The sequence below is a fragment of the Glycine soja genome, chromosome 2 (assembly GCF_004193775.1).
Source record: "Glycine soja cultivar W05 chromosome 2, ASM419377v2, whole genome shotgun sequence".
Taxonomy (NCBI): Eukaryota; Viridiplantae; Streptophyta; class Magnoliopsida; order Fabales; family Fabaceae; genus Glycine; species Glycine soja.
Genome location: NC_041003.1, coordinates 42,503,551 through 42,647,729, shown reverse-complemented (window position 1 = coordinate 42,647,729; position 144,179 = coordinate 42,503,551). Strand labels below are relative to the sequence as shown.

Here is a 144,179-nt window from a genome sequence, read left to right as displayed (position 1 = left end):
TGAGGCTTATTAAGTGTATATAAGTGGGGACAACCCTTGCCTTAGTTATAAATCAATTTTGTTGAATTGAGTCAGATTCATAACTTACTTTCTAAGAGCATTGTCTTCAAAAAAAGGAATAAGATAAATTTGTTCTCTATTCAATGACTAGAGTTTCCCCACACTTGTGCACATTAAACCATGTAATAAGTAAAAAATTTTATAATAAAATTAAATAAGAGCAAAAAGCCTTCATTTTACTCAAAATAAGTATCTAACTCATTATGGATCATTCATATAAATCAAAAGTTAAAATTACAAATAATCATTATTATAATTAAAATAATAAAATACTAATTTATATAATCAATATTATTTTATACTAGTATTTTAGCATGTGTAATGTACTAGATAAGTATTTCTTTTATATACATAAAATTTTCTTTTAAAAATATTGAAATTAAATTTAGAAAAAAAAAGGATAGATTAAAAGAAATAGGAGATTAACAAAAATATATAAAAATGGTCTTGTAGAAGAAAAACTCTTAAAATACTGTTGTTGAATCATTTTTAAATGTTCTTGTTGAAGAATAATCGTGAAAACACTCTCATTCAAAGTTATTCTAATTATTAAATAATAAAAACTCTACACTAATTAGCTACATCCTGCCAAACACTATAACAAATGGCGAAAATTTTGTAAATTAACTATCCGGACAAGAACTGATCTATCATTCAACCATTTAACTACATGCGAACTAGTTCCTCTTTCATCGTTGTTTGATTTGTATAATGTAACTACAATATTTTTAACCCTTAGAAAAGAAGGATTTTAGCGTTGTTAGCCAAAAATATTATAGCTCAATGTACGAAATATACATGTACACGCTGTGAACTTTGTCGTTACACAGACCCACTGGTCTCAAGTAGCCGCACATAGAAATTCAAAACCTTCCCATAAATACGCTTTGGTTTGTTTATTTGTTTGTTTGTTTTCCATTTTTTATTACGTTACTAAGATTAAATTATCACATCCTCTGTATGACTGGATCTAGCAAGTAGTAATGGGGCTGCTCTATAAGCGTAAATTGGATTAACGATTTAACGATTTTGTTGCTCGTTGTACCCAACTATGATAATTTTATTTTGTAAAAAGGATTAGAACTTTGAATTGCATTTGAGTTGCTTGATTTAAATTAAAGGAGTTCACGTTTCATTTCATGTGGTTAAAAATTAATGATCAACATGTAGCAAAACAAATCAAATTACAAATTAAAGGCAATCAAAGAACCTGAAGTGACCACGAGGACTACAGGGCAAAAATATTTATGTGGCTGGAAAAGAATAGGTTAAGGTGGTTGGAGAAAACCGCGGCAGTTTCCTCGTAGCACCCCGACATAAAAAATGGTATTATCAAAAGCAGTTTTGGCTTCCCTCATTGATTCATGATTTTTTTTTATTCATTCATAAAAAAAAAAATGATTCATGAATATAATACCAGCTTTACAGCCCACAATATATTTTTTTGTAGCTCTAGCCTCAACCAAAACCACTGATCTTTCTCCATCTGCCACTCTTGTCTGCTAGCACTTTATTTGTTAGTTAGCAATCATAAATAGCGGTTTCATTCCAAGTCATAAGTCATTCGCAAAATTTTTATTTCAGTTTTTAGATACTACTAGATTTTCTTTATGCTAATTACTACTAACATTTCAAAAAATAAAAAAAATCTTCTTCTTTATACGTTATTTTATAATTCTGAGATATAATATTAATTATTATTTTTCAAGTACAACATTATCTTACCATAGTTTTTAATTATCTTTCACATTTATCACAAAAATCATATAATAAATTATTAAAAGTTTAGAGTTAAAAAAAACCAACATGAACTCCTCTTCGACATGTCTTTATGTATTTATAATCTCACATGTTTATTTTAACACAGTGGCAATAATTATAATTATTAAGTGAAACAGCATAATTAAAACGCATATTACTTTTTTTAATGTAAGATATTGTTAATTTATATTTTTAATTTGCATGTTATTACCTTAAATGATACTAACAAATATATAATAAATACATTTAAAAAATAATTTTATAATAATATAAAATTTAAAAATTTAACATCCTAACATGACATGGGTTATTATACTAATTACCTTAAATGATACTAAAAAAGAATAGTGAGAATTTACCTTCTTTTTTCAACATTAAATTTGTTTAAGGATATTGAGTAGAATATATATATATATATATATATATATATATATATATATATATATATAATATGAGATTTTCTCTTAAAATATTGATTAAGAAATGGTCAACAAATTCTATTAAATATTTTAATTAATTAAAAAAGTAATATTAAATCATTTTTATACTTTTAATTTGCTAAATATTTTTCATTATATATATATATCATTCAGTACTCTTTTTATATATGTATAACAAATTAACAATAATTACCTAACAAATTATTATATATACTCCATCTTAAGCTACAACAGGCACTGTGAAGTAATGGTATATAATATTTTACCTTCATTCATTTTTCATATATTATACAATTAGGGGAGAAATAAGAAGAAAATGGAAAATTATGATATAAAATGAGTAATGTGATGAAAAAAATTATAAGAAAATAAATATTATAAACATATATTACAAAAATAAAATAATTCTTAATTATAGATTTGGCTGATTGCTTATGCCTAGATATATGTGTGTATAAAATGATTGCGAGTAGTTCTTATTTAATGACATGTGAGGTAACTATATATATGTGTGTGTGAAATAATGCTAATGGGGGAAACCAGAAAAGGTGAATGCAAATGCATTAGGTGGAGTTTTGTTGGTTGATCAATGATCACGAGTCATTTCCTGCCCAAGAAAACGAGGAAGGAGCAGCAACCCCACAATGCCACCACATATTTTCACTCTTGCATCGTCAGAAAGTCGTGGTAGTGACCTTATATATTGCTCACTTAACTTCTCTTTTCCTTTATTTTCTATCAATGTCATATGATATATGTCATTTGTTGAATAAACTAACAAAGTAACAATTAGTAAGAACTTGTTGATGATTTCAATTATAAATAGAGTTACCGTTAGAGACTAACGATTATAGATTATTTATGGGTTTTGTTTTAATTACAGTCACAACTTGATCACACTTTTCCATATAAAAATCAGACTTTCCAATGCACTATAGATCTTAAAACAAAAATATTTTGCTTTTGGCTAACTGTTTTGGAAAAAAAAAAACAAGCATTGTTGCTTTTGGTATAGTGATTAGTGTCTCGTTAGAAAAACTATATTAGAATCAAGATATATAGGGTTTGATTCCCCAAAAAACCATAATTTTTTAACTTAATTAGATATAAGTGCTTAATGCCACACATTTTGCATGTATTGTGAGTAATAATAATAATAATATGATGAAAGTGACAAGAATAATCATTTAATCCCTTGCAACTGCTTCACAAGTCACCAGAATAATTAGCTACTTACCACTTCTAAAACTACAGGCAATCACTCTGAAACTAAAAACAAAAGAATTGTACGTTATAATATTTTTTTTTTAAATGTAGGTTTTTATTTTCTTGGGTTGAGTCATCGTTTTCGCACTTCCATATGCTCCCACAAAGCCAAGTTACGCAAACAAACATTATATGCCCATATAATTATGTGGCTTGACCGAAGCATTGTTGATTTGGCAAAAGAACAAAATAAAATAAAGAGAACTTAGCGTTTGTTTCTGAAGGTTATTATCAGTGACTTTGTGACATATGCTTAGGATTTGTGTCGACATGTTTGTATTAGGTTTTTGTCGTTTTGATCATTGGAGAGTTTGCAGATATAAGAAGTTGTGTCCTAGTTTAAGAATCAACGTCAGTGGCAGCAGACTAATGTTGACAGAAGCATTGAATCATGCCGGTTTATTGTTTTTCACTCTAATAAACAACGAATTTACAATTCAAGTGGCCAACAATGTAGAGTTTTAATTAATATAATTGATCATGAGTTTGGAAAGCAGAAAAATATAATGCGGTTAAGTTTTTATAATCCAACTTGTTATGAGTCTGTATTATATATATATATATATATATATATATATAAATCCAACTTTAATATGTATTTAATTTTTCTTTAAAAAAATTTACATATAGAGAGAGAAAAAAAAGGAGGAATCAAGTTAACTATTCGAACTTCGATAATTCCTTATATTAGTGAAGTAATTCGTACCTTACAGGCTGTTAAAGTTTATAATTTAAAATTTCTTGTATCATTATAATTTTTTATGCATTTTTTAATGTCAATTAATTATACAAACATATTTATTGATAGATATCATTATTTATGAAAATAAAAATAAAAAAATTTATGGATATTAATATATTTAAATAATTTTCTATTCATATCTCATATTATTTTAATTTATAAATCTGTATTTTAAAAACTATTAACATTATGAATATATTCTCATTTGAATATAACTTTGACTTCGATATATATTAGAGACATTAATATTTAAAAATATATTTTAAATTAAATAAAATGATTCTTAATTAGTGTTTCTTTAAAAATGATATCATATTTCTTAATTTCAATTCCCAGTTGGAATATTTTTCTATGACAATGAATATTTCTTCCATTATTTTTTGTCTTATATTAAAATTATTTATTTATATTAAATGACACTAATACTTTATTTAAATGAAATATGTAGTAGACCATGGTCTTGACTTTGATTTGTGGAACATTTTGAAGCAATCATTCAAATGTTTATTTTACCGTATCGAGTATAAAACACTATTTGTATTACTCTTGATCTTAATAACATTTTGTCAGGAAGTTTTTTTTTTTTTTTTTTTTGCCTACATATCATGTATTTATTTATAATTGCACATAGGATTCAATTGTTTTTTATTTTTAAGAAGTAAGTTTTGCAGTTTTAATTATTAGATATTGATGTTAATTTTTCAGTTAAATTTTTTTATTCTGATAAAAGACATTTATTTTCATTATTTCTTGGCCCATATCAAAAGTATTCCATTACCTTAAATTGCACTAATATTTAGTTTTGAAAAAAACATTAATTTGTATTTATTTTCTTCTTTTGAGTAATTTATATTTTTTGAAAAAAAGAATCATCTTATATATTAGACAATTACATACATTCAATTCCAATATTTAATACTCCCAATTTATAGTTCATTAGCTAAGTTTTTTCTTGACATATTCTATTTTACATTTTAGTTAACTAGACAACAAGTTCCCATATATTGTTCCTAATTTTAGTTGTTAATTTATTAATTATACAAGGTTTTTGTCACTTTAATTGTCTGTAAATGGTGGCATTAATTTTTTTCCCCCATTTTTTCAACCATGATACTATTTTAAATTTTTCATGATATATATATAATACCATTTAATTTTAATGATAATATATTTCCAATTTCTTATAATCATTATATCAAAATCTTAATGTTTTAGAGGAAGAAAATGAATATGGTAATGAAACATATATATTGATCCATAATTGAAAATATTTTTTAAAATAAATTATAAATTAATCTAAATTGTAATTTTATTCTCCTTATAATTCATGATTTTGGTAATCTTTTTTCACGATTTTGGTTCCTGTATTTTGGAACATTCATAATTTTTATCCAACCCTTAATTTTTCATATATTTTCTTTCTTTTATTTTAGTTTATTAATTAAACAATAAATCTAACATATTTATTTAAAATATTATAAAAATAATTTAATTAATTAAAATATAAAAAATGTATGTAAAATTGAAAATTGAATTGAAATTACATGTTTTTTAAACTAGAGAGATCAAAATTACAGGAAAAATTAGAGGACCAAATTTGTAAATTATAGGTGAACTAAAATTGAAATTTATCTATAAATTATTATTATCTATATTGTTATTATATATTATATTATTTTACTTTATTTGATTAATTGCACTATTAATTACAATTTAATGGAATTTTTACTTATGATTCATTTTTTTTATTTTATAACTAATTACTTCTAATAAACAAAATAGTTTGAATTTAAATTTTTTAAATGAATCAAATTCATTTTCATCATAAATTTGAATTAATTGAGTTCAAAATTATGAGTATAGATCGACTGCGATTTAACATGGTTAATATCATGTAAAAATGTTAATGTTTTTTATACCAAAAATTATTCTTTTGTTTACACTTTGAAGAAAAGTAAAATATATCATAATAGTGATAATACGCTACCAATATTTAATTTATATGTTCAAATGAATTATTTTAATTTCATGTAATTCTTTTCCCTTATATAAGTTAAAATTAAATTAAATTGATTTAATTAATAAAATTGGAATTTAATTAATTTAAACCAAAATATTATTCATTGCATAATAAATAGAGAGATAGAGAAATAAGATATTCGTAAAAGGTGTATCCAATCCTTATAATCTTATGTCATGGTATTTCCCTAATTTTGTATAAATTATTTTATTCTCTTCCCACCATCAACTAAAAAGTGTTGGAAAGGTGCCTTATTTGTGGACCCTTTAGGACGTATTAGTTGTGATCTCTTTGGTGTTACCGGAATTGAAAACTCAATGGTGATTAGTTTTACATTAATTAGAGATATGATTAAATTAAATATTATATAAGTGAAGAATAATTAATATATATATATATATATATATATATATATATATATATTTTGATTTTGTAGGATTGATTAGTTATCCATAACTAACTTACTAAGATGTTATTAAAGTTTATCATAATAATATATTAATAGATCTATTATTTCATATGCTGTCAGGTCGTTATCACATATGTCTAATCCTACAAATATTATACTCATTATATCAAAATAGATCGGTGTGAGGGTGTGTGTGTTAGAGATCACACATCAACTCTGTGATTTTTTTTGCTCAGCAAATAAATCAATTAATGATATAACCAAAATAGATGTTTGAAATGTTTAGTCCTCAACGTAAGAAGTATGTTAAAGATCTTATATTAACTATGACCTGATCAAAATATAATATATAAATGAAATACAAATCTCACATTACAAATTGATTTTGTTGAATTAAATTACCTCCATATTAATCCACCATTCTAAAAAAACGAAGCATAACCCAAAAAAACCTCCATAAAACGACCTGTCCACTAACCTCAGATTACATCTATCAACATACACTTCAAGTACTGTTAATGAAAATAAAAAGTTACTATTACTTCTGTGCATTCACTTTCCAATAATTCCCACCCATAATACGTGTATACTTAAATAACTAAAGATGTAATATGTAATGTATTAGTGAATGATACAAATAAACTTTTGTTAAATCAATTTGCTTATATAAGGAGACCGAATCTTTATTTCAAACGTGCATATTTCGTGATAACTTGGTAAACCCACCCACTTGTGTATATCTTGCCTCTATGTTGGAACTTGAAAATTCTGTGTTCTAATTGATGGACGAGGAATAGTTTTGAAATTGTTTACTACCTAATGGTATTAATATTTATATACCATATCTGCGGAACATTATTTAGTTCAGAAAGCACATCACCTCTCCCACATTATATAAGTAACGGAGAACACTTTGTTATGGACCAAAACTAATTGGCGTAGTGGTCCATCGATCCTTCAAGAATATAATTAGGGAAAAAACAAATAGGATTTGCAAGTGGTTAATCTGTTATCTCATATTCCCATGAAGACCGATGATATGTGGTCTTCTCCATAAGATCAATGACAACTTCAATTCTACCTAATAGTCATCAAATTAAAATTTTCCATAAACGCGTGCATGTGTATGTGAGTTGTGTGTGATCTTCTCACGGGTTCAGCTCCATGCATATTTAACGGCTGTGTAGGTTGTTCACACTACTGTGTTATCTGACTTTTGTCTTTTATGAGTAGAACCAATTGAAAATTTTAAATACACTACCTGTTTGGTTTTGTGTTATAAAAGACTAGATTTTTTTTTATTCTATTGATAAATGTAAGCTTTACTAATTAGTACAGGAAATTGAACCTATAACTTTTTTTTCCTTAACCTTTTAATTTATCTTATGTTTCGGTTTTGAAATGCTAGTTGAAACTAGTTGCTCGTTACTTGAAATAAAAGGAAGTAACTTTTGCGATTTACTAGAGTTTTGACAAAAAAAAATGTATGTAAACTTAGGTAAAATACACAATAATTATCAGAGACGTAAACAAAGTCAATTTGAAGTTAGTCTTTACTCATGAAAAAAAAAAAGAATTGCTCAAATTTAACTCATTATTAATGATAAAGACCCACTTCATATAAGTAATTTTAGATTTGTTTTTTTAATTAAAATTAAAGTTTTATTTCTGTAATCAACGTAATAGCAGTTTATATTAAAGGTTAATATAAATTATCGAGATAAAACATTGATTCTGATAAAATAAAATAAAACACCAAAAAACATTTGAGAAATTGTACGTAAGTTTTATCCTTTATTTAAAACAGTTTGTTTTGTTAAAAAAATCTTGTGTTGATTTTATTTAGCTCATTTATTACATAATTATTTTTGTTTTTATGTAAAAATTTCTTTGTTTATCTTTTTAACTTTTATTACTAGTTTATTATTTAAAAAGCGTTTGATAAGTTGGACATGAGTTATTTAAGAATAACTGAACTCATTTACATGGTACTACATGTAACTAGTTATTAATTTAATACACACACATACAAATTGATTGATATATACATGGAGAAATGCCTTCTATACTTAATAATTCTACATATTTTTATAAAGAAAATGATGTCGTTAAATGCTGATGTTAACGAAAAAAAGTAAAAAATATTTAAAAATTTATATTTTTGTTATAATAAATACATTCTCTACATAAAATTTATATACATATATTTGTTTCTTTAACATTAGTCTTAAAAGTTGATATTGACAATATATAGAATATATTAAATAAAATAAATAAATACTTTTAATATTCAAATAAATAAAAACTATTTTTTCATTTAATAATAAAGAGATCATAAAAAGGTTAAATCTTTTTTTAGACCTTTAAATTTGGATTTTTTTACTTTGGTCTCTTAATTTAAATGTTGTTCTTCTTAGTGTCCCTCAAGTTCACTATGAGAAAATAAAAATGATATTCTTGTAAATTTTAAAGACTAAAAACTTATTTAATTCTTTTAAAATTATATTACTAAATAGAATTTATTGCAGCATCAACAACGAGATTTTTCATTTAAGCTTCGTTTAATATTCTCTCCGTTCATTTTTATCTATTTTTAAGGTTATTGCCTAGAAACACCAATAAATATAATAAATTATATTGATTTTAACAAAATAATTGTAAAGTTTCTTATTTTTACCTCTTTCTCTTTCCACTCCAAAATAAGTATGCATGAATAAATTATTTTAAGATTATGCGATAAGTGAAAGTATAATTAATCAAATAATAATTAATGTGATCTTAATCTTTGCAAGTAACACATAAATAAGAATAAAAATTCTAAAAAATCCGATGATTAAAAGTAACAGAAATAGTACTAATATTTGCTCATTAATTAAGGGAATATTGCAAACTTTACGCGCAAACCTTTTTTTGGATAATGTTTCAAAAATAATTTGGATAAACATATTTCACATTTAAGGAATAAATTAATTAATAAATCTATTAGCTTCCCACTTAAATTGGGCTATACCTAACGATTCATTTTGTCGTTTTCGATGAAAGAAACGGATCTTCTTTTGAGCTAGCATTGATCACTACATCTTCAAGTCAAATTTGCATGGGGTACTTGGGGAAAAACAAATTGAGAAAAATCGATCAAGATTAGGGAGAATTAAGGATCCAGTGCTTTTTTTATGAATACAATGTTAGGATTTTATAATAATTTATGCATCATATTTAATTAACTAAATTCAATTTTCTTAACAAGTATCCAATGCTCTAAATAGGTAAATAGAAAGACGTTAATTATTAATCATTTTTTCTTTTGCAAACTAAATTTAATTTGTGGCAGTAAATTATATTTTTTTCACCATAAACTATATATAACTTCGTTGATTAATAACTTCCTTGATATTAACAAAATTGATAATTAATAAAATATAATATCATTATAAGATAATTTAGAATTATTCTCTATTCAGAAAAAAAAAGAATTATTCTCTAATATGTTGTAGAACTATCAATTTGGGTCAATATAACCCTAATTTTCTAGTCTAATCCAATCTTCTAGCTATAGGTTAAAGGCCAAATGGGTTAACTCGTGAATCTACAGTTTTTTTCTTAACAACATAAAGATATATAAATTTTAGGTAAAATAATTACTTTCCTAACATTTCAATGGCCAATAACATTGTCATACTTTGTGCTCTCAAAAACTTTGGCATACTTTAAAATTTTAAATTAACATGTTAAATATCATTATTTAATATAGGTAATACATTCACATATCACAACTTGGTGAAGTCTAACACAAGAAATAATAAGTTCATCATATAATAAAGGCTGTATGGGAAGGGTACCCCTTGTACCCTATTTCCTCTTACATAATAAAGTTTTTCTTGTTTGTTGATAAAAAAAATCATCATAATAAAAGAAAAAAATTTAGAAAGCTTATTATTATAAAAATAACATAACAGTTCGCCACAATAAAAAATAGGATTCCATAAAAAAAAATACACACTGTCACGTATTAACAAAGGTTCCAAAACATAAAACATGAAATTTATCATCTTAATTCAGCATTCTGATTCTTCTTCCACATCTCGCTTCTTCTTTCACATCCGACCGTTATCATTAATTAATTTTGGTTACCCTTTTATCTGCATCATCAATTATCCTAAAATATACAATTAACCATAATAATGATATATACAAGTAGTAATTAAAACAAATGTTGTACAACTCAAAAAAAAAATCTTACCATTTAGTAAAATTCCAAGGAACCAATTGTGAGTACAAATAAGAGCTTGCAATTTTTTTAAAAGTATAAAACTTCTAAAATTACTCTAAATACAACTTCTAATGCTAAAAGCGGACTCGGGTGTCATTATGGTGATTGAAATAATGAATACATCACTTGTTATTTTTCCTAGATCACCAAATAATAGGGTTTATGACTTTTGAATATCACCGGTAGCTAAATAAATGAGAAATTGATAATAAAAAAAAAAGAAGCTTAAGCAGTACTCATTAATTAAAATTAAAAGAAATACAAACCAAACAAGAAAAAGTATGTGTCACAATATATGTAATTTTTTATTCTTTAAAATTCAACACAGCAAGTTAGCCCAACCCGTACTTAGGCCGCGTGTGGCTAATAAAATTTCAAACTATGAAAAATTAGATTAAAATATTCCATGCCTAAATTTATAATCTAATTTATATTTGACATTTGACTAATTACCAATTCATGTTTATATTTAACTTATTTTAATTTACGTATTTCTATCAATTTTTAATATAAGTAAAAAAACACCAATTTATGCTGATTAAAAAACTTAATTAACATGATTTAATTTTATTAATCTCATGGATAAAATAAGCTAAAAAAAAGTGTTCAATGAAAACACAATTATAATTAAATAAAATATATTTTGAGAATAATTTTATTAAATACTGTGAAATTAATTAAAATTTACTTACATTTTAGATTAACATATATGATTTTTTTTACTTAATTAAAAGAAATTTGCTTCAACCATGTTCCAGCGTGATTTTTAGTTTGTTTTGGAGGGTTTTCCCCCCTTTCATTAGAAAAAAGAAGGTATAAAAATAAATTTAACATGATTAAAAAAAGACAAGTTTGCTATGCTGATTAAAAACTTAATTAACATGATTTAATTTTATATTAATCTCATGTATAAAAATAAACTAAAAAAAGGGGGTCAATGGAAATATGATTATAATTAAATAAAAGTTATTTTAAGAATAATTTTATTAAATATTGTGAAATTAATTAAAATTTACTTATTTTTTAGATATATATATATATATATATATGATTTTTTTACTTAATTAAAAGAAATTTGCTTCAACCGTGTTTTAGCGTGGTTTTTAGCTTATTTTGGGTTTTTTTTCCTTTCATTAAAAAAAAGAAGGTATAAAAGAAAGAAAAAAAGAAAATTATGTTCTCACAGAGTGTACACTATTTTATATATAATAAATTTATTAATTTTTAAAATAATTTTATATCATCAGTGCGGATAAACATTAAACTTTAAAAGAAATGTAACAATTATTTGATTGGCTTTTCAAAGTATCCACTTCAAATTAAGAGGAAATGAATATTATTTTTTAAAAATAAATTGCTGCAAATAGAAATATAGAATTTAGTTCAGGACTGGCAGATTTGTGGGGGACAAAGAAATGTACAATATTTGTTGATAAAGGGAATTGCATCTGCATACGCAAACCTTTCGGAAAAAACATGTTCCTCCTTAAGGAAAAATAAGCAAACAAATAAATAAATCTATAAGCTTCCCACTTAAATTTGGCTATACCCAATGATTCATTTTGTCGTTTTCGATACTAGGAAAGCATCTTCGTTAGAACTAGCCTTGATCAAACTGATATCTTCAAGTCAAATTTTCGTGGTGGCACTTGAGAAAAATAAAGTAAGAAAAATCAATCAAGATTATGGACAATATTAAGGGTCCAATTCTCTAGGTAAGTAAATAGAAACATGTTACTAATTATTTAATCATTTTCTTCTTTCGCGGACCAAATTTGTGGCAGTAAACTAAATACCTTCGCTGTAGGGAAGCTCCACTAGCTAGTTCTTTTTCTCAAGTTATATATAGTTTTGAATTTTGAGGATTAGGGCAGAAGATCATTTGTTTGAATTAACCACAACAATTGTTAACTTAGTATTGGTGAGGCTATTATCATATTACGTTTAAGAAATTCAACAATCTAATTCATTGACCAAAAAAAACATAATTCAGTGATGGAAAGCAATTCTTTTTTATGATCTCAGTGATGGAAACCATAATTTCAATAAAAGATACATAAGGTATCAGGTTTGCTAGTTGGCAACTGATTTTGTTAATTAGGGGGGAAAAAGGAACCACTTCCAAACTAGCACTAAAGACAAATCATATATAGCTGAAATAAACTAGCAAAACAAATCTTCAGAATCTACTTATAAACCATTATATGCTACTTCTTCCTTTTATTTTGTTCTTGTTGAAGAGAGATTGTTAAATTATTTTGGATACTGTTTATGGAAAACGAAGGTTATGATGCACTATCTCTTAAGGCAATGATCAGTAAGACTTTTTCTTTCCTTTCCCGATGAAGCAAGAATCAGTGTAAAAGATTTTCTTAGACGTAATTCGTTTTTTAATTAATTGCTAATTGGTAACCGTGTTAAGAATGATTAGTAGTACGGATATGTATTTTATAAATTTAAATTTATGTTGTCACACGGGAAATTATGGAAGCCCAATATGATCATGCTAGCTGTTATTGAAAAGTTGTTATAATCTCCACTTAATCAATTATTAATCGTATATATATATATATATAGCTAGTCCTCCAAGATTAAAGGAAGAAATGGATTAACTACATAATTAAGCTAGTCTTTATTTAGTATGACAGGTTTTACTGTATTTATTACTGTCTCCAAATATAACTGTTTAACTTGGTTAGGATTTCGAATTGAGTTGGATTGAGAAAAGATTGGGTAAAAGTTATTAAAAAATATGGATTTTAAGATTCAAAAATGATTTCTCGATTAATAATTTAATAAGAACAGATAACAGGAAGCACGTTCAAAAACACTTTAGGATGTAGTAATAAGAAATTGGCTTTGGAGAGAGGCTTTACTCATATCCTCATTGAAGCAGTGAATCGAAGTTGGTGTCTCAGAATTGCGACTCGAATCAGTTAGCCCTTGCTTTGGTCCAGGACATGAAAAAGATGATGCAACTTCATGCGGTTGCAAGATCAAGAGTATTCCCATAGTTTTAAACTCTGTAGCTGATTGTTTAGCCAAGAGGGCTTTTGACTCTGTTCAGCAAGATTTAGTTTTGGTAGATCTGTTTGTTGAAATTTATTAAAAATGATCAAAATTAATAGGTTGTATATTATATTTAATGACTCCCTTTTTTAATATTGTAGTTTTCAATAAATTTTAAGTAATTATAAAGAATATGTTTGAATTGAATGTGCTTATAGCATTTCTCTTAATGTTACCAACTGTGATGCTGCAAGCATCATGCTTGGGGTGTAGTTTTTTTTTCCCCTTCTGTTGTGCTTGGGCTTTAACCTCTTTTTGTGTAAAAAAAAAGTTGGATTAAAAATTTAATGAGGGAAACTATTTGAAACATAGTAAGAAAGTAAAGAAAAAATGTAATTTAAATTAATTTTTCATTAGTAAGAATTAAAGACAAACACCAAAGAATTTATAATAATTAATGTATTGTCTTAACTGAACTAAATCCTCTTAATATTTAAATTTACTTTACTAGCATAAATTTTTATGGTTTTCTGGATTATACCTTTAATTATTTGGAACTATAATTAAAATAAAATATCATATACTGGCAAACAGATTGAACTTTTGGTTTCAAAGGGGCATTCCTTATGCTCTCTTCATTTCATATTAATAATTAATAATATTTGGCTTATAAAAAAATAATTAAAATAGAATATAAATTATGTAAACTGGAAAATAGAGTTTATTTTCAATTCTAAAATTAGGGTGGGTTACGTATTAAAGATCTAAACAATTTCAATGTGTTGCACTGCTAGGTAAATGAAAATGGAAGATTCAAACAAATGGAGATTCTTTTGATGTAAAATTCTAGAGTCAAAATATAGAGAAGGAAGGCGTTTGGGGGATGAAAAACAATACACAAGTTCCTTTGGAGGTGTTGAGGAGGGACTGAGTGAGGACTATATATTGGGCAAAAAAGAGTGGTTTAAGGGTATAATTAGATATGTGATTAAGGTTATGGGATAACCCTTACTTGTGTGATGAAATATTGAAGAATAAGTTCTTTTTTTTTATAGGAAATGAAGAATAAATTCTGGTCATTTCAATATCATCCTAAAAATGGAGAAGGTACGTAGCTGAATCTCTATTTAGTATTAATTTTGAGTTACACTTTCACAGGAACGAGATAGCTGAAAATGGACGTTGGACTCATCAGGCTCTTATACGGTTAAATCAGCTTATCAAATGTTGTAGATAGGGTAAGAATGTAAGATCAGTGTCATAATCAAGTGTTCAGCTAGCTTTGGACTTTCCAAATCCCCTTAATTAACAATTACTATAGCACTCGTTGTACTTCACATGAGGGAATTTTGCTTACAAGAAAAAATGTAAAAAAAAAAAAATCATCTCAATTCTAAATTGTTGTGCCGAGATCTTAATTATGTTCGAAAATAGTGTGTGACAAGTGACAACATCACAACGCCCAAGTTATGAAAATGGAAAACATATTACATATTTATCCCAACTCCACAATCTGGAAACGAAAATACAATATTAGAAAATGCATACACTTCTACAAAAGTCCATTTCTGAATATTTTGTTGAGGAAATAATATATACCTTCAATTTGAGAAATTGATTTCTGACCAAGTATCATAAAACTTACTTGTGAAGAATTATGTTTCCATTACACACTATTACCACTACAACCATAAAGCTTAAAACAAGCTTTACCTAGATAACCCTACTGCTTTTTACCTTTTTTTCTTATGACTCTCCTTTTTTTTTTAACAAAATTACTCTCCTTTTTCGATTACATCATTTTATTGCATTTTTTATTTTTTCTCTATTTTTTTCCTTCTCTTTCTTTAATCATAACTCATAATTATAACCAGTATCTTTATTCGTTCTAAGGGCATTCTTTAAAAATCTTAAAGTAAATTTTTTTATTAAAAAATAAAAAATTATACTATTCATAATTTTTTTTACATTTTCTTATAAATATATTAAATATTATTTTTTTAAATTCATTAATCAATGTCTTAAAAGCCCTCCTCGTCAAGATTCTAATAAGAATACTCGTCACATGCATAATTTAGAACACTAATAGTTGCATTCAATGTAGGATATAAGCAACCAGCAGCTATTAATGTTTGGTTCGTTCCATGCAAAGCAACCGGAGTGATATTAGTATTTTGAATGCAAAGCAACCTGATTTTCATCATGTTGCGGACCTCATCAAGTTCCCATCGTGGCAGTGGGAAAGAGCAAAGTTGGCGGCTAACTTAACCCTCTTTTTATGATTGGTCTGTGCAAACATTAATATGCTTAAATGCACTATCTTAGGAGTTGTTTGCACCAGCTTTTTTGTAATGGGTCGTTGGCCATGTTAGGACCTGTTGGAGAATCATTGGGGTTAGATTTTGTATGCATTTATGGCATTGGCCCTAATGGGTTGTGATGGGGTGGGGTGCTTGCTGCTGTCGGGGTGTTATTTAATTTTGACAGCACTATCTTGTATTTGTTTCAGGCTTTCAGCTGTTCACTCGGGGTATAAATTATACCTTACTCGGATTAATATATTTCCTATATTGGCTGATAAAAAAAAATGTTTGATTCCACGTAAACAGACATGTACGCACTACGCAGGTCCACGTAGAAGCAAAAGAAGCAAAAATGTGTAGCTTCTGCATCTTGTATTCCTGTTCAGTTCTGTACTCATTTTTAAAAATTATTCATATTTCATAGGAATTGAACTCAGACACAAGATAATTTACAACAACTTTCATACCCCCATACACTTAGTAACATGTATCCACTCGGTATATATATGTCAAAGAAGGAGAAAGAAAAATTAAAAATGAAATGAAACGGAGGCTAATTTATTGACCACATAAAGAGCTAGAAGTCTAGAACAGATTTAATAGAAACCTTTTTTTTATGCAAGATTTAGTAGAACCTTAATCATCATGAAACGGTACGACTAAACAAATGGTCTTAAATTAATTTAATTTTATAAGAATAAGACATTTTAAAATTAAAATAAAATAAACTAATTCAAGTGAAGTCAGTATCTATGGAAGCAAAAAGGTAGCTAATGGCTGTCATGATAAAAAAACACACACACACACACACACACACACACACACACATATATATATATATATATATATATATATATATATATATATATATATATATATATATATATATATATATATATTCCAAAAAACTGACACTGTTCGATCAAATATAATTATAAGATGTTACGTACAGTTAAGCTTATCTACATACTTCACCCGAATATATCACCATTTATCAACGTATTATTATAAAATAGACTCAATAAATAATACTGGTTTTTTTTACAGCATAAATAATACAGATGTTAAAATTATAAGATTATAAAGTGACGACATATTCATGAAAAAATAAACAAAAAATTAAAATTAAAATGTAATACTTAAGATCTCTATTCCCCTAAACATATATAGAAGAAAGTATTCATGTGCTTAGTAAAAATTTTGTCAAAATAAGATATATCTCACTGATTCAAATAAAAAAGTGAAAAATATAATGAAAGTAATAAGGGGAGGGGGGAATATAGGCAATAATGTATTGTTAATAAACAAAAAAACACAAAATCTTCATATAAAACCTGACCATATCAACATAATTTTTTTGGATAATCTCTACACTTACAGGATAATCTCTACACTTACAGAAAAATTCAAGGCATTAAAAGCAAAGACAACATAACATAATGGAAAAATAACAAGACAAATATAAGGCAAATCAAGAAAAAAAATTATCAGCAAAGTAAACAAATACTAAAATCAAGGGTTAACATAAATGTTTAAAGGGGGAGGGAGAAGTGGAGGAGGATTGGAAGAGGTACCGGATTCAAATAAGGTTGGGTTGATGGTTGAAGTGAGAAGGGGGAGAGGGAGGAAGAGATCCTGGGTTCGAATCTTTTTCACTAACAAAAACTAACAAATTAATAATTAATATTTACTGATAAAAAATAAATGTTTAAAGCAACATGCCAAAACCATTTATGCATTAAGGACTCATTTCGTGGTTAGAATAGGATAGGATAGAATATAAGAACATGATAAAAAGATGAACATCATAGATTAAGAGTAGAATAAGTTTTAATCTTATCAAATGTTTAGTGCACACCATAGTACATGATATATAATGTTAGGTGGTAATGATTTTTGTGATGACAATCATGGTGACAATGATAATGACTGGATGGTAACAACCAGATAGTGGTGATAAAGATAATGGAGGTGACCAATAACAATGCAATGGTGGGAGTGGTGTGACAATAATGACGATGACGATGGTGGAGTAGTAACATTAGTGGTGATGATATGGTGGTGGTTACTACAATAAAAATGACAATGATAATGATTGTGATAACAATGCAACGATAAAGATAATGTCAATGGTGACAATAATATTAATAATGATAGTGATAACAATTACAATAACAATAGTGACAATAGAGTGAGAGGAGAAAAGGAAAAAAAAGAGACTATTCAATACATTAATTTTTTCTAGCTAACGGGCCAAACTATCCTTTAAGATAAGAAATTCTTCACTGCACCAACAAGACATGATGGGCAATAGGATAAGCAAATTATATCCTACACCAATCAATTGATTACAGGGTGATAAGATACCAATCAGTTGTGCTATCATATCCTAGCCACCAAATAGGCTCTAAGTGCATAAACCAATCCTTGTTGATGGCTATATGAATTGAAAGAGTTGCTCATAGACATAATTTTCAATAAAAGCCGTAGACTTCAAAATCTAAATTATGTTTCTGAAAAGGCATTATAGTCCTTATATTAAAGTACTAATTAAAAAACCATTTCATGTAGTTTATTTTAAGTCGATATCAACGCATATCAAGCATAGTTGATAGTCTTGACTTTCTCAACAAAATGTTGTTTGTTTGTCATTTTTTAAAATTGGTGGTGCCTGTTGGCTGTTGAGAAAAATGAGATGAAAAGTTTAACTTGCTTTCAGATCAACTAGTTCATATCATATATTATCCAATAATCAATAACTATATAAAAATTATCCAATCCTCATCGTGTGATCAAAATTAAATATGATTCTCATTATACAAGAAATAAATGAGACTCAATTTTTTTTAATTTCCAATAAATTTCACTTGATAAAAGAAAATGCGTTAAAAAAACTGTATTAGGAAATGTGTTACCACTCTTATTGTGCAAGCTGCTCAATAACAAACTTCAACGCTTCTTCTAAATAGATTATCGAATGCTTACCTATACTAAGCTACTAATCTAGTTATGTATCGATGCACGGTGTACTTGGTGCAACAAATGACTCGTCTGACATCACAAAATGGGAAAATAGATATTCAAAGATAAAAATGCAATTAATAAAGAAACATTTCCTTCAATATTGATGAATTTCCTTAATCCTAAGTATGTATAAAGTTACGAGAGATGTTGTTATAACTTGGACTTTGAGGACCAAGGGCCTCCGTAGCAAAGAGAAGAAAGAAAGGAGAGAAGAAGGAAATCGTGTTTTTTTGCTTATTATTTCATGTATGATTATTTACAAGCTTTTATACTTCCTGCAGTTGAGATCTAACGGAATTAGCTAACTACAATCACATTCTAACTGAATCTAGAATATTCCAGATCCTCTAACAGAAGTGGTTATTTGCTCCCTACTTCCATGCATGAATCTTCCTACTTCACACGCCTCACACGTAGTCCTCCATGTATGTTGGAGCCTTCGTTTTCTTTTTGGGCCTCTCTTCACGCTGCTGTTCTTTTACTTCCTGCAACCCCTCTCCCCTATTCCTAATACTCCCCTCCCCTTCAAACAACACCTTGTCCTCAAGGTGGTGCAAGGTTTTAAAGCTGGACCATTCTTCCAACGAAGCTTGCTCGAGTGGCAGGTCTTTCCATTGGACTAAGACCATGCGTTTAGGTCCCATTTTCGAAGGAATCAGTTTGGACACGACGATGGCTAACAGAGTGACGACTGGTTCATTATCCATAGCTACCGGAGGAAGATCAGCAGAATCATGTGGTGGGTTCGTAGCCACGTAGGGCTTGAGGAGCAATATATGAAAGACATTGTGGATGTGCGATTGAATTGGTAGTTGCAACTGGTAAGCTACCTTGCCCATTCGTGCCGTGATTCGAAAAGGCCCATAATACCTCTTGGTGAGCTTAGAGTAAGTGGTGTCTACGACTGAAGTCTGGCGTCGAGGTCGCAACTTCACTAAGACCCAATCTCCGATTTCGAATTCCAGCTCCCGACGATGTTTATCGGCCACTTCCTTCATGCGCGTTTGAGCTTTAGTTAGTTTCCGACGAAGCAACGCAAACACTGCTTCTCTCTGACTGAGCATATCGTCAACCGCGTCAACCTTGGCGGTCCCTGTGACATAGTGAGGGAAATTAGGAGGCTTTCTATCGAAGGTTACTTCAAACGGTGTGACGCCGGTAGCTGAGTGGCAGGACGTATTATAGGACCATTCGGCCCACAGCAAATAACGACCCCACAAGGAGGGTTTCTGATGAACAAATGCTCTCAGGTATTGTTCGATGATGCGGTTTGCGACCTCGGTTTATCCATCTGATTGTGGGTGATATGCCGAACTGAGACGAAGCTTTGTCCCACTGAGAGAGAAGAGTTCCCTCCAGAAGTTACTCACGAATAAGGGATCACGATCCGATACAATGCTTTGCGGCATCCCATGCAAACGCCCTACTATATCCATGAACAAGCTGGTCACGGTCCCTGCATTGTGATGAGTGGGTAACATACCCAGGCGCAACCCCTTCGAAAACCTATCGACGACGACGAAGATACAAGTATTGCCCTTGTAAGCGGGTAATCCCACAATAAAGTCCATGGATAAATCTTCCCATGGTTGTACCGGTATCGGAAGAGGACTCAACAGCCCAGCTGGCTTTCTATTATCATATTTGGTACATTGGCACGTTAAGCAACCTGCTATGAAGGCACGGGTATCAGCTCTAATGGAGTCCCACGTAAAGTTTTCTTGTAAGCGATGAAGCGTTTTCTGAATTCCCATGTGACCACCTGTAGGTGATTGGTGGAATTCTTCAAGTAACAATTTAGTGAAGGAGGAATTCGAGGGAATCCAAATACGGCCTTTGTGTAAGATCAGATCAGCAGTTAACGTATACTCTGGGTATGCTTCAGGTTCTCCTTGAATCTTATGATATAACACTATAAAAGCTGGGTGAGATGCCATCTCCTTGCGCAGGCCCTCGAGGAAATCAAATTGAGGCATCGAGATTAAGAAGAGTGATGCAGGTGAGTCTTCGTGGATTCTGGACAAAGCATCTGCCACTACGTTGGCTCGTCCTGCTCGATATTGAATCGTGAAGTCGTAACCTAACAACCATGCTAGGTAACGGTGTTGCTCCGGTGTCTGGACTGTTTGGTCCATGAGTTCCCTCAGGCTCCGATGATCGGTTACGATGATGAACTTGTGACCTAACAGGTACTGCCTCCACTTCTTGACGGCCGCAGTTATGGCGATGAGCTCACGGACATACGTTGACGCGTTCATCAATTTCAGACAGAATTGCTTACTGAAGAAGGAGATGGGATGGCCTTCTTGAGTAAGCACTGCTCCCATACCTGACCCCAACGCGTCGGTCTCGACAATAAATGGGACTTTAAAGTTGGGTAATGCCAAAATGGGAGCTGCCATGATCGCCTCCTTAAGCTTCTGAAATGCTTCATTGGTTGCTGTTGACCACTGGAACTGCGCGTGGCACAGTAGCTTAGTAAGTGGTGCTGCAAGAGTTGAGTACCCCTTTATAAATCGTCTATAGAATCCGGCGAGACCCAAGAACCCTCGCAGTGCTCTTGGTGATCGCGACGTTGGCCATCCATGAATGGTCTGGATCTTCTCCGGCACTGGTCAAACTCCATCACCAGCTACCACATGACCCAGATACTCTAATTTTCCCTAAGGAAACATGCATTTGGAGAGTCTTAGTGAAAACTGACCTGTCACTAGAATCTGAAAGGCGTTCTCTAAGTGAAAGAGATGATTTGTGATAGTTTTGCTATAGATCAATATATCATTGAAAAAAACGATGATATACTTTCGCAGACATGGCCGGAAAAGTTGATTCATTGTGGATTGGAAAGAAGAAGGCGCATTACAAAGACCAAAGGGCATTACTCGAAACTCGTAATTCCCTTGATGTGTTCGAAATGTTGTTTTGCTAATATCAGCCTCACGCATCAGGATTTGATGATATCCTTGCATCAAATCAAGCTTCGAGAACCACCGCGCTCCTCCGAGTTCGTCCAACAGCTCGTCCACCATGGGAATTGGAAAACGATCCCTTACTGTAACCGCGTTAAGGGCTCTATAATCTACACAAAAAGCGCCACCCTCCATCCTTTTTCTTTACCAGTAGCACTGGTGATGAAAAGGGACTTGAGCTTGGTTGAATGAACCCTTTTTCAAGCATGGCGTTTACCTGATCCTCTATTTCTTATTTCTGAAAATAGGGGTATCTGTAGGGTTTAACATTCACGGGAGCTGTGTTTGGGAGTAAGGTTATGGAGTGATCCGTGGATCGTGATGGTGGTAGGGTTGCTGGAGGTTGGAATAATGAAGAATACTTGGTGAGCAAGGATGCAATTTCCGGGAGCATATGTGTCGTAGGTTGAGGTGGAGTGTGATTCTCCAGACGAATGTGGAAGAACAAGCTTGTTGGGTTCGTATGAAGTAAACGACGAAGCTGCGAAGGTGTTACCTGTTCAAGGTCCCTCTCGCGATCTCCTTTTAGTTCGATGAGCTTGCCTCCCGTGATGAACTTCATGTTTAATGAAGTGTAGTCAGTGAGTACTGGGCCTAATGTCTTCAACCATTGTACTCCCAATACCACATCAGCACCACACAACGACATTACCACAGCGTAAATGAGTGTCGCTGGATCTGCACCGTGACATTACCACAGCGTTGTTGGCATCTAATTTCGTCACCGTTACCCACCGTGACTCGTAGTAGGACTATGTCTTGCGTGGGGAGCTTTAAAGCTGTGACCACACGATGATGGAGCAAATTGTGTGTACTTCCTCCATCGATTAAGATGCTAACATGGAGATCATTAATAGTGTCTTTCATGCGTAGAGTCTCGGGGGCTGAGTGTCCTGACAGGGCATGTAAGCTCAGTTGCGCCGGAGGTGATTCTGAGAATAACTCTGGTGGTTCCGGAGGCAACTCCGGGTTACTCCCTGCGTCAGGTACAGGTTCGTCGTCATCTGCTATCAATAGAAATAAGGATGAGGAACATTTGTGACCATGCGAAAATTTCTCATCGCAGTGGAAGCATAATCCCTTCTCGCGACGTCGTGCCAGCTCCTCCGGCGAGAGACGCTTGAACGGAATAGAAGGACTTAACGTTTTCTGTGGTACAGGCAATAATGACGGTGTGGAAGTGCTTGACGGCGATCGTGATGCTACCGTAGATGCTGGGAAACGCTGTGTTGATGATCTACGCGCGTCTAACAGTTTTTCTTCTTGTAGTCTTGCGTACGCTACTGCTTGAACCAAGGATATTGGTTGCAGAACCTGCACCTCGCAGCGGATGGTCAGCGTTAATCCCGAAACAAAGCAGCTTAAAACAAACTGAGCTAGTATTCCAACCATGCGGTTTGCTAATGACTCGAATTCCGTCAAATAAGCATTCACCGATGACCGCTGCTGCAATTTGCATAGTAATCCCGTAGGATCCTCGTAAGTTGACGAAGCAAATCGAGTGTGTAACGCGTGTAAAAATGCTGACCACGATGATAACTGAGCGTTGCGGTGCATCCATTGGAACCACGCCAACGCAGGCCCTTCCATATAGAACGATGCAATCGTCAACCTCTCATGATCTGGCGTGTTGTGATACTCAAAAAACTGGGTTATTTTGAAGGTCCAACTCGTAGGATCTGAGCCAACGAACCTCGGAACATCAAGCTTCAGACGATGTGTGGAACCAATCGTCGTTGGTGTTTGTCCTGCCGAAGAAGACGGTGGCGTCTGCGGTGGTTGTTGATTTGCTTCGAGTTGTGTCATCCTTTGCAGGAGATCATCTATCTTCGTGTTCATTACTAGCTGAGATGCTGATAGCTTTGCAATGGCGTCTTCCAATCGGTCTGCGGAAACCCTAGAGCATGTTGCTTCCGCCATTGATGCTCAATGAAAGCACCAATGTTATAACTTGGACTTCGAGGACCAAGGGCCTCTGTAGCAGAGAGAAGAAAGAAAGGAGAGAAGAAGGAAATTGTGTTTTTTTTGCTTATTATTTCATGTATGATTATTTACAAGCTTTTATACTTCCTGCAGTTGAGATCTAACGGAATTAGCTAACTACAATCACATTCTAACTGAATCTAGAATATTCCAGATCCTCTAACATAAGTGGTTATTTGCTCCCTACTTCCATGCATGAATCTTCCTGCTTCTCACGCCTCACACGTAGTCCTCCATGTACGTTGGAGCCTTCGTTTTCCTTTTGGGCCTCTCTTCACGCTGCTGTTCTTTTACTTCCTGCAACCCCTCTCCCCTATTCGTAACAGATGCACCATAGTGTTTCCTACCTAAGCCATGCCTTTCAACCATGGACAATGGACAGAACCAGCGTGTTATATACTTCATCATATTTTAAGGATGGAAACATACAATAGAAAGTAATTTGATTTTAAGGAAATTTAATTATGGATGGAAAAATACAATAGAAAATTAATTTGAATTGTTCTTGCAAAATTAGAACAAAAAGTAACAACGTAATTCAAATTTCAAAGAAACTAATTAAATAGAATTAAAATTGGAACCTTGCGATGCCTTCAAATTATGAATACAAGTTGAAGTGAGGCATGAGGCAAGTGAAGCCGCTAGAGTCACGCAGAAAAGATGGCTTTGTTGAGGCGTGTAGAGTGGTGTCTGTCGACAGAGAAAGAAGAAGAAGGGAATTTTCACCAGAGAAGGTGTTGTGTTGAAGCCAATAGACAATTAGACAGAGAAAAGGTGGAAGATCGTAGGTAGGATAAAGGTGTGGCAAATGGCAATGTCCTAAAAGTCTAAAACCATTTGAGTTGCCCACACCCTTTCTTTATTTAAAAATAAGAAAAACCTTATTCCCAAATCCGAATACAATTTTTTTGTAACATTTTTTAATAATAAAGTGATAAAAAATCAAAATATGAAATAAAATAAATGTTACGATATGATGTTCACAAAAAAAAAATATGATAAGAAAAAAGTAAGAAAAATTTATAAAAGGTGGGATTAAAATAATATTGTTTGTTTAAAAATTATATACATTGATCCATCCTCTCATTATGTGATTATTAGTATTATTATAATAATTATTGTTGTTGTGATTTAAAAATTTGTTCTTATAATCCTTTACTCGGCCAACTATTTTAAAAGAGATAGATAAAAAAAATACATGAAATAAAATAATATGATGAAAAGAAATAAATAAACAAACTTAAAACATATAAATAATGTAATTCATTATTATTTTCTATAAAAAAAATCTCAATTAACCAAGTAAATAATCAATGATAAAGTGAGACGTGTGCAAAGGAAGGACAAACATCCAACCCTTGACTAGCTTTTCCAAAGTATGCATGTATTTACAAGTGTTAATTTTGAATATGTGCAACATTATTATTTTATTTTGTATGTATATGCAACTATCCTAAATTAAATTGAACATATTATACAAAGAATGCGATATAAACACATTAATATTGCTACCAATTTACTGCATTACCTTTCTAATTTTTACTGCACCTCAAACACTAAACAGTAAACACACAAATACACAATGACACAAAATAGCTTTCAATAAAAGATGCTAAAGATATTCGGGGAATCACAGACCTAACGCTGCCACGTCGGTTTCCTATTGTTCCAAATGATGTTAACTGTCAACAAGTACCAACCGTTTCCATGTGAACTCAGCACGAATCAAAACTTTCTAAATTCCAATTTTGTCCCCACCAAACCAAATCTTACGCTTCCTCTGCTCTTTTCGCTTCTCTACTTCTCCTTCCACTTTCTCCCTCTCTTCCTCGCAATTGATTCTTCTTCTGGTTCTGGTATGTCAAATGCCAACGGCGTCGTTTTCAATCGTTTTGCATGCCTATCAGTATCACTCGTTTGGATTCGTTTTCTAATTTCTATTGATTCGGTCCAACTTTGTTTCTCACTCGCACCAGAATTTTTGTGCTAGTTGTTTTAGGTATTGTTCCTCCGTTAATGCACGTCAAATCAAATTGCTTTTTTATGATGTTATGATATGATGCATCTAGAATAATTATATTACCAAACCGATTTATTCGGATTCCTAATTCCAATATTCTAGTCTATCCGTTCCGATTTCAGAGATTCACAGCGTTCCTTTGCGCTTTTACACGCACGGAGCAGAATCGCCTTTTAAGTTTATCCGTTTATTCCTTGAGTTTGCAGATTTTCTTCAAAATCCACCTCGTTAATTTAATTTAATTTTTTTATCTTATCCTTTTTTATTGCAAAGAACTCTACCGGAGGCACTACTGAAAAGTGTAAATCGCATGGTTTTATGATTTAAATTATCATCAAAAGGACATTAGAATAAATTCTTAAAAGGATCTCTGATAATATCCACGAGAATTTCATTTTTAATGCAGTTTAATAGCTGAATGTGGTATGCATAGCCGACTTCTTTTGTTCTTATTCTCTTACTTATAGACATGTGTCGGCACCTAACAGCTTAAATTTTTCTAAATAATTGTTTGGTGAGATGGTTTTCAATTTGAACTTTCTTGCTTCCATTCTTTTATATTTTTTTTTAAAAGCAAAAGGTTAACTTTCAACATATATGGCCATTGTCCACGCCTTTTTGAGTCCAAAAAGCCACCTGAGTTTACACTGTAGAGATGTAATATAAAACCATACTTTTTTTCTTGAACAAGTAAAGAACTTGTGCTTTTAAGTTCTAAGGTCCTTCCCCCCTGTATACTATTGTGTTTGCTTGCAACTTTTGGGTATATAGTTTTGCAAGTTTCAACTGTTAGCTCTTCCTAGCTTTTGCTACAAACGCTGATTGACCACTTTTCTATGCTTGATTTGTGTGATTGTTTTGTCTATTTAGCTTGTCTATTATTAAATAACACAAGGGTGTGTAGTTTTTCGCTTTTTCATAAATCAAGTTTAGTGAAACCTTCATTGATAACACATTCTTGTTGGCTTTATCTTTTTATGTGTCTGCAGGTATGGATGCTGCTGCAAGTCAAAGTCTCTATCCATTGCACCGTTGCAAAACTGTTCACCTGGTTTGTGGCAATTTTATCCTTGAAGCATATTTGTGTTCATCTCTATGTTTTAAAAATCAAACTAGTGAAGGCACTGGTTTATGGTTTACTCATCTACTCAAGGGCTGATAACATCAATTCATACATATATACTTTTAAATAAATAAATAAAATTAAAAAAAGGGGTTCAAATTAATTTTTTGTCATCAATTTTTAACTGGGTCTTCACTGAATTTTCACTCCTTCAAGGGCTGATAACATCAATTCATACATATATACTTTTAAATAAATAAATAAATAAAATTAAAACAAAGGGGTTCAAATTAATTTTTTGTCATCAGTTTTTAACTGGGTCTTCACTGAATTTTCACTCCTCATTCTAAGTTATTTGAATCCCTGACCTACTCAATTCACAGATTTTCTAGTCAAACCAACTGACCCATTCCAGTTTTTTAATGCTTACTTTTCCTTATCATACATACATACTTGTGTGATTTTTCAAAAAGATTAGGAAGTGCATGGAAATCAGTTGAGACGGACTAAATCTCATAAACTTGGTATTTCAGTTCTACATTGTACAGAAATTCATAGCTTATGTGTTGTGCATGTTGTATTCTGATTCTTGAGATCATTCATTATCTGCATTACTTTTTATAGCATTAATGTCTTGTACAAATTTGTATGCAGGTTAGGCATGCGCAAGGAGTTCATAATGTAGCAGGAGAGAAAAACCATGATGCATACAATTCTTATGAGTTTTTTGATGCACACCTAACCTCTCTCGGCTGGGAACAGGTAATTGCTAGTCAGATTTACCTGAATGCCATGTATTTCTGGATGGATTTTATGTTACGTGAAATTACTCCTCAAAGTGATCACAATTATCATGATAAATATTTCAAATTTCAGACTTTCTGTAGAGATTGGTATAGGTATTCTGCCCTGGTATTCAATAATTTGATTTCTCATCAAAGAAATCAATGAGTCAATAACAATCTTGTAGCATAGATCTATCTCTACCTAGTTGGCTAGTTCTTTCCTTGATCAATTTTTCTGTGCTTTAAATGTCATGTTGGAATGCTTGTGTTTTGTTGCTCTGTGACAGGTTAATAATCTGCGAAAGCACGTGAAGGCAAGTGGACTTTCCAAAAATATTGAACTTGTTGTCATTTCCCCCTTATTAAGGTATAATTTCATTGTTATTTGGAATTTTGCCAAGACATGTATCAGAATCAAGTCTCACTTTGAGTCAATTTCTTTTACTGACTTATTAAAAATGTATATCTGAGCAAGTTTGCAATGCATAACGAGCCATACCTGACAATGATATTTATTGGTAATGCAAGTGCAAAGAATGTGTTATGTATTATTCTCACTAGTACACACATTTATGAAATGGCTGAAAAGTCCTTCACAAAGATGGGACCAGATAGGGCGGCATCTGATCACTGTGGATAAAACACCAGAAATTGGCTAGAATGACTGAACATTAGGATGTTTGTAAAAACTTAAATGTCTTATTGATTGTTCATGGATGAACTGATTGTTATGATTTCTCCTGCAACATCTTTTATGACCCTTGACTTGAAACCTATAGAACACAAATATTCGGACAATTGGGGAAACTATCTGAAATTAGTTTTTGAATTTCAACATTTTGTGTCTGCTGGTCTATTGATGCATGTATTTATTTCTCTACTCTTGTTATTGGAATGTCTTTCAAGTACTATAGTTTAAATCACAAACACACTATGGCTTTTAGGAAGTGGTTTCTAAAATATTCTTTTAAATTTTGAAAAAGGAAGAAAAGTTGGAAATAATATCAACCATATATTTTTATGTTTAATGTGTGGATTATTAAGTATTGATAATGAGATAGAATCTGACCTTTTAGTTGGTGATAGGAATTATTTGAACTTGATCTTATGAATTATGATATTGATGGTATGTGTGAAGAAATCATTTTTAAATGTCTTTCATTTAGTGAGAAAATAAGAATCCATATGTCTTTTGAAGCTATCGATCATTGAAATTGATAATTATTACATCACAGGACCATGCAAACAGCAGTTGGAGTCTTTGGTGGTGAAGCATACACTGATGGGATTGGTGAGCCACCTCTGATGACGGAAAATGTCGGACACAGTGATCATCCTGCAGTTTCTAGTATGAACTGCCCTCCATTCATAGCTGTGGAGCTTTGCCGAGAGCAAATAGTACGTAATTTTGTAATGATGATGACAAATGCCACATGATAAGTATTGTCTTGTTTTGGAGTTTAGATGATTGAATCAACTAAATTTACATCAATCATTCCCTTGGTTTCTTAAATTCTCCTGGTTCCTAAAATTGTCAAGATGGCACAGCATCTGCATTTTGGAAATATACAGATAAACTACCTATGTTACAATATGGCTTCTAGACCATTGACCCTGTCATCTTGAGCTTTAACACTGCTCAAGTAAACTGATAAAAATCATGTCTGCCAGTCTCATCTTTTGTGCATTTACTGTCTGTGACCTTGACTGAATTAATTTAAAATCATTATATCAGCTTTCTGAGGTTTAGAATGGCTATAAGATCATACTTGCCAGTTCAAAGTCTAAACGCCGCACAGTATTGTTCATTCTTATGTAACTTCTGATTATTATATCTTTAACTGGGTTTCCTGAATCTTTTTAAACTGTCCAAAGTTGGTTGGTGCATTGGAGTATGCGGTGGGTATGGCTTCTTTGAATTATTTTATAATTTGCAGTTTGCAATGCAGAAACTTTTTCAATATCCCTTTCTCTTCACTAAACAATTATTGGAGGCTACTTGTTTCTGTATGTATGTATGTGGCCAATGGACTTGTAGCTAGTAACAAGATTAAACACAGATGAGGAGGAAAAAAACTTTGAAATACCTCCCTCCTATAGTTTTAAATTTCATTAGCTATAAAAATCAATATGTTTTAAATAATGCTTTGTTTTTGTAATGCAGGGAGTTCATCCTTGTGATAAGAGAAGAACCATTAGCGAGTACCGGAATATGTTTCCAGCAATTGATTTTTCACTTGTAAGTGAGTGATCTTTTTATTGTAATCTCATAATGGTCTAGCCACTACTACAATAAAGTTTATTCTGTTGCACTGGTTGCCAGAAGATAATCAGAATTTGGTTGAATGAGATTCATGCTTACTATAAAATCTGTTTTAGATTGAAAGTGACGAGGACATTTTATGGGAATCTGATGTCAGAGAGAAGACAGATGAAGTTTCTGCTAGGGGCCTGAAGTTTTTGGAATGGTGAGTGTGATTAAATAATATTATCTATGTTTCTTGCCAATGACTATGCATATTTAACAGGAAAAATAATCATGTTGAACAAAAAAGTAGGCATAGCCAAAAAGGCATGAGCATACTGAAAACTAAGCTTCATATTTACATAATTGAAGTTCAAAAAGAATAAGAAAAAAACTTTAATGGATTGAATCACTTCAAGTTTTTGTGCATATTTTTGCCGGTGTTTTTGCATTGCATTTGAAGCACTGATTTCCAGTTTCTGTGGCTTTAGATTCTAAAGAATGTTGGAAGGTGTGAATTTGACAATAATGCCACAATACACTTTTTAGATGATTCTTAAATTCTTCAGCTTGAATATGTTCTAGACAATTCCTTGCAAGTGTTATCTAGTGGCAGAATGGCTACAGCCAAAGATCTGACATCTTTTCCCCAAATATTGTTGTTGGTCTAGGTTGTGGACACGTGAAGAGAAGGAGATAGCAGTTGTTACCCACAGCAGTTTTCTGTTTAATACGCTCCGTGCTTTTGGAAATGATTGCCACCCAGATATAAAGAGTGAAATATGCACACAGTAAGTCTTTCTCCTGAAAGATTGCCCTGTCTAATTGATGAACAGCATACTCTGGCTTTTATATATGCTTGAAATAATAAATAATAAGATTCTTAGTATTTATATTTGAACTTAACCAGCCTCAAAAGCTGCTTTTTGTAAATGTCTCCGGAACACTAAGGATCAATCTCAATCCTTCAAGAAAAGGTAGGAAATAAAAAAAAAAAAAAAAAAGAACCTGCATGACTTCATCTTATGTTCTTTTACAATAATTCAAATAAAGTACTCATATACCTGGTAACTTCTGATATCTTAACAGATCTTCATTTGTATCCTTTTCTTCTACATTTATTATTAGCTTAAATATATTTTTTGTCTCTATAATTTAATATTTTTTTTTCATTTTCATCCATGTAAATTATTTTTTTGGTTTAATCTTTGTAAAATGTGTTTATTTTATTTTTCGTTCTTAAAAGTGTTTTAAACAGTATTTTGAACAGAAAAAAAAGTGTTTTGAACCGTAAAAAAAATGTTATATAAAACACTTTAAGGACCAAAAACAAAAAGACTAAAATGAAAAATAAAATTTTAAAAGGATGAAAGTGAAAAAAACACTGAATTGCAAAGACCAAAAATATATTTAAACCTTTATTATTTAACTGGAATTTTCTAACTTCATCGCGAAGTTAATTGACAATTAACTTTACCCTTACAGAATATTATTTTGTTGCCTAGAAAAAATGGAAACAAATCGAAAGACTTTGGATGTTCAGGAAAAACTCTTATATGTAATAATAATATGGTGTAAATGTGTTAACTATAAACTAATTGTTGTCTTACTCTTTCATAAGACTAATTGACAAAATTTTGTTCTACAGCTTTGCTAATTGTGAGCTGCGTTCAATCGTCATCATTGATAGAGGGTGAGCATTTTGCACTTTCAGAACACAACTTATATTCAATGTTATGCAGAAAATTCATTTGAGCTTTATTATATCTGCAGTATGATTGGATCAAGTGAATCAACTACCAACTATCCTGGCAAGATTCCTCGTGGCCCCGATGTTCCCAGTGAAGCTGCTGACTAAAACCATTCAGGGATTATCCTTACCAAATAATAGCTCCTCTTCGTGATCATTGGTCGTATATTGGAATTTTCATTGGTATAATAGGGTTATTTCTTAATTGCATTTACAGGCAAGTGTTCAATATTTTGTTTTACCCGAACAAACTAATCCGTAGGAGCAGTTTCAAAATTCCTTTTTAGTGGCTTAAAGTAGATTGGTAACATATGTAGGTGCCAATTTTTAAGATGATAAAAAGGATGTCAACAATGATTATACCAAGTTTAGCTACTTCCACATTCATGTATGAACAATTGACACTGTCTTTCCATTTTATCCAAGTATATTATAAGCATGTACTTCCTATGTTTGCCAGAGTAATGGTAGAGTGAATTAAATCAAATTGATCCTGTCTAGGAGCTGTGATGAGAATGAACAGAATAAGAGTTCAATATCACTTTCATCTTCTCCACGTATCTTTATTTATTGATGCAGGTATCCTATGTGACCTTATTGAATTATTTACTTATCTAGTTTACCTCCCATTCCTTTATTTATTTTGCTGATGGGGACTACTGCACCAAGAACCAATTTGAGACCTCATCCTTTTTTAAATTTATGGTTATGACAGTTTTAAAATTTGAATCAGATTAGACTGACTAGCTGTTTGGGGGACTAATCAGGTTATTAATTTAGACGATTTAAACCATTTTGTAGATTTTTTGGTTTATTTTATAAGTTTAATGTTTTTAAAGGTTACTTTTTAGAACAAAAGTTTTTGGATTTGTAAATACTGTTTTGCATCGTCATATACTCTTTATGACAAAGTTGTCTTGTTCCAACGAACACCCTTTGTTTTGTTGCTGTTGTGCCTATAATGTTTTTGTTTTGAAAAGGATTTGTGAATAGATTTTCTTTATTCAATTCTTTATTCTCCATAAATCAACATAAGATTTTTTAAACATGTTTGGTTTTCACTCATATACTTTCTAGAAAATTTCTTAACAGGTTATCCATTTTATAACTACTCCAAATTAAGCATATTTAATTGTGGAGTTCTTAACTAATAGGCTATAAAAAAATATATGCATTTTATTAATATAAGTAGTACCAATTACTTTTCTTCAAGTAAATTATCACTAAATTTTTATCTCATGCTTTATTTTACAGTTTTACTATTAGAAGAAATTTGTATCTCATCAACTTGAATTTTTATTTAAAAGAAGTAATGATTTTGTTGTTGAGTGCTTATTTCCAATAATAAAGTGTTCTTTGAAATATCTGAGATTTGAAAAATATGTAGCGTAAAAGCTACAAAAATTTCTTTAAAGCAAATTCTTTTATAGCATATCCAACTCCTTGCCGGCATAGGAACATGTTTTTTTTTTTAGGAAAGGCAAAGGAACATGTTATTTTCGTAAATTCTCAATAATTGTATATTTAAGTTAAGAAGTTTCACAAATTATTATATAATTTTTATTAGGTTTAAATATATTTTTCATCTCTATAATTTAGTCTTTTTTTTCATTTTCGTCCTTGCAAAAAAAAAACATTTTGATTCTTGTAAGGTGCGTTTGTTTTATTTTTTTTTTCTTTAAAGCATTTTAGATAACGTTTTTTCCATGGTTTATAGTATTTTCTTACTGTTTAAACCATTTTAGTGTTTTAAGAATAAAAATTAAAACAAACACAATTTATAATGACTAAAATGAAAAAAAAAATAGAATAGTTATAATTTTAAAACTTGAAATATTTAAGTTAGACAGATTCTTCGAGATATTCATTATGAAAAATTGAAAACACAAATAACCCAATCTAATTCTATTCCATATCATAAATGTCATTAAAAGACAGAATGCCAATGGTTCTATCTTGAACTTTGTGATTTAGAGTTGTATTAGCGATGTGTGGCATGGAAGCATCTGAAGTGGCTGAGAGTTGTTAGTTTTAGTTATCTTCAGAGAATATCCATTGAAAGACTTTAGTTATGGGAGCCTCCATGCCTTTTTATTACGTGGGAGTCTCTGGTGGAGAACAACTATGGTGTGTATGAAAAATGTAAACCACAAAGGCTCACGTATTATGCATTTTCCTATGGAAGGCGACAATATGAATTCCATGGAATCAAATTACACCTAACTTCGGATGGAATTTAATAATTTACTGTTAAAAAAGTTACATGAATCTCATTTAATAATTTTATTTTGGCAAAAATATGTTTTTAGTCCCTACAAAATTGGTAATGTTTATTTTTCATCCCTATAAAATATTTTATCTGTTTTTTATTCTTGTAAAACCAAAATATGTGATCTTTTGGCCCGAAGTTAGGTATGGTAAAAATCGATCCTACGTGTTGTCAGACTATCTCGCTAAAGAATAGACACATGTATTTTGTTTCCCACATCATTATTGTCTTTTTTTCGTGTACACTAAAAACCTTGGCATTTGGTTACCCACGATGCTTCTTCTTTTTGCCATGGAAAGATCTGGAAGCTATGAAGGTCGTGATAGAGCAAGTGATGGAAGGTGGTAGACATTGTCATTTGTAGTAGGTGTTAAAAAGTGCTTCTATGAATGTTGAACATAGAAGGTGATGAAAATGAGGCTCGTTTTTTATTTTTCACCGAGGTGTACTTCCACCTCTGCCCCAACAATGAGCAACCAACCACCCAGTTGCTCACTAAGAATTAAATTCTTAGTGTCTTTGCTTTCATTTTGGTAGCCTTTCTTAAATGCCCCATTACCTTTACACATTTAACCTTTTGATGCAATACAAGGCACATTTCAAAGGAGTGAACAAAAAATAAAGCATCAGCATTTGTAGCAATTAGAGGAGACTGAAAGGAAGAATAACAAACTGCAAAAGAAACTTTCTATACATGTTGATTGATGTTTTGGTCATGGGTTGCTCAAAGTTATTGGCCATGGTTCTAATTTTTCTTTTGAAGTGCCAATGTTAAGTGTTAATGGGTTGGTGTAAGGGGGTTAATGTCACTGTGTTGCTGGCGCAAACGATATTAGTGTTGCTTTTGTCATAAAGTTAGGAATGTTAGTTGCTTTTGTGATGATGTTAGTGTATAAATGTAATGTGTTTGTAACAAACAAATCATGTTAGTGTTTCAATTTAATGTAATCTCGTAAACAATTTCAATTTAATGTTTCAATTCAAATTTCATTCTCATATTGAAATTTAGCAATTTGAACATTAAAAAACAAATGATTTTTCCCATTAAAGTAATGAAACAATTGGTTAAATTAGTTGCACTTGCAAGTTTCAGAAGTTGTTGTAAATAAATTAAAAGTTCCCTACCTACTTGAGTATGAGAAAGTAAGTTGGAGAAAATTAATAGCATTTATCCATGTATTCATTTATATTCAACAAAATTAGTTGGACAAAGTAATTTGCTATATTAAATCATTGCAAACAAACTTTAACATTGATAATAATCCCATTACATAATATAATATGCAATTTTCTAGTCAAAAAGCAAAATATAATAGTGTTTTGATTTTGGGTATCCATCAAAAGACTACACATAAGATTCCAATACTATATTTAACCCAAAAAAAGACCCCAGTGAATACAACCAAATGCAGCACTAACATAAGATTCCCTTTATACATTCCCAAAAAAAAACTTGTGTAGAATTGCCCACATATCAATCAACCAATTTGATTGTCATTCATATGAGATGAGGCAGTAACAGAACCACCAACTCTCTCCATATTTCCACCTTTTTTCTTCTCTTCAATAACCTGCACAAACATGGAAGTAAGCATAAGTTACCAAATTATTTCAGATTTGTCATGCAATTCATAAAACAACTTTTTTATCACCCAACATCATATTTGTTAGTAATTTCCCAAGACTTAATTTCTTACAAAAGCTAGGATCACAAGTACCATTAAAGATATGCCTTTTTCATTGTTGTTTTTTTGTCATGAGTAGCAGATTTTCAAATTTCCTTTGCCTGTTTCAAGTAAACCAATTTATAATGTTAAAACTAGTTCAAACCAATTTCTAGAAGCACCAAATATATAAACCAATTAATGACTGATTTTGAAATACCTTGTTTGATGGTTGATTTTGTTTTCCTTCAATAGCTGGCTTTGATTTCGCAGGCTGAGTAGCTGCCCTTGGCATTGTCTGGCTTTGATGCTTTGTAGACTTACTCCCAACTTGTGATCCTTGTGTAGGTATGCCACATGCAACATGTGCTTTTGTTGGGACTTGAGATCCAACAATTAGGACTTCAGATCTAGCCTCTTATGCTTTTGTTGGAACTTGAGATCCAACATTTGACACTTTAGATGCAACCCCTTGTGGTTGTTCTTCGCAAGTCCTAGTATTGTGTCCATATTTTTGGCACCTTTTTCACTTATTCTTGGTATTTTCTCTCCTCATTTTAGTTAGTCTTGGATCTTTATATGGCTCAATTTTTTTGGTCTTCCAAGCTTAACTTTGTAATTAAGAGGCATAATAGGGTCAACAGTTTCCTTTGGCCATCTGTTTTCACCATTAATAGGACTCATTGTCTGACTATAACTTTTAACATATGATTGTATGTGATAGTAGGCATCAACATAATTAACCGATTTCTCCCTATTATACTATATTGCTGAAACAACATGCCTACAAGGTATCCCAACCAATTCCCGAAAATTACAAGAACAATTCCTAGTTGTTAGATTCAAAATGAACTTCTTTGTGAACAATGTATGTGTTACCTTAAACAAAAATTCTCCAACATGCTCAATAAACCAACTTTTAGCCTTTTCAACCTCCCAATCTAACCTTTTCATAGGTCTGGGAATCAGGTTTCCCTCAAAATTACTCATTTTCTCCCTTATAAAATTGAATCTAGTCATCAAATAAGTCCTAATCCAATCAAGCATAGCAATTTTTGGCTTATCTCTTACTAGTAGAATGACACTATTAAAACACTCACACAAGTTATTCATAACAACATCACACTTAGAGTACACACTAAAAGCATGCTTACACCATGTCTTCTTAAGGAATTCGGTAGTGAGCCACTCATGCCTTGTTGTTGATCTCTTTGATCTGGTTCATTTTCTCTTCTATGCCTCCATATATGTAGCTTTTGAAACAGTCATCACCAAGTCCCTAGGCACAACTTCTCCTCTAAATATTTTTTTGAAATTTTCATACATATGCCTAAGGTAAAACCTATGTTCAATTTTGTCATCTAATTCCTCAAATGCATTAATCAGTCCCTATGTAACATTGTACAACATTAAAACAAAAAATAAGAATAATATAATTGCAGTCAATAATGAACACTAACTTACCTTTTGTCTGTCAGAAATAAGCACCCATCTGTTGGTCTCAAGGTCTCCAATGTCACCAAATAGCAGTGTCAAAAACCATTTCCAACTCTCTTTGGTTTCAATTTCCACAACAGCAAAGGCTAATGGAAAATATTGATCATTAGCATCTCTGGCCACAGCTACAAGCAACTGTCCACCATATTTGGTCCATGGTGACAACCATCTACCCCAATGAAAGGTTTGCAACCTTCTACAAATCCTTTTTTGCAAGCAGTCAAACACATATAAATGGACCAAAATAATGGCGGCATCGTAAGAATAGGTTTGTTTACATAAATCTTAAATGTATTATTTTCATTTCTAGATCTGACTTCATCATTGTACCTCTTAAGTAATGAGTATTGCTTCATTGCATTACCTTCAATTTGTTCGGATGTTATTTTCCTAGTAGTGATTGCACAAGATCTAGTTATTCCAATACCATAAGTGGGCTTTATCTCTTGAATAATATGTGTCAATGTGAACCTTTCACTTGTTCTAAATTTGTCAACTAGAACCTTTACAACTCATCTTGTTTTAGTTTTTTTGTTGTAACATACTCTAGCACATGTGTGCTTCAGTTCCAAGGTCTTCAATCAAAAGGTAAATTTTTCTCCCACTTTTGATACAAATGCATGAAATGGACACTCCTTAGTCTTGCACATTGCCCTAAACCTTAAATGATCATTTTTGGGAAAGTTTACTTGATAATTATTCAACACAGAAAACTCCATTATGCCTTCTTTGAAATCTTTCAAAGAGGTAAATTGCATTCCTAATTTTCATTTAAAATCCTTGCACACGTTCTCTTTCCTGAACTTTGGATATTTGTTTTTTGGCTTTGTAGTTTCATCCTCTGATTCAACATATTGTATAATGTTAGTCGCCTTATACGACTAACTTTTGTATAGAAATCATTTTCCAAAACTTGTATAGTTCCCCAATTTTTGGTTATTTTGTAGTGATTTTTTGTAAATAAATTTTGTTTTATGGATAAAGTTGTCTCTAGAATATGTCCATTGGATTTAATGGTGAAATATGTGCAATTTCAGGTGAAAAAGAGGTTAAGTCAAAGAGTGCCAAAAGTGACAGTTGAGCTTAGCTCATCAGTGGGCTAAGCGCGCATTCACCGCTAAGCGCAATTTCAGCGCGCTTAGCGCAATAGAAGAATTTGGCAGGGCATCAATATCAAGGTCGCGCACTAAGCGCGAGATCAGTGCGCTAAGCGCAGCAGTTGTCTTCAGCCAGGCTCAGTGCACGAACTGGCGCTAAGCTCAAACCCACTTACTCGCACTAAGCGCGAGGGTGGCGCTAAGCACAATGTCGCGAATTCAAAGCCTATTTAAAGCCTATCTTGTGCAGAATTAAGGTAAGAACTTGAAGAAGGGCCAGGGCACAGAATTCCACAACACACCACAGTGCCTATTTCGGGAATAGAGTTCTGGAGGCAGCAAGAGGAGCAACTTTTGCAGAGATACCTAGGTTTTGTAAGCTTATTATTGTTAGGGTTTCTTCTGTAATGGTTGGCTAAACACCCTAGTTGGGGATTTCTAATGAACAGCTGATGTAAATACTTAATATCTAATTGATTATGTTTTATGTGTTCAATGCTTCCTTCAATGCTTAATGTTTGTATGCTTTTGGTCTGATCATCCATTTGTGTGCATAGTTAGGTGACTTTAGCATTGGGAAATGTACTATTGCCTTAGAACTTGATTGAAGCAGGATTGAAACTTAGTCTTACAAGAGGGATCTGCAGATTAAGTTTTGGTTTTAATTATGTTGTTACAATAATGTTGTTTAGTCTAGGCCTAGTCTTAAAAGAGGGATCTACGGACGAAGCTTAGGCTAAATTAGGCTAAACTTTCGTAAGATGCTTGAGCTGAGTCTAGTCTTACAAGAGGGATCTACGGACGAAACTCAGTTTAAGTTAGTCTAAACCTAAGAGGGTCGTCTAAATTGGGCCTAGTCCAACAAGAGGGATCTGAGGACGAAGCTTGGATTGATTCGATCTGACGAGGGATTGAGGTTTAGTAATTTAGGCTACAACATAGAACACAAGAGCATGATTGATTAGATAAATATATTTATATGCATTAGCTTGTTTGTTAGAAAGACCCAACATTTCTACGTACTACTGTCACTTTTACTTACTTTGCATTTTATAGTTTTTAGCATAAATGTTTAGTTTAAATTCTGTTTGAAATTATCAATCATACATGTTCTCTCAACAATGCTTCATTTCTGAACTTAACTTAGGCTAACATTAGTTCCCTGTGTTCGATACTCGGATTCATCCGTTTTAATTTTTAAATACTTGACTATTCGATGCGCTTTCCAGTAAACCGGATTTCCCTTTAATATATTTGTACGAAGAAAAAGTAGAACAAAAAGTAACCGTAGGGGAAATCCAACATATAACTCTTTAATGTCATAACCAATCTCTAAATGATACATTTCCCTAAATTTAGGATGTGTATACAAATGTGGTGGGTCGACTTCATTGTCACTAGGCATCTCAAAAGGATCCTCAACAACCACCTTCTTATTTGGTTTCTGCTTCACAAATGACTGACCATTATCTAGACCAACATCCCATTCAAAAACATCATTTATACCATACTCTAAGTCAAAATCATAACCTTCAAAATACACTTCAACAAAATCTTAACCATTGATTACTTCCTTATTGACAACATTATTGGTCACTTCATTGTAGTTTTCAGAATTAGGGATGTTGGTGTATGTTCTAACATATAAAATCCACTAACTTCTTCATGTTAAGAAACACCAGGCACCATATAAATATGATCTTCACATTTATGCTCCAAAGCATAGTTTGCCCAATCCAGTGTGTCTTGATCAGTCACCAAATCTCTTAGGGAGTCATAATCAACATATTTTCCTTTTCAAAATATTTTAATCCCACTAGTAACACTATATTTAAGGCCCTTCATCAGCCACAAAATTTCAAAGTATGACCATGTGTCAATATGAAGATTATGATAAGCATGCTCCTTTTACCCTCCCACTTCAATGTCAGTTTATATACCCATGCCTCCATCAAGTGAACTACAATAGAAAATCTCATCCTTATCCATGTTCAACAAAATTATAATGTCAACTATCATCAAATCAAATGCCACAACATAAATAAAATACAAAGGTCAAACATAGAAAAAAAAATTCAAAACTTAACCGTACAGAATTTGAACCCACACATCACTACACAATTTACATTCAAAACGAACCATACCCCAAATTGTTCAAATCATACAAAATTTGAGCTCCCACCACCACTACCCAATTCGTGTTCAGAAAAACCCTAACCCCTTAAACCATCCATTTTGATCTCGCACAACCCCAATCACACCTAGAACACACATGAATCCTAACCTCCCTCAAAACCTACTAACCTTAACCCATTTTGAATTCGAGAAACCACGAAAAAATCCCAAACAGACTGTAAAACTAAAAAAAAATTACCTTCTTCATGTTTGGGACCACCAATATAACCAGGTTGAACTACTTGGAACCACTATAAATTCTCTCTTAGGAACCTCTCTCTAACACGAATCTTCATCTACTTTGGCTTACAAACGAAAATGAAATTGTTGTTGGCTTCCAAACAACAACCACGAAGTGGTCAACGTGCAACCTCAATAAAACCAATGAAAACTTAACACATGTTGATGTTCAGATGCCTAACGGAGTGGCTGATGTGGAAACTCAAACAGAACGTAGGATCGAATTTCACCACACCTAACTTTGGGCCAAAAAATCACATATTTTGATTTTACAAGGACAAAAAATAAACAAAAAAATTTATAACGACCAAAAATAAACTTTACCAATTTTGTAGGAACTAAAAACATACTTTGGCAGTTTGTTTTACTCTTTATTAGTGGAATCATGAGAAACTTTGATGATATTAAAAAGATAAATGCTAGCAACATTGTCTCTAACACTGTCTTTCCAACACTCTTTATCTGATTAGTTGAAAATTGTTAAAAATCACATAAGAGTTTTAGAAAGAGTGTCAAATAGAGCGACGTTAGCATTTCTCTCTTAAAAAAATAAAAAAAGTGTATTGTTATTGTTATTGTACAATGATTCTCTTGACTTTAAGGTAAGTATGTGCTAACAACTACAACATATTTTTGACACTCTATCGAGTCATATTTTGAGTGTCTCTTCATTCTACCACTTTTAATACATGATTTCAAAAATATCTTAATTAAACATTTTTAATATTCTATTTTCTTTTTCTTTAGAAATGTATTTCATATACTACTCCTAAAACTAGCTAAAAATCTCTCCCAAAATCTCAACCATATCCATCTTGAATTATCTTTCCTTTTTCTTTATTTATATACTTAATTTTCTTAATCTAATATATCTTTTCATTTATTTTTTTTTTATCTTTTTCTAAACTAAAACTCAATTTTTTTTAAAAATAATAATTTAAAATAATTTTATATATAATTAAGAAAAGTCTTGCATATTTCCATTCACTATGTATGAATAATTTGTTTATCTTTATAATAATTATTCAAAATTCATATATATGATTAATTTTTACTGATTGAGAATATAAAAAATTTGCATTGTTAATATATATGCTTATTAAACTTTCATTTATTACTTACCTTTATTTTTTCTTTTTTTTATAAAAAAAAAATCTATAAAATTTCTTAGTTAGCTTCCCTCTTATCCCTCTTTATATCAATACAAATCTCTTATATTTTTTTTTTAATAAACCTCTTATTGAGGCAGTGACATAACTCAAAGATTCACAATATGTGATATAAGATAATTCATTCATTTTTGTGATATGTGATTTGAAATTAGCCTTAATTTAAATTATCTCAAATATAAATTTTAATACATGATAAATTATAATTGAATAATAATAATAATTTTTATTCAAATATTAAAGATAAATATCAATAAATTTTTTTTTACTAAAGATACCAATAAATTTACAATAACTCACACATCAGGTAAGGCTCTCTTAGTCATTAAATAATAATATATTTTCCAATACATTCTAATTAAATTCATTTCATATAATAACTTATTAGACAATATACATTTTTTTTGGGATGATAGTTAATTAATTGATTAATGGATGGAGTATTATTAAAAAATAGTGATTTAAATGTTAATATATCATTCAAAATATTTAATTGATTTATGTGTATCCTTTTGTTAACTTCTTTCATGCTTCGGAATCACGGTGAAGGAATGCCATACAACATAATATATTTTGATATTTTTCACAAATGCCGTTGAATTTGAAAGTAGCCTCATCTTAAAATAGTTGGTCTTAAATATACATAAGCTTTTAAATTTGTATTAAATAAAATTGACTTAAGATACATAAATCATCAATATCATGTTTATTTTTTCATTTTACTTGTGAAATATTAGTTTTAAATATAAATACGAAATTTAAATATTAATTGTTTAAAATTAATTTTTATCAAAATTTAAAATCAAATGCATTTTAAAATATTTTTTTCATAAATATATAAAAAAATCTTCAATAAATTTATTGGATCTTTTATATTATGCATATAGATACTAGGATAATGAGCTAAAAATAAAAACGTATTTTTATATTGAAATCGAAAATTAACTCATAGAAGATCATTATAACTTTATGTCAAAAAAAATCATTATAATTTAATTTGTAGTGTCAAATTTAAATCTTTGAAATCTATTTATGTTATAACTAAAATTTAATTGAAAATATAAAATAATTTTATATCGTTATCCAATCACACGTCACCATTTCAGTTATTTTAAAATAATAATTTTAAAAATCATCATCAAGTTTAGCATACATGTTAAATTGAGATTAAATAATTATGTAAAACTTCTTACTATAATATATAACCCTTTTTCTCTATAACTTAAAGGGATTTTTTTAATAATTTTAATCCGTCTAAATAAAATGAATCAAATCTAAAATAAAAACTTTCTATTTTTTAATAAAATAACATTCTATGTTTTTAGGTCATTGACTTATACACATAACGTATTAGGTAGAAAAGTATTATTATAGAATTTAGTGTATTATTAGTTTAAGTTTTTCTATAATTAATTAATTTAAAATTATTTTGTATATGTTTTTTAATATGGCTATTACAAATTAATAAATTTATTATACTGTATACTATAATTTATAAATAGTAAAAATATAAAAAATTATATTATCATTGATCATAAGCCAACTTATATGATAAATTTATTGGCTTTTAAATAATTACTACTTCAAAAGTCATATCTCAAATGATTTTTTATGAATTAATAATGAAAAAAAATTACACTATTGTACGTGCCTTTTAAACTGAAACTAAATTTTATATTTTTACTTTTATATTATTAACTAATTAAATTTTTTAAATTGATTTAAGACAATTATTAAAAACTTAACAAACTTATGACTATTTATAATTAAATAATAATAATAATATGGTTATTTTTTTATGTTTAAGAATCAAAGATAAATACCAAAAAGATTTATAATAATATATTTATATTTAATTAATTGAGTTAAACTTTGATATGATCATCAAAAGTTTACATGAGAAATAAATTAGTAGAATCTAAAGTTAACAATTTTATAAGGAATAAAAAGCATAAGACGAATGTGGTATACACTTTTGTATTCATTTTTCATTATTAGTTATTAATATGATAAAATATGAAGTACATTCATATTTTTGTTTCCAGCAAAATATACTATATAGATATGTTAAGGAGTTTAACTTTAATTGGTTAAACAGTGAATTGTTATAATCTTTTGATTGCTTATAAGATTAAGTTTGAAATAATATCTTCTTTTTATAATATTCAATCTACATTGATTATTTTTAAATTAAAACTCATTTATTAAAAGAAAAATAAAATATATTGAAAAATTATTAATAATAAATCATTTTAAAAAAAAGTATAAATTTAAAATAAATTTATTATTATTAATTAAAATAATATTTTCTTAATTCGGATGAAATAAATAATTAATTTTATATATAGTAACAAAGGGATTACTATATACACATACATAAACTTTTTTTTTTGAAAAAATTATTGATCATCCAATTTATCTTCAATTTCAATTTTGGTCCTCTTTTAAAATGATTGACAAATTTTATCCTCCTATTTTATTCAATAATCTTGTTAACTATTACAATAGAATGCTGACTATGACGTCGTTCTTATTGGAGAATGGTTGTGACGTGTCATATTCTAATTGGATTTCGACATCATAGAAGATGAAATGCATTATTTCTTAAAAGAGAACCAAAATCAAAATTGGAAACAAATTATGGGATCAAATTTACGATTTTTGGCTTTTTTTTTTTTCGATACTATATATATACATGAGTATTAAACTAACCTCACGCGGCATATAATTAATGGGCATCCAACTCAGCTGAATCTGTCACTTTTTTTTTTTCTTCGTCCCCCTTTGCTCCCCATCATGCCTACCATAATATGTAAACCCACACTCTTCCAACAACCACTCCACTGAGTCCACTCCCACACACTCTCTTCAAATTCATTTCCCCAATTCCCTCCGAAACCCTAGCACCTCCTCTATGGATTCCCGCGACTCCTCCCCTCGCTCCCGCGACCCCGACGCCGACAACAACAACAACCACCACCACCACCGCCGCCAGCCTTCCTTGGACGACGCCCCTCCCAAGGTCAAGCTCATGTGCAGCTTCGGTGGCAGCATCCAGCCCCGCCCCCACGACAACCACCTCACCTACGTCTCCGGCGACACCAAGATCCTCGCCGTCGACCGCCACGTCAAGTTCCCCTCCCTCATCGCCAAGCTCTCCTCCCTCGCCAACAACACCCCCTCCAACCTCTCCTTCTTCAAGTACCAGCTCCCCGGGGAAGATCTCGACGCCTTGATCTCCGTCACCAACGACGACGACCTCCACCAGATGATGATCGAGTACGATCGCCTCTCCCGCGCCTCACCTAGACCTGCGCGCCTCCGTCTCTTCCTCTTCCCTCTCCACAACAACTGCAATTTCGCTCCAACCGAATCCAAATCCGAGCGCCAGTGGTTCGTCGACGCTCTCAATTCCGTTCACGTTCCAGAAGATTCTCCGCCGCCGCCTCCGGCGACGGCGAATCCGGATTTTCTGTTCGGACTCGACAAGCCGGCGGCGGAGGATGCTCTGGCGAAGGACTCGGAGTGTTTTCCCGAGGATCGTGAAGCCGAACCTCAGATTGAGAATGAGAACAACAGTAAACAACTTCTGCAACGGAAAATGAAGATAGAGGAAGATGATAATAACAATAAGGGTAGGGTTTACGGCGTTAACGGCGGGGGCGACTGTTATGCCCAGAAGAACGCGGAGAAAATGACGCCGTTAGTGGCGCATGCACACGCACACGCACACGCGCAATTCGTTCATCCTGGTTCGGTTACTGGAACGGTGTCGTTCATGCAGGAGAGGAATAATAATAACGCGGGTTATTCGCTGGCGTTTGCTACTACGGGGAATGAGATTTATCTCATTCAGACTCCTTCTGGAATGTTTCAAGCGGTTCGGCCCGTTACTGGGCCGGTTGGTCAACCGGTTTATCTGGTTCACGCACCCGGTCCGGTTTCGCATTCGAAGGTTGGTGCGGCGGTGCACGGTGGTGACGGAAGGATATAAAGGTCGTTTCATTTGTTCGTTTTTGTGGCATAGTGCTCGGGTACTGATATTGGTTTTTCAGTTTTTTTTTTTAACTTGTTTGGAATATTGGTTTGGGCATTGTTTCTTGTGCATAGGTGGTGAAGTGGAGGAATTCAGTTCAGGAATTGTTTTTGGAAGTGTAATTACTTTCAAATCAGTACATTGCTGATTTTCGTATCAGTGATTGATTGACTAATTGTCTCCTTTATTCTTGCAATTTTTCATTGTGTTCCATCCATGTTTGTCGCTAATTGTTTATTGTGCTCTTTTTTCTTGATAGTATAAAATTAAACCATTAACAAAGGTATAACTAAAAAGTATGATGTTCTGTGTCTGACTAGCTCAATGTTTTTGACGTAATGCTTGTCTGCCATTGATAGGCAAGAGAAATTAATATTCTCGTTAATAATAGTATATATTTTTCTAAACCAAGTTCTCGTTTATATTTTGATATAATATAATAGGAAAAAAAAATACAATAGTTTGGACTTTGGCGAACCCATAATTCCATAAACAACACAACACACGCTTGGGGGTTGAAATCACTTTTGTCCTTTCAGAGACAGAAAAGATAAAATAACATGAATTCCAACTGGATTTGATAAAATATTTTAGAATGCATATATCTTTGTGCTGTGCAGCGGGACAATGTCCCTTCTACAAAAAAGAATAATACCTTTATTTATTTAAAATTCTGGCGACACTTTTTTAGTTTTTACGGGTACATAATTGGGTAAGGTAGATACATTATAAGCTAGATTAGTTGGTCTTGAATATTGTAATGTTGTGTTTGATTTAGAAAGAGAAGAAAAAAATATAAGAAAAAGTTTGTGGATATCATGTGAAACTCATATCTTTTTTACATTTCACTTTAATTTAAATATATATATATATATATATATAAATTATTTTCATATTCTTTATTTTTATTCTTTAAGCCAAACCCAACAACATAAAATCCGCTACAAATGATTTGTGTCAAAGTTAAAACTAAAGTCTAAAACTGATTACACCAAGGTGTTAGTACCTTAAAAAGTGACCCTACCGTACACAGGTCTATTGTCTAAACTTCCAAGAATTTTTTTATTGTATAAAGTGTGCTTGGCCGACAAACGAGGCACATTAAATAGTAGTCACTATGGACCAGTTTCCTATCCTGGGATTTTTCTAGAGGAAAGGAACGTAACATAACATTTGCCAACTGTATTTTTCGGCAGCTTTTCTGGTTTTCTTTTATGCATTAGTCCCATTCGCCTTCTCAGTCTCATTACTGAAATCAGGAAAATTATTAGAGAGAACAAATGCAGACAATAAGGCAGGCAAGACCAGCCACTCTTCCTTGATCTGTTCACCAAACAAACAAATTTTAAAACAGACACAAACTAGTGATGTTAGGTATGAAGAAGATAAATCAATAATAAATGGTGCTGTTTTTTGCTGAACAAGTACAATACCTCCAGAAATCCATTTGCCAAATCCATCAAAGCCACTGCTTTTCCATAAGGATGTGTTCCAGAGAATTCTACTGCTGTCATGAAGCAATTTCCTTTTTCATTTCGGTAGTATCTTGTTCCATACTCCAATTTTCTACCTGGAAAAATAATCACCTGGGAAAAAACACCAATGTTAAGATGAACATAATATTGAACCTTAGATGAATGCATGTCTAGCACAAGAACTCTACAGTCTACACTAGGTATAGATTTAAGAATCTAAAGACAAGAATAACAAGGTTACCTTCCGAGTGCCTGTGAGTTCAAATACACGTTTATGATCTTCAGCGCTGGTCTTTTTTATCTGTAGCATCCAGTCAGAGTTCATCATAGACCACATTGTTCCTTTTAACTCTGCAAGAAGATGAGTTTCACCGGATGCAGTCCTGCCAATCACTTCTTTATTGATACTACTCTTTGTCTTCTCATTTGACAAGTTACTATTTGCAAAAACAAAATGAGAAAAAAAATGTCAAGGGAGCATGAAGCTTAGTGTCCAAGCAGGTGACCCAAAAATTAAGCAAGTGCAGACAAATGCTAGACAATTCACAATATCTTCAATAAAAACTACACAAATCTTATATATGGCAGTATTTAGAATATCAATACTGTCTCGTATTTAAGTTAATTGTCTTATCTGAATAAGAACTTGTTAGTAGGATGCAAGAAAAACTCTTTCACTAATCACATAGTAATGATACCAGACCCATCTGTTTAATCTAACAGTCACATGGTAAAACATGAATTCCTGGTTCAACATTCTTAACTACTAAACAACTCAGCTAATGATATTCTAAATTCCACATGTCAGTTTGGCTTACCCTTTCTGGATGTGAATGATCTCATTGCCAGCTTCATCCACAACATTTGTCCAACATTTTGTTTGCTGGAACTTTCTTGGAAGCAGGAAGGAAAAATAACTTCCTTTGAATGGATACATAGAAACAAAGTGCAACTCATATGGTGCCGAAACTGGAGGAGTTAAAGACAAACCAATGCGAATACCAATAGGCTTTGACCAATTGACTGTAGATGTCAAATCTAACCACTTCTCTTTTGGCAATTTAGATGCTACATCTTGCAAATCCCCCAGATTGATTGAAGTTTTTCCCAATACTTTGGCTGGCCTTACTCCTCTAAAATTGAAACTTGGGCGAGAAATGAGTTCAAGAACTAACTCTCCATTACTTTCACATTGGAAAACAGCAACTTGTTTCCCTTGTGACTCTGAGGAAATGCATAATTGCTTCTTGGTATTGAAAAGCACGTCTTCTTGTTTCTTGTTGAAGGATACAAGTAGCTTGCCTGTATGCCCCAAAGGTAAGTTTCTCACATCAACAATCTCAAGCATCACCTGAATAAGAGTCATGAACTCAAAATGTTACAACTAACAACTGTTGATGACCAAAAATACATGTGACAAGTTACAGTTGCTAGTGTCTTCTCATGTAACAAAGAAAATAGCAGGGAAAAAAATTATTGGAGGTTACCTGCACAAGCATTTTCTGTGGAAGCTGAATCACATTCTGGTTTGTCTTATTGGATGGAGCTGAGATTTTGTGTATAGCATCTATTTTATACTTATCAACAGTAATAGGTGATGGTGGACTACCACTGTACATTGCTCCTGCTTTCCAGTATCTTGAACCAAATGTCTCTTCCCACTGTGTGGTGGTTTCAGAAAAGCCAGCATCCAGCTTTTGGCCCTTGGTCCGATCAGAATCCATGTCATTATGTTCTAGTATTGTGCCCATAATTGCCACTAGATCGTTACAGTAAGACACAGGATGCAATTGATGAGAGTGCCAGATTAGGTCAATGTCATAAGTTGGAACACAAAAGCAGCTTACATGCCTCTCTCTATTCCTCTTGATCAAATGCAGAAACCCCTTGTATCTGGCCACAGCTCCTTCAAGAAAAGTATCATCATTCCAATAAGGCCTTGAAACCTGTAATTAAAGTTGGAGACTAATGGTTAAGCATAAACTGGTACAGTTTTCAGTCGTTTTATTGATAGAGTAATTTCAATATATACTTTATTTGAATACAAGTCACCCTTTGATTGAAATGTTACTCAAAAACTAATTTACTCTACTACACATACTCAGTAATTTGTTAGAAATAAAATGTATGGCCAACTAGTAATTAAGAGCATTTGATACTAGCTTATTTGTTTATAGTACAGTTTGTAGGTTAGGAATTGACAAGACATGTTACTCTAAATCTAAATTTCTTAATTACCTGATAGAAGAAAGTGGTCTGCCTTTTAACTGCTGAAATCAGATCATAGTCGGTGCTACTTTGTTTGGCTTCCAAGAAATTTTCAGCAAAATTTTGCATTGAGTCATTGTTTAGATCAAGTTCATATGGCTCACTTGGATACATTGTCTCCCAGAGTTTTTCACTTTCCTCTTTGCTGGTTCCCTGAGTTGAAGATACCACATTCCGATCACCTAGTATTCTCCCATACAGTTCCATGCAGTCTGTTTTGTAACGCACCTGACAAACATGTGCACACATATTGAAGGGTTCGGTAATTACAACAATTTTTTTTCAGAAAACAAGTTCACAAATGAGTTAAGAAGTATGTGCGGTTTTGGTTTTGATGCTCAAGCTTACCGGATTAAGCCTATGACAGTGCCAAATCCATTCACAGTCAAGAGGAACAACAAAAGGGTCTTGTGTCACATGTGACTCAGCATGTTTGGCTAGTAAAGGAAGCCAACAATATTTATACCTACATTGATGAACAAAGACATGCACAAACACTAATAATTAAAGCACAACCTTTAGAAATAAAGGTCAACTTACAACAGAGAAAACATGAGATTGCAGACACTGACAGATATAGAAGTTCAGTTACATGCCTATGAAAAACTTGGTAAGAGTACATCAATTAGTACCTAAAAATACTGAGCACTAATTAAGTACATCAATTAGTACCTAAAAATACTGAGCACTAATTAATTTAGTCTTTAAAATTATAAAATTATTATTTCTATCATTAAAATTGTCAAACGTCAATTATTATTTTTTGGTTCCGTATAGAACTATAGATATCTTCTTCCAAAAGTAATCCCGGGTCAAGACAAAATTAAACGTGGATATCTCTTCTGCATGAATTAACATAAATTATTTTAATCTTTAGTTTTATAATTTTAGGATTAAAATAATTGCCAATGTCATTTAGTAGTTAAAAACAAAAATAATGATTTTTTTTTATAATCAGCAGGAATATATAGGCATATGAAGCTTCAATTTAACACCTAGCTAAGCCTCTTCCACTAGGTCTACTCATTTTGGAATAAAGTGGTATCTCGGGTCACAACTCTATTCTCATGTTGAAGATCAAACCCCACCTCAGTCGTTAAGGGAACCTAAGTATCAAACTTAATTTTAAATATAGAACCTATAAATTTAAAAGAGAAAATACACATATTGAATTCATCAACATTCAATAATTTATAAAAGGTAGCAATTTTAAGAATAAGGGCGTCTTTGGCAGAAGAGAAATAGGGAAGAAGGAGAAAATAGAAAAGAGATGAGAAATGTAAATGACAACGTTGTAATGTTAGAAACTAAACTTATTGACAGGTATAAATTCAATTTCAAGAAGTAACTAAGTGTTTTTGTGGTGAGAGTAATTATACATAACCTGTAGTTAGCTCTGTGTAAAACTGGACCATCATAAAGGCAACGATTCCTATCAACCTCTGCCAGAAACAGAAGCTGTTGCTTAGCCGTGGCCACGAGGTCTTCGCTTAAGAACACCATGTTCTGGGCTTCAGCCCATTCCAATTCTTGCTCTGTCTCCATGCTAAGATAATTATTGCTGCTTCAACATCAAATTCATAACTCTGCAGGACAAAGAGATCATGGTAGCTGCTGTTTAAAAATTAAAACTTTTGAATCAACTTCGCAACGAAAGTTCCTTTCCTTTTTCTGTTTCTTTTTCCTCCTTGGCCGCCAAGTTGTATGAATTTCCTCTCTTATTCTGCGCCGGTCACCGGGTTAGAACGAATAAAAGTCTTGAATTGAAACTTCATACGCTACGCGGAAACTAGGATCATAATATTTGATAATTTGGATTACATTAAATATCTTTTTCTATATAGATTAAGTATTTTGGATGATTCACCAAAAAAAAACAGTATTTTGGATGATACTGTAGTATTTTTAAGAATTATAATTTCACTATAGTTTTTTATTAAAAAAAATTGACAGATTTTTTTAGAAAAAAATCTTTAACGAATTTTTTTAAAAAAAAAATCTTAAATTCTTATCTTTTTTCTTTTATTTCTAAAATGAATTTTAGTATTTTTAAAATTATCAACTATTAAAACTAATTTTATATCTCTATATAATTATTTATTATAAATCTAAAGCATACTTAATCTTTATGTTTAAAAATTCTGAGACACAACTTGTTTAAAGTTATTTTTAGTTTAATTTTTATTTTACAAAGTTTTCCAATTTACTAGTCTAGAGTTGAACAAAGTCTCATATAAGATCTTCTATGAGTGTAAATGATTGTGGGTCATTTGTGAACCCAAATTGATTCAAACAGTTTGGACTAGATAATTTGTGTTTGGATCAAACTTAAGCTGAATCAATCAAATTCATTGAATTTGGGCTGGATCACGGATTGACATATTAATTTGTATTAAATTATTAGTATATGTAAATATAATATATATTTTTAATTTTTTTTTTAAAATCAAATACTATTGACTATTGATTACATAGACTTATCCACTTGAATTAAGTAAGTATCAACACATCTTTAACTTTTAGGATTAAAGCAACAAGAGTTTTATTAGTTGAAGTCACTTCATATGGGTTTCTAAAAATATTCTAAATGTACTTATTGAAACTCTTTATCTCGAATATGATATGCTTGATTTTCCATCTCTCATGGATAGATAAATAGATATGAATGAGTGGAGTGAAGTGGGATATCACAATATTACAATTTTTTTTAATAAAAAATTTAACAAAAAATAGTTGTGTCTAATTCATTTAATAAAAATTTTAACTTATAAAAATATTGCATTTAAAAAATAAATAAATAAAATTAAATGTTTTGACTTGTTGACCTAACTCAACCCAAAATGTTTACAAACATATTAGTTTGGGTTGAGTTTTATTTTTTTCTTAAAAAACCAACCCAAATAACTCATTTAAATTTGATTGGATTGAATTATGAGTTTGATCAAACTCAATTCAAACCCACCCGCTTATACCTCTAACATCTCTATCGTGAGATTTGTTTGAAAAGAAAAGAAATTGCAATTTTCTTAAGAAGAAAAAAAATTGAGGTATGACTTTAAAACTATTTTTGTTCGATAGATATTTCTAAGTTTGATGGTCATTATGATTGTTAGTCATTCTTTGTGGAAAACTTGCTTTGATCAAAGGAATGTTAAGAGTCTAAATAAGAATGAAATCTCTGCCACAGTAAACGGAACAAAGCTTACTTAAGCATAGAGAAAGTCAGTTGTTGAACAATAGCTAAAATGCTTGAAAGTTAAGAATTATTCATTTTAGGCTATTGATCAAACCATTTTGAAGACCATCCTTAATAAGAATAGTTCCAAAATATATGAGATTTTATGAAGCAAAAGTATCAAAGTTTAACAAAGCTCAATAGAGCACCACTTTAAGCCCTTTGAAAAGAGTTTTGAGGTCTTACACATGAAAGAGGATGAAAATGTTAACTAGTATTTTTTGCCCATACACTTGTCATAGTAAATTATAGGATGAAAATTGAGGACAAAAACATGGGACAAGTGGTGATGGTTGAAAACATAAACAGAGAGACGTAATTTGAAAAGGCACGAGGGAGTGTGAACTGGCCAATCAGAGTATCATCATCACAAGCTTCTCATTTTTATGTATCTTTGTTTAACACGACATGCTAGGGAAAAAATGAGTAGGCAGTCAAAATTTATAACAATAAAAAAGATAATAAATTATCATTTTTATTCCAATGATAATATAACATGAGATGGAACAAAAATTTCGATTTAGTATTTGAATGTGTAAAATTGCGATAATGATGCTATACATATAACTTAATGTAAAATTAATTATTAACAAATAAAATTAACATTAAATTAATTTTAAAATATTATAATTTAATAACAAAATAGTTTTACAAAATTAAAATTATATGTAGAACATAATTGTTTCATATTTTTTATACATTTAAAAATTAAATCAAAATATTCATTTTTTAAAAGATTAACTTGTTATCAATTTATATATTCAAAGATTAAAATAATTATTTATCCCTTTTTTATAAGCTAAATAAGAGAGAAATTTAAGCAACTCGAAAAAAGATATAAGGATAGAAGTGTTTTGACGTTTGAATTTCATTTGTCAAATCCTTCTTATTTTGTATTTAAGTGCAATTTGATATTTCTATTTTTTAAATCCTTAATTTCGGTCCTCCTGTTTTAAAATATACATTTAGTCTCCACTTTTGTAATATCTACAATCTTGACCCTTCTACCAAATTATAAGTCTTAACTATTAAGACATTAACATGGATGATAACCTAGATTAAACAAATAATCTTGTGTCACATCACTTAATTTGAGTTACACCAGATTAATTTTTTATTGATTAACACTTTTTAAATTTGATAGAAATACCAAAATTTCTGATTTTATAAAATTGATCGACTAAATTTTTGTATTTTCTCATTAATTAATGAATAAATAGTTAAATCCTTCCAAAAAAAAAAATATAAGATACTGACAAATTAATAAAAAAAAAGAGAAAAACTCAAATTTAATTATCAGCATATCAGACTTTCTAAGAAGGAATTTGAGAGGTTACTCTTAATTAGGGATGTTCAAAACCGAACCAATCCAAACGAAAAACCACAAACCACAAAAAAAAACTGAAATTCAAACCAAACCGCGAGTTTTCAGATTAATTTGGTTTTTTTTTATAAAAACCCAACAGTTTGGTTCGGTTTCGATTTCTAGCTGAAAATCCAAACCAAACAAAACCAAACCGCATATTTACATATTATATATATTTTTTTAATTTTATTTTAGTACGTGTGACATTACCCATTAGGTACAGATTGTGTTTCAGCTTCACTATTTGCATTTCACTTACATACTATTACAGACTACACAATTCACGTTTTACGTACCATTACCCTAAATCTTAATATTTAGATCTACATCATGTTAATTTTTATTCTGATTATAAATAAGATTTTATAATTTAAAAAAAAACCGAAAAAATCACCCAAATCACACCACATATATTAGTTTGGTTTGGATTTTATTTTTAAAAAAATTCAAACCGAACCAAACCACATATTAATTTATTGATTGGTTCTGACATAATTTTGAAAAAAAAAACCGTCCAAACCGCAGTACAAACACCCCTATTCTTAATTAGTTAATACTTAGCATAGCTTTGCTTTTCATTCAAATTCAAGAGTTTCCTTTTTCCGCCTCTATCCCAAAGTCCAAACAAGATAAAGCATCACCACCACCAACATTATTTTGAAATTCCAATTTTCAACATTGTCCCCTACCTTTCCCACAGGTTAGGCCTTCGTCTTTATTACCTGACCTGTGCTACCACCCAATCACCTTTCCTTCCATTATTTCATTCCATTCCATATCTCACCATTCACCAACACCAACACAAATAATAATTCAATTAACTGCCACAAGATACTCCAAATTAGAAGCTTGTAGTTGTTGATAAACTTTGATTGGTATCTCCACATTTTTTGTGGTAGAGTTGTTGGGAAAAAAAATTCACCAAAAAAAAAGAAAGAAAAAAGCATAGAGAGAAAGATCAGCATGGTGTTGAGGAAAGTGGGTAAGTATGAGATTGGAAGGACCGTTGGAGAGGGAACGTTTGCGAAGGTAAAGTTCGCTCAGAACACAGAGAGTGGCGAGAGTGTTGCCATGAAGGTGCTAGACCGTAGCGCCATCATCAAGCACAAAATGGTCGACCAGGTATTTTTTTTAAGTAATACATCACGTTAATCCATGAAATTACAAGAATCAGTTCATTTAGTCACTGAATTTATGAAAATAAAATTGTTTAGTCATGATGTTATGGACCGTCAATTTGATTTTGTTCTAGCTGCTATCAGTTCATTTAGTTTCTTGTTTTGAAAATTATCACTCAATTTGATCTCTTATGTGAAGAACCAAATTGAGTGATAATTTTCAAAATTAACTGACAAATTGGATGATGCTGTAATGTTAGGAATAGAATTGATGGATGATGCAATTTTAGAAACCAAGTTGACTAATAATTATTAATTTGTTTGGGGAACTAAAACATCTTTGTAATAGTTCAGGGACTAATATGGAGTATTGCTCTTTACGTTTTGCTACTTAAAAGTGATGACAAATAATGATATTTAAAAAAAAAAGCTATACAAAAGTATTTCTTCAAAATAAATTAATTCTGATTTGCTTATTTCTATTGTTTATATGTGTTCTAGCCATAGCGTGGATGATAACCTTAGTAAAGCACAGAGCTCAAGTGTCTTCCCTGAGCAATTCTTACATGAACACACCAACCAAAAGCTTAGATGTATTAAATTGGTGCATATGATGATTGGTTATATATGGTGGTTTCAGCGAGTTTATTAATATATTAATATGAATTATGAATATTAATAAATCTCTTTGCTGCTGAGTGATGCTAATACTTTGATTGAATTGAAATTCCTGTGAGTGAGGGTGACTTTAAGACGTTTAGGCTTGGGTTTATTTCATTTTAAGATGTGACAGTTTGTTTTGGTACAATGGTATCAGTATGGTTTGAACCAATGACCTCATGCTAACTACCAAGCCTCTCACAAGATGCTAGAGGTTTGATGATTATATTGGTGAATTGTGATTATTATGGTTTCTATTTTTGGACTGCATTTGATTTTTATTTATTTATTTTAATATAATGCAGATCAAGAGGGAAATTTCTATCATGAAGCTAGTCAGGCATCCATATGTCGTTCGTCTACACGAGGCATGTGATATTTTCTTTCTCCTTTCTTATAGTGTGTATGGAATAACGTGTTTTTGGGCAGATAAACTTTTAATTAAAGACTTACTAAAAGAGATTTTGCATGAGAAACAATTTTTATTTTTCAAATAACTATATGAAATATGATATCAACTATCAAGTTTTTGGAGTCTTTTCTAGCTATTAATGTAAAATCAAAATTATAGAAATTCCTGCTTATTAGTAGCTTGGAGAGAGGAACAATATTAGAAAAATCATTTCAGAATTTGTCGTGGTTTGAAAATTTCCTTTTCTCCAATACATTTTCTTCCTTGAAATGTTATAGAAGAAGAGGCGCAATGTCTAAATATTTTCTTTGATAAGTCTTTTAATGCTTCTCTCTTGTTGGCTGTCACCACAATATTCGCAAGTTCTTCATTTTGTTTTGATATATGACTTTCTTCAGGTTCTAGCAAGCCGTACTAAGATTTATATCATATTGGAGTTTATTACAGGTGGTGAATTGTTTGATAAAATTGTGAGTAGCTCAAGGTGGATGTATGCTTTAAAGCTTTTAGTGTGATTTTTATCAATATTTTTCTCAGTGTTGATGTTGTTAATGAAGAAAGTAATGATGTAGGTAAGCCATGGGCGTCTTAGTGAAGCTGAATCTAGAAGATACTTCCAACAGCTTATTGATGGTGTAGATTTTTGCCACAGCAAGGGAGTTTATCATAGAGATTTAAAGGTTTGTATTAACTGGGATCTGGAATGCTGTCTTCATACTTATCATGATTTCTGCTTAGTATTTTCTTTTCCCTTCTTGCAGCCTGAAAATCTTTTACTTGATTCACAAGGAAATATAAAGATTTCAGATTTTGGTTTGAGTGCATTTCCAGAACAGGTAAGAGATTGTTAACAAATAATTGTTAAAATTGACTTTAATTTCATGTGTATGAAATCAAATGATATTCAAACATTTTTATACTTGTCCAATGTTGTTTTGTGGAAATTCTCATAGGGGGTCAGTTTGCTTCGGACAACTTGTGGGACTCCTAATTATGTAGCTCCTGAGGTAATACATGGGTGACTTAATTCTTTGTTAATATGATTTTTGTGTAATCTTGAGCTACTTACTATTTATGTAGCTTGGCTTCTGCATTTATCATCTATCTTTATGATTTCAGGTACTCAGTCACAAGGGTTATAATGGGGCTCCAGCAGATGTTTGGTCCTGTGGAGTTATCCTCTACGTTCTATTGGCTGGATATCTTCCCTTTGACGAACTTGATCTAACTACGTTGTACAGTAAGGCATGAATTTATACACGTCAAATATGTATTTTACTATGCAATAGATGGGATCCCCAGTTGTTAATATGTCTTAAAACATTTATCTTGCATATAGTGACTGCTTTTCCCGGACATAATGGTAAAGTTGTGCCTTGGTGACAATTGGTCATGTGTTCGAATCCAAAAATAGTCTCTTTGCATATGCAAGGGTAAGGTTGTGTACAATGACCCTCCCACATACCTTCACATAGCGAGGAGCCTTTGGGCACTGGGATATGTTAATTTTTTTATAGTGACTGCTCTTCCTGCAAGTTCTGGTGATAAAGATTTTTTTTCTTGGTGTCAAATGGCTCAGGAAACACTGTTTTGTGTATAGTTTCTATTTTTAGCAAGATTTTTTGTTCAAAATGAAATTTTTAGATTATTATTATTAACGCTGTTGATTTTTTCTTACTCTGCAGATTGAGAAAGCACAGTTTTCGTGCCCTCCTTCGTTTCCTGTGGGAGCAAAGTCTTTAATACACACAATGCTGGACCCAAATCCTGAACGTGTAAGTAATTGGCTTCATGGAGCAAGATTTTTTTCTTAATGTCATATGATTGTTGAGACACTGCCTTTCACTGTTAATTTATAATTAATATTGTCTGAACACAAGCAGAAAATAAGTTGTGGTTTATGATGTGGTTCATGTTGCATTAGAAGGCATCTAGAAAACCTAAAGTATGATGATATGTAGTTGTCAAGCATAAGTATGAAATATGTGACTATTTTCCCTTTAAAAATTGATGGAAAAAAAGAAGAAACTTGTTTGTCATTAATAAGTTTACCTCGAGTTAATGGAAGAAATCTGATAATAGCTTTAGTTTATGGACTAATTAGGGAGAAATGGAAGTTGAAGGTTCCTTTTTGTAAAAAGGATAAAGTTTAGGGTAGAGTATGGAATATGGTCTCTTACCAAAATAAATTTATTGTACTAACAATCTTGGTGGCTTTTCTGTTGTGCCATGGATCGTTTGGATATCAAAACCAATAATGATGTTTTAAATGTTTTCTATTTTAACTTTTGAAAACAGAAATAAAAATACAATGATATAATTAAAAGTAAAAACAGAAAATGAAAATAAAAATATTTTTTCTTATCCTGTTAGTGAGAAATCTATACGCTCTCCATCAAGCCAAATTAGACTAAATTATGTTTCACCATATACTTCTTGATCCTTTTCTAGATAATTGGTTCCGTTAATATCAACGAACATGCTCGGTTCATTCTTGCAGTTCAAGGATTTCTTCCATTTTGAGCTTGTTTAGTTTACATGAATACTATAATGTATTAATATTAATATTCTAGTGGATTTAGTGTCTACTTCTAATACTTGTTTCTCACAACTCTCATTCCCATTGCTGTGTGTTTGTGTGTACATGTTGATATCAGCGTATAACCATTGAGCAGATAAGGAATGATGAGTGGTTTCAAAAGGAATATGTTCCGGTCAGTCTCATCGAGTATGAAGATGTAAATCTGGATGATGTAAATGCTGCATTTGACAATGATGAGGTCTGTTTACTTTTTAATTCTTCCTGAAGTCAAGTTTAATTTTATATAGAAAAAAAGCTTTCTATTTAAGCTAATTCACCATAACTTTTTCAAATGTACACGACGAGATTCTTATCCATAGGATGAATTCAATATTAATGTATTGTAAATGGCCTGTTCTCCTATGTACCTTAATATTTTTCTAGAGTAGTTCAAAGGTACAGAATAACAATATTAGCAAATGATATTGAGTTGTACTATGTCTGAAGACAATTAATGGTGCTCAAACCTCTGGTGTACTCAAATCTCAAAAAGATCAATGATGATGGGGATATTAACAGAAAGGAACTGATTCAAATGCAAAAACTATCACACTGTTTATCTTTATTAATTTTTTATGTCTCTTCAATTCAGAAAGCTTGCTTTTTTTTTCTGATGCATTCATATAAAATGTATCTTCTCAGTTTTGTTGACATATTGATTATTTTGTCACTGAAGGATCAGAGGACTAACCAGCAATGTGAGAATGACGACATGGGTCCTCTAACTCTTAATGCATTCGACATGATAATTTTATCTCAAGGCTTAAACCTTGCAACCCTATTTGATCGTGGACAGGTATTTAACCATGATGTATCTGCAAACAGTCAAATAATCGCCCATTTAACCTATTAATGAAACTTTGCATAAGCATAGCTTGTACTTGTATTCCTGACCAAGTTTTGTGGCATGCTGTGACAAAAGCACCATTGCTCATCCCATCTTGTGTCATTATCTTGAGGTGTGAATCGTGTTTGTTTCTCTTATATTCTTCCTTACAGGACTCTATGAAATACGAAACGCGCTTCATCAGTCAAAAGCCACCAAAGGTGATTTTATCAAGTATGGAAGTTGTGGCACAATCAATGGGATTTAAGACACATATTCGCAACTATAAGGTTTGTAGCCTGTAATATATGCTTAGTAAATTGCATTGTTTTGCTTCTCTTATGCCCTCCTACCTTTGCTGTTCTGAATTATTTTGTATCGTGTTCAGTGTTCACTCATCTATTCTAAAAAATTAACTGAGTTAAATCACATAAAATGCTTAGAATACAGTATTTGCTGTCCCAGAGTCATATACGCATATTTCTGTTCACCCTATTACACGCATATTTAATAATATGTAATTGCTCCAAACTTTGTTCCCTAAGATGCTTAGAATACAACATAACATATAATAATACATAGCTGCTAATGACAGTTACTATTACACATATTTTGATAAAAATTACTCCTCCTACTTTCTACCAATAACTGCCATAATTGTCCCCAACTCCTAGTTCCCATCATCAACCTAAATACTTAAGAGTTAATTCTTCTGAAAAAACTTGCCATAATTTCTTAATTTTATTAACCTGAACTGATGATATTGGTCTACATTTTCAGATGAGAATAGAGAGTATCTCAACAAATAAGGCTTCTTATTTCTCAGTTATACTAGAAGTAAGTTTATATTCTCTTCTAGACTTTCAAAGTCCTTAAATATTTTGGCTAACAATTTAATCCATTTCTTGATCCCTCCTTTCCCCCCTCTGTTTAAGTAGGTCTTTGAAATTGCTCCTACATTTTTCATGGTGGATATTCAGAAAGCAGCTGGAGATGCTGGTGAATATCTCAAGGTCAGTTGGTTAGTGATGCTTTCGTTGTTGGTTGTGATCTCACCTCCCACCCTTTTAATTTTTATTTTTTTTTAATTTATGACTTGCAGTTTTACAAGAATTTTTCTAGCAATCTTGAGGATATCATGTGGAAACCGCCCCACGAAACAAGCAAATTAAGGAACTCCAAGACCAAAGGGCAGTGAGTTTCATGAAACAAGCAAATTCTGCTCTGATTGTAAGAACAAAAACATAGTTATGGAGACCCTGAGCCTTATATATATATCTTTAAAAGGCTGAAAAGCCACTAAGCCAGCTCGGCTATGCCACCTCCTTAGTATCTTTAACCAACCCAAGTTTTTTTTATCCCTATACAAATAGAAGACCAAATTCAAATTCGAAACAGAAAATAGGAATCAGGTATAAAGACAGATATATCTACAATTTGTAAGGTTGATGTTTGTACATCTCTTTTTAGTTTTTATCTCCTTTTTTTTATCCTGCCATTACATTGTATCCCGTTCCTAGTAAGAAGAGTGCTATTGTTGATTGAATTGTACGAATCTGTTTTCAATTTCAGTTGTCTATCTACCTATATAATTTCAGTTACCTCTCTGTCTGGCTCTCATTTTAAGAGAGTATGCACAACCAGTATGAAGAGATTTTACATCATTCAATTACAAATTATCATTTTTTCTTATAAATAATAGCACAAAAATTCTTATATAACTATATCTAAATCTTGTCTTATTTTCTAACTCCCTTCTTTCATATCTTTTACAATATAAAATGACAAAGAAAACTTATTTATAGAAGAAAAAAATCAAATAAATATTTATAGATAACTACCCTGGATTCTTGCCTCAGGGTCGATAATAAGGAAAAAACCATATCTATATATATTAAATAAAATAATTAATATTTTATATCTAAAATTGTCTTGCTACTACTGTAAATTTTGATAGAGATTAAAAATTAAAATCTTTCCGTTTCATCTCAAATTGTGGATTGAATATTCAATGAAAAAAAATGAAATAAAAAAATAAAGAATTCAAAGAATAATTTCAAATTGAAGGTAATATAAGAACAAAGGTTCTACATATTAAAAAAAAAAAAAAAAACAAGTACCATGAGTGTTCCTTTTTTTTCTACTCTTAGTTAAATTTCAAACTTTTTTGAAATTCAAATGGAAAGAACCTCCAATCTCAAATAATTGGAAGCATTTATAAATTGCAATGTGATCACCTTATTATTGGAATGGAAGCATTTACAACTAGCATTGCAAACAAAAAAAAGTCATTATCCTAATGCAGTCCTAGAAATAACAATTTGAAATTTGAATTTTCATTTGTATGTTGTGCGTGGTGCTCAGCAAATGCCATCGGAGTAACGTCATCCAAGCAATTCTCTGTTCCAAACTTTTTACAAAATTAGTAGATGTGACAGCTATAAACACCCTTCTTATTTGAGCCATGTTGAAAATGTAAGGAATGATCTAATGGAAAAATAGGAAGAAAAAGTGATGTATAAATATATTCTTTTCCACAAATTAAACATTTTTAAATTATTTGATTCAATTGAAAACCGCTGTGTTGGATTATTTCTGAACATGTAACAGTAAGACAAAAATTTCAGTCAAACTCAAGAAATCCAATGTCTCATGTTCTGCACAGCTAAGATCATTAAACCATCTTAGACAGGCAAGCCTTTTGCCATTTGTACATTGTTTAATACATGTTAACAGTTTCATGTATGATCTAGTAATACATGCTCTAAACTTGCGAGAAGCTATAATCACAATAATTAGAAACTAATCAATGTAGTGTGACGTGTTATATTAATAAGTGTAAGAGATGTGTAAAAAAACTATCAGAATTTGATGGTCAGCATTTGATTGCCAACACAAACTTTTAGCTGCTGCTTTTAGAGAAAACCGCCAAAATTTCCACATGAGCATTCTCCATTGACAAATTTGTGAAGCCGCTTACTATCTTTAACGATGATTTCCCTACCCGTTAGCGTTGAGACACACTTAATAAAGTTATGGCTATCCCTACATATTAAGGTGCTCTTGACAACTCTTATTGGAGAAGAATTTGGCAAGTTCTCCAACCCAAATGTAATGGCCAGCTTCTCACTGTGATAAATGGTAGGGGAGGATGTCTTTTCCTCCTCCTCTTCATCACTTATTTCCACACTTTCTAGCATCTCATATCCAAGATTCTTTGCTTTGGCAAGTAAATCCTCCAATGATTTACATATTAGTGAACTCGGTGGGTGTGTTTTGTCATTGGTTTTGAATGAATACACTTTGTCTTTAATGCTAATCCAGCTCCAATCCTTCAACTTTCCAACTTTCTCCACTTCCATCATCTTCCTCACCCTTGAAACATCATCAAAACGGTCAGCTGAGAGGTACATATTCAACAACAATACATAAGTCTCTGGATCTTTTGGTTTGAGACTTAGTAACTGTTCAGAAGCATAAAACCCCAATTCCAGATTCCCATGGCTTCTACAACCAGCAATAAAGTTTGACCAAATAAACTCACTAGGCTCATAATTCATTTTCTTTATGAAATTCAGAGCTTGCTCCAACCGACCTAATCTAACAAACATATCAACCATGCATTCATAGTGGTCCATAACAGGCTTAATTTTATATTTCTTTTGCATAATCTCAAAGTAGTTGAGTGCTTGACTGACCATGCCAGCATGGCTACATGCTGATAAAACACCCACAAAAGTGACCGTGTTTGGTCTAACTCCTGCTAGGCTCATATCCTCAAAAATATGCAATGCTTGTTGTGACATACCATGCTGTGAAAAACCTGTAATCATAGAAGTCCATGCTATCATAGTTCTAGTAGACATCTCCAGAAATGCTTTGCTAGCCCTCTCAATGCTTCCACACTTATTGTACATACTAATCAGTGAAGTACTTACAATCACATCCGACAAGAATCCGGTTTTGATAGTCTGTGCATGAATTTGTTCCCCCTGCTCTATAGCCAGCATTCTACTGCATACACTTAAGACACTAGATAAGGTAAACAGATCAGGTTTCATGCCTGATTGATTCAACTTGGAGAAAATTTTCAGTGCTTCACTTCCTCTTTGGCATGCAGAAAGATTATCCTTAGTGAGTTCCATCATTTGCGCATGCCCGGCAATCATTGCATTCCATGTAACCATACTGACATCATCCATTCTATTAAAGAACCTATGAGCCTCAACAATAAAACCACTTTTGAGGTACAAATACAACAAAGAATTTCTAACACGTAGGTTTGATTCATAGCCAAATTTAATGCACAGCGAACAAACCTGAGTCCCAAGTTCCAAAGATGGAATTTCACAACACTGGCTCAAGGCACTGGTCAAAGTGAACTCATTAGGCTTTATGTCCTCAGAAATCATCTCAACAAAAAGTCTCAACCCCTTCACAGGTGCACCATTGTCCCCACAAGCAGAAACAGCTGAAGTCCACGAAATAACATTCTTTTCTCTGATTCTACTAAATGCTTTAAGAGCATCCTCCAACCTGCCACATTTGGAGTATAAACTACAAAGCGCACTGCCAACACTGGTGTCAAAGTCAAGATGGTATTTGATTATGTAAGCATGGAATTGATCTCCTAACTTGAGAGACTGCAAAGAACTACAAGCATGTAGAACAGCAGAAAGAGTGTAAATTGAAGGGTAACTTCCTGCATACAACATCTCTTGAAACACATGAATGGCGTGCTTTGGCTGTGAGTTTTGCACAAATCCCACCATTAACGTGGTCCACGCCACCACATTTCTTCTAGGCATGTTCTCAAACACCCTGCGAGCATCCTCCATGTTCCCACATTTGGCATAAACATTGACCAGAAATGACATGACAAAAAAATTATCATGGCAACCTGTTTTCATGACATGACCATGAACAATTTGTGTACCTGAATAGGAGCGCTTGTCTAAGCATTGTTGCAACAAGGGAACGTAGAACAATTTTTCCTCCTCCTCTGTCCCCTCTTTGTTCAACAAAAGTGCTTCCCCAAAATCCAAATGTGTGAATCTGTGGCTTTTCTGGAAAGAAATGCTTTGACCCTGAAAACATAAGCTGCAGTTAAATTAGTTGTATATGTGATGTAAGTAGTTTTTGTGTGAACACTGCTTATATACATTGCATACAACTAATTAAAGGTCTTGAAAATGATATTGAAATAATTTCAGTACAGATTGCAACATGAATTTTATTATTATTTTAATATAAGTACTGTATTAAATTAAGCTATGTTCCTTGAAGTAACAATCCGTAGAAAATGGTTGCACTATAGACCAAAATACAAAATTGTATGTGATGTGAATCTATTTGTAAGCACTGCTTATGCATACAACCAATTAAAGTCTTAAAATGATATTGAAATAGCTTCAGTACAGACTTCAATAAGTAAACTACCATTTTGGTTCTTGAAAGTCTAACGAAATGTTCATTAGTCTTTGAAACAAAGGAAATTTCAAATAAAATTCTTGAAATTTCTTGTTGCTTCATCTAAATCCCAAATATAAACCACTTATTATCGTTTTAATTTCTAAAATATCTTAATATTATCATTTAAGTCGCGCAAATTTTTAAAAATTTGGACTAAAATGATTGACACTTCAAATACTTATGTGAAATTTCCTTAATTTAAAGAACTAATGTAACAGCGTTATATCAGGGACTAAACTAGTGGTATACTTGATTTCAGCTCGAGTTTTGTTATTATTTTATTATAAACACTATTCATTTTTAAGAACTGTTGGATTAAGTTTAGAAAAATGGTTAATAATAGACAAAAATGTAAAGGTGAGTTAACATAAGGACCAAAGAGAGAGAGTACCTTCTCTGGGGGATAGGAGCTAGGTGAGTATTTTGGGAATTGTGGGTGGAGCTTGAGAGTAGCAGTGACAGCAGAGGAAAAGAAAGAAGCCATGGTAGAGTGAGCCTTATGCCTATGACTGTGACTATGAAGGAAAGAAAGGGGAATTATGGCATGAGTTTTCTAGTGATAGTGCTTTCATGACTGATAATGATATCCCGTTCTTTCTTGCTCGGATAAAAATTGTGGGAAGGAGGGGAACGGATATCTGATGACAACCACTCCCTGAGCATGGGAACGTAAGTAGAAAATAGTAACATTTAAAATAGGTTTAAATATGTTTCTCATAATTAAAAAAAAACATTGTTTCTGATATGTACTCTTTTTAATTTTATTTTTTATAATTTTTTAAATGGTCTTTGTCAATTTATTTTTTAATTTTGTATTTTATTTTAATTCTTTTACAATATTCACTTTTATTTATTTTTTTTCTTATAATGCATAGATAATTTAGTTCTTATTAAATATTCTTTAAGGAGACTAATTTAAATTAAATAAAATATTATAGAGACTACAATGAAAGATAAATATACGAAAAAGATTACAACAAAATAACAAGAATAATATATATATATATATATATATATATATATATATTATAAAATCATTTAAAAAATAATTTTATAATGAAAAACTATATATTTCATTAATTAAAAATATATTTATGAGTTGCTAGGGCAATTAAGTTTAGAAAAGTTTAGGACAACTTTATCGAAGAAACTATTATGAGTTGCTAAAAGGAACTTTGTATTATTTTTTACTTTTTTTTTTCACAATGTCATAACATTTCTAGTATTTCAAGCAACCCAATTAAATTTTTGTTCCAATTCATCAACTCAAAAACAAATTGTTTATGTGGACTCCACAACGTATTTTATACGGTTTAAAATTTCTTAGGACTCATAAAAAACAAACAAATGCAATTTCTCTACGTAACAATTGTTTCTCTTTGTGGCAAAAGTAGAGTTTCTCTCCAACGAGATTGTGCTAATTGAAGAGCAACTCCCATTGGATTAGGACTTATTGGCCTTATGGTTGACTTGCATGGCCAACCTCTATGATAGACATGTGTCAAGTGGGATCTCCAAACCAACATTGTGTTGGAGATCCCATATTAGCTAATGATGTGGCCAAATTAAAATTTATAAGTGTGAGCAACTTTTCTCTTGCAAGTCGATTTGTAGAATTGAGTTATGTCCAAACTCAAGTTCTAAGATGATATCATAGCTTATCCAAGTGATTGTTGTTGAGCTATCATGTCACTTATTGTTGAATCGCTATTAATCCATTCACAGATGTACAATCCTACAAACATCATAGGCAAGATTTCCAAGTCTAAGCATGAGAAAGGTGTGTTGGAGATCTTATATCAACTAGTGATATAATCAAATAAAAGTATATAAGTGGGACAATTCTCACCTTACAAACCTTCTGTAGGATTGAGTTAAGCCTACACTCAAATTCTAAGACATTGACCTCTTTTGACCAACTTGTGTGGCCAACTTTGTGGGTAACTAATCAGTCACACACCCACATGCATCATAATGTTCTTGCCACGTGTCTTATGTGTTCTATAACCACTCAAACAACTTGTATACAAGACTCATTTGCATATGAAGTATGCATCTAATTCTTATTTTTTGTTCAATTTTCCCGGATATTGACTTGAGCATCATAGCCTTCATAAGTGATCACCACTAAATTTCTCCTCCATTGTTGTATAGTCGTTGTACTCATTCGAGCTTTGACCATCAAAAACATGTTGTGTATCCAGTGAGGTTCAACATTTCAAACAAGTTCTTCTTTTGTTTAATTAGTTAGTTGATCCTTATAAATGTTCTAAATTTACAATTTTAGTTCTTATGTAGAAAAAAAAATGTTAGTTTTCGTCCTTATACAATTTTTTTCTAGCTGTTTATCTCTACCTTTTGTGATAATTTTATATTGTCAAAAAGTTTTATCTATGTTCTTAGCACAAATCAAAACTTAAAATTTATGTACATATAGAAACTAGACTAATATGCAATTTTGGTTCTCCTTATTTTTAATTGTAACATTTGATCTCCCTAATCGTATAAATGGATAATTTTGGTCCTCCTCGTAGATTATTGATAAATATTTTTTATTAATTGAGTTATTAAGTTAATTATAAATCAATAAAAGTTATCAATTATTAAAAATCAAATAAAAAATAATAATCCTAATTTTCTATAACATTGTGCTCATCATCTTCTCTACAAACACCTATTTTACCTCCATTATCACACGCGACTCCACCGGTAATAGCACTACATTAGAATTAATAATTTTATAAAAAAATTTTAATGATTAATAATTTTATTTAATTTAATATTTCTAATAATCACAATTATTAGATAATAATTTATCAAGGAAATCAAAATCATAAATTTATAAAACTAGGGAACCAAATATTATAATTAAAAATCAAGAATACTAATATCATGAATTTAAAAAATTAGGAAGTCAAAATTACAGTTTAGCTCATAATTTTTTATATTTTTACTATTTATAAATTATAATATACAGTATGGAGATAAACATATAGACTAAATGAATAATTTAATCATCATAGGCATAAACAACTTGTTCCTCTTTTTTTTTTTACTTTTGAACTCCTCCTCGGGGTCCCTCTCTTCTCCCTTCTATTGATATTTCTTCCTGTACTAGGTTCTCATTATCATCACACTAATAGTACAAAATATTACTCTGCAAGTTCGAGAACTGGTGCGAGTGCTAGCTTTACATTAAATAACTTTAAGGGTGATGCCATAATAAAATTTATGGGGTACTTCAATTTCTGCAAATTCGAAGTAGAGAGGATGGGATTTGTAAATAGAGGAGGAATTATGGTAATTTATTTCAAATTATGGCACAAATTCACCAAATAGAAAAATCCACAAGTGTTCGACCTCCTTTTTGCTACACCAGTAGTACATTGGCGATCACGAGGAATTTTCACCATGAAATTCCGTGTTATTAATTCCGTGTTATTAATTCCAGAAGTTTCCAAATAATACTCCACAAGAAGTTCCAAATGTCATCTTCATTTGCCATACTTCATTGTTTCTATGTCAAAACCAATTGTGGGAAACTGCTTAGCATAATCCTCTACTTCATGACGGAGATTAGCAATCTTAGATTGAACTTGTTCATCTGATTGCATAGCTGCCACAAAATCCTTCAACTTTGTACCTGTAACCAACAAAAAGAGTGATTTATGAGACGTTAAAACTGCAAACATAACAAAGAACTCAGATGTACGAAGGTAAGGTAGGATCAACCATTGGTGTTTTCCTTAATCTGCAAGGCTAACTTGACAGCTGCATCAAAGTATTCAGCTACTTTTTCGAAATCTTCCTCAACAAATCCCCTAGATGTGAGAGCAGGGGTTCCTGAATCACAAGTTAATCTTCATTAACATGTAATTATAGATCCACTAACAAGCATAAAAAAAGATGAGCAACAGACTGTACCCATTCGAATGCCTCCAGGAACCATAGCAGACACATCCCCTGGAACAGTATTTTTATTGGCAGCTATATGAACTGCTTCCAGTACCTTCTCAACCCTAGAACCATCAATGCCCTGTCAAACAGCACAGCATGTAAAACTGCTCTCTCCTTGATGCTATGAAATATAAATACTACTCATGAAATCGAACCCAACAAAAATATTAACATCTTTCACAATCTTGGGTTACCAAATAAATACCTTAATTACCAAACCTCAACACTGGAAACATTCCATAAAATAATTTGGTCACTTGACAAACATTGAAGAAGTTGTTGACTTGTTTGCCTAGAATAACTAATAAAATGCCCGTAAAAGGTTCGAGATGTTTCTAGTAGTTTGGGTTGGTAGAATAACTATAATGATACATGTTAGATGTCAATTTCTAACTCCTTACTGAGCAATAAGTACTAAGATAGCGTCATTTTCATATTACGTCTATCAATGTCTATTGGGTTTTATCTTCCAGTGAGCTCTCAATAAAATTTTCTTCACATAACATAATTCTTTTAAAAAAAAAACATCCCAGTCATGTATCTATACGTTACAATATTCCATGTTCCATAATAAATATCTTTTGAAGCCAACTTATCCACATACTAATAGCTGATCTTCCATTCTCACCAAGTACTCAATGTATGATTTAAACCAAGCATAGAAAGGCTGCTCTGAACAGGTCTATTTGACATGTAAAAACAATTTGGCACTATCTGGGTTTCTTTTGAGACAAATTATAACCAAGAAATTTTCAGAGAAAAGGATCACATCATTTACCTTGTTTCTTAAGTTCACTAACACTAAATGGTTGTCAGTTCCACCAGATACAAGTTCGTAGCCTTTCTCTAACAAACTCTGTAGTTCAAACAACACAGTAGGGTCAGTTATAACTGAAAAAATGTCAGGCTAAACATTTAGTAGAACTGTAGAAGATACAACTAATAAATAATAACTAGTTTGTAATGGCTTTATACAACATTGGTGTGCATCATACAAATATCATTCATTTTACCTGTGCAAATGCTGAGCAGTTGCTAAGTACTTGCTTTTGGTAATTCTTGAATTCTGGTGTCATAGCCTACATTTACAGAAATGAAGAAAGAACTGAACTTAAGCCTGGCAACAGATGTACAAGAATGATCATTATGTTTTTATAGAAAATGAAATGTTTACATGGAAAACTATAATAACTACAGTTTCTTTGCCTAGTCAATTATAGAACCTGCTTCAGTGCAACTGCTAAGCCAGAAATAGTGTGATTGTGTGGACCACCTTGAAGTCCAGGAAAAACAGCCTGATTTATTCTGTCTTCATAGTCATACAACACCTGTAGGATGGATTCAGCAAATAAAGAACTTTTTCAGGTTACCCAACTTCAAAATGGTTGCAAATGAAAAAAAAATGAGCCTAACTCGACCCTCAAAGCAAGCTCAAGTGAAGAGTATTGCTCAAGTCATTATAAGGGGTACTTTGCCTATATACCCAACCAACGTGGAAATCTCTAGTGGCCCAACATGAAGTTTTACATAGGCTTTGATAAAATGTTAGAATTGAGAAAAGACAGGGCATAACTCAAAGCTAAGTTAATGAGAAAGGATTGCTCAAGTCATATTTGTCACCCAAATATTCAGCTGGTGTGGGATTTTTACATATCCAAAATACTGACAAATTGTTTTAAGAAAGTATTAAACAAGCATGTCTATAAATATTATTTATGAACACAGCCTACAACTACTACAAATGGAGAACTTATACTTTTAGGATAAGATGTATTTTATATCCTTGAAGTATCGCCCTTTCTCAACTCCATCTCCCCTCACATAAAGGAAGAGAGAAAAGGTCAGTTTTCATTTGATCACTTAACCCCCTTGATGGTTGATTTTAAGTGGAAATGTTTACTTCTTAAAATTAAAGGAACACAAGGCACATGCACACCATGTGACCTTACCAATACAAAAACAATTTAATTTTATTACTTAAAGCCCCCTGAAGTTGGTTTATTTAACAATTCAACTCCCACCGCCATAGAGTATTTTTCTTTATCACATAACCCCCTTGGAGTTTGGCTTCAAGTGTTGGAAGGTTAACTTCTGTTTGATTTATCTGAAAAAGTAATGTTTTTGACTTAAACTAAACCACTTGAGGGTAAATAATAACAAAAACACTTCATAGGACTGGGGGAGTAAGTTATGGAAATGCTATACTTCAGGGGTTTAAAGTGTATTTTACCCTATTTTTGAATTCCTTATCTCCATAAAACATTAAATTTATAATTTAAAACTCACTTCCTTCCCTTGTTTGTTTATCTCTTTCACACCCTTCCTGAAGAAAATCATAGCCCCACGTGGTCCACGAAGTGACTTATGTGTTGTGGTTGTTACAACATCTGCATAATCAAAAGGAGAAGGAATAACACCTGCAGCAACCAATCCACTGATATGTGCCATATCAGCCAACAGAACTGCCTTCTGCTTATCACAGACCTGTACAAATTCAAGCATATAAGATTCAATATCATCATGACTGAATTGTTCTAAACATTAAATACCTAAGTTTCTGTATCAGATATAATTTACCTTGCGAACACGTGCATAATCATAAAGGCGAGCATAAGCACTAGCACCAGCAACTATTAATTTTGGCCTAAAAAGTACTGCACTTTTCTCCAACTGCGAATATTAAATAAGTCAAGCTATTATAGAACAGTCTCAACCAACAGTATGCATGAAAGGGGGACTTTGCAAATAAGTGTGAATCTAACCCCTCATCACATTCAGAAAAATATCTTTTTTCCCATTTGAAAGGAAATATTTATGCAATACAGATAGATAACAGAACAATGAATGCTGTGGCAGTCAACTACTAAGAGGACAAAATATTTTGATCTAGGCTGTGAAATGATTAACTTTTGAAAGATTAGAACAAACATCTTCTCTCCTTTCTTTCCTAATACTTTCCAACTGACCAATTCTGCCCTCTATCCCCATCTAGAAATTAAGCAGGTTGTTACAAAACAAACCCAGAACATACTGACCACACACCTTTCATACATGTCCACATGGCCTGATGACCCCAATCCTCTCCTACTACTTCCTCTTCCCCTACCATACACATTGATTTTTTTTATTGGGGGGAGGGCCAGTGGACCAATCAATATATCTCTAAAATTCATAATCACTGCAATAATTTAAAGGAATTGGATAATGATTTTAATAACATAATCTCTACTGACTGAAATAGAAACAGTCTGACTGCTTAAAAGATTTTCTTTGATAAGAAGAAATATCCACAACACAGAATACAATGGTACCTACCTACCTGGTCATAATCGATATAACCAGTGCTCTCATTCAATCTGTATGGCATTGTTTCAAAAAATATAGATACAGCTGATATCTTCTTGGTGTCAGTCTGCATGACACAAACAAATAATCAAAAACTTGTTACAAAGAATATGGCACACATTGCTACAGTTAAAAAAGGGTGCAAGGGGAATTGCTAATGAATGGTTGTTAGAGGTTAGATAAGGGGTCTTATGGTGATATTGAGCAGTGAGGAAGTTGTTCATTTGCAGTTTCAGACAACACTGTTCTTTTGATTTCATAAGGGGCAGATAATTTCAGAAATGTTCTAGCCCAATTGAAATCTTTTAGATTGCTTCTAGTCTTTGTATTAATCTAACAAGGTAGTTTAGTGAGAATTGATTTCAATCACAAAGTTTGTGGCTGGAATATGATTTCAAAATTTTTGTCTACAAATTTTTTCCTCCCTCACCTTTTGATGTGAAAAGCTTGTTTTCTTTGCTTCCTCTTGGATTTCTGCTCACAGGATTTTTAAGGGTGTTCCTACTCCTAGGTGTGACATGCAAAGGGATTGGGTTTCTCTTCTGAATTAATTTTTTTCTTTTCTTTCTTTACTAAATAGAATTTTTATAGTCTTAGAAGTAATCCCTTTTAAACTAGCTCCTGCTTAATGAAAACTCTGATCTACAAAATAAAACGAAAATAAAGTCTACATACAGATCACATGAGTACCAATTTGGCCAAAAAGGAGGGGGAAAAAAACTAAACTAATATGAGCTATTGCTACGACATTCATTCATCATGTCTTATTGCAGACTTAGTATGATTATCAACTCATGGCAGCAGGTAAAATGACCACAACTGATAATCATAAGCAGAACTTAACCTGATAACCATGCGACAGATGCCCACCATGGGGAAGATCAAGTGCCATAATTCTCTCATGAGGTTTCAATAAAGCAGTGTAAACTTGGAAGTTAGAAGGGGATCCAGATAATGATTGCACATTGACTGTCAAAAAGCAGAGAACATAAGATTCTCCAAGAAAGCACATACTCAAAATTTTGTTCCCCCAAGTTGTGGAGGAAAATAATAGAAAAGACATATGAACGATCCAACAAAAGAATAACACCAGTTCACCAAAAAAATAACAAACTATTTATCCAACAAGGTAACATGCTAAAAAATAAGATGCATTAAAATTCCAAAGCAGGAGAATTCTATAGATTCTCCAGTAATATTAGTAAATTTCTATCACAAAGAAATTATATTTTTCTTTTTACTCCAAACAGTTTTCTATATGTTAAGTACATGACGTGTCCAATAAAAAATGATTTTAAGATAATCCTCCAATATATTCAAAACTTCTCAAAGATTATCACTTGATATACAAATTTCTAGGATCAGATATAAAATTGAATACTGGAAAGAGTGATTAACACCAGTTTTCTATATGTTTGTTGCATATTATATATATATATATATAATGCAACAAACAAAATTCTCAACCTTCAATCAGCAAGCTACAAAATGAAGTAAACATCGGTCATGATAGTATACAATATAGAGAGAGATGACAACAACAACAAAAGCATTATCTCATCCCATGAGGCGATATACAACGTACAAAGAGAGACAAAAAAACAAATAAAAGGAAATGAAAGAAGAAAACAAGGAATAAAACATCAATGATTGAATATTTTACTGCAATAGTAGATGGCTGTTTTATTACCACAAAAGAAACTCAAACCACTTAAAATGTTCATTTGAACACAGTAAATGATTAATATATCAGGATATGCTCTCAGGGACTGGGAACATTTGGTACGCAAACAACAAGGTTCTGTTCTGTTTTCCTTGGTTCCTCCCCTTTTAGCAGAACCAGGATATACCATTTTGTAATCTCATGTTTTGCTTTTAAAATGCATGAAACGTAAAGTAAAACCCTGTGTCCTGTTCTAAGACATCTACCAAGCACCTACAATACAACCTACGTGATCTCCAATAATATATTAGCTATGCTCAGTAGCTTTCATGCAAGTAGCAACAAATCTGAACCATAAAAAGAAAGTCACAACCAAACAAACAAATACTAACCTCCCCATTTTGCTGGATCCAGCCGAAAAGCTTCAAGTGCACGCTTCTGACACAAGGTCTCAGCCATGTCAATGTACCTAAACCCCGAATAATACACGCAATCCCAAAATCAACACACAGCAATCCATATTCTACAATAGATTTCTAAATTTCTAAATTCAAAACAAAACATTCAAAAACAGATCCACATACTCATTTCCTCCATAGTATCTAGCACCGGGATATCCTTCGCTGTATTTATTCGTCATCACCGATCCAACGGCTTGCATCACCGACAGCGACGTGAAATTCTCCGAAGGTATAAGTTCGAACCCCTACGCATTCCGTACAAAATAAACTTCCATAAACAACAATTATGCATAAAATCGGAAACGCTATTTATCAATCCAAACTTCAAAGCAAAGCACTCTACTACAATGAAACTTGGATTCACCTTCCATTGACGCGCTTTTTCGAGTTCGATTATGTCAGCGATCTCGGGATCGATGGTCTCGAGAGGATCGTTGAGCTGCTTTATCCACTGGCATGCATAGAAGAAGAAAATTGAATCAGATGCGAACGAACGCGAGGTTAGTGAGAGAATATGAATTGGCTTACATCGGCGCGAGATTTGTCTTTCTCCTGAGCGGAGAGCGAGGAGGACTGCAACAACGAAGAAGCACACACACACACACACACACACACACAGTGTTATGAAGAGAATGAAAGGGGAAATGAATGTAAAGAAATGTATATTTATACCATGCGATGATAAATGGAAGTAGCGCTGGCGAGAGGTTTGTTGAGGGTGGAGGAGAGTCTGCGAAGAGGAAGAGCCATGGCCATTGCGATTATAGCGAGTGTTTGGTTTTTGGGTTCAAAAGGTGGTATTTATATACGGGTTGGCGGTGGAGGGAGGGAGGGTGGGTGCGGAGGTTGGTGGTGGTTTGTATGTGTTTTTTTGCAATATGTGTGGGCCCTGCGAATCGAAAAGCAGGGAGGATAGGGACATTCACTCGTTCAGTACCACATCGCAACTACCAATAGGCACCTTCACACGACATCGTTTGTAAATTTCTTTCAAACCAAAAAGTTCTTGAGGTTATTTATGGGTTAAATTATTATGTAAATTTAATGAATATTTTGTAGTTGCTAATAATTAGATTAAAAAAATAAAAGAAATAAGTATTTATAATGGAAATTAGAAACTACAAAAAAAAGTTATAAAAGTATAATTTTAGGTATCTCAATCAACAAAATTTAATTATTTAACCCATGTCCTACAACTATCAGTTAGTATTTGTCTTTTTTTTTTTTTAAGATGATAATACTACTTGAAGAACCTAGTAAAAAGTATTGGTTTTTAGAACTTGTACATGCAAGAATATTGACCTAAACAAAATGAAAATACTAATATGAAGAGACAAGAAAAATATTTTTTTTTTGTTGTGTTAGAGTGTGAATCATCTATACGCAATCAAAATGCATTTTGTTAGAATAAACATAATAAAAATGTGATTATGTTAGACTGTTACTATAGTGTTTTTACTCTCCCTAACACAATTCTATTCTTTATTGTTCAACAGAAACGTACTTTTGTTAGGGATATTTTCCTAAATGAAAAATAACAAAGCTTGGGGTGAAAAAGCGAAAACAAGGTGGGAATAGCAGAGCCCATTTTAAAACCACACAAGCCAAACGTCCATCGGTCCATATATTTGGGCTTGTAATAAAATTCAAACTGACCCGACCAACTGGATTTTAAAAAAAAATCTCAACTCAAACTAAGTAACTAACCTACCGAAGTTGGATTGGTTTGTCAAATTGAGTGTATTCTTTAATTTTTACTATTTATGACACTGTCATTGTCTCTTTCTTTACCATGGTTTTTTTTATCCTAATCATACACTATCCTCAGCATGTGTTGGGAATATATTCTGCAGTTCGGCTCCATTTTACAATTACTATAGTAATTTATTACCATGGTGTACACAGAGCTTGTCCTGGTGGGGGAACATATGTCATATACTGAGGACGTGCCAAATGTCACATAGCAGAAGGCTATAGTTGTTGATGGGTGCCATGTGCATTGATTCTCATATCAGTCATCACATTGCAGCATTAAGTTTTTTCACTTCCAGCAAATTTTCTGGTAAAATGATGTGCTAGGGAAAACTCAAATTTATATATACTTCTTCTGCCAATATTTGTTGGATTAGGTCGTTTGAGTGCTTTGTTTGGAGCCTTTCATTTTCTAATTTTTTGCAACTTATAAATACATAATATCGGTTTTAGTTATTATAACTAGGGAAGAGAGGCCTCTCTAAAATTTATAAATAAAAAACAAAAAAAATAGAAGTTAAATGTAAAAGTAATGGAAAGTTACCGTAGATTAATATAAAATTTCGAAAGTTTAAGAAATAATATAAGGATAAAATTAGCTAATAAAGTGTGAACACTAAATGGGAGTATTCTTTAATTATTAGTATAGATGTTATTCATTTTATTAAGAATTATATATTGCGGTTGCTTTGTTGGCATGAGATCTTTGGGGTTTCGACATTTTGTAAATTGTAATGCCCTCGTCCCTCTTGTAACTACGGTTGATAAACTTCTGAACAAGTATTTATAGGTGAAGTCTTGAATAACATATATAAAAGCTAAAATAAAATTAATTTTTCTCATTAAGTTAAAATTAACTCATGTACTAGTTAATTTGTAAATTAAAGTCTCTCATTTAGCTTATGTAAAACAAATAATTTTATCTTATAGAAAAAATTTAATTCATTTATTTTTATTTTCTTCTTTAATAAGAGTTTATTACGAGGTTTATTCAAACATCAATTATATCTTTATCAATTATCCATTCTATATACAAGTTGGCTACCACTGTCAAATTTATCAAAGCAACACAGGGAGACATTGTTTTCTCAAATTGGTTCATATACGTATGGTTTATTGTTGTATTGAAGAAACCAAAACTGGCGTTCAATGAAATGATTCAACCAACAATACTAAGATTCAAAGATGAAAATTAGTTTGTACTTTATGTATATCATTGTCGTTTTCTTAAGGTAATTTCTAGTTTTTTAACAGTCAAAGAAAACTGTCAATATCCTTTAACAGTCAAAGACTCCATTCTAGAAAAAATACTAAAAGACTGTCTTATTTTTTAAAATAAATTTAGACTTTAATAGACATATTAATTGTAATTGTAACAGTCAATTAGTAAGAAAATTATATTTTTATAACCTTTAAAATAATTATTATAAGTCAATTAATTTATTATATACGACAATTTTGATTAGAAAATAATAATATAAAAAAATCGTTATACCGATTAAAAAAATACTAAATTTTCTTTTGATCGATATAATTTTATCTCTAAAATAATTTACATTTCAACGTCTACATTAAATATTACTATCTTTCTCACTACACCAATTCTTTTAATTTCTTCCTATAAGAAAAATCTTTTAATTGCTTAAAAAAATAATTCTTTTTATATTAAATATTTTAAATTATTTTCTTTTCCAATATATAACCCACTTCAAAATTTACTTCCAAAATAATTCTTGCAGTAAACTTCTCCAAGATGCAGTGCAAAATTGAGGTTTAGGTGCTGGCGTGCTGCAAAATATATAATAAACATGTTCTTTGTTCACTAAAGTTATCTTGTGTTTTTTTTTTTTTTTTGGGGGGGGGGGTTTCAGGGAAGTAAGAATTAATACAATATCAGTGAGTGATGAAGGACTTGTAATCAGAAATCTTATGAGAAAAAGGAAAATCAATAAGCTCAAAAGGAATGAAAATGAATATCTCTCAAACTCCTGTAGTAGTTTTCTGTTTAGAACAGGAAAATCCCCTCGATCATCTCGTAGAGCCAACCACTTTCACATATAGCGTACATTAAACTAAGGAATATATATATATATATATATATGTAGTTTCACTACATATATAATACAAATAACCATTGCAAATATATGCTAAATAGTAAGCTAACAAAAGTTTCCAGTTATTCCAAGGAATAAGTGAATAACCAATCTCTCTTGAAGTTGTTGGATACAAAAGTCACAGCAAATTAAATTGATTATACAGTGGAGCAAATTTGTGTCCTTTGTAAGCTGCGTCATCCAAATAATTTGTATAAACATGATTAGTAAATATAAAGAGGATTGAATGGTTATAAAAAAAAAAGTTTCAGATTTTATTCTCTCCCCTAATAATTTTAACATTCTAACAGATTATAGCTAACTTTGCCGATAAAAAAACACATTCTACTTATTATATATATATATATATATATATATATATATATATATATATATATATATTGTATGTTACTAATTAGCGTACCTTCAAAACTTGAACCTTATCCTTATTTGAGAGTTTTAGTTGAACTTGATACGGGGGCAGCAAATCTATCAGAGAATCTACGACGCGAAGTAGGTTCGTCTTCCTCGTCGTCCATGCAACCCTCATCGAAGTTTTGAGCATAGCTTAAAGGGTCATACCCAAAACCACCAACGGGTTTGTAAGTGCTTGTTCTCCTTGTCCAAGGAAGCTTCAATTTGAGACACCCCCAACACGAAAGCAAGCTTGTTCTACGAGTTGATGAACTTTTCTCCATCACTTCCAGAGTGCTTCATGGAATGAAAGTACGAAAGATCAGTATCAAATGCTTTTACGATGCCTTTCTTATTCACTACTTTGCTGTCATGCCAGTGATTATAAGTGTGTGGCAGAGAATATTATAAGAGAAAATAGGCTATATATACTACTATACTAATAGGTATTGGTCAATTAGTTGATCTGAGTATTATAAATTTTTTATAATATATTTAATTATACGGATGAAAAAATATTTATATAAAATAATATTATATTATTATTATATCATAAATATTATATATATTATAATAAATTATTAATTTTTATAATAATCATGTTAGAAAAAATTTAAAAATACTATACTTAACTCACTCATTTAAATACATATTTTTTTTATTGGTTGAAATTTAATGAAAATAATAAATTTTGTGAACCATATATCTTATTGAATCTCTTTACTTCTTGATTTTTTTCAATAAATTTTAATTAATAAAAAAGTATGTTAGAGAATTTATTTTTAATAGGTTACAAGTAGTCTTTTTTTTTCACTGTCACTATATTACAAGTCATATTAATTAACAATAATTTTTAAATAATTGACAATGTAAAATATACACTAATATGTACTATGTAGCAATTAAACTCAATTTACAAAATCCTATGGTCAAGAAGTTAACGCCTTTGGGGTTGAAATGAAAGTGGAAGAATATAAAAATTTGTCGTTTTGAATTGATTAGTTGTATGTAAAGAGAATCTAATGGTACAGTAAGGTTGTCATTCAGATAGTAAAACAAGGTGGTGCCAGGACAATTTTTGGTCATGAATCAGGAAGTGAAAAACATAGTCGATCCGAAGCAGATAATTTTCCACATTCAATCATAGGTTAATAATAGAGGACTGAGGATAGTAAATAATTCCTAAAAAGGATGCATGCAATGCAATGCAACTAGGTATCCTACATGGATAGTTGTTACATTAAGGTGTGATGATTATTAAAATTAAAAGGTTCAATCCAGCGTGGGCAAAGATCTAGAGTAGGTTTGGGTAGAGAATATTTGCAGGAGACACAACTTGTCCCTTAATCCTAGTGGGCATACAGAATTGTGACGTTTACGAAATTATCTTGTTCATATGAATATGAATGTCATTTCCTTTTTTCGGTTCTGTGGGATAGTGAACGATTCATTAGTCCCACCATTTCAATATGTGGCCCAGCTATCCTGGACGGTAAGTTGGGACTGTTTCTACTATTCAAAGATTCAGGCCAAATATTTAACAAAGAATAAGAAAATAAGAATTTAGATTATCTAAAGGGTATGATACGAGCATCAAATGGTAAAGTATGAGGTTCAAAACTATTTGTTATCTCAAATAGGTCAATTTTACCTCAATCAAATCATATTGAGCTCCAGGTGTTTATTTGTATAGAACTAGGCAGTTAAGTTTTCATTTAACAAATTTATTTTTCCTTCTGGACAACTAAGTTTAGATTGATTGAAAGGGATATATATTAAAGTGGATATATTTGAAATTTTAGGTCAACTGAACAAATTAAATTATACAAATAAATGATAATAAATTTTAAAATGATTTTAGAGTTTATCCTATCAAGTATTATTGGACCAATCAAACATTTATTATTATCAAATTACCTTTAAATGTCTAATCTTGCAAGGTTCACAATTAAGATGTTAAATCTTGAGCGTGAAGATTATTAAGTTAAACCTAAACTCAAATTGTAAAACCATGCAAATTGTTGTTGGCATGAAATGGAATTATACTCAGCAAGTCGTTGTTAGCATTGTTTAAATTAAGGTTGTTGCCAAATACACCTTTATCTTTACTTTTACACCTCCTTTCACTTCTTTTTTCCAAGTATATTTTTTTTCTTTTAATGAAGATCACTACACTCCCTCTATTCTGCAACACAAGATAAAACTTAAACCCCCATCTCTTATAATTACCTAAATCCAAAGGAAGCACCCAAATCAAACTAACCTTACGACATATTGGTTCGCACAATTTTAGTTTCAATTTATCGTTTGGTTTGCGCAGCACCCAAGCCCTAGAACGTGTTGCTTCAATTTGATTTAAACTCAGGTATCAAACTCTAATTGCAGTGATTGATGTTATCCGAATTGATTGATGGTTGCTTCAAAAAATAATTTGATGAATTCTACAAAATAAAGGAATTCCTTATCCTGCTTTGGTCTATTTTAGTAGGCCTGCAAATTTGGGATTTGTGTTGCCATGACTAGGTTCACTGCACGAACATTTTTGGGTTACTATGAGAGAATTTGGGCAAGGGATTTCCCTATTCAGATTCCTTGATAAGGTTTTGGAGTTTTAGTGTTACTCATTTGCTTGAATGTGTTCATTTGCATGTTTTCTTTCGGTGATGATGACAAAAAGATAATATGGAACGAAAGAAAGAATAAAGGGGATAAAGAAGGGGGTGCACTAACTTCTAGAAAAAATTTTAAAAAATAGTTGGAAAAATAATGAGTGTAAGGAGGTGTACAAGTAAAGATGGGAGGTGTGTTTAATAAAAGCCTAAACTAATATGGAATGACTTAGATCGTAATGTATTGTTTCATTCTGTACAAGTATCAAGTGTTGCTTCTCCAAAATAAAGTTTGCATGCAAAATTTTACTCATACTTTTGAATGGTAATCAAATATGATTTCAAACTGATTTTCCTATGTTTGGGCCCTTCCACCTTACATCCAAACATACCCCCAGTCTTTTTCACGTTATCATAAAAACGCTTGACTTAAATTTCACCATCTGTTCTCCCTCAAAATGAAAAATCTATAATGTAGACCAAGTGGCTTGTGGACACTAAAATAGGGGGACAACAAAATTTAAGTGCATAAATGGGAAGAGCCATTTAGTAGTGCAATGTAAAAATGCATTGCATCCAACATATAGATTGCTTTATAGAAATATCACACAAATGATTTTATTGAAATTTTGGTTTTTGACAAAACCGAATAGGGATCAACCAACCCATGTAGCCAAGTAATCAACACATCCTAACGGGATAAGAATTGGCTGTTGTAGTTGATGTTTTCGTCTACATCTTGACTTTTCATTTTTTCAACCAAACTTTTCTTTACAAGTCCTTTGGACTACAATTCACTCCACAACTTCGAAGCCTCCTCAGGTAATCCTTCACAAGTAATGCCTTTTACAAGAATATTATAGGTAGCCTCAGTAGGTTTACATCCGTTTTCTACCATATAAGCAAGAAAATCAATGGCCCGACTGGTTTGCTGAGTTTTACATAGTCCCATAATTATTGAGTCTAATACCTAACCCTTCCAAGAAACGGAAATTTTGTATTGCTTCATGAACCTTTCCTTTACGACTTAGGCCCCCTTCTACTGAAGTGAAAGTAATTAGATTAGGCTTCAGAGCCTTGCTGCACATCAATGATTACACTGTAAGTAATTATATCAAGTTCAAGACCTTTTCTGCACATCTCTTCAAAGAGTACCACAACATGCACTGTTTTTCCAACCTTCAAAAGCCCATCAATCACTATATAAGTAATTAGAAGAGGAGAGCACCCATTCAAACTTAATTGGTTTAGTATCTCAATTGCATCATCCACCTTCCCATCTTTGCATAATGCAGTTAGCAAAATATTATAAGGTCACTATATCTAGGTAACAACCCCTGGATACCATTATTCTCGAGTACTCAATAGTTCTATCAGCACTTTTTTCATTACAAAACCCTTCAATCAATGGATTGTAACTTCTGAAATTAGGAGTACAACCATGCTTTGGCATCATCTCCAAGACATTAAGGGCTTTACCTAGTAAGCCTTTCAGGCACAAGAAATTGATCAAGGTATTGAAAGTAACAACATTGGGGGAAAACCCGTTACGAAGCATGCTAGCCAATAGTTTCATAGCATCCATCCATTTTCCACCACTACACAAGCTATGCAAGATAATAGTATAGGAAATCACATCGAGCTGAATACTATAGGATGGCAAATTCTTTAAAAATCTAATTGCTTCATCCAACCTACCTTCATTGCAAATCCCCTTTATAAGAACATTATATGTAACCACATTAGGTTTGCATCCTTTGCTCATCATCTCAATCAGCAGCTTCATTGCCTGACCAACTCCACTTTCTTTACAAGCTGCATCAATCAATTCAGTGCATGTAACTACATCTGGGTAACACTTACTTTGCAACTGTCTGTCAAGTACTACCACCCCTTGCTTCAATTTCGATTCCCCCTTGCCCAAGTCTCACACTGCTCTCAATCCTTCATTAGACATCTACGACGGAGGAATCTGTGGGAACGGTGTGCAGTGTAGAGTAGTAAGGTTGTATTGTGTTGTGTTCTGTATATAAAGGGAAGGAGAGAAGAGCGGGAAGCGTATTTGATTAATTACTTGATCAACGCACGCGATCAACGTATGGACCCATTAACGAAACTTTTTTTTTTTTTAAAAAAAAAACATTGATGAACTTAAATACGTACTTTAAATTTTTCATACAAATACTGTAAAAAAAATCATATCAATAATATAGTTACCCCAACAAATACATATTTTAAGTTTAATTTAAGTTAAATTATCTACAATTTTCTGAACTATTTGATAATTTTTTATTTAAGCTCTTGAACTATTTTTTTTAATTAAGTTCCTGAAAATTTAAAAAATAAATATAAATTCAGGGATCCAACTGAAAAAAATAATAATTCAGAAACCTGCAAATCAATTTAACCTTTAGTTATTATATGGATCACATGATTTTTTCAATGATGTTTTGATATTATTTTTTACTCTATTCTATTATTTTGTATCGTCTCTATACAAAATTAGAATAATTGACTTATATAAAAATATTTTTAAGAGTTATTCTTCAACAAGAACATCTTTTTCTCTTGGACGTTTTTAGGGATTTTCTTAACAATTTATCTCTTTCAATTTATAGTTTTATCTTTATTTCTAAATTAAATTTTAATACTTTTTTTAAAAAATATCAATATTTAAAAATAACCTTGAATTATAATATAAATTGCTCATCATTAACCACAAATATAATGTACATGATCAAAAATATTTATTTATTAAAAAATTTGATTATAATATAATTTATTTATTTTAAAACATATTGTTATACTTTTTAGTTTATATGTATAAAAAAAGACAAGTATCATGTTCCTTGCATAAGTTAGAATACTAGTTTTGTACAAATATTTGATTTGTTCCATATTTTTGCCTCATTTTTGTTTATTTATCAAGTTATTCAACTGCTAAAATCATTCAAAACAAATAATATTTTATTTAACAAATTATTCAATTCATTAAAGTTATTAAATTACATAATAAAAAAACATTACACACAAATGGAAAGATAAATTAACTAGGCAACGGAAACTAGTTTTAGTTGTGTATTTGGTCCATGTACAAAACAAAGACTTGTCTTCATTCTGTAGTCATACACAATGAAAACTAATTTCTATCGAGGTTATTTTGTAAAAGAATAATTAGAAGAAGAAAAAAAAGGCTGGAAAGGCAGAGATCAATCATGAAATTATCAAATGATTGACCCAAAGAAAAACGCATAAATTTGTTTGCCAAAATCTCACACAACAACTAATGTCCATATAATTCCTACACTTTCATAATTTAAAGTTTTAAGACAATCGATGATATAAAACAAAATTCATCATAATTACAGAATTCCAGCACAAAAATATAGTTTGGCTTCAGAAGACGATCAATTGAATATTTATATTCTAGACCAACAAGTGAAACACAAACTATAATCTATAATAGGGGGGGATTACAAAATTGAAACGTAAAAACGAAAATCTGTAAACTAGACCAAGTGATCGGTGGTAACTAAAATAGGGGACAACAAAATCTAAGTTCATAAATAGAAAGAGCCATTTAGTAGTGCAATGTAAAAATGCATTGTATACTACATCTCAATTGGTTTATAGAACTATCACAAAAATGGTCTTATTGATTTGAAATTTTGGTTCTTGATAGAACTGAAAAGGGATCAACGAGACCATGTAGCTGAACCCAACTTAATGGGATAAGATTTGGCTATTGTTATTGATGTTTTATTCTACGTCTTGACTTACTTTTACAATCAAACTTTTCTTCACAAGTCCTCTGGAGTACAATTCATTTGACAACTTCGAAGCTTCCTCAGCTAATCCTTCATAAGTAATGCCTTTTATGAGAGTAGTATAGGAAGCCTCAGTAGGTTTACATCCGTTTGCCACCATATCAACCAGAAAATCTATGGCAAGACTGGTTTGCTGAGCTTTACATAGTCCCATCATTATTGAGTTATAAATGAATGCATTGGGTTTAATACCAAACCCTTTCAAGTAATGGAAAAATTTGATTGCTTCATGAACCTTTCCTTCACGACTTAGGCCCCCCACTACTGAAGTGCAAGTAATTAGATCAGGCTTAAGACCCTTATAACACATCTCTTCCAAGAGCTCTACAGCCAGTTCGGCTTTTCCCACCTTTAAAAGCCCATTAATTATTATATTGTAAGTAATTATATCTGCTTCAAGACCTTTTCTGCACATCTCTTCAAAAAGTTCAACAGCACACTCTGTTTTTCCAACCTTCAAAAGCCCATCAATCACTGTATTATAACTAATTAGAGAAGGAGAGCAACCCTTGGAACTTAGCTGGCTCAGTATCACAACTGCATCATCCACCTTCCCATCTTTGCATAATGCAGTTAGCAAAATATTATAGGTCACTATATCTGGGTAACAACCCCTAGATACCATTATTTCCAAGTGCTCAATTGCTCTATCAATACCTTTTCTGTTACAAAACCCTTGAATCAATGGATTGAAACTTCTGGAATTAGGAGTATGACCATGCTTTGGCATCATCTCCAAGACATTAAGGGCTTTACCTAGTAAGCCTTTCTGGCACAAGAAATTGATCAAGATATTGAAAGTAACAACACTCGGGAAACACCCCTTACGAAGCATGGTAGCCAATAGTTTCATAGCATCCATCCATCTGCCACCACTACACAAGCTACGCAAGATCATATTGTGAGAAATCACATCAGACTGACAACCATAGGATGGCAATTTCTTTAAAAATATAATTGCTTCATCCAACCTACCTTCTTTGCAAAACCCTTTTATAAGAACATTATATGTAACCACATCAGGTTTGCATCCTTTTCCCCTCATCTCATTGAACAGCTTCATTGCCTGACCAACTCCACTTTCTTTACAAGTTGCATCAATCAATACAGTGCATGTAACTACATCTGGGTAACACTTGCTTTGCAGCTGCCTGTCAAGTACTTGCATGGCTTGCTTCAATTTCCCTCTATCACACAAACTACACAAAACTGCATCATATGTAGCAGCATTTGGAGCAACACTCGTGTGATCTAAAACCCGCAAGGCTTCCTCTATCTCCCCTGATTTGCAATAAGCATTAATCAAAACATTGTAACTGTTTGCATCAATAACAGCTCCAGACTCCTCCAGAATTCCCATGATTCGAGTTGCATTCTTAGTCCTACCAATCTTGCAAAACTCACGGATTAAAGCAGTGCAAGCAACAACATCAGGGATTTTTCCTTTGTTAGTCATATACTCAAGAAACCTAGAACCTTCCTCCAATTCCCCATTTCTAATCAACCTGCAGAGATGATGAATCTCAGACTCCTCAAAATTCAAGGATGTATTGACCCCATTTAAAGCACCTTTAGAGAATCTTTCAGAATGTTGCAGATTACCTTTCAAACCAGAATTTTCATATTTCGAAACAGCAAACACACAATTGCCCAAATGCTTTCTAGACCAAGTGCCCTTAGGTTTTCTAAAGTCAATAACCCCACCAGACAGACCAAATACGTGAGATTTGCAGGCCATATATATTATATACTCTCACCAAATTGAATGCAGAATCAGTGTTACAACTTTCTCAGTGGAAGTGTTTAAATGACCAAGTCCATTGCTTCACCATCTTTCAACACTTGCTACACAAACTCTCATGCCACCAAATCCATTTTCACCAACTCCCATAACCTGAGACCAAAATCACGCATTTCATAAGTGCACAAGTTAATATACTTAAAAAGGTTAAGTATGCTATAAAAATGAGGCAAGCCAACAGTGAAACCTGCAGTAACTGCCTTAATGATAGTCAAAATCTAAGCATCCACGACAACAACACAACACCAAGGGCAAACTTTCACATAGTTACTTCACTAGTCATTCATCAAATCTGAACCTATAACAGTAAACAATCCAACAAACCAAGTAAAATTAAAACACACAAAGTTACACAGAAATCCTAACTCATGGTTTTCTAGAGGAAAACCTCAAAGTTTCTGAAACAGAAATTCAGACTAATCCTTGCTTGTATTCCCCCACGGTATCACACTGATGCTAGAAGAATCCCTAAACCTTTTCTAAACGGGATAATGATAAGGAGGGAAAAAGCGGAGAGAGCGAGGGTTTTACTTACCCGGTGGGTGAAGAGGTTGCTCTACGACAGAGGTAACTGTGGCAACGCTGTGCAGTGTTGAGCGGCAAACTGCGAAGGTGTGTGTACTAGGTTGTGCGTCAGCTTAGGGAGACAGCAGAGGGTTCAATGTTCATATATAGCGCCAAGCCTAAGTGGAATCGGTTTCCGCAGTAGTGCATCTGTGTAAATATCATTGTCTTGTTGCTGGAATTTTCATTTTCATATCACATATTTCTCATAATATTATTTTTTTATCTTTTGATTCTGCTGATAAACTTTTAAAAGATAAAAATATAAAATTTAATTTAATTCTAAAAATAGAAAAAGTATCAGATGTTAATAAATTATTATTATTATGTGTTAATAAATTATTATTATTATTTAATATTTATGAAATATATTTTTAAATTGTCTTTTAATATATATATTATTATTATTTTGATTTTCTCGTCAAACCTTAATTTTTATTGGTAAAAAACTTTTATCATATAATTAAAGAAAGTCTCAGAAAATTTAAACTAGATAGAACTAAATTGAAATTATAAGTCTTTTTCCTTAATCAATATATATATATATATATATATATATATATATATATATATATATATATATATATATATATCTCAAATATGAAAGAATCTCATTGATAAACCTTATGTGTTTCCATTTGAAACAAAAGTTATTATACATAATATGAATGAAATGAAAAACAGTTACTAATAAATAAAGAATCCAAATAAATTTAAATAAAAAATACAATAATGTTTAAACTAATATAGAGGTTAACTAAAAAAAACTAATACAAAAGTTTATTACTTGCGAAAAGTAGAGTTGTATCTCTCCCTGATTTAGAGGATTTAGCGACCTTACATTCCATTTGACATATTATAGAAGAGCACATAATAAAGATTAATAATTAACTTGAAGAAACAAAATTTCAAGAATTAAAAGACTTTTATTTTTTTTAAATAATAACTCAATTGATTAAATTTTGTGAGACTTTTTTTAAAAAATTCCACTTTAGTTTTATCTAGTTTAAATTTTGTGATACTTTTTTAAAAAAATATAGTTGATTAATTTTTTTTTTCTGAAATAAATAAATTTGGTCTCGCAGCCGATTGTGTTTTTTTTACTCAAAAATCTCGACATATTATTTTCAATCTAAATATAAGATTACTTTAGTTAAAATTGGGATATAGAATAATTTTAAAGATTAAAAATGAGAAATTTAGTAGAAATTTGATAAAATTATAAGATATAAGATAATATTTTTTAAAATTGTAAAGATTAAGGTTTGATAAGAAAATCAAAATAATAAAAATATATATATGTTAAAAGGAAATTTAAAAAATATATTAGATAAGTACTAAACAAACATGAGCATTAAATTATAAACACATAATAATAATAATAATAATAATAATTAGTCACAATCTATTAGTAGCATTCAGGTATATTTGTTGCACTTTTATACTTTCGGGGACTAAATTTTGTATTGTTATCTTTCAGGAATGCATCTGTCACACCGGAGTGAAAAGATAAAAAGTTAAAAAAATATTATGACAAATATATCCATATGCTGACAATCCATATTGGTCATCATTTCAGTGATAAATTTGTTCTTCTGTGTTATGTAAACGACTTTATTAACGGTGACGAACGAAAATTAACGTCAGGATATATTTATCGTACTTTTTACACTTTCAGGAGATTAAATTTTATATTTTCATCTTTCAAAAGCGTATTTGTCAGTGAATTATACATTAAGGGACAAAAGTGACTATTTACCCAAATTTGTATTTCTACCTACTATCTTAAAAGGGTCGTGCTTATGACACCGATCAAGAATTAAAAAAAAAAATAGGAAAATCACAAGAGAATGTAATTTTTTTTTTATCAAAAACATAATTTTGTATATTTTAAGAAAAATATTCTTTTAATTTTTTAACTAACCTTCTAAGACATTTGTTAACATATGTTGTTTTAAAATAAAGATATTTAATTTTTTGTTTAGAAAATTTTATAATTTTGATTTAATCCTTAGCTTTTGCTATTTTTTTTTATTTCTTATATTTTAATTAATTAAATTATTTTTTATGATATTTTAAATAAATATGTTAGGCTTAAGGTTTAATTAGATAAAAATAAAATAAATAAAGCATAAAGAATTTGATAAATACTACAAATTTTCTAAAATAATCTGACTAAATATATTTATTTTAAAATGAAAAAACTGAAATTATAAATTAAATAAAATAAAAAGATTTTTTTTATTTTGAATGACCATTTTGATGAGAGGTATTTGTCAATTTTTGCTACTATTTTCAGCGAGTCATTCTTTTCAATTATGTTTTTATTTTATGAATTTATTTTAATATATAAATATATAATTTTAATCATTTTGGACTTTTATTTTTATATATAATTTAAATATATAAAAGTGTGTTAAAAATGAATATTTTATATTTTTATAGCTTTTCTTATAAATTATTATTTACTATGAATATTTTTTTAAAAATAATATATGCATTTAATAAACAAAAAGTAATGCTTTTAAAATCTTGTAGTTATGTCAATAATCAATTATGAATCTCAAAAAATTTCATTCACGAATGAGTTATCACTGTTCTTCTTCTTAAATATTATTTTATTTTACATGTGTTTTTTTACATCATTATACATGTGTTGTTTATATTTTTCATTTTATATGTGTTGTTTGAAATTTGAATGTGTATTTAAAACAAATTACTAATTGACTAAATTAAATATTATTTTGATATTTTTTTGTAACTTAATATATGTTTTCTTTTTTATAATATCAGTACCTTTCTTTGAATGACTTATTAAGGGCTTTAAATTCAAAAGGGTGATAAAAAGTATTTTTAAAACAAAAAAATAAACTATATTCAATATGGATTTTTTATTTAAGCATTGTTTTCTTTAAAAGCATTTGATAACATTTTAAATCTGTTATTGGTTATTATATTAAAGCTTGAATATTTTTTTCTATGTAAATTTAACGAATTTTGATTTTAGTCTTTATAAAAAAATTCTTTTGACTTTTATCTCTCAAAAAGTTAAGTTTTTATTTTTTTTATCCCTATTATTACATGACACTCGTTAACGGTCTATGGATTTAGAAGGACCAATGATCATCCTAATTAACACATGTTAGTAGTGTTTGTGGATTATGGTATAATATCTACATCTAATACCTTAAATTTAAAGATAAATTAAGATGAAGATTCATCACTTTAAATTAAAAAATTCAAAGATAAGAACCAAAAAAGAATTTTCTATAGTAAAACTTTAAAGTATCATTTCAAAATGTGTCATAAATTAATGATAAGTTTAACATTTTTCTTATTATAGACCTAAAGACTACCAAGGTCAATTATTAAAAGCCCAAACAGCTAAAAATATTAAAAGTAAAAAAAAAAAATGAAGGAAGTTACTATTGTCACTACAAAAAATGTTACTCTCACTACCCTTTCCATAAAAACACGATTCTATTGTAGATTTATATAACAAAATTATATTTTTGTTGTCCACATAAAAATGAAAAAAAAAATAAAAGTATAATTTCTTTATATAATGTATAACTTGATTGTATTTCATTGTTGACAAAGGGAATAAAAAAACAAAATAACAAAACACAATTTTGTTATACAGCGTGAATGCAGTCTCATCTTTGGGGGTGGTGCAAAGGACGTGGTTGCTTGCATCTCGATGGTGGGTACAATCTCTTCATTGGAGGTGGCACGGAGGACATGGCTACTTGTATCGGGGAAGGTAAAGGGGGAGAGGGAAGAGAGGGAGATAAACATACAGGGACATGAATGTCTTTTTATGATTTAAGTCCAATATAAATGATATTGTCTAACAAAAGCTCAAATATTAAATATGTTTAATCTATTTTTTTTCAAGTGAAGTTTCTTAGTTAGATCTCCTAAGACAACTTTTTAGTGAAAATGGTAATTCCTCTCGATAAATCTAAAAAAATCATAGTATATTAAAAATGAGAAAAACTGATAACATTCTCTTTGATACTTTTATACTAATATTTTTTTATATATTTGGTTAAAACTTTATAAAAATTACAAGTTTTGATCGATCATATTTTTAAATCAGGAGAATCCCTGTGTTTGGATGGGGAAATTTAACCAGGTAAAGTATTTCAACAGAGATGTTAAATTGCCTTCCAATAATCTAATATGTTTGGATGGAGTATTTTAAAAGTAATTAAAATGCTGTCATTTTTACAAAGTATTTTAATATACTAATTTGAGAGAATTTGAAATTCTCATTAAAAAGCAAAGAAATTAAAATTCCTCCCTGTATCCCTCTCTCAGCACACCACACACCACGAGCTCTCTCTCTCCCTCTCAACACACCATCACAAGCTCTCTCTCTTTCCCTCTCAACAGCGTCACAAGCTACCACTCCCTCTCCGTGACTTTTCTTCCTCTCGCTGGTAAGTTCCTCTCTCCCTCACTCATCTCTGTTTTTTTCTTTTCTTTTTTCAAGTTTATGTTTGTTTGATTTTGATTTCATTTTTGTAGTTATAAGGGTTGCTTGATTTTTTTTATTTGTTTCGTTTTCTATTTTATTTATTTTGTTTCCGTGATTTTGATATGTTGGTGGGTGTGAATTGAATGGATTTGGAGTTGAGATAGATTGTGACCACCATATGTTTGTGAATATGTATCAAAGAGAAATAGAGAAACAAATCTATTTGAATTTCTTGAACTGTATGATTTTCTGGGGGTTCAAGGGAATTGGTTCAAGGGATTACATGCTTACAAGTATGTTCATAGGGAAAGTTTTGATTGACAGAGATTAATTTGTGTCCTAGAACTGGCTAAGGTCACGGAAGCAACCAGGGCTTCATTAGTTTATCCTCTATCAAGTTGGTATGCAAATCCGCTGGCTTGTTTAACTGTGTCTGCGTAATAAGTTCATGAGTTTTTTCTGTTGAAGCAATGTCTGCATAATAGTATGATTGGTGTTGGTTGGGAGTTGATACATTTTAAGCATATAACATATATGAGGGGAAGATGATATGGAGGGATTTATCAGAGGTATGAGATAGTTTGTAAGCTGGTCACACTTGGAACAATTGCTTAGCCTAATACACCAAATTGAAGTGGTGGATCTAGAACCTAGGTTAAGGAAACAATTTATTTAAAAAACTGTGGATTTTGCCAAAAAAAAAACTGTGGAATGATATATATTTATTCTTTATGCTTTTGTAAGGGATTATTTACCCTCTTTACATTGTTTTTATTCTTCACTCTCGTGTATATCTCATCAAGGGTGCATTAACATGTAGAAAGTGTAACATTCCATTTTTTTCATAAATAAATTTAAAAAGCTTTTTAGTAAAAATAATAAAAAATAAATAGAGTAAATAATAGGTCATAAATGTCCCTAGCTATAAATAACAACATGCTAGGTTTTTCAGACTGACTCCTCAGCCTTCTCTATCTCTCATTTTCGTTTTTTCCCTTTCTTCTCTCAAAACCCTTTTTTTTTCCCGCAACCCACTAAACCTGTCTCAGAAAAATGACGATCTCGGAATCATTCACCGTTGGATCGTCGTGATATTTAAACACCAGGTTCACAACCCAATTCCGAGAATTCCCACCGTTGGGAATTTCAAAATCGTATCTGAGCTTATAGTAAAACCCTTCACATTGTAGTCTTTTAATTTCCCGCAAAAACCCAAAACTGTCTCGGTAAAACTACGATCCTGATTTCGATAACCGTTGGATTTTCATGAAATTTGGATATGTTGTTCGAAATTCAATTGCGGACACTTTCATCGTTGGGATTTGCGAGATAAACTTTTGGAGGGAGAAAAAGAAATTGCATGAAGACAGTACAAGTGGAGGTTTCACTCTCTTCTCCGTCTCTCTGACGTTTGGGAATTCTATCGGAGCAGTCAGAGGAATAACTGGAAGAATCTCAGGGAACCGCTAGAGATGCTGCTATCGCTAGCTGAAGACACGTGAGTCCGCTCAGAGGTAAGGGATGAGTTATTCACAATTAGAAATTAGTGAGAACATGTGTAGGAATCCTTAGAGATATCAATTGGAATGCGTTTTGGGGTGTTTTTGCAATTTTCATTTTATCCCTATAATTATTACAGTGAATTATATATGTTTGGCAGACTAATTGTTGTGGAATTGATATGCTATTGTGTTGAGCGTGAACCCTATAAATCGAGTATTTTTTTCTAATTAATATGAATTGATGAAATAAAGTAAGGAGAAATTTAGAGAGAGATATTGATTTTGTATTTTCTCTTTTTCTTTCTTTTTATGTTTTTATTTATAATTTAAAAAATTAATATCATAATTGAAATTGACCAAAGTGTTCATATAATTATTTAGAATTTGTGCATTAAAAGCTTACTTTGTAATTTGTGATTCAATATGATGTATGCTAGTTTATATATATAGAGGTAGTTATTTATATTAATAATTTATGTAAATAATATTGTAGAGTGTTATAGTATGATTCCAAAAAATTATTAAGCGTTGGAGTTTGAGAATATTATGGTTAAATTTGATGAACATGTGTATGTTGTACCTTATGAATATCATTAGGAATGTTATGAGATGGTTGATGTGGTGTTATGAGATGTTAAAGTGTGGACATGATATTCGAATTGAATAAGTGGATGTGTTTAACACTTGATGTTACATTAATTATATTGTGAGCTATGAATTATACAATAACCCGAACAATGTTTATGCGTAGTGTTAAAGAGAAAGTGTAGGTTCCTAGTTAGGAACCAGTGTTAAATTATAACGCAATTGTGTTAAACATGTTTGAAACATGAGTGTGAGGTCGTGATATTGTATCATTCATGAGCAATGCTTATAAATGAAATATGTGATAAATTGTGGAATAATATGTTGCCTTGAGATTATAATATTGTTATTGAGATTGAGTAAAAATGTAAAATAGAACAGGTGTTGAATTGTGAGATACGTGAAAGCATGTGATGGTGGATTGTGACATTATGAGATGTGAAATTGTGAATGAGTTTTGGTTGTTAATAAGTGTGTGATTAATTCTTGATGTGACATTATTTGTGTTGTAAGCTGTGAATTGTACAATAACCCGACCAGTGTTATTTTTGGGAAAAGTGTAAATGCGCAGTGTTAAAGAGAAAGTGTAGGTTTCCTATTTAGGAACCAGTGTTAAAGAGAAAGTGTAGGTTTCCTATTTAGGAACCAGTGTTAAATTGTAGCGCAATATGTTGTACGTGTTTAAAACACGAGTGTGAGGTCGTGTGTATTGTATAATTCACGAGCAGTGTCTGTGTGCTAAAATGATTTTAGGGGTTGGACCTGAATCAAGAGGGAGAGGCCCTGACGGACTCTTTGGAGTGTAGGCCTTGGGGGTCACCGGGTTTGAGTGCTCCTTTAAGCCTATGTTGATCCCATATGGTTGGAGCATTCTCGCAAAACATCGTGACCCTGACTGGTCTCCCTGTGATCTTACTTAGTGAGAGTGACCTGACAAACCCATTGTGTGGTGTGTCTTGTTATGTACTCCTAAGCGCCTCAGGGTAGTTTTTCACTGACATGGTACCACATTGCATATGGGCTCGAGTCTTAGCATAACTGTCTCATGCGCTTGCTAATTGTTTATTATGAAATTGATGTGTTATTATGTCTTGATCAGAGCGTGTGATTCTTGTGTAATATGATTGAGGATTGAAAAGTGTGATTGATGGATGAAAAGTGAACTTTGAATGACAAAGTGGTGGAATTACGTGAATTACGTGCAACTAAGTTTTATTTGGTTTATATGATATGTATATCTAGTTGTCTTGTTTCTCTATTAGTTAGGAATGTGATAACTCATTCCCCATGTGTTGTTTGTGTTTGGATCCTGTGATGATCTTGAACTTTGTGTTTGGGGGAGCAGATGACTAGGTGAATTGCTTTAAGGAACCTTGTGCTGAAGGATGTCGAGACACAACGCTCTGATAAGATGTGACAGTGAGACATAAGTTTTTATATTAATTGCATGATGTTAGTCTATTTTATTTTATTTCACTGATTTAACAAAATATTTTTGTAAATTTTGAAGGCCTTATTTTGAGCCGAATATATTTTAATAAGTTTTAATTGATAATAGTAAAGTGAATGTGAACCTTTTACCCGTGTGAATTTGGTTACCGATATTTTTATATATTTTGTTTATTTATATATATGTCGGGGTAGAGGGTGTCACAGAAAGTTCAACGTAGTTGCAGGACCTTCTTTTAAGTGTCAAAGATAAGGCTTTCCTGTGTTATTTGTAGGTAAAAAGGCAGAGTATCGAGACCAAAAAAATTAGGACTAAGTGATTGATAAAAAGGGTCTTACTTTTTTGTTGGGAAATTGTTTTCTAAAATAGAATGGGGAATTAGCAATAACAATTGTAGCATTGTGCAAAATTGGTAATTAACAATTTACATTATTTTCATTTTGTTAATTTCTTGAGTTGTGCACAAGAAGAAAATATTATTAATTTCTTGGTCTTAAATTCATAGTTTTCTTCCTCTGTGCGAATATTTAAAAGGGGTGCTGGTTTTGGTACATGGTAAGAGGTATCGTATATACTGATTTCGGGGGAGATATGATGTTAATTTTGTTAAAAGGCTAACGTGAAGCTTCAAGTGTATCCTTATTATGCCATTGAGAAACTGAATTACCGGTATGAACGTTCCAAGCTAAGGTTTTATTGGAGATATTCCTTATTGCTTAGGTTTGCATATCATATCCCAAAAATTAATAAATTTATGATTAAATAATATAAAAATATTAAAGTACAAAGAAATAGACATAATATTTATATATCATCTCTATATATTATCATTTTTCCATTTTTTTACAGCTATCTTTCAATATTTTTAATACTCATTGATATATTGAGAAATGTTTTAAAAAGTAAAATATTATTATATTTGGGTTAAATTCTTATTTCAAGAATATTACATTGGTTGTGTGAAAATGGATCACTGGACAAATCAATATTACAAAAGAAATGTTCATGGAAGTATGCTAATTGATAAGCAATAACCTGATGGCATTGATGGGATAGGTTGGTATTGCTTTTTCCTGGCAGCTATACCATGATGGCAATGATAAGCAATACACGTTGGAGGATTTATTGGTTGCTAAGGTAGCGGGTTAGGACTTAGGATGTAATACCTATGTAATCTCTCTTAGGATGCAATAAGGGCTTTTTAATAAGTGCCTTTTGTTTTAAGGTTATTGTTTAAGAAATAAAAAAAAAGATTTTATTAAAAATCATACAAGAGCACTTTTTAATCTTTATATTCGTGTATATATCCATTGCTCTACTAATACTAGGAACTAGGAACTACTTTGCAATATATTTTACCAAAAGATATTTATACTAAATACCAAAAGTATAACAAGAATCATATGCTGCATATATTTCTCCTACACTAATTAAAGATAATATAAGATAGAGTTTTATATATACAACCACACTATTAGTTAATAATAGAATATGAAATATAGTATAAGAAGATAATCTTATTAGTTGCTGCTTGTGTTGTTCATATGGTCATTGGTGTAGTGACATGGTATCATAATAACTATTTTGTTAAGGAACCAACCCGTAATTGGGAACTAGAACGTCACAACTTCCTTAATCGTCTTTATAGAGGAACAAATAAAGATTGCATTGAACAATTGAGGCTTAGTAAAAATGCATTTTTTAACCTTTATAAAATTTTACAAGAAAATGGTGGATTAGTAAGAACAAGAAATGTTCCAACAACTGAAGCAGTAGCAATGTTTTTACATATCCTTGCTCACAACCTAAAATATAGGGTAATGCAATTTAGTTATTGTAGATCTAAAGAAACCATAAGTAGGCAATTCAATGATGTCTTGAGAGCGGTAATGAAAGTGAGCAAAGACTATCTGAATTTTCAACCCTGTACTTTAGAAGGTGCGGAAGCAAACAAGTGGAGATGGTTTGAGGTAAGTTTATCAATTGTTAGGAGAAATTAGTTAATTATAAAATTTTCTTAGAATCTAAAAAAATTGTCTTGTTTGTAGAGATGTAGGCAAATTTACTGTAGAGGGTCCCCTTTACAAACTATTTACGTAAAGGGGTCCCTTTTCTAAGTATTTACAGAGGGGGTCTATTTTTACGTTGATGCCGCCAGCAGAATTGGCGAGATAGCTGTGCCGCCATCTGCATTGGTGAGAATGCTGCTGACGTGCACTGATGCCGCCATTCACAATAGCGAGAAGCTTGTTGACTAGGCAAGCCGCCAACAGCAATGGCGGGACATGCTAAAAAAGCAATCCCGCCATTGCTTCCTACGAGATACTCCACGTAGCAACCAATCCCACCAGTGCTTCCTGCGACATACTCCACGTAGGCAGCAATCCCGTCAGTGCTTCCTGCGAGATAGGTTAGGGCACTGCTTCCTTCGAGATAGGTTAGAGCACTGTTCATGATGAGACTGAACCATTGTTCGTGATGCAGGCTAGGGCTGAAAGGCTAGAGTTGTAGATGTGTTCACATGCATTGCAACTATGCAAGGATCACATGCATACAGTGTGGCTTGCAGAGGGTCACATGTATGGTTAAATGACAAATGACTTTGGGGAAATTTTGCATGCTTTAATAATGGCCAGACTGTGTGTAGTTTTTGTTTAAATAGAGCATGATATAACTTCAAATTTCACAACATTCTGAAGCAAGAGAGAAAGAAAGAAACTGGTTTGAAGAGGGAAAGAAAAGGCTGAAACACGCTTTGTTTGAAGTTTGTTTTTGTTTGAAGTTAGTTCATTTCATCTTCAACTTCAAAGTTCTATTGAAAGTAAGGATTTTTTTAATTTATTTTAAGGAACAAAATTTTATTGAGTCAAATTTTTAGAAGCATTATTTCATGCTGTGGCATCTTCAGAACCGTGCATGGCGTGAACGTGTCTCGCAGGAAGGAATGGTGGCATCGCTTACGTGGCATGCATCTCGCCAGTGGGAGCAATGAGATAGCATGCATCTCGCCAGTGGGAGCAGCGAGATAGCTTCCACATCAGCTGTCTCGCCAATGACAATGGCGGCACCCTCTTCTCTCCGCCAGGTAAGCACGCTTCTCGCTATTGTGAATGGCGGCATCAGTGCACGTCAACAGCGTTCTCGTCATTGCAAATGGCGGCACAACTATCTCGCCAATTCTGCTGGCGGCATCAACATAAGAACAGACCCCCTTCATAAATACTTAGAAAGGAACCCCTTTACGTAAATAGTTTGTAAAGGGGACCCTCTACAGTAAATTTGCCTAGAGATGTATTGGAGCACTTGATGGGACTCATATTCCGATTACAGTTTCTCCTTATGAGAGACCTAGATATCGTAATAGAAAATGTGATGTCTCTACAAATGTATTAGCTGCTTGTGGTCCAGATTTAAGGTTTATTTATGTGTTACCTGGGTGGGAAGGGTCTGCAGGAGATTCTCGAGTATTACGAGATGCATTACGTCGTCAAAACAAACTTGAAATTCCAACTGGTAATATTTCTTAGAAATAATTTTTTTCTTTTCTTTTTGGTCTAGTTTAAGTCTATGTTTGTTATTTTAAACATTGTAGGTAAGTATTTTCTTGTGGATGCGGGATATACCGATGGTCCGGGATATTTAGCACCATATCGAGGGACTAGATATCATCTTAATGAGTGGATTGGAAATACCCCTCAAAGTTACAAGGGGTTATTTAATCTTCGTCATGCAAGTGCCCGACATGCAATAGAAAGGTCATTTGGGATCTTGAAAAAAAGATGGAGTATATTAAGAACTCCTTCATTTTTTGATATAAAGACACAAATAAGAATTATCAATGCTTGTTTTGTGTTACACAATTTCATAAGAGATGAACAACAAGCTGATAAACTTTTAGAAGGTCAAGACTTAGAATTTTTATCTGTTGTTGATGAAGAGTTAGTCCATCAATCAAGGGAAGAAGTTCAAAATAATGTCATGGATGATATCACAACTATTCAAGCTACCGAAGAATGGTCAAGATTTCAAGATACATTAGCTATGAATATGTTTGCTAACTATCAAGTTAGGAGAAACTTTGCTTAGGGATAGTTCTTTTTTAAATGTAATTTGCTATTGCTGACAAACTTTGTGTACTTTGTTACTATTGTACTTTTCTATTGAAGATAGACTTTTATGTACTTTGCTATTGCATAAAAACTTTGCTTGAAATATTTTCTATGATTGTGCACTGGACTAGTCAAATGAATAAAGTAGGTCATATCTAATATTTGTTATGTGCAGGTTGGATAAGTGACATTAATTTCAATGGAGTCATCTAATGAAAAAATGACGGACAAAAGAAAAGTTTTAGGAAAAATAATGAGGGAACAAGAAGTTATTTTACATGGAATTTGGAAATGGGACGTGTATTGGCTGATGTACTTAGAGATCAAAGGGATTTGGGCAACAAGGGTGACGGACGGAGGTTGGAGAAGGTCAGCATTGAATGCTGCAGCCGCAATGTTGTCTACCAGCTTCAATGTTAATGTCACATCAGATAATGTCAAAAACCGTATCAAATTATGGAGATCGTGGTATGGTATTGTAAGTGACATCCCTGGCCAGAGTGGATTTGATTGGGATGACACTAAGCACATGATCACAATTGAGAATGAAAATGCTTGGAATGAATATTGCACTGTAAGTATTCTTTAATATGTTGCTATTTGTTATTCAAAGTAGATTGTATTTGACTTTTTTTTTTTCAGTCGCATAAATCGGCTAAACCGTTTCGATTCAAGGTGCTTTAAAATTGGGATGATACAGTGGATTTGTGTGCTAAAGATAGAGCCACCGGTCATGGAGCGAAAACAAATGAAATGGAATTTATGGGGTTAGGTGCCACTGCCATAGATTTAGAAGAACCAAGCTCTAATACAAAAGGAAAAAGACAAGGTTCGACTTCTTGTGGCACACATCCTCACAAGAGAAAGATGGGAGAAAAAGAAGGAATAACAACTTCTTTGGATAAAATGGCGAACTCTTTTAACAGAATGGTAGAAAAAATGGAGGGTAGAGTTGATGATGAAGATATTCAAGAAGTATTACGTGAGGCAGCTTTGATACCAGATCTTAATAGACAACAATGGGTTAAAGCTATTAAATGGTTAGCTGATGATCCAAAGCAGTTAGCTATTGTGAAAGCCCTTCCAATTCACCAAAAGACAAATTATGTTTTAACACATCTTGGAGAATGAAACTTGGTGAGTAACCTCTTGTCTACATTTCCAATTTCAATCTTCAAATTATAAATTTGTGTCTTTTTTATGCCTAATTGAGCTCATATTTTCACTATAGTTATTTGTCTTCCCTCCTGTGACTTATATTATTTGTTTCTTCTCCCCTAAATGGCAACATTGGATGTTAGTTATTCATGTTCCTCGACCTTTTACACTTGATGATGAATGAAGATTATGGAATGAAGAACATTGTTTTTTTTTTTTTAATTTGGACCTTGTAATTCTTGTTTAAGATCTTTGTTTGGAACTTGATTAATTAGGACCTTGTAATGCTTGTGTTGATTCGTGTTTATGCGTTGGTGCGTGATTAACAATTTGAATTTTCTTCACGTACGAACAATGAAATTGATATCATTTGAATTTTGTACGAGATAATTGTCCTTAAATTACATAATTATTTAATTTTAATATGTTTTTTAAAATTATTGCAAGACTAGGTAATTAATTTTTTAAACAAGAATAAAGAATTACATATCATTCTTATTTTAATTTTGTAGTATTGTTTAATCCAAGTTTTTTTGTGTTACTACAAGAATATTGTATAAGATTCAAAATTGTTTAACATTAAAATTATTTTGATTATTTAATTATTAAATATTTTTTAAAAAATTTATTATATATTTTATAACATTAAATTTATTTTAAATATTTAACTATTTAAAAAATGACTCATGTTTATTTTCATTCAATATTGAAATTTTAATTTTTAAATAAATATTTAAAAATGAAAATTTGAATTTCATTGAAATTGAATTACTTTATCCAAACAAGAAAATTAAAATACAAGAAATTGAATTGCCTCATCCAAACAAAATATTTACAAAATGAAAGGAATTTAAATCAAGACAATCAAAATGCTCTGAATTTGAATTTCGTAGAAATCTTTAAATTCCTCATCCAAACACATAGTAAATGGGAAATATGATCACCAAAATTGATATTTTTTTATATATATATAGATTTCAGTTCATAGAGAATGTTTGAAAGAAAGTGAAATAAAAAAAAGTCTTAAAAACATGGTCCATTTATACGGATTGTTTTTTGTTTTAATTTTTTTCAAAAATATAATTTATGATTTAATTTAAAATTATTGGTCCAAGCAAATATCAAACTTGTGTCTCCTGCATTATTAATTGAACACTCAAACCAACTGAACTAATAAACATATTATATTATAAATAAATGGTGTCGTTATATATAATACTAAAATTTCTAATTTATATTTAATGAACATGTAAATTTACATATTAAATTTTGTGATGATTATTTTTTTATCTAATAATTAATTTGTTTATATATATAAATTATAAATAAAAATCATAGGTTTAATAAGTATTTACATATGTAAAAAAATATCAATTTTATTTAATTATCAATTGCTATAAAAAAATCTAAATACATCATTCAATTAAATATCATGTTTATTTATTTTTTAATCATTATAATAAAAATCTAAATACATCATTCAATTAAATATCAAATTTATTTAATTATCAAATTTTGTAAATAAAGTAAATGAATAAAAAATTTCTTAAAAAATAATTTTTAAAATATTTTACTATTACGATAGTATATAAACGGGTCGTTAAGGCCCTACTTTTGTGGGGTTCCAGGAATTTTGTAAATTTTTTTTAAAAATTAGTAATTAAAAGTTGATACTAAATTAAAGATATTTTTGTAAAAATATATTACTTTATTTTCAAACAATATATATTAGAATTTTAAGTATTTTTCAAGTGTAATTTACACAATTAGTAGTTGATTATTAGATTTAATGGGTATTGTTATTTTTTTTAAAAAAAACTAAATTTTAATAATTGATTTTAGATTTTAAAGTACAAAGTTACTAAATTTTAAACATATTTAAAAAATATATTTTATATATTGAAAAACTCATTATATAATTTCTGTGTCCAGCGACATAAAAAAAACTCATATGCTCATACAGATTAGATCCGTGAAAAAATAAACAATATTTTCATCCTTTTACTATTTTATTGGGTATCCTAATAAAAAGGCTGGGTGCTCCTAGAATAACCTAATGAAATAAGTAGAGTAACATTTCGAAATATTTTAATCGTATCCCAAGAAAATATCTTTCTCTTTCGTAATTATAAAAGGAAAAGAAAATGTAATTTTAACCTGAGTTTGTCGACAGGTGTCTGCAGGCTGGATTCATCAGACAAGTGTCCATGTGACTGGTTTTCAGTAGTTGTCCTTTTTATTTTTTTATTGTTAGTATTATTATTATAATGTAAATGTATTGCATTCTTTTAATTATATATTATTTTTTAGAATAAGAATAATTAATTTTATGTAGAACTTTCCCCTAGTACGTTCCTGAAGCTCCGGGAACACTAGTGTGGGGGCAGCTAATGAACTAATTAGATTCTAAATAATTAGATAAGATTCTATATAATATTTATTTATTTTAATTAAAAACGAAAAACGAGGTTTGGTGTTTGGTCTCGTGCGAGTACGTGCCTAGTTCCCATTTGCTAGTAGAGAGCCACGGTAATTTGATAAATGTTTTGGATTGTACTATATGCAAGAGTGCAAGACAAAGTCATATTCAGATATTATTAATCAGTGTTTCGGTTAATTTATTTTTTAAACTTGATAAGAAGATAACTTATGTTTATAATTAATCAATTTCCGATTTATCAAAACATAAGTGCGTGTTTGATTTTATGTTAAAAAATTAATTAAACTTAAAATTAATTTTAGATAAATTTTTATATTTAAAGTTTACATAAAAAAGTCCAAAATTAATTTTGGATTCAGAAATTATCATGAATTAAAGTGATTTTGGATAGTTTTTTGTATTTGAGTTTTATTTCAAATTTGTTTTTATGATAAAAATATTCAAACAAATTATATTATTTCAATTTTTTTTATCATTTTTTTCATTCTGTCTTTTTTAACCAAAATTAATCTTATTCAAAATCAATGTTTTCAGCGTCCATTCAAATGCACTTATGTTAAATATGAATAAGCATAAGCATTCTTGAGTTAGATGAATCACTATTATTTTCAATTTTTTATATTTTTATTAAAATAATAATGTATTATATTAGATTAGACAAGTGAATATTAAAATTGGCTAGTTGATTAGTTGACTTAAAAAAAAAACCAGGAAGAAAAATATTAAAAAATACCATTTTTTTATTTCCTCGCTTTCAACTTGTTAATCAACAAGTTAGACATACCAATTAACTCATTTAATTAGTTGGTCACGTTACCATGCGTTCATGCCACTAATAAGGTAAGTTGATACGGAGATTTCAACTCACTTTGCCATCTGTAATGGCTGATTCTATCTTTTATTGCATACATGTTGGGATGAAACAAAGTTGTCGTCTAATTTGAACCCAAAAGTAGTTTATTAAGTAATTTATGAGTTGGGTCACCTTACCATGCACATACGCCACATTTAACAAGGTAAGTTGATCCAAAGAATTCAATTCACTTTGCCATTTATAACAGTTAATTGATCCTATCTTTTTTTACATACATGCTATCTGTCTTCTAATTCAAACCGTAAAAACAATTTATTAAGCAATTTAATGAGTTGAGTCACCTTACCATGTGCCCATGCCACTTTTTAACAAGTAAGGTAGTTTTATATTTTGAGGGAAAAGTAGGGTAGGTTAATACGGAAAGTTCAACTCACTTTGCCCTTTGTAACAGCCGATTCTATATATCTTTTCTTGCATACACATGCTAGGATGAAACATAACTGTCTTCTAATTCAACCATAAAAGTAATGTATAAAAATATCATGATATCTAAAAACAATTAATATTAGCAATATTATATCATTCTGCGATAAAAGAGTATTACATAAATAAAAAAGAAATGTATTTAATCTTGAAAATTTATAATATATTTAACATTTAATCATTAGAAGTATATAATAAGAAGATATAAAATCAATTAATAAAAAATTAACCAAAAATTGACAATGCCAATATTAAAACCAATAAGTTTTTGGTGCAAGTGATACTGAATTCAATCGATTTCTTTAAATAAGATCTTGGTTTTAGTGGATAAAAATAATATAATTGAGAGTGGATCGGAGAACCTAATTAGTGGCCAACTAGATTTTTTGATGAATATTAGTTATCGATAAAATCACTAAGTACTCCATACCAATAACATTATTAAAGAAAAAAAATAATTATTTTTCTTGGTTAAAATGTAATTTTGGTTCCTTTAGGTGGAACTTACGTAGATTGTTGACATGACACTTATATGAAAAAAATAAGTGAAGTAAAAATAAAAAATGTCTTTATAGAATTGAACTTATCTTTTATTCATAAGAAAATAATAAATTATTGAGACACTTTCTTTATTTAGCTAATTACATTAACATTATTTTTTTATGTATCATTAATGAAGAATTATTATTTTTTCAAATCATCTAAATTTAAAATATAAAATATTTAATATATAAATATTTTGAATTTTATTTTATATGTTTCTATTTTGAATAGTTTACCCATTTTATTTATGTTTTACTAATTTATAATTAAATTTCATAAATTAATATACAAATTATTTTCATAAAATTTTTGTAAATTTATTTTAATATAAAAATTATTTTTACTCTAATTATTTACTTAAACACACAAGACAATGATACATTTGTTTAGTTAATTATATTAATATTATTTTTTATATATTATTAGTTAATTATATTAATATTAAATATTTTTTAATTTATAAATTTTGATAATTTTTTAAAAATTAATAATTTTTTTTACTAATGATAAATATAGAATAATTTTAATATATTTAATTAAATAAAATAAGTGTATTAATGATTTATTGACTTGTTTGTAAATGAAGGATGATAAGTTTAATTTTTATTAAAATATTTTTTTATTTTTCAATTCATTTTATATTTTTTACAGGACTAAAATAAAAAATTTGAAATTATTAGAAACAAAATTATAATTTTTTTTTTATCAGAAAACACAATTAGTTTATTACATGATTTAATTAACTAAGCTCCAATAACCCTTTTTAGACTGCAAAACGCTAATAATTAAAGCGAGGGGAACAATAAACTCCCACGGTTACTTATTCAAATGCCTAGTGGCTCTTGATATTTTCTTCGCGTCCTCAAACCTCGTTCACACGTTTCATTCTCTCTCCCTCTCTTTCTCTCTCTGCGTACGGTCACACACTCTATTCGTAGCTTCAATTATCCGATGCAGGTCGCACATTCAACCTTCAATGCTTCGTTCTCTTTCTTTCTCCGATCCATCCATGGATTCTGATTCTCAGTTTCTCTGATTCTCTCGTCGAAATTCGTTTCCCGAACCGCATTCACGCGCCAACCTTGCTCGCTTCGCTTCTCTCGCGGCTTCGTGGATTCCGCTTTCATGGAACGAATTGCCGCGGTTTCTGTTCCGTTCTACAACAGCGAGAATTTTCCTTCTTCTGAATCCGTTTGGTTTCCAAAAAACCACGCGAAAAAGAGAGGTAAAAACCGAAGAACCAAAACGAAACGTTGATCTTAATTGCACCGAACCCTAACTGTTGCTCGATTTCTTCTCGTTTAGATTATTTTTAGCTATGATAAGAGTTGTTTTAGTTATCATCGTGGCGCCACGTGGTTCTTCTTATTGTCGTAAACTTACCGGTGCGTATTTTCATGTTATATAGGTTAGAGAATAGAGATGTTCTTTAATCTATACATGGAGCAATAATCGCTTTCGATTGAAACGTGCGTTTGGATCTCAGGTAACTTAGAATCTACATGTACGGTGTATGATAGATTAGGTTTAGTTTGAATGATTATATACGTTTTCGATAATTAGATGTGTTATTCTAGTTTCTTCTTTTGCAACTTTTAGTACAGTCTTATATACTTCAGTAGTCTACTTTGTTTGTTCGTTGCTTTGATTATATATATTTAAATTAGAGTTCCATCATTTTAACATAAAAAATGACATTGCACAGCGTATTTAATTTAATTATCACTATCTCTCTTATTTGTTTATTTTTTTGGTATCTTTTCATATATACAACTTTTCATTACCCCTAATCGTAAACTTTACCCCGTCGAATGCCTTTATTTTTTTCCACTGGTTGCCCTTTCTTTCTTTTTACCCACTCACTGAGATGAGTATCGTGACACTGTCGGGGAATACTCCTTTGTGTCTTAACGGAGGTATTACAATCTATAGTTAATGACCTTTAGTTGTACCTAGGTTTTACAGTAAAAGTATAACCTCCTAGTTTGTGAATTGGTCAATGTTGCTAACTCTAGCATTGTCCTTGGAAGAAAAAAGGTGCTGACCGGATGAGTTATCTCTTGCAGTCCACACATGTCCAATCCAATTCTCTTCAAGTTGATGCAAATTACTGAGTGGCAATTTCTAAAGGAACAAACTGCTGTGGAATTCGATTGATATTTATAACAGATTTTATGATTTTATCCGGGATTCTTTTCCTTAGTCACATTTAGTTCTACCGTGTGTTTGTAATTGACTTTCTTGTTTTACCTGTTTTTAGAGGAATGCTAGCAACACTTTCTCTAACACTTTGTTTCCAACACTCTCCTTATAATTGGCTGAAATTTATTGGAAATTGTATCACTTTTCATTTAATTATTCTTTCTTCATTTAGAAATGAGACCCACCAAAATTGATGATTTCCAACAAATTTCTGCCAATCACATAGAAAGTATTTTAAAAAGAGTGTCAAAGAGAGTGTTGCTAGCATTTTATTTTTATGTTTTGTTTTCCTGGCATTGGGATGTAGGATAATGGGTTTGCAGACGTACGTGAGTTGTTTTATTTCCATATTCTCGACGTGTCAACTCTTGGTTTTTCAAATTGCATTTTATATAACACAATTATTCATAGTATGCCATCATGTAATATCATTACTTTTATTCCCAATTTCAATTTTAAAGTGATTTTTTTGTTTTTACTTTTTAAATCTCATTAAATAGTTTGATATATCCTCATCTTAGATTATTTAAACTTTTATGTGGGTAAATAAGTTAGAATCTGAGATGAAATAAGTCAATCTACAAAGCTTGTCCCTATGTTTGAAAACAACATAGATTTAAGCAACATTGCAAGAATTTTTAACTCACATTTGAGACAATGCCCACATACTTCGCATCTCTTGGAATGGTTAATTTTGGTTAATCTCATGTATAATTTACTCGAATCTTGTTTGATGGTAAGGGTGTATTTTGAATTTTTCATTTAGCACAACACAATACATATTGGTGATGTAGGACATTGTGAATATTTAGTTCAAAGAGACGCTTTACCATTCATGGTCATAGGAGAATGGTTTAGAGCATATATTTGGCTATGGATGCTCAAGAGTTTGAAGGCTATTATTAGAATTTGGACTTAGGGCCTAATTCAATCCCATAAAATCAGCTTGTAACTTGTAAGGTGAGGACTGTCCAAGCTTTAATGTAGGACATTGTGAATATTTAGTTCAAAGAGAGGCTATACTATTCAGAATCATAGGAGAATGATCTAGAGCATATTTGTTAATTTGGCTGAGTGCTCAAGAATTTGAAGGCAATTATTAGAATTTGGGCTTAAGGCCTAACTCAATCCCATAAAACTAGCTTGTAACTTGTAAGGTGAGGACTAACCAAGCTTTATTTAAGCAATATCTCTAGTTGATGTGGACCAAACCACCACCCTTGAGGCTTCAATTAAGGCAGCCCTAAAGATGTCGCAACTAAGGTGGGCTAGGGGTGACTACAGTTAAAGCCACTTTCCAACACTCCTTCACACCCGAGGTATCCGCCTGGAGTGTGCAAATGCTAGTGGTCCAACACTAGATCTAAGATAGGTTTTGATACCATCTTAAAATTTGGGTTAAGGCCTAACTTCACCCCACAAAACCAGCCTGTAAGATGAGAACTGCCTAAGCTTTATAAGGTATATTTAAGCTACATCTCTAGTCAATGTGGGGCTAAACCACCGCATTTGTGGTTGCAATTAAGCATTGTTGTTAAATGACGACGCCATGGTCACCATGGCAAAATGGCATGACGGATTTTTTGCCAACCGCCATAGACAATATTTGAAAGGAGGCTTGCTAATTGCTATGGTGGTGCCGTAAGCCGCAATGGCATGTTTATGTGGCAAAATTTTGGCTTTCCGCCATTGATAATACTACAATTAAGGCAGCTCCCAAAAGAGGCCGCAACTAAGGCGAGCTAAGGGTGACCGCAATTGAGGCGACTTTCCAACAACAATTAATTTTGATTTTGGGAAAATATTGGTGGATATTTTTAACTTGAAGCCAATATTTTTTAAAAGATGTTTTCAAGACCATTGAATGCTTTAACTGTGAAAACTAGTGAAAGGGTGTAAGGTGAGTTCAAAGAGAGCAATATCAAATAGTCTGTTATTGTTTTCCTTGATCAATTACAAATTTCTAAAATAACCATGATAGAACTGCTTGTGGTTCAATAAAAAATATCTTAGAATTTGAGTTTTGGCCTAACTCAACATCAAACGTTAGCTCATGGAGGAAAGGTTGTTCCCTACATATACTATTTGACCCATTCCTTTAACCTTTAGTCTGGCAAGCTTAATGAATAATGATAGATCACACTATGTTCACACACACACACACACTACTTAATCAAAGAGCTATTAGAAATTTGACAAAGTTTCCCCTTTATTTTCAATGTCTCAAATAACAAATTCTTGCCAATCACACAACTAAATGTACTAGATTCTATCACCCAAGTCTTGCATCATTCTCATACAATGATTATCATGAGTTCTCAAAAGATAGCAGCTATAATGTACTAACTCTGACTGACCAACTACAATCCAAAAAGAAAAGGAGAAATCCTATACCTATAGCTCCATCATGTTGAAGTCAACAATTAGTAGTTGCCTCTAAAAATAGAATCCTACCAAAATATGAGAGAACTCCTTGGCAAACCTACAAATCCCAGTAAAAATCTTCTTGGCAACCTATGTATTTGAAGAATAGGGAAAGAAAATGGGGTGAGTCATGGAGACTAAATGAGAGCCTGATAAATAAAGTGGATAGGAAGTAGAAGCAAGCAAGCATCACATAAGTTTTCACATTTAAATATGAATTTAAGGTAACAAAGAGAGGAAAGAAATATAAGGTACAAGCTATATAACTTTTTAAAGTCAATGCTTCTCCTTGAGGCAACTCATTCATGGTCATAAATATAACTCAAAGCTAGTGTTATCAATTTTCTGTACAACTCATACTGTGAATTTGTAGTGGTTACATATGAAGAACTATATCAATACAAAAATGAGGAAACAATCTCTACTGGTTATGGCATATATCATGCATTTGACATGTTAGAGGGCATGTCTCATTTGATATCTAATCATGGTATTTGCACATAGGCTACATTATCTTTTTGTTGCAACAAACGGTATTCCATCATTTATACCATTGGCACTAGGCCCATAAATCATATTATCTCTCAGTTAAAGCAAACAGTATCCTTAGGACTACAAGTATTTAGCTTGTTGGCTTACATTCTCTCTTTGTTGCAGCAAATTGTGTCCCATTATAGAACCCACAATGAAAACACAATCAAATATATCATGAGAAGTAAAATTACATCAAGCCGCCAAGATTATAGTCTATCATTCTAGCTTGAATCTTGCATCATTCAGTTCAATTTAATCACAATTTACTTTCAAATTTTTACTTGTTCAATCGTACATGAATTCATCACTACCACCATTTTAATCATTCTATACTCATATTAAGAGCACTACTGTGAAGAAACAATGTTTAAACACCAAGCTGAGGTTGTAAAATTGTTAAAGGGAATTATCATAATGAAATTTGTTTCTCTGTATATTATATATGATATATGATATGATATGAAAATATGCATATATTTTCTACTTATAACCAAGTTCTAGATTAAAATATTTTTCATTTTTATGAATGTGAATAGTGAATAATTAGTGTTCAAACAGTCTGTTTTGTGTTTGTATTTTTCTGCCGCTTACATCCCCTTGTTAATGTGCATTTCCTTGAAAGTTGGCATCTTAATATGTTATTTCCAATGAAAAATATATTTAGAATTGTCATATAAATAATACTTTGTTATTATATACAATAGCTGAACTTCCTAAATTTAGTATCAAGCTCACAACTTATACAATTTCTGATTTTTCTTTATTGAATTGAAAAGAGAACTGCAAAGCTCTTTCCTTAATTTTTCTCTATTTTGATTCTTAACTATTGCTGATAGGTATAATCAAGTTTGCCACTGATATACCTTAAAATTGTTCATTCTCTTAGTTTTCTCTACAAGCATGAAGTGATGATTTGCATCTAAATGATCTAATTTTGTTGGATTTTAGATATGAGCAAAGTTAGATTCTTTCTCATATTGATAGGAAAAAGATATCTTGTACTAAATTCTTTTATTGAATTGAGTTACTTGATTTTTTTTTTTTACTGTTATATATGTTGAAGCTCAGTAATTTAGTTGCTCTGACAATCATTTTAGAGAGCTATTGTTTTTTTTGCCCTTCTTGACTTATTTTGAAAAGACTTCATAACTATTGAAGCCTAACTCTGCCGCTGTTAGATTAAGATTCATGAATGATTATTTATTGAATATGTCCCCTTTTGTAAGAGTCCTTTGAGCTTGAACCATGGGCAATGTACAGACTTACCTACATTGTGTTCAAACTTCAAATTCAACTTCTATTTAGAAGAATAGAAGTGGCAAGGATCAGACTATATACTATTTGGTCATATACATGTTTTGATACCATGTCTGCACTCTGCAGTGCTTTACAATAATAATTTCGTGTTGTGGCTGTGGAGGTCTGACTTCCATCATAGCTATACCCACGGAAGTTTGCTTGTCTATTGGTAGTGCTCTTTCCAATATTAATATTTTTTTTTTGCGTTTTCTTATTTAAAAAACAAGTGCTCAGTTAAGATAATTATGTTCATTTAATTGTTTGTAAGACGTAGACTATAATGATGGTTTTAGTTCTGATTCTCAATAGTCATGGTTGTAACTAAAAGTCTGTTTTAAAATGCATTAATGCAGTTCTATTTTTTAACGCATTAATGCAGTTCTATTTTTTTTAACGCATTAATGCAGTTCTATTTTTTAACGCATTAGATTCCTTTTTTAACGCATTAATGCAGTTCTATTTTTTTTCTTCTTTTCCTTTGTGGGGTGATATTAACCATTCATTTATGAACTATAAGTGAAAATTTGGTTGAGGGCTTGAGTTTATACATGGATGCATTGTAATTATTGTTTTTCTTGCATAGGCGTTTAGATTTATTTCACAGCAGTATTATATTTGTTCTGCTGGAATCCATATACACTTGATTGCAATGATTTTATATCTGTATTACTCACATCATGGTTGCTTTAATGTGACAGCTTCCACCCATTTGAAGTCCAGTAATAATTTTAACACAATAAAACAAGTAAAATGAATCACACATTTGTGCGGTTTGAAGAATTTCTTCCTTGATTTGAGTCTTAGTTTCTCATAAGATGCTTCATTGTTTCTTACATACATGCTAGGGTTGCTTTTACTTTTTCTAATAATTTCAAATTAAAATCTTTAAGCCAATTAGTCTGTGGTCTATATGCCACAACATTTATACGAAGACATCGAGGTTTAAATCTGAGTCCATTTTTCTTGATAGCAATTGTGAAACACACACATCCTGTATATGGATCAATGCAATTGCAATCTGCTGCAACAATCAAAACAAATCTGATATCAATGCTTTTGCATCATAAATATTGGCCTACCAATTAAATGATCGAAAGCTCATACCCCAATTTTGTAGTTCCTGAAGATGCCTTGTAGTGTTGTTGCTGTTGCTGTGGCTGGCTTAGCTGGAGATTCACAGGCACTTGCAAATCCTCTCCTATGCCTAGACCATTTGTCAGAACAGAATCTCTGTTTGTTTCGTTATCATCTTGTGTTCCATAGACCTGAGTTAGTAAAACTCTCTTAAAGTTCAGGATAAACAGAAAACAAGGTTGTCCTAATTAGGTTTGATCTGCCATCCAAACCACTACCTTCTTTTTCAATTCCATGTTTTCTTGACAAATTAGGTTTACCTTCTTATACAGTTCCACATTTTCTTGGTGTATGAGGTTTCCCTGCAGAAAATAAAAGCAATATTTTAATTAATAAATATTAAGATTATTAGTTTTTCTGTTTAAAGACTGACCTTTCGATTTAGCTCTTGTATTTCACCCATTAAAAGTTGATCCTGCATATGCCAATATTATGTTAACTATTATATCTTTTTCTTCAAATTTGAGCACTGCATTTTTTATAGTAAATACAAACCTTTTTCATTCGGACACCATGAAGGCTAATTTCTAATTGGTTCTCCAAATTTTGTAATTCTTTGACTGTCAAGCCTGACAGTTCTTCCCCCATCATTTTCCTGCTACATCAAACAAGAAGTAAAATGTGTGTATTGGAAATTTCAAACCTTAATAATTGATAGTTCACTATTGTTAAATTTATGTGTATCTTTGAGTGCATGGTTGCTTAGATTTTCTTTTTTACTTGGTTCAGAAGACAGCAGTGTGTCATGTCCTATCAAGCTGTCTCTCACCTAGCTTTTGTATTGTATATATGTGTTATTTGAAAGCAATAAAGGGTGCCTGTGAGAGAAATTTCCTCACATATTCAAAATCAACTTGGCATCAGAGCGGGTAACGACCGCCGTCCGTCCACCGCCGTCTCCAGTCGTCATTTTCTCCAGCGAGACCTGGGTTGAGTGTGTCTTGAGGAGCGCGACTCACCCTTGCAAGTCGCGTGGCCAGAAGATCCGCCACGTGCTGCCACTAGCCAGTGCCAATTCCGGCATGTGATAGCCACGCGTCGCCCTCCCATTGCCGGAATCACGCCGGACCAACATCAATCGGTTCGTCGGTCTTCCCTGAGTGTGTTTCAGCCTTCGTTTTTCAGTTTTGACACTTGGAACGTGTCAGTCTTGTGCTTCCTGTTCTTTTTCTCCATTAGGGTTTCGTATTTTGATCTGAAATGGCTTCTTCCGGCCCTGTGTTCTCCTTTTCTGGAACCCCAACCATCACAACTACAAAACTAAACTGGAAAAATTATCTGTCTTGGTCTGCTTCAGTGGAGCTGTGGTTTCTCGGTCAAGGGTACCATGACCACTTGGAGAAAAGTGCTGATGCTGTTCCAAACGACAAGAGACCTGGGTGGGAGAAACTTGATTGTGCTGTACTATGACAATCGGTCGAGCCAGATGTTTTGGAGATCCTTAGATGATTCAAAACATGTCGCTCCTTTTGGAAGAAGGCCCAAGAGATCTTTGCCAATGATATTCAAAGCATGTTTGATGCAACCATGAAAGTTACGGCTCTCAAGCAAACCAGCCATGACATGATTGCACATATGGGTAAAGCTCGAGCAATAGTGGAAGAGCTGAAAAGGTTTCTTGTGGCTGATTCGTTGAAAGAGGTGAATAGAAAGCTGGACAAGTTTTACATGGTCCTTAGAGGAGCCTACACTCAGATTTTGATCATGTGCGTGATCAAGTTCTTGCTAGAGACCAAGTTCCGTCAATGGACTCTCTCATCACTAAACTTCTTCGTGTGCCTCATGTATTGAAGGATGAAAATCTCGCTGATGTTGTGGAAACATCAGTCATGGTTGCACCTCGTGGGAGAGGGGGAGGCCGTAACAGTTCTTTTCCAAAAATTCCTCACTTTGTCACTGTAGCTAATGGTTCCAAAGTTGTGTCTCAAGGAAGTGGTCAAGTTTCGTTGTCTCCTTCGTTGAAGTTGAATTCTGTATTGTTTATTCCTCAACATCCCTATAATCTAATCTCATTAAGTCAGTTAACTCGTTTATTAAATTGCTCAGTAACCTTTAATGCTAATTCTTTTGTGATTCAAGAACATGGCACGGGTCAACTGATTGGAGAAGGACGTGAATCACGAGGACTTTACTACTTAGAATCCAACTTTCCTATGTCCTGTTTTGCAACCTCAAAACCCAAACTTTTGCATGATCGTGTAGGTCTCCCAAGTCTACCAAAACTGAAAATGATGGTTTCTAGTCTTAAGAATCTTCGACTCTTAGAATGTGAGTCTTGTCAACTAGGAAAACATGTTAGGTCATCATTTTCTCAAATTGTACAAAGATGTAACTCGGCTTTTTCTACCATTCATTCTGATATTTGGGGGTCAAGTCGTGTTACATCTTTTGGTTTTTGATATTTTGTAACCTTTATTGATGAATTCAGTCATATTGTTCAACTTATTGGGTTGAAACGAAGTGAAGCTGATCATTCTGTTTTTTATTGTCATACATCCCTTGAAAAGTGTATTTATCTAATAGTTTATGTTGATGATATAATGATTACAGGAAATGATGCTACTAAGATTGTTCAGCTAAAGGAACACTTATTCAGCCATTTTTAGACCAAAGACCTGGGATATTTGAAGTATTTCCTTAGTATTGAGGTGGCTCAATCAGGAGATGGTGTTGTGATCTCTCAAAGAAAGTATGCTCTTGATATTCTGGAGGAAACAGGCATGCAAGATTGTAGACCTGTTGATAGCCCTATGGATCCAAATCTGAAGCTCATGGCAGATCAGAGTGTAGTTTATCCTGACCCCGAGAGGTATAGGAGACTTGTGGTAAAACTCATTTATCTCACAATTACAAGACCTGATATTTCCTTTGCTGTTGGAGTGGTTAGCCAATTTATGTAAAATCCTCATGTTGATCATTGGAATGCTGTTATGCGTATTCTTAGATATATAAAGAGAGCTCCTGGACAAGGATTGTTGTATGAAGACAAGGGTAACACACAAGTATCTGGGTATTGTGATGCAGATTGGGCTGGTTGTCCTATGGATAAGAGATGTACATCAGGATATTGTGTTTCCATTGGAGGGAATATTATTTCTTGGAAAAGCAAGAAGCAAACTGTTGTTGTTCGATCCAGTGCAGAGGCTGAATATTAATCTATGACTATGGTTACATGTGAACTTATGTGGATTAAACAATTTCTCCAAGAGTTGAAATTCTGTGAAGTGGTGCAAATGAAGTTATACTGTGATAATCAGGCCGCTCTTGACATTGCTTCAAACCTAGTCTTCCATGAGAGGACCAAACACATATAGATTGATTGTCATTTTATTCGGGAGAAGCTATTGTCCAAGGAGATTGTCACTGAGTTCATTAATTCTAATGATCAGCCAACAAATATTTTGACTAAGTCCTTAAGAGGAACTAGGATTCAGTCTATATGTTCCAAGCTTGGTGCATATGATTTATATGCTCTAGCTTGAGGGGGAGTGTTAAATTTGTGTATCTTTGAGTGCATGGTTGCATAGATTTTCTGTTTTACTTGGTTCAGAAGACAACAGTGTGCCTTGTCCTATCAAGCTGTCTCTCACCTAGCTTTTGTATTGTATATATGTGTTATTTGAAAGCAATAAAGGGTGCCTGTGAGAGAAATTTCCTCACATATTCAAAATCAACTACTATAAAGGTTAGAGACAAATAGGACAATGGATATATACTCAAGAAAGTACTTTTTGTGTGTATTATTATATTTATTTGACAAAATTTAAGAGATGCTCAAGTTAGTCAATGTAATTATTTTATAATTATTAGACCATGTATTTCATAATAATAGTAGTAATAATAATAGAAAGGATTCACGTACTCCAGAAGTTATTCTTAATCACTTACTCCACTTATGAACTCTTTATAGAAGACTAATTTAATAAATCTGACTGTTAAGCCGTGTGATATAATCTGGATAAATGTATATACCTAATTTTAGAAAGATGACACATTCATGTGTATAATGTAATAGTTGATATTTACTTATATTTTGTATATTTAATCTACTTATAAAAAAATAGATGAAAGTCAATGTTCGTAGATCATGCAATTCAATGAAGGAAAATACTCTAGGATGTACAGTAGCCAAATTGATTTCACACCCTCCTTTTCTTGCATCACTGTTTTGCGTAAATAAATGTCCCATTTTGCATCCTGTTCTGGTTAGGAAGTAATAAATGTTGATAGAACACCAATCGATAAACTAATAAAATACAATATTGAACACAGAACAACAATACAATTTGTATTTTGTGAGTAGTGTATTCTCTACTCACAAACTACAATTAATAACACAGTTGCCTAATTGCACAACTCTATTTGTGCAGTTATTTTCCTTGAATAACTGTCATTATGCAGTTTTCAATACAGAACTAATGCAAGATTATATACTCCCAATAATAACTGTCTACTATCCATCAATGTATATTTCTTTTCCATTTGGATTTTGGTTCCCATAATCCCATCACATGTCAAAGAATTTTATAATCTGTATTGCATGAAAATTACCCCTAAAACATGTTTACTCATTATGATCTCTATAGCTTTCTTATGTTCATATGGAAAGTAGAAATTACTGAGAATGCTGAATGTGTCAAATACCTCATTAGTGACTTATTAATTACAGTCCTAAAATACTAGGGTAATTATCTTCTAAAATAGCTTCTTAATCACAAATCTTATTAACAGCTATACAAATAACTAAACTTGACTATCATAATAACATTTTAAATATGCTAATAAATCTAGACTGCTATTAAGAGCTCTTTTTAATGTTGATGGTTCTCTTAAACTTGTCTTTAGGATAAGCATATGTTGCTTTGATAAGGGTGTACCGGTGACTTTCTTGCAAATTGTGTAATTGTTGCCTTAACATTGCTGCCTCCCTTTGCCAAAACTAGAAATTGAAAGAAATAAAATAAGGTGTGATTAGATATTAGAGGAAGAGGAATCACCAGACATATATTCTTTTATCAGACATAATTTTTTTGGCTCCCATAATTATTTAAATGATACAAAACAATATGAAGTATGAACGGAACAACATAAGTTTATCTTCCACTTGTCACCTTATGAAGTGCTTAAAGACTGTTTAATGTACAATTCACATGCATGAATATTTCTGAACTTTTGGAAATTTTACAACTTTTGATTTTGGGACCTGATAAGTTGTATATGATGTATTCACATGCATGAATATTTCTGAACTTTTGGAAATTTTACAACTTTTGATTTTGGGACCTGATAAGTTGTATATGATGTATTCACATGCATGAATATTTCTGAACTTTTGGAAATTTTACAACTTTTGATTTTGGGACCTGATAAGTTGTATATGATGTATTCTTGGGGCTTAAAATAGACATTGACATAAGTGATTTTACCATGGTCCAGTCCCTTAGATCTTATGTATAAAGGACCCTGAATCTGGCTGAAAACCCCCAGATTTTTTACTTCTTTTGAATAGTATTTTGCTAGAGAGAACCCAATGATCTTCAATAGTAGAAGTACTCAAGAACTTTTGTGAAAATTTCTGCACTATAATGTGTTCTCTATTTAGCTAATAGTTTATATTAACTGCTCTAAACTATCCATCCTAATAGTTCATATTGACTGCTCTAAACCATCCATCCTAATAGTTCATATTGACTGCTCTAAACTATCCATCCTAATAGAAATAAGTGTCCTGTACAGCAGACAAAATTTATAGAAACTACTCATCCTAAGAAATAGCAATTGTGAACTTACTCAAACATAAGAAACCACCATACTAGCAGGTGGTAGTAACCTGCTGACACTAAATCATTTATTATCTAATAGTTAATACTGATAGTTTTGAATTGGCTCTTCGTTTTCTTTAGCTTATAAACCTTGGCAAAAGGAAGGACTACTTTAGCAGTTGATGGGTTATATAACAGATAACAAAATAACACAGCAAAAGAATGGACAATCTGTAATTATATTGATGGAAGAAATGACAAATTACAGATAAAAAAAAGATAGAATGTATTGATAGTGATAGCTATCAACCCAAAGCACTAACGGCTTCCCTCACCTCAAGGTGATCTCATTTCTCTCTCCCAATCCCAAATTCTATCGTGATTATTCTCTCTTCCCTCCGCACACTAAATACTAACTACTTCACGTGCTCCTCATCACCCTTTTTGCCAGCTCATCATCTTTCATTCCCTTCCCATGTTTCCTCTTGTAAACTCTCCAAACCTGGGGCTTATAATTCTCCTCAAGGCCCACTTCATTATTTTTGTTTCTATCAAATACCACCCTCCTTAAATCCAGCCTTGTCCACAAGGCTAAAATCTGGAAATTGTCCTCATATGACAGCATCGTCTTCCCAAGTAACATCCTCACTAGACTTATTCTTCCATTGAATAAGGCTCTGAGGAATTGAGACACCCCCCTGTGTGATCAGCCTTGAGCCAATAACCTTCTCTGGATATATGTCATCAATAGGACCAACCTCTAATTCCTTGGGAAGTTCTCCTAACACAGAATAATTTCCAATAGCTTTCTTCAATAAAGAGACATGAAAAACAGGATGTATCTTAGACTGTTCTGGTAACTGTAACTTATAGGCAACTTCCCCCACCTGAGTTATAATCTTGAAAGGGCCATAAAACCGTGCAACAAGCTTGGCATTAATCCTTTTTACCACAGATTGTTGCTGTGAGGTCTTAATTTGAGAAAGACCCATTCACCCACTTTGAATTTCACTTCCCTTCTCTTCTTATCTGCATATGTTTTCATTTGTTGTTGTGCTCTCCACAAATGAGCCTTCAGCTGATTCAGAGCCTCGTCTCTTTCACTTAATTCCAATGCCACTGCAGCCACCTTAGTCTCATTACTTAGGAAACGAATGATACTTGGTGGTTGCCTACCATATACGACCTCAAAAGGTGTCCTCCCTATAGATACATGAAATGTGGTGTTATACCAAAATTCAGCCCATGGAATCCAATACGACCATGTCTTCGGTTGTTCAGAGGCAAAACAACGCAAATAACTCTCTAAACAACGATTAGTAACCTCAGTTTGCCCATCCGTCTCAGGATGATAAGCAGAACTCATGTTCAGCTGAGTCCCTTGCAACTTAAATAGCTCCGACCAAAAGTGACTCACAAATATAGGGTCTCTGTCATTGATGATGCTCATAGGAATCCCATGCAAGCGCACAACCTCCCTAACAAACAGTTCAGCAACAGATTTGGCCGTGTAAGGATGCTTCAATAATAAAAAGTGACTATACTTTGAGAGTCTATCAACCACTACCAAAACTGCTTCAAACCCTCTAGACTTTGGAAGACCAGTTATAATGTCAATTGAAAGGTCCTCCCAAATGGCATTGGGAATTGGCAAAGGTTGTAACAATCCCCCAGGTGAAGTAGCTGCATATTTCTGTCTCTGGCATACATCGCATGCCCTCACAAAGTCCCTGACCCGTCTCTGCATTCCTGGCCAATACAAATTAGCTGCTAACCTTCTATAAGTTCTCAAGAACCCCGAATGACCTCCCATAGGTGTCTCATGAAACTCTTTCAGCAGCAGAGGAATAGAAGGTGAATTAGGAGACAACACCAAACGACCCTGATAAAACAAAATACCTTGCTGCACAGTAAAACCAGCCTTCAAATCAGGATTCATTTGAAGTTCTTTGACTGTCTTCTGAAGCATTGTGTCCTGCTTGACTTCCTGCAACAGCTTCTCTCCATCCAGCCAAGTAGGATAAGACAACAACGCAGAAAATTCCATGTCACCATGACACCTTGACAGAGCATCTGCCGCCTTATTCTCTAACCTCGGCTTGTATTTGACCTCAAATTGATAGTCCAAAAGCTTGGCCAACCAGCACTGTTGATCAGGTGATGTCAGTCTTTGTTGTAAAAAATGTTTCAAACTTTTATGGTCAGTGTAAACCACAAAGGGCCTGCCCAACAGATAGTGCCTCCAGTGTTGAATGGCTAAGACTAAAGCCATGAGCTCCTTTTCATACACAGATTTTGTTAAATTGCCCTCTGATAAAGCTTTGCTAAAAAAAGCTATAGGCTGCCTCTGCTGCATCAAAACAGCACCAATTCCTCTCCCCGCTGCATCACATTCCACTTCAAACGGAATAGATAAATCAGGTAACACTAGTACTGGAGCTGTAGTCATGATCTATTTCAGATGATTGAAAGCCTCCAGAGCATCTTTTCCCCAAATAAAGTTATTCTTCTTAGTCATTTCAGTCAATGGTTTAGCAATTTTACCATAATCCTTGATAAATTTTCTGTAATAACTCGTGAGACCTAAAAACCCACGTACTCCTTTGACATCCTTAGGTTCAGGCCACTCCATGATACACCTAATCTTCCCTGGATCTACTGCTACACCCTCACCAGAAATGATATGACCTAGGTAGTCAATCTGTTTACATCCAAATTTGCACTTTGCCTTATTAGCAACAAAGCAATGCAATTTTAGAACTGTCAACACTTGCTTCAAGTGCTCTAAGTGTTCAGTTTCATTCCGACTATACACAAAAATGTCATCAAAGAATACCAACACAAAGCTTCGAAGATAGGGTCTAAAAATATCATTCATAGTGGCTTGGAACGTGGCTGGAGCATTCATTAATCCAAAAGGCATAACAAGGTATTCATAGTGCCCATTATGAGTCCTAAAAGCAGTTTTCTCAACATCATTTTCATGGACACGAATCTGATGATAACCAGATTTTAGATCTATCTTAGAAAAAATTGTTGCCCCATACAACTCATCTAGCAACTCATCGACAATAGGGATGGGGTACTTATCTGGGACAGTAGCTTTGTTCAAAGCTCTATAGTCGACACACATACGCCATGAACCATCTTTCTTCTTGACTAAGATTACTGGACTAGAAAAAGCACTCATGCTTGGTCGAATCACTCCCGCAATCAACAACTCTGTCACTTGTTTTTCAATTTCTTCCTTTTGGTGATGTGGATATCTATATGGCCTCACATTAATAGGACCATGCTCTGGGAATAACTTGATCTGATGCACCTGTTTTCTTTCAGGAGGCAGTGTTATTTTCTCTTGGAACACATCAAAAAATTGACCCAACAGTTTAGTCACTTCCTCATGCCCAACTTCTGATGTTGCCTCTACTTCATCATGATTAGTCCACCACCAATCTTCACCACCTCTCCTGTGTTTGTCCTCCAAGAAAGATTGTAAGCACCCTTGTCTCCCTTGGAACCTACCTTGAGATTGCAGATTAATCATCTTTCCCTCATATAAAAACTGCATAGAAAGATCCTTCCAGTCCACTACCACTTTCCCTAGAGTACTCAACCATGATACCCCTAACACCACATCCAAACCTCCCAACTCCAGCACTAAAGCATCAACCACAAATGTTTGAGAACCCAAACTGATCCTAACTCCCTCACATAATCCTTTAGAAAGAACCTTATGACCATCTCCCAATCTGATCGTTTTAGCTGCCATAGGGGTAATTTGCAACCCTAAAGCAGTAGTTATTTCTGGGGATATAAAGTTATGGCTAGCTCCACTATCAATTAAGACCACCACTTTGATGCTGGCAATCTTTCCATCTATCTTCATCGTGTGAAATTCCCCCATACTCCCCATCACTCCAATAATTTTGCATTCAGCTTCTACATCTTCGTCTTCTTCCTCAGTCTCCACAGTTTCGATGGAAACAATCTCACCTTCTTCATTCACCCCTTCACCTTCTCCCAAAACGAGGACACACATTGAACGTTCAGGACATTTGTGAAGAGTGGGATGAAATTTTCCTCCACATTTGAAACACAGTCCCTTAGCTCGCTGTTCTGCCATTTCATCATTTTGAATACTCCGAACTCCTTTCCACCGTTCTGAAACTAGCATGCAACGATCGTTTTCACCTTTCTTTCTTGTCGAACTCAAAGATGAAGTGGAAATAAGGTTTGACGCAGTTGAACCCGTTTTCTGCCCCGGGTTGTTCCAACCCGAATTTGAGAATCGGGTAGAATCTGTGTGGGCCTGATTTGACCCGCTCCGGAATTTGGACGCTTGCCCACCCCATTCGTTTCAACCCAAACGATAACCCACCGACTTCTTCCCATAACGTCTTTCACCATCATCGTCCTCGTCCTTCAGCTCGTCCTCAACATCCTTTGCCATCCTCATCATTTGCATACGATTCTGAGGATTTAAGGTTCTCACTCTCCTTCGAATTTGAGCTTTCAACCCACTCATAAAGTACCCCAGGTACTGCTCCTCAGGGAGTCGTCCCACCTGCGACGACAAGAGTTCAAACGCTTCGACAAATTCTTCCACACTCCCTGTTTGTCTCAATGTCGACAATTCTTCAAAAGGATTCTCTAACCGCCTCCCACTGTAACAGGCGATCAACGCTCGTTTCAGTTTCTCCCACGATAACTCGTCCTCCGTTTCCATCAAAAGATTGAACCAGTGAATGGTTGAACCTTCCATTCTTAGGCGCGCCAATTTCACACGCATCTCCTCCGATGTATTTTAAACATCAAAGTAGATCTCAGCTCGTGTAATGCACGTTACTGGGTCCTCTCCTTCAAACAGTGGAAGCTTCACCTTCTTCCCTACAAGACGAGACTCACTATGTGATGAATCACCCGTAGAGTCCTCCTGCCTCGCTGTCTTCTTCCCCATCTGTTTGCTTAATTCTGTCATGATCACACTCTGCTGTTGCATTTGCTGCGCATGTTGTTGCATTTGCAAAGCAAGCTCCTGCAGCGTCGTCACGTTTTCAACCTGAGTTTCCAAAGCTTCAAGTCGGTCACCCATCCTTGTCATGAACAATCTCCGTCACAGAGAGCGATTTGAAATCCGGTAGGTCGGACCAATTGATGGGTTATATAACAGATAACAAAATAACACAGCAAAAGAATGGACAATCTGTAATTATATTGATGGAAGAAATGACAAATTACAGATAAAACAAAGATAGAATGTATTGATAGTGATAGCTATCAACCCAAAGCACTAACGGCTTCCCTCACCTCAAGGTGATCTCATTTCTCTCTCCCAATCTCAAATTCTATCGTGATTATTCTCTCTTCCCTCCGCACACTAAATACTAACTACTTCACGTGCTCCTCATCACCCTTTTTGCCAGCTCATCATCTTTCATTCCCTTCCCATGTTTCCTCTTGTAAACTCTCCAAACCTGGGGCTTATAATTCTCCTCAAGGCCCACTTCATTATTTTGTTTCTATCAGCAGTCAAGTTTAGTTGATCAGAAACCAAAAAAATATTCTCTACTAAAATTATTTCTTTCTGAATATTGTATTATATTGGCATCAATTTTATTTATTTTTGGTTTCTGGGTAGTGCCGCCGTCCTGCTCTTTTTCTGGCATTGCTTTTTTTCTCCTCTGCTTTGGTGCTGCCGTTCCTTTGCCACCACTGCTGTGCCACTGTCCACTCTTTCTAGCTGCCGTCAACATTGTCATGCTTGCCCCATTGTGTTCTACCTCGTTTTGTGCTTTCTTTGCCCATTCCGGGGCACCATTTGAAGTTTCCCTTTGTTTCTCACTGTTACAGGTTGTCTCTATTTCTTTTGGGTTGACCCATGGTTTCTTCTGCCCTTCCTAAGGCTGACCCTCCTATTTTCACCAACTATGTATATGTTTGGATCATCAGAGGGGCAATCCGGATGTTAGAGAAGCAACAATACCCATGCTTCTACGGCGAAGCAGCCTCAGAATTCGTGCTACTGCAAGTCTACCAGAGAACCGAACACACGCTATGTCCCTGCCCAAAAATCTCTATGGGCAAGTTGGATGGGGCCAACTATGACACTTGGGCTTCTCACATCAAGCTTTGGCTTAAGGGTGAAGGCTATGTTGATCACTGACCACAAATGTTCTCTATACCGTAAGAATTTGTAGTCAAGAACTTGATTAAAGAGCTTGATGAAATAGGGGGTGATTTTAATTGGAGTGTAGAGGAAGGAAAAGCTTGTTGATGAGATGGGTAGCAACAATGAATGCATGATCCCAAAAGCAAAATGGAAGACTAGCTTGCTAAAAGAGTGAGCTCTGTCTCTACTATGTCTATGGTTTATTTCAACAGAAACCATTTGGTGGCATGTGTGTGAATGTGTGATCAGATAAGTTTTTAGATGAGTTATGATTTTCTAGGTATTTTGAGTAAGGTTGAAACTCTCCTCCCCAATCTGTGTGAAGCTGTAACTCAACTCTTGAATTGAGAAAACATTGTTTAATTTTTTTTTAAAATGAAAAGTTCAATAATACGTGTGTCAACATGTGAGGAATAAACATAATCACTTGATGACTTAATTGGGGTAGGTTTCCCCGCAAATTCCAAAAGATAAGTTCAAGAGAGGATTTTTAAATAGTTGTAGAATCAGATGATGTAAGGTGATGTGCCTTGCCAAGCAACATGAAGAGCAAAACTCAAGTGCAAATTTATTAGGTAAAGAGATATTACAATCTTTGAGATCCATCTTAGGTGCCCTTTTGTTAGGATGACCTAATAAAAAATGTCATATGCTATTCAAAGAAGATGAAACATCAAGTTAGGAAGAACAATTAATAATTGTTTACAGTATCAAAACTTGAAATTGAAACATGTAGACTTGGTACAAAATTACTTGAGATAGTAGAGAGTTCATTCATGGTGTATGTAGGAGATTGTTGAACACATAAAGGCCATCCTTCCCAAGTGTTCGTTTCAAGAGGACTTCATGAAATTATTTTTAAGACAATGTTGGATGAAATTTAAAGAGAACTGAATTGTCCCTAGCAAATTGACTATGGCTCTTTTGTGACGCAAGGAACAAGGTTGTTAAAACTGAGTGAGGTGTGTGGTTTGTAAGGAGAATGAAATGACGTGGAGTCATTTAAGTGATTGACACACCTTCATCATTACCCTTGAAAATATGGTCAGACCCTCATAGCGGATTGTTTTCCATCAAGCTTTCTGGTTGTGGTGTAACATGCTGTGTTGCACTAGACTCACGATACCAAACTTAGGAGGTGTTTGTTTCACGGTATAATTTTGCATTCTCGGGAATATTATGTAATTGTAGAAAAATTAAACAAGTAAAAAAGAAATATAGTAGAATGTATAGTAGGAATATGTATTTATTGTAGAAAATAACTTTCATTCTCATGTAGACATGGGAATGTGAGATACCCACCCCTCCTCATGGGAACAAAATTTGCTTGAAACATGAAGAGGTAACTTTCCTAGGAATACAGCATACCCAAGAATATATTTTCATAACCTTGTAGCAAACACGGGTATATGTATTCCCACCCTCATATTCTTGGGAATGAAAGAAACACGACTTGAAACAAACCCCTCCTTAGTTGTTGGTTGAACTTCCACCTTCGAGTAGAGCCAAACTACCTGCTCGTAGGGACCATTGGAGTGTGAGGATTGTGGATCGTTGAAAGCTGTATGTGCTTTTATTTCAAATTTCAAATAAATATTCTAGATTTAAAAGCTTCATGTTGGTAGTTAAGAACAAAATCAGATTAAATCTAATTTGATTCTGCCTTCAAAAAAAAAAAAATCTAATTTGATTCTCCCTTATTTTCTCCCTATATTATCCTTGTATTTATTTTGGAATCAAGGTGGTTAGGATCTCTTCTAGCCAACTCTGCCCGTATAACTGTAACGTAATTCTAATCAATATTTATTTTGTAATCAGGGTGCTTGTGGAGGGGAAGCAAACCTAAGCCTTTCCAGTGAAGTGCTTCAATCCACACAACCCATGTTCGTATTTCATTCTACAAGCTGCACTTCCCAACCCTACCTTTGGTTGTGGAGTTTCATCCGAGAAGAAGGGCAGCAATGGAAGTCACTGAAATATCATTTCTTTCAGAGTGCTTAACTGGCATCATGGCTTTTTAATTGTGTTATGCTTTGGCCAAAATGGATATCTGTAGATAAGAGTGGTAAACATTTTACTTTTTTGGTGTATATAACCATGCCAACGTAGAACTGAGACATCCTGTTAAGTTCCTGCTTTTATTTTACTAAACACACTGGGTGCTAGGTTCTCAATTTGTCAGGTAGGTGTTGGTAGATTTTAGAACATTCTGTTGCATTCTACCCCTTCAAAGAGTTTGCCATGGTCTACTGAAACCTGAATTTCAGAAAAGAATGGCTGGGAGGAAGTGCTCCAAATTGATTTGCTTATTTTTCGACTGCTGCCCCAAAATAAAGTTTTTTCTTGAACTTGAAAATTGTGGTGTCTTAATTCATCAATACTCTGGAAAAAAAATTAACTAACAAAACTTGAGGATGCAAATATTACATTACAAATGATATTTTTTGCAGTCATTTCTTTTTTCACATTCAGGCATTTCTAATGTTCTATGGAATTACATATCTCCTAAGTAATTCATGTGTAGATTGTAAACTCCCATGCATATATTGGCGCAAGATATTTATAATAACTACCTTAATTTCAGAGGCTGAACTCCCAAGTTGACAAGGTTCTTCTTTTGATTTGCTGTATCGGTCCATTACTGATTTCATGCTGGAAAAAGTCATTCAAAATCGAAATGCGTCAGATATGTGCTCTGTTGACTGTAACATTCAGCGAAAGCAATTAGATTCATCCTATGCAGATTGTAGGAAGAAATATTTATACCTCAATAATCTTTTATCAATTATAAAGTTGTTCACAGGTCTTAGGAATAAGATTCGGGGATAGAATGCTTTAATTGATGTAGTAATTATATCCGGTCTTTAGTGTGGAACTTCAGAATTACTACCTCTCTCTTATTTAGTATCTAATAGGAGGAGTGTTTGGAATACTATCTAACACTTCTTAAACACAGTTCCTCTTAATGTATATTAAAAATTATAAAATTACAAAAAAATCATTGAAAAAGTGTAAAACTCACAATTTTTATGATTTTTAATAAATTTTAATCAATAAATAATTAGAATTAGAATGAATAAGTTCAAATTTCGAGTACCCCTGAGGGTTGATTTCAAAGCCAATGGTCAAATAACTAAAAGAATTACCAAGTTCAAATTTACAATGGATTGGATTATGTTATTAAACAAGACTGAGTTACTAAAATTTACTGAGTATGTTTCGAAAGATATTTGCCTTGCTTAGAAGCGTAATATTTTTACCTTCATTTTTTTTTTTCATGAAAGGTTGATTTTTGTTGCACAAGTTAAAGGGAAATGTAGAAAAACTTTTTGATTTAGTGAGAATCTTCTATCTCACCTAATTTCCTCTCAGAAACATGCAGTACCTTGAGATGATTTTCTATCAACAATATATCCAACGTAATTTGTATCTATACACACTTTAATGGATAATGTATTAGCTTGAAATGTAGGCCAATGAGAAATTTTTTCTCGGTGAACTCTACCAATGTAGCAGAGTCACATGTCATCTTCAAACTCTTGTATTGGTCCAACTCAATCCATAACCCATTTAAGGTTTCGTAGTAGTCTATCGTCGAGAGGCTTCCCTGCCTAGTATTAAATACCTCTTTTGATTTTATAGCAAGCAACAACATCCTTCTTTGTGTAATATGTCTAGGTTAGGTTCTCCCAAATTTTTCGATGGAGTGGAGAGGGATATACAATTCTAGCTAATTTTCAAAGTCAGAGAATGCCATAGCCAAGTCTTAAAAAGGAAATCTTCATCATCCAAAGCTTTAAACTTTGGATTAGCTTTGGCTGAAACATTTGGCACACTATGATTAGTAACTATAGTCTAGGGTTGCGACAAAATAAAAATCGATGTTTGAATTCGATTTCCCCAACGTGTCTTTATTTGTTTTCACTTTTTTGTAACCATTCCTTCATTTACCCTTTCTTTTAGATACTACCATCCAATATGTTTCGTAACTGTAGGAACAACTATTATATTATACTCTTGGTTTTTCGCTTAATTAATTGCACCTCCATCAACTGGACCACTTCCTATTCTGGTGGATGATGAGGATTCAATCGACGCTCCTTGCCCGGGGGCAGGAGCAGGAGAAGATCGACAATTTCAAAAGACCCAGTCATAACAACCGTACTTGTACCTTGCCAACAATAGGTTTATCTAAATCAATCTCCACACAAACTCTTGCAAATCGCCCTTACTGCACATTCAGAAACATTCACTTTGATTGGTTTTCCAATAATGGTTCCCATAAAAAAAAGCTAGAAGAAAAGTTTCATCATAACAAATCATGTTAGGACTCGGGAAGCAAATCCAAACCATAGTCCTATCACCTCTAGTAGTGATCAAACAACATCTATGGTCAACCAGCCACAACCTTTTTTTGTTTTATTTAATATCAAATTTAACTATATGGTATACATTATCCATGTCCATTAATTTGAATCCCACTTTCGTCTTCCATAATCATGTGATCCTTCATCGTGGGAAAACCAATCGACTTACCCAATAACTTGACAATAAAGGCATTCTGCCATAGAGTACACAACTCTTGAAACAATGAAGGTTTCACCCTTAATCTTGGCAAGAAAGGATTACCTACCTCAAAATTCATATGAACAAACTTCTAAATGATAAGACCTTTGGCCTTGGTGGAAGAATTGGTTTTTGCCCACCACTTTATCTCTAAAGGATACCAGAAGGCCAAATTTGGTGGTCTCTCTACGCAGGTTGGGGAGGCAAAAGAACTTCCTATCTATATTATATATACATCAAGCATATCAATTTACACAATATGTAAGCATTTTCATTTTGTTCCATTGAAGTTTAGCCGAACTAAGTCTTACGGACTTACTAGGGTCAAAAGATGTTTCATGACTCAAAAGAGTACTTATAGATCGTCCACCATCATATCCTTGTATCCATAAAAAAATTATTCAAATTCACATTTTTGTAAGATAAGTCTAATTCTTATCAACTAAATCAACTTTTGTTGGCATTATTAATTTTATTTAATTGATTCAAAACCTCAGTATTTTTTTTTATGCAAAAACCTCAGTAATTAGTATAGTACTTATTTGATTATATATATATTCTTGATAAAGAACTATTATATTAAGTAACATGATAATTATGAAGAGTAAATTTTGACTATTTAATCTTACATGAATATTAAAATTATAATTATTAAAATTTACATGGCAATTTAATTAAGAAAAATCGTATAATTTTTTATGTAAGATTGTTTATATTGCTATTTAATTTAATTATAGATTCTTTATTGTTTAAGATCAGGGGCAGATTCAAGAGGCTCAACCGTGAAACCTGACCCCGCCCCTTTCAAAAATGTATATATAATACCGTAAAATATATGTTATTATATACATTGTGTAAAAAAAAAATATTATATGCATACTATATGAATATTTTTATATTATAAATATATACATTATGTGTATTTTTGTTTACGAGTCTTATGATTCTATCTCCTTTTTTGAAAACCAAATGTGGAATATTTGAGCTTTCATCTATATGTGATTTACCATTCATTTATTCTAAATATAATTTTTATATATTTTGACTATTTGGATATATTTCTTTATGAATACTTATGTATTTCAACTCTTGGAGAAATTAGATGAGAGAAGTTTTATAAATAAATTAAAGTTGAGAAGCTTATTTTAACTTATTATAAGAATTTGTTTTTCTCTTTCTATAAGTGTATATAAATAAGTTTGTTCAGAAAAAACTTTTTAATTTAATTGTTGGAAATAATTCAAATCTCACATCGACGAAAAGTAATATCACGTTGTTGTTAACGTCCCAAGCTCAAGAAGTGCTAGGCATGAGAGGGTGTGTTGAAAATAATTCAAGTCTCACATTGACTAAAAGTAATTTTACATTAGAATATACAACTGAGGGATAACCCTCACCTCTTGAATTAACTTTTGAGATTGAGTTAGGCCTATCACATTATTCATTTTTAAGATTAACTTACCCAAAATAAGAAGATGTACTAGAAAAGTCTTGAAAAATAGTACTTCCCGTAAAGGAAAGAAGAAAAGCTGTAGATTTAACTGACATTTATCCACCAGAATAATTTATCTGTTAGAAATTTAGATGCGGGTTTATTTGCTAAAATGATTTAACTTAGAATGACAATGCAGAAAACAGTAAAAATAAAATAATTTTGAAGTATATTTTTGAATTCTAATCCACAGATTCATAATTGAAATAAAGTGAGGTGGAAAAATCACAATTCAATAGAAGTATAAAATCATTCAAAGACTAAAGTGGTTTATCATCTAGTTTTTTTTTTCTTTCAAACGTAGCCATGCATAATTTTGTATTTAAGAAAGTTAAGCCGAAGTCTCTAATGAACGTCACGTAAACGTAAGAATGGAAACTTCACGAACGAGGAAATAAAGATATTTAATGGTGTAACATCTAAAGAACCTAGGCATAAATTAAGTGGGTGTCATTCAATGAACACTTCAATATACTAGCATATACTAAGAGAGGGAAAGAGAAAAAGAAAAGAGAAGTGTAATAATGATAAGTAACATATGATATGATAAAAATAAAAATAGTGTATGTTATACACATCTGTATATTATCAATCCACAAACAATTTCAAACATCTGATAAATGCATAAGTGAAAAACTTTAGTGTCCAAGGCTGTCACACTAATAATGACAAGAGTAATGCTATTCAACTAATCATCTTACAAATCCTCTTATTATCTTACAAAGAAAATATTAAATAAAACATTTTGGAATATCTTAAACAAATAAAACACATCCAATACTTTTTTTAAAAGGAAAACACAACCAATACTTACCAAAGAAGTATACTTCATAAGATACTCTTTCTAGCACATTTTTTTCCAATTTAATAGATTATATCTCTTTCTTAATTTTATAGTTTTTAATAAATTTAATTTATTTATAAAAAAGAACGAGTGTGATAAGAAAAATGTATATTAAAGAATATGTTTCTAGTATTATTCTACTTACTATAGAAGTAAAAGGGTTCATAGGAAGATATTATAGGATAATTTAAAATTTTTCTAATGACAAATTCACAATCATGTGACAATAGCACAAATTACTCATGAATCTCAAATATTGAGAAAGTTTAATTTTTCCATAAATTAAGAAACATGGTGAGTATTGTTTCCATTCAGCGTCTAGATAGAAGTGCATGTTTTTTTAGTTCGGATAACCCATAAACCCAAACACATTGATTCAGATTTTGACATTAATTGTTCTGTTCAAACTTCAAACTCATTTCAAACATGACGTCTTCAAACCTAATAACTTTTAGTTTGGACAATGAGTTTTTATTTTTAAACTCACGAACTCGATGACTTAACACGTTGACATATTGCTTTATTTTTTAATTATTTGTATATTTTTTGTTTATTAGTATTATTTACACCTTTTAGAAATTAAAATTTTAGAATATTCAACCTGTCATTGATCGGGTTGGATTGGTTTAAGTTTGGTAAAAAAAATATACAAACCTAATCCAAATTGAAATATTTTTATCAGGTTGTTAAGTAAATGGATTTAGTTAAATTCCGACACAACAAGATCCATACCTACACAACTCTGCTTCTATATTAATAGCTATATATATGACGCGCGTCCTGTGTCAATTTGAGATAAGTGTTGATGTAATAAGTTGGTTTTTTATATCAGTTTTGGAAAAACAAAGATAGCAAAATTGAAGAAGCGCGACACTAACCCTCGACCTCAACACCATGTGGACATATAAAATGAGCGAATGAGCGAATGTGCAATGTAGCTCCACATTAGCTTTCGCCCCAAAACCCCCGGTTACAAGCCATTCATCCAACCACTTGCAATTGCACAGGTATTGTTATCCATAGGGATGGAAATAGTGTGTTTTTTTTTTTCCACAGAAGGGGAGTGAAAATAGTTAAGACGGTTATTATTACTTAATTAGTCTACATCGATATCAAATTAGGCTATCAAACTTTTTTAGAAAATAATTTTGGTTAAGACTTTTATAAATTTTTTTTATTAAAAATATCCCATTTTAGATCATTTTTTATTGGTGTTGTTATTATATTACATAAATATAATGCATTAAAATAATATACTGTTATTTATTATTTTGAATTTTAAGCATGCATGTTTGACATTCACAAAAAATCAAATCTATAAATTTATTTATGATTATAATTTATAAATTACAAAATAGTCTTCTGAATAAATTATTTTGAAGATTATAATATTGGACATCAAAAATAGATTTCAATATCATAGAAACAAGTTAGACTCAACTCTTATTCCAAAATCTAACCTATCTATTTTTTAGTTTACAGTTTATTTTACTTAACTTTCGCGTTGACCTATTTAATACATCAAACCTATGTAAAAGTTTTAATATATAAAATAGGCTTTTAATTAAGTAATTAATAGGTTAAGTTAGATTTTAAAAATGACAAACTAAGTCTAAAAATCCTATAATAAGTAATAGGTCAGATTTAAACCTTGAATTTTTAAATTATTCATACTTATTTAAACAAAGTCTTATTCAAAAGCCTATTTTCATTTCTATCCATAAAAATAAATATTTTTTTCACATATCCTTCCAGATGGGAAGGTAGAAAAGTAAAAAATAAATAAAGTAATATATTTAATGAGTGAAACGAAAAAACAAAAAGGAGGAAAATGAGGTGTAAGATACTTGGGAATAATTTTTTTTGGTATTGATATATTATAAATAAATAAATTATTTGTAAATACCTCAATCCTATATTCCTATTATTTAACACTTAGTAAGAGGAAAAAAAAGAGAGAGAGAAATAGGGGTATAATAAATAATGTGTATAGATATGGAAAATCTTTACATATGATTACTTTACCTGATAAAAACCTAAAATAAAATTATATTCACGTGTTCCAGTCAGATATATTTGGAAATGGAAGCCAACTTGCCCGTACTAATAGGTGATTTTCCACTATATTCAAGGTAAATTTAAACCAAGCATAGAAAGGTTGTCCGGGACAAGCTTATTTGCAAGTATAAATAACAAATAATTTGTTATTATTCAAAATTCCTTTGGAGATACAAATATGACCAAGTTTCAGAGGATAGAATGACACTGGCCGTTTACCTAAAGTTCAATATGTAACACACTAAACGACTCAGTTCACCAGATATATACAAGTTTATAGCTTTAGGAACTCAAACCTACACAACACTAAACACGATAGCTCATTCAACTTCCAACATGCTGTATATGATTCACAAGATGGATTCCTTATCTCACTGATAAACATCTTACGGTCTTCTTCCAGAGACATTCCTTTCATTTTTATTTATAAGATTCAAATTTAAAATGATATTTTTTAATAACACTCAATCTATAATGTTCCTTATATAAATTATTTTTACACCAGAAATATTTCTCTTTAAAAAAATAAATATAATGTATTAATAAACTATTAGAAGAGTAGAAAGAAGCACTAATGGCAAAGATAATTTTAAAAAAATTATAAATTTAAGATAAATTTATTATTATTAATTATATTAGTTATTTTTTAAAACTTGATGAATTAAATAATTGAATCTTATATATAAAAATACAAAAAGTATAAAATTGATTGAGTGATTAAAAAAGAAAAAAGAAAGAAAAAATTCCAAGTTTGATCCTTCTTGTTAACAAATTATAATAACATTTGCCGATAACAGTAAACAAAATCTTATTGTATTGTTTTAGAACTAAACTTAAGTTTCCATCAATTCAATCAGTGTGGGCCTCTTCAGCACTTCACAAAAGTAATAAGATCACTCCACGCACCTATTCTTTTCATCCAACACAACTGTTCTAATTTCTAAAGCCACGGCATCTTTGAAGAAAACACCACTCCTTTACTCAACACAACTAAAGAGTCTTGTACCTTAGGACATAAGGAGACATTATAACCAAGGGATCGGATACGATTAATAAATATGATGAAGTTAAAATTAAATTATTTAAATATTATTTGAGTTTAAACCTTAACAAAAATATTCTAAATCAAACTTCCAAATTAGATAGGATTATTTTTTTTATGAACTACATAATTAAGACAAAAGAAAATAAGGAGAAATTATTACTATAGTATATATAATAACCAATAATAAGCGGTTTTATTACAATAATATTAATTAATTAACTATCTTGTCGCGTTTATATTAATAATAATCTCCAGCGAAAAACTAAAGAGAAGGGAACCCAAACCCAATAGTACTCGCCACTAACCGTAGAATTCAATAGCACTATCTCTATTGTGCATTTCTGCTACTGCTATATATTACTAACCGTACGAGTAAGCACCAGACACAATCCTTCTTCTAATTCTAAACCTTCTCCGTTTCAAAGAAAGCGCCACTGGTCCCTAACCTAACCAAGTGCTTTCGTTAATCGTTTCAGTTAATTCACTATAGGAATGGATTTTCAAATATTATATGCAATCATCAAGTGCAAAGTTTGTGTCTAATATCTTCGGAAACGAAGTAATAATGCGCGGTTATGAACAAACACAACGCAAACAGCATTCAACATCGATAGCACAAATTTCGAAAGTCAAAATTGACGAAAAGAGAAAGAAAAACAGATCGATGAGTGAATAATCAAGTACCTGGAGCTGGCGAAATCGTAGAGTTTTCCGGTGCTGGAGAAGATCATAACTCCGACTTCAGCATCGCACAAGATCGCAAGCTCCTTCGCCTTCTTCAGCAAACCGTTCCTTCGCTTCGAGAACGTCACTTGCCTGCTCGTGGAATTGTCGATCCTCCTTATCACGATCTTACCTCTCCCCATACCAAACCCTAACAATCAGATCCTTCCGAACCAGAAATTCACTCGCTGCAAAACAGATCGAGAAACGATTAAACGAAACTTCAATTTGACGAAGAAAAAAAAAAGCGAAATCAAAAGAAGACGCGGTTGTTGCAAAAGCGAAGTAGAAGACGCGTTGATCCACATGCGGTAGTTAAGAAGAAAGAAGAAGAAGAAGAATTGATTTTCCGAGAAAAACAGAGAGAATTTCAAAAAGAAAAAAACAAAAAAAAAACGGTGAAGAGGGAAGAAAGTAAAGAGAAAGAGTGATTACTGAGGAGCGCGTTGATTATAACAGACAAAGCGCTGGCTGAATGCGCATCAGCAGCACGAGCTAGCTGCTATATAAGGAAAGTGATGAAACCGCTTTTTTTGGCTGGTGCAGTGAAACCGCTGAATGGGGCCAATAAAAACCACTAGTGGTTTTCCTGAAGTGTCACGTGGCCCAATCAGATTCTCGTGCCCGAGAGATGATTCGCTCATTTTATATGTTCCTCGTTAGTCGTGCTGACCACCGGTGCTACGCTGACGCGTGGAGCTACGAATACGCATGCCGTAGATTGTACCGTAGTTGCTTTTTTGGGAAATGGCACTTCTTTCAAATAATCGCCAGGAATACGCTGTGTACCGCGAAAGTGCAATCGCAATTTTTTGTGCATTGTCTAATATGCCCTCATTCCGTTGTACATTTTGTACTTTGCACCGCCAAAATGCTTTTCGCGTGACTATTATAAATTTATAATGCATGTTCATTAAAATAAATAAATAAAATAGTAGTAATATATAATGCCTGTTGCGTCGATTTATATGTAATATACTAGAGTGAAGATACGTATGCCTTCGCGAATTATATACTTCATTGATATATAATACTTTTCTTTATTTGTCTTTTTATATTTTCTATAATTTATATTGTTTTTCTTTCTTTCTCGAGTGTTAAATAAGTTCGGAGTCTCCATTCATAATTTTCTAATACACTATGTGGCTTTTATGCATGAAAATATCATTTCTTTTATTTAAATTTAAAGGTTGTTTGTTTTTATTCTTAAATCTTTTAGGATTTTTATTTTTAGTTCTTAAATTTTTACTGATTGCTCAAGATTTCTAAACCAATTTTATGTCTATACTTTACCGTCTTTGTCATTTATTTTTATTTTTATCACTAAACGATGATGTGATTGTATGTACACTCTTCAATCATGTGATTTCATATTGTTTAAATGGTGGTGTAACATTTATACCACAAAACCATTTAATCATGTTGTATATTTAAGTAATAAAAAGAAATGTAAAAACATACAAATTCATTTAATTTAATAAAAGTATCAATACTTAATATTGCTTTATTCAGGGCTAAATGAATTTGTATGATTTAGTAGAAGTAAATAAATAGTAGTACTACATATTGTTATATACAAAATTTAATAAATTTGTATGGTTTTATTTTTCTTTTTGTTACTTAAATAGACAATATGCTCAATCATTGTTCTTGAAATTTGTATTTCATTCTTTACTAAAATATAACATTTTCTTTTATATATATGTGCTTGAAATAAAAGAATATTATTTTCTTGAAATTTTCATCATTTCAGTATTATTCTAATTATCTTTTTGAAATATATAAAATAAACCTTAAAATATATATTATTTTGTTTTATTTTAAGAGAAAAAATTTATATATTAACAATGTAAAACAATTCTACATACTCATCTAATTATAAATTATAATAAGTCTGTTAACTTTAATAGAGATTATATTAAATGTCATATGAACCTAACATAGATATTTGATTATGACATGTAACTTTTATTTTAATCATTGGAGTAGATATAATAACTTCTAGAGGACGTTCTATAGTGGGATGTAATAATAATGAAAGCGATATAGAAAAATATTCAAAATAAAGTTAAACATTAAATGGAAAAAAGTACATATTTATATTTAATTTAATTATTAATTAACAAATAATAATGGACTAGCGGTATTTTTTTGCCGTGTGAGAGTAAAACTAGTATGTTTGTTTATGACTCAAATAACAGGAGAACACTATCACTCTATCACTTTCAGAAAGTGCGGCAGACGGATTATTTAGGGATTTATGGGAGGACTTTGTAATAACATTAATATTTTTTATCCCTAAGAATTCAACAGATGATTTATAGCATTCATATATTTTATTCAACTAATTAAGCTATACTCTCTTAGTGCAATAACATTTACTCTATGCCAATTAGAAAAATATTTTTGAAAAGTAAATAAGATATAAGAGGTTTATTTTTAAAATATGAAGAACTTAATTATTTGTAAAAATGAGTAAAGATTTTTATGAAAAGAGAAATAATATTTTTAAATAATTTAAAGGGATTACTTTTTTAGAATTTTTTAATTATTATCTATCAACTAATAATATGTAACTTTTTTAAAACTATTTTTCCTTAAAATAAATATTTACTAATAACAATATTATACACACACATACATTTAAACCAAAAAAAATGAGGCTTTATAAAAGGAGATCGAAGGCCCAAAGCATATACTTTAGTAGTCTTGCACCGGCCTGTGATAACATTGATAATGTATGAATTATGATATACGAATTATATTCTGGTTTCCATGGGAAATTTAAGATATTTTTAGTAAAATCCATAGTCGTGGGTCTCCCATGACTATCCTGTAAGTCGGATAAGATAGTTATCCGCAAAATATCTTAAGATTATAATTAAGGCAAAAGTTATTATTTACGTATTTTCCTTTAAATTATATTGTTAAAGTTTTTTTTCCAAAAAGATATAAATGCATTGAAAAGGATTTTATGGAAGAAGCATATGATGGAAATATAATGGAACTGAATAAGTTATAATTAAATAATCATTCTTAATTTATGTTTTGAATTAAGAAATTAAAACCCTAACATTAATGACTTTCTTACATGATTTTTTAAAGAAGTAAAAACCCTTAACTCTAACATTAATAATTAAACTCGAAACCCTTAAACTCTAAATGATTTTTTTTCCTAAAAAAATAGTGCATATGTTAGCTCAAAGCTAAAAAAATTAATTGAAAACTTAAAAGTTAGTTAAGAAACTAAAATTTGAAAGTTAATAATTAGTTACTAATTGAATGATTTTTTTAAAAAAATAGTTATTAAACCATTTGATATATGTAAAATGAGATTAAAAAAACTGTTTTTAAGTTCATGGGTCTACCCTCTTGTCAATCTGCATCAAGAGAGACTTTGCAAATTGTTTGATTCGCAAAATTGTCGTGTCTATTTGGTTGAGCCAAAATAATATGGTATTAAACGTAATTATATGGTTGATGTAATGGTATAAGATTTCAGCATGTATATGTGCGTTAACAATTTATTTAATAAAAAAACTTATATTTGATTATCTTTATGTGTAAAATACTCTTAATCAGCATTCATTGCAAGCGAAATTGGTCTCAGATTCATTAGATCGAGAGACAGTAATGATTTTTTATGTAGGATATAAAAAAATCCATTGTTTATTTTTGCTTTCTAAGAAGTATGTAAAATAATGAAAACAGGTAAATATAAGATAGAATTAATTGAAACATAATAATTAATATTTTTTTTGCTATTGATACTATTTTATTTTTAAATGACATATAAAACATTTCTTCTAAAACACAAATAAAATAAAAAGAGATCATTATAAACATTTATATGCACACTAGTCTTCTTAACAATAATTATAAAAATAAAGGAGATAAGTATAACTAACTAATAATTTTGCGAGTGTTCTTAACAAGTATCGATTAATGAAATATTTTAATTAGTTTAAAAATAAATATTAAATTAATTTTATGTTTTTAACACGGGATATTTTTGTTTTAATTAAATATAGCTTGATTTTATTTTCCTAATTAATGATCTGACAACATTTATTTTGTTAATATTGTTATCATTATATGTGAAAGAATATTACAAATTGAATTATTTTATTTTTTATCATTGCATATGCCTTCTGACTTGGAAGGGACAGCCCTGATGTTGGGTGAATAATGTAATATTATATCCAACTTTTTTTGAGAGATGAGCGCTTATGCTTGGGCATAAATGATTATACACAAACAATTGCTTTAATAGGTTTTTATATTCATTCGGTATTTTTCAAGTAGTACCGAGATTAGTCATCTTGATCAAGTAAAGTTTTGGGTTGAAATTTCAGGAATGAAAAAAAAAATGATTGAACGATTTTTTTTTATTAAAGATGATTTCTCAGGTTTTTTTTTTGACAAAAATTAATTATAAAAAAATAAGTTGATACTCAGTATCAATATATCATGATAAAAAAATATTAATTAAGTATTAATCTTCGTTTTGAGCGTTAGATTATATCCTTTTGTATAAGAATTTATTCATAAGTTCAAATTTATAAAATTGAAGAAAGAACCTGCCAACGGTGAATCTTTAGTTACTTACCCCTTGATGTGTTTACTGTGCCACAAATATAATTAATTTCTGTGTGAGAGTATTCCCATTCAGTATTGGCAAGGTGGGAGGATGAGGCCACCAGGGTTGATGAGGGGCGCGGAGAAACATACTAAATTCACTATTGTAGTGGAAGAAATGCAAGTGGATCCATAAATTGAGGTAAAATCACGTGAAGAAAGTGCACTTTATGCATCTCATCATAGAGCATGAAGAACCATGATTGGTTTAGTTGGTGTAGTGGATAATATTTAATTTTGCTTAATTTAATCAGAATCGCAGGATTCCACAATGGTTTACCAGACCGAAGATATCTGGTCCCAGTTCTATCTGTGAAGGGCATGTGTGTCAAAAACGAGCAAAGAAGGTTGCAAAAACAGAAAAAACTCGCCGAGTACTCGAAAAAGATCCCAGGTACGATGAAGGGAAAGGGGCACGTGTCGCTTTTTATATGGAGAGATGGGAAAGGAAGGTTCATAAAGAACGGAACTTCTCCTTTTTGGTTTTTTAAGGTTACTAAATAAGGAATCCACCGGTCACGACCCTGTCAAAAACCCTGATATTTCGATGCCGTTTGTCCGTGAATCTGACACTAGTGTCTCGTACTTTTGGCACCGGGAAACATTATAGTTGTCACCCTTATTTAATGTTTATTTCGATTTTTATTTTTTATTCAAATAAAAATAGCATTTGATAACTCAAAACTTATATGAGTAAACCCTAACGTAGTCCCCAGATGTGGTAAAAAAATAAATATGTAATTCGTCGTTTAAAGCTAGATGCGAAAGTCGTAAATCCTTTCATTTAGTTCCCAAATTTGACATTTATTGTGATAATAGTCTTTGAATATGACCAAATTAAAATTTGTCCCTAAATTTGTATTTTATCCTTTACATTAGTTTATTCCATTAACTCGTGTTTATCTTTAACGAAGCCTCCTAATTAGCACCTTAGGTGCCTTGGTGGTACACACATGAAATGACCTTTATATTCCAACCAATAGGGGCTGGGATTATGCACCTTCTTCATATCCATTGCATCTTCATTTTGTGTTACAACTACTATCCTTGCCTTAATTTGGGAGCTAAAAAACCCTTGGAATGGAATTTTTTCAACTAGAAAAACAAATCAATTTCAATACTCACTTAGCCAACTTTCAAGATTACATTCCGCTTCCTTTCCATTGTTTCCTCTAACCTCATCTCACTCCAACTTCGAAGAGTGGAACCGTAGGATGGATCGGAGTCACTTACCAAATATCAAATGAAGATCATCACCATATTCCACGAGGGTGAGGAACATAACATCATGACATATGGCACTATAACAATTTGATCTCTTGCTAACAAAAACTATTGATCTCATATGGGAGAGAGGGATAGGTCGCAAGTTCGAATTATCCTACTAACAAAAACTAACAATTAACATTTACCGATTAAAAAAAACATTGATCTCATGCGCGATAATCATTATATCCTTTCCACAACTTGCACACATTCTAAAGATACTGTCATGGAGAGTGCAAATGTCATGCTTTATTGAAAGAGTACTGTAATCTCATTAAATATTGAATCTCGTAAGCTTGTGAAAGTGAAAGTAGCAAGCCAAAAGTAGGTCATTTAGTTGTATGTATGCATAACAATGGAGTGGATCGATGGTGGATTTGATTTTCTTTATCCTCGTCCCAATAAAATGCATGACGAACTCGAGTTTAGTTTAAAAGAGATGGATTTAAAAAATTAAATTCAAACCAATCCTTGTTGAGTTTTATGGGGTGAGGAAATTCATGAGTAACCCACCACACCCTTTTCTACAATTTTAATTACATTTTAATACTAATTACATTTTAGTTCAAATAATATATAAAAATGATTAAAAAACCAAGAACTTTAAAACAATCTTTTTAAAAATAAATATAGTTTGTTTTCTTATTTAATTGTTATCAAAAACAATTATTTATAATTTTAATATTTATAAAAAATAAAGGATTAATTAAATTTGTAATCCTTAATTTTTTTTAATATTTTATTTTATTTCTTGGACAAAAGCTTGACCGGTCAAATTCTTAATCTTTCCTTTTGTCATCTATTTTAGTCCATGTTGTCTATTTGTACGTTAAAGGATGATGCGGCTGGAATGGCACGTGTTATTTTTGAATTATTCAAGGGGGTTAATTTTCTAATAGTTAAAAATCTTTTAAAAAAATGTTTGCTTAACCTTTTAAACAAACAAATCTTTTGAACCAAAATGACACTGCCTTCACTTTCCATTTCCCGGAAAATAAGACTTAACATTTTGATGTAAAAAATGGAAGCCTTGACTGAGAGTGTTTGTATTCTTTGTGCATTGATTATGATTAGAAATTTCAAGCTCAACGTCAGAGAGTGAAGCCTTGAGCGACAATGTTTGATTTTTTCTTAATGATGTCTTCAAACAAAAAATGCAATTCTCTTTCACGCATCTCAGAGTACAAAATTACTCCTAACCAAGGTTTTAAACGTTTTGTATATCAGAGGACACTCCTTTCTCTTTTGCACTCCATTCATCCATCAACATTTCATATCAGAGTCTCATCGCCTAGGCCAAAAATGATGTTGTCAAACTCCTACCACCATGTCAAATATGGTGATGTTGATGGCGAAGGATAAAACTTCAATTTTTAAAGTGGGTTGGTGATAGAGCTTTGATTTTTTTAAAAATGGATTTGGCCCGTTCATCGTCGTCGGAGACGTTGTAGTGGACATCAAGGATCTGAGGTGCGAAGACAATCTTGAAAAATGTGTCACAAAGGACGTGTGGGCTCTGTTCGAAGAAACAAATTGGGTCCAAAACTTTTCTGACCTTTTATGTTTGAAATTTTTAAAAATATATATTAATATGAAATATATTAAGATAGATAATAATTAAAGGGTGTTACAGAAAATTTTATTTTTACTGTTCATTGTGCACCAAATGATATATATGATAAAAAGAATCTCTGTAATTATATATTTGTTCTATATTATTTTTCTTGTGTTGTTTGAGGAATCAAACGCACTCATAATATATTACCAAAAAAAAAGTGAAATAATATGTGATAACTGCTCAAGGTACCACTCTATTAAAGTACTCTTCTTGTGTTTGTGTTCTCCCAAAGCTTGATTATTTTGGATCATTTTTATAAATACCACTTTATTAGCTGCTGAGTGCTGCCACGTGCAGCCCATTGAACATTATAGCTAGCCGTTCGAGATGTGTACCAAATAGCACATCCTCATCCTATTTGTGAAGTGAAATAATAAGGTGTGAATTAATATCGATCATAGCGGCAAGCAGCCTAGGACAGGGTCACAGTGGCACTTTATAGGATTGTGAAGTGAACCTTCCATAATTGGAATGGACAACGTGCATGTGCTAGGCAAACCCCCCATACATTTCAGAAAGAAAAAAAGAAACGGAAATCTCATGGATATGGATAATTATTGTTACCCTTTTTATCAAAACTTTTACAGTAAATATTAATTCTCGACCGTGTAATTACTAGAGTAAAATTATTCACATAAAATTTTATATATAGAAGAATATATTTTGAAACATT

General features: G+C 31.8%; 9 protein-coding genes, 3 long non-coding RNA genes and 1 pseudogene across 29 annotated transcripts; 6 read left to right on the top strand and 7 right to left on the bottom strand.

Moving 5' to 3' along the window:
- The first annotated feature begins 2,684 nt into the window (after window positions 1-2,684).
- Window positions 2,685-3,756, top strand: LOC114371745. The gene is made up of 2 exons (XR_003658076.1): window positions 2,685-2,948; window positions 3,579-3,756. It is a non-coding gene; the product is annotated as an uncharacterized LOC114371745 (long non-coding RNA).
- Window positions 3,757-25,915: 22,159 nt separating this feature from the next.
- Window positions 25,916-32,660, top strand: LOC114395797 (phosphoglycerate mutase-like protein 1). 6 transcript variants are annotated; one of them, XM_028357647.1, is made up of 10 exons: window positions 25,916-26,112; window positions 27,266-27,327; window positions 27,994-28,101; window positions 28,412-28,491; window positions 29,360-29,522; window positions 30,289-30,363; window positions 30,504-30,592; window positions 31,041-31,160; window positions 32,018-32,062; window positions 32,143-32,660. In XM_028357647.1, the coding sequence occupies exons 1-10, from the start codon at window positions 25,929-25,931 to the stop codon at window positions 32,225-32,227; spliced, it is 1,011 nt and encodes a 336-aa protein (XP_028213448.1). In that variant the 5' UTR covers window positions 25,916-25,928; the 3' UTR covers window positions 32,228-32,660. The 6 variants fall into 6 exon arrangements, with proteins under 6 accessions (XP_028213448.1, XP_028213461.1, XP_028213475.1 ...); XM_028357660.1 differs by lacking the exon at window positions 25,916-26,112 and adding an exon at window positions 26,119-26,255; XM_028357674.1 differs by lacking the exon at window positions 25,916-26,112 and adding an exon at window positions 26,897-26,995.
- A 12,484-nt stretch (window positions 32,661-45,144) lies between these two features.
- LOC114376497 lies at window positions 45,145-46,224 on the top strand. The gene has a single exon (XM_028334651.1). The coding sequence runs from the start codon at window positions 45,145-45,147 to the stop codon at window positions 46,222-46,224; it is 1,080 nt and encodes a 359-aa protein (XP_028190452.1).
- Window positions 46,225-47,203: 979 nt separating this feature from the next.
- Window positions 47,204-51,792, bottom strand: LOC114395789 (glycine-rich domain-containing protein 2-like). The gene is made up of 8 exons (XM_028357635.1): window positions 51,394-51,792; window positions 50,358-50,475; window positions 49,980-50,237; window positions 49,229-49,687; window positions 48,560-49,092; window positions 47,983-48,178; window positions 47,700-47,852; window positions 47,204-47,589 (listed from the first exon to the last, which is right to left on the bottom strand). Exons 1-8 carry the CDS (start codon window positions 51,552-51,554, stop codon window positions 47,479-47,481), a joined length of 1,989 nt encoding a protein of 662 aa, XP_028213436.1. The 5' UTR covers window positions 51,555-51,792; the 3' UTR covers window positions 47,204-47,478.
- A 3,423-nt stretch (window positions 51,793-55,215) lies between these two features.
- Window positions 55,216-61,808, top strand: LOC114395770 (CBL-interacting serine/threonine-protein kinase 8-like). Of its 2 annotated transcripts, none has more exons than XM_028357618.1 (14): window positions 55,216-55,732; window positions 56,694-56,756; window positions 57,199-57,270; window positions 57,373-57,480; window positions 57,562-57,636; window positions 57,754-57,807; window positions 57,920-58,045; window positions 58,486-58,575; window positions 59,458-59,580; window positions 60,058-60,177; window positions 60,381-60,497; window positions 60,988-61,044; window positions 61,146-61,220; window positions 61,310-61,808. In XM_028357618.1, exons 1-14 carry the CDS (start codon window positions 55,574-55,576, stop codon window positions 61,403-61,405), a joined length of 1,335 nt encoding a protein of 444 aa, XP_028213419.1. In that variant the 5' UTR covers window positions 55,216-55,573; the 3' UTR covers window positions 61,406-61,808. The 2 variants fall into 2 exon arrangements, with proteins under 2 accessions (XP_028213419.1, XP_028213426.1); XM_028357625.1 differs by lacking the exon at window positions 55,216-55,732 and adding an exon at window positions 55,907-56,602.
- Window positions 61,809-62,828: 1,020 nt separating this feature from the next.
- LOC114395754 (putative pentatricopeptide repeat-containing protein At1g68930) lies at window positions 62,829-66,335 on the bottom strand. Of its 2 annotated transcripts, none has more exons than XM_028357608.1 (2): window positions 66,071-66,335; window positions 62,829-65,307 (listed from the first exon to the last, which is right to left on the bottom strand). In XM_028357608.1, exon 2 carries the CDS (start codon window positions 65,115-65,117, stop codon window positions 63,123-63,125), a length of 1,995 nt encoding a protein of 664 aa, XP_028213409.1. In that variant the 5' UTR covers window positions 65,118-65,307; window positions 66,071-66,335; the 3' UTR covers window positions 62,829-63,122. The 2 variants fall into 2 exon arrangements, with proteins under 2 accessions (XP_028213409.1, XP_028213401.1); XM_028357600.1 differs by having other exon boundaries at window positions 62,829-65,294.
- A 2,367-nt stretch (window positions 66,336-68,702) lies between these two features.
- On the bottom strand, window positions 68,703-76,030 carry LOC114395743 (serine hydroxymethyltransferase, mitochondrial-like). Its single transcript, XM_028357591.1, has 15 exons — window positions 75,778-76,030; window positions 75,634-75,678; window positions 75,470-75,556; window positions 75,229-75,350; window positions 75,037-75,113; window positions 73,826-73,950; window positions 72,956-73,048; window positions 72,214-72,306; window positions 71,923-72,120; window positions 70,860-70,964; window positions 70,650-70,715; window positions 70,415-70,492; window positions 69,604-69,715; window positions 69,412-69,522; window positions 68,703-69,322 (listed from the first exon to the last, which is right to left on the bottom strand). Exons 1-15 carry the CDS (start codon window positions 75,859-75,861, stop codon window positions 69,174-69,176), a joined length of 1,545 nt encoding a protein of 514 aa, XP_028213392.1. The 5' UTR covers window positions 75,862-76,030; the 3' UTR covers window positions 68,703-69,173.
- A 2,754-nt stretch (window positions 76,031-78,784) lies between these two features.
- LOC114371740 lies at window positions 78,785-79,751 on the bottom strand. The gene is made up of 2 exons (XR_003658075.1): window positions 79,375-79,751; window positions 78,785-79,142 (listed from the first exon to the last, which is right to left on the bottom strand). It is a non-coding gene; the product is annotated as an uncharacterized LOC114371740 (long non-coding RNA).
- A 2,913-nt stretch (window positions 79,752-82,664) lies between these two features.
- On the bottom strand, window positions 82,665-84,081 carry LOC114376489 (annotated as a pseudogene).
- A 1,281-nt stretch (window positions 84,082-85,362) lies between these two features.
- LOC114395729 (pentatricopeptide repeat-containing protein At1g09900-like) lies at window positions 85,363-88,310 on the bottom strand. 2 transcript variants are annotated; one of them, XM_028357580.1, is made up of 3 exons: window positions 88,137-88,310; window positions 87,789-87,899; window positions 85,363-87,694 (listed from the first exon to the last, which is right to left on the bottom strand). In XM_028357580.1, the coding sequence occupies exon 3, from the start codon at window positions 87,536-87,538 to the stop codon at window positions 85,733-85,735; it is 1,806 nt and encodes a 601-aa protein (XP_028213381.1). In that variant the 5' UTR covers window positions 87,539-87,694; window positions 87,789-87,899; window positions 88,137-88,310; the 3' UTR covers window positions 85,363-85,732. The 2 variants fall into 2 exon arrangements, with proteins under 2 accessions (XP_028213381.1, XP_028213373.1); XM_028357572.1 differs by lacking the exon at window positions 87,789-87,899.
- A 9,653-nt stretch (window positions 88,311-97,963) lies between these two features.
- On the top strand, window positions 97,964-100,271 carry LOC114376482. The gene is made up of 4 exons (XM_028334630.1): window positions 97,964-98,155; window positions 99,473-99,698; window positions 99,778-99,823; window positions 100,151-100,271. Exons 1-4 carry the CDS (start codon window positions 97,964-97,966, stop codon window positions 100,269-100,271), a joined length of 585 nt encoding a protein of 194 aa, XP_028190431.1.
- Window positions 100,272-106,565: 6,294 nt separating this feature from the next.
- On the top strand, window positions 106,566-127,612 carry LOC114395720. Of its 2 annotated transcripts, none has more exons than XR_003663090.1 (3): window positions 106,566-106,957; window positions 107,141-107,218; window positions 127,075-127,612. It is a non-coding gene; the product is annotated as an uncharacterized LOC114395720 (long non-coding RNA). The 2 variants fall into 2 exon arrangements; XR_003663092.1 differs by lacking the exon at window positions 127,075-127,612 and adding an exon at window positions 115,876-117,134.
- Window positions 110,126-136,526, bottom strand: LOC114395662 (MADS-box transcription factor 23-like). Of its 9 annotated transcripts, none has more exons than XM_028357497.1 (10): window positions 136,420-136,526; window positions 135,946-136,172; window positions 127,830-127,908; window positions 126,678-126,770; window positions 118,203-118,264; window positions 113,821-113,923; window positions 113,699-113,740; window positions 113,544-113,627; window positions 113,296-113,456; window positions 110,126-110,448 (listed from the first exon to the last, which is right to left on the bottom strand). In XM_028357497.1, the coding sequence occupies exons 2-10, from the start codon at window positions 136,125-136,127 to the stop codon at window positions 110,385-110,387; spliced, it is 870 nt and encodes a 289-aa protein (XP_028213298.1). In that variant the 5' UTR covers window positions 136,128-136,172; window positions 136,420-136,526; the 3' UTR covers window positions 110,126-110,384. The 9 variants fall into 9 exon arrangements, with proteins under 9 accessions (XP_028213298.1, XP_028213310.1, XP_028213304.1 ...); XM_028357509.1 differs by having other exon boundaries at window positions 113,586-113,627; XM_028357503.1 differs by having other exon boundaries at window positions 113,821-113,920.
- Window positions 136,527-144,179: the final 7,653 nt, after the last annotated feature.

Coding starts and splice junctions, on each gene's coding strand:
- LOC114395797 (XM_028357647.1), top strand. CDS start 25,929: ATGATGTTAACTGTCAACAAGTACCAACCGTTTCCATGTGAACTCAGC. Junction 27,328..27,993: donor GTTGCAAAACTGTTCACCTG/GTTTGTGGCAAT, acceptor ATTTGTATGCAG/GTTAGGCATGCGCAAGGAGT. Junction 30,364..30,503: donor CAGCAATTGATTTTTCACTT/GTAAGTGAGTGA, acceptor AATCTGTTTTAG/ATTGAAAGTGACGAGGACAT.
- LOC114395729 (XM_028357580.1), bottom strand. CDS start 87,538: ATGGCCTGCAAATCTCACGTATTTGGTCTGTCTGGTGGGGTTATTGAC.
- LOC114376497 (XM_028334651.1), top strand. CDS start 45,145: ATGGATTCCCGCGACTCCTCCCCTCGCTCCCGCGACCCCGACGCCGAC.
- LOC114395789 (XM_028357635.1), bottom strand. CDS start 51,554: ATGGAGACAGAGCAAGAATTGGAATGGGCTGAAGCCCAGAACATGGTG. Junction 49,688..49,979: donor AGACCACTTTCTTCTATCAG/GTAATTAAGAAA, acceptor CTTTAATTACAG/GTTTCAAGGCCTTATTGGAA. Junction 47,853..47,982: donor AACTCACAGGCACTCGGAAG/GTAACCTTGTTA, acceptor GTTTTTTCCCAG/GTGATTATTTTTCCAGGTAG.
- LOC114395743 (XM_028357591.1), bottom strand. CDS start 75,861: ATGGCCATGGCTCTTCCTCTTCGCAGACTCTCCTCCACCCTCAACAAA. Junction 72,307..72,955: donor GTTATATCGATTATGACCAG/GTAGGTAGGTAC, acceptor TAATATTCGCAG/TTGGAGAAAAGTGCAGTACT. Junction 70,716..70,859: donor TAGCAGTTGCACTGAAGCAG/GTTCTATAATTG, acceptor CTGTAAATGTAG/GCTATGACACCAGAATTCAA.
- LOC114395770 (XM_028357618.1), top strand. CDS start 55,574: ATGGTGTTGAGGAAAGTGGGTAAGTATGAGATTGGAAGGACCGTTGGA. Junction 56,757..57,198: donor ATGTCGTTCGTCTACACGAG/GCATGTGATATT, acceptor GACTTTCTTCAG/GTTCTAGCAAGCCGTACTAA. Junction 58,576..59,457: donor TGGACCCAAATCCTGAACGT/GTAAGTAATTGG, acceptor TGTTGATATCAG/CGTATAACCATTGAGCAGAT.
- LOC114376482 (XM_028334630.1), top strand. CDS start 97,964: ATGTTTTTACATATCCTTGCTCACAACCTAAAATATAGGGTAATGCAA. Junction 98,156..99,472: donor ACAAGTGGAGATGGTTTGAG/GTAAGTTTATCA, acceptor AAATTTGCCTAG/AGATGTATTGGAGCACTTGA. Junction 99,824..100,150: donor TATACCGATGGTCCGGGATA/TTTAGCACCATA, acceptor AAGGGAAGAAGT/TCAAAATAATGTCATGGATG.
- LOC114395662 (XM_028357497.1), bottom strand. CDS start 136,127: ATGGGGAGAGGTAAGATCGTGATAAGGAGGATCGACAATTCCACGAGC. Junction 127,909..135,945: donor TACGATTTCGCCAGCTCCAG/GTACTTGATTAT, acceptor GACTTTTTCCAG/CATGAAATCAGTAATGGACC. Junction 113,741..113,820: donor ATGGTGTCCGAATGAAAAAG/GTTTGTATTTAC, acceptor TGGCATATGCAG/GATCAACTTTTAATGGGTGA.
- LOC114395754 (XM_028357600.1), bottom strand. CDS start 66,163: ATGGCTTCTTTCTTTTCCTCTGCTGTCACTGCTACTCTCAAGCTCCAC. Junction 65,295..66,070: donor GCTCCTATCCCCCAGAGAAG/GTACTCTCTCTC, acceptor TTATGTTTTCAG/GGTCAAAGCATTTCTTTCCA.